The 144,179-nt window shown below is 39.9% G+C and overlaps 1 protein-coding gene across 1 annotated transcript; it reads left to right on the top strand.

The window, feature by feature from the left end:
- The first annotated feature begins 62,184 nt into the window (after positions 1 to 62,184).
- Positions 62,185 to 114,271, top strand: LOC126092766 (odorant receptor Or2-like). Its single transcript, XM_049908494.1, has 5 exons — positions 62,185 to 62,520; positions 89,100 to 89,548; positions 93,298 to 93,397; positions 108,024 to 108,185; positions 114,209 to 114,271. Exons 1-5 carry the CDS (start codon positions 62,185 to 62,187, stop codon positions 114,269 to 114,271), a joined length of 1,110 nt encoding a protein of 369 aa, XP_049764451.1.
- Positions 114,272 to 144,179: the final 29,908 nt, after the last annotated feature.

The raw sequence follows: 144,179 nt of genomic DNA, 5'->3' as shown, positions 1-144,179 counted from the left end.
GGAAAGATATTGAAATGGGACAAATAAATAATCCTACAGTATAAGATAATATGAGACATAAGAAGTACACTTCTCTAGAAATACAGTCTGTCAAAAGGGAACCAAAGTGCAAGGGTCGGTATGCAATGAAAAAAGAATGCGGACAAACAAGAAATCTAAAAGTTAAAATACCAGTGATGAAAGAGACTGTAATGCGAATGCCAGTAGAGATGGGGTTGGGAGTAGGCAAAAGGATGGTATGATGTCTAATTTTCGACTGATCGTTCAGCTTGTGGTCAGGAAACTTTTTTAAGGAGTGCAAGGTCTGTTCTTCCTCAAAATGTTATGGATATCTCCTCATATTGCCCGTTTACGTGATACTGGATTCTCTGTTTCCAACCCAACAACAACTTTAAGGGTTTCTTGCACTCCTTAAAAAAAATTCCTGACTTCACCGAAAACAGTCTACTGGAATTAGGCATTGTGTCATCTCCTCCAATTTTGATTGCCAGTGCCACCCCTCCAACCCCTACCGGTTTTCTGAACATAATATCTTTCATCACTAATGTTTTCAGCTTCTAGGTTCCTTGGTTCTATTGCTCTGTTCCCTTCCTTACTGCGTACTGGCCCTTGTAGTACAGTCCCTTTCTTCACCGTACCTTTTTATGTATTTGTATTTTTTATGCATAATTATAATTTTATAGTACTGGAGCATTTATTTGTTGCCTCTCAGTATTTTTCCCTTAAAATTCTGTTCAGCTTGTATCACACAATGTCAAGAGGGAACAACCTGCAGACTCAGTGGCCATGATCCGAAAATATCATTCATATGATGAAATCACAGATATCTTCAAATCGAAATTCCTTAATATTCTCTACATCAGTCAAAATTATTCTGTGCCATTAGTCCATCGAGTATGCACTTGAATTTGTACAGGACCTACATCTGAGTCAAAGTGGGATGGTAGAGGAGAATGTTTTTCAGAAATTTACCAAGTCCACCATAAGTTCAATCTACATATCAAGGCAATATTGTTGACACTTAGAGCCACTCCACTTTACACTGTTGGAATAGAAAGTGCTGACTCACTCCACATAAGATAAGGAACAGAAAATACAGTAATTGATTCCAAACATCCTGGTACACAGTTCACCTCAAAACGACAAAAATTAGTTAATTACCCCATTCTGAAGAAACAAATACTAGATCCCCAATCAACTGTGTCACTTAATAGGGGTAAATATAATGTTCGAAAATTCCTACGAAAACGAGCAAATGCAGGACAGAATATCACCCCATTTCACTTCAACCAGTTGTCTGACACACGTCCAGTAATCGGGACCATATAAAGAACACACTACAACGACGGAAATATACAATGGGCAGTGGGTACGTAATTACTTAACTGATAAAGCGTAATTTTGAAGTCTAGAAAAGAAGTTCCATCCATTATTGATCCATAAAATTCCTCTACTAGTGGCGAAGGACAAACATGACCATCACCTGGTAATGTAAACGTATAGCCCTTACATTGCAGAGTAATTTTTTGAGAAACGACCACAGATTTCAGCAATGATCGAGTAAGCGTGAGATGAGCACCTTCTGCTTATCAACTCTGTTTCCATCTAAAAAACTGAAAAGTACGATAATTTTATTCACTTGAAAGAAAACATACCTGGTAATACTGAAGATGATAATTTTTAATTCCAACATCGTTATTTCCAAGGGTGTTAGACGTTGACTGTATCAGATATAAGCGTATAACCATCAAGGACGTCCCATATGTAACATGACAGATGTCTTCTGTGGTGTATTTATTAATCAGAACGGATTATAAATATTCTTAAATTACAAAATTAAATCTTTTCTAAGAATAAAGTTAAGGTATCTCCTTTCGACAAAATTAACTCTGCAATTCTGTTTGTATGAAAGTGGATGTACTGCATTTTATAGGTGTCAAAAGCTTGTCCTATTGCTGTCAACAAAGATGTGCTTCTTTGCACACCACTAATTGCGACAATACTCAGTTATTGACTTTAATTAGCAACAGTAACGCTTATACTGTTTTCAGTTAACAGAGATATGTTATACAGTGAATAGAAACTTATCAACACACAGAAAAAAGACATCCCTAGCATGGAATGCTATTGAACATTGATGACGTAGTACCGGAACTGATTACTAGTTAATTCCCATTATGTCAGCGAGAAAAAGAATCTTTAGCTTCCTAATCCCAGGATAAGATTTATATAATTGTATGAATTACATATAATACACTCCTGGAAATTGAAATAAGAACACCGTGAATTCATTGTCCCAGGAAGGGGAAACTTTATTGACACATTCCTGGGGTCAGATACATCACATGATTACACTGACAGAACCACAGGCACATAGACACAGGCAACAGAGCATGCACAATGTCGGCACTAGTACAGTGTATATCCACCTTTCGCAGCAATGCAGGCTGCTATTCTCCCATGGAGACGATCGTAGAGATGCTGGATGTAGTCCTGTGGAACGGCTTGCCATGCCATTTCCACCTGGCGCCTCAGTTGGACCAGCGTTCGTGCTGGACGTGCAGACCGCGTAAGACGACGCTTCATCCAGTCCCAAACATGCTCAATGGGGGACAGATCCGGAGATCTTGCTGGCCAGGGTAGTTGACTTACACCGTCTAGAGCACGTTGGGTGGCGCGGGATACATGCGGACGTGCATTGTCCTGTTGGAACAGCAAGTTCCCTAGCCGGTCTAGGAATGGTAGAACGATGGGTTCGATGACGGTTTGGATGTACCGTGCACTATTCAGTGTCCCCTCGACGATCACCAGTGGTGTACGGCCAGTGTAGGAGATCGCTCCCCACACCATGATGCCGGGTGTTGGCCCTGTGTGCCTCGGTCGTATGCAGTCCTGATTGTGGCGCTCACCTGCACGGCGCCAAACACGCATACGACCATCATTGGCACCAAGGCAGAAGCGACTCTCATCGCTGAAGACGACACGTCTCCATTCGTCCCTCCATTCACGCCTGTCGCGACACCACTGGAGGCGGGCTGCACGATGTTGGGGCGTGAGCGGAAGACGGCCTAACGGTGTGCGGGACCGTAGCCCAGCTTCATGGTGACGGTTGCGAATGGGCCTCGCCGATACCCCAGGAGCAACAGTGTCCCTAATTTGCTGGGAAGTGGCGGTGCGGTCCTCTACGGCACTGCGTAGGATCCTACGGTCTTGGCGTGCATCCGTGCGTCGCTGCGGTCCGGTCCCAGGTCGACGGGCACGTGCACCTTCCGCCGACCACTGGCGACAACATCGATGTACTGTGGAGACCTCACGCCCCACGTGTTGAGCAATTCGGCGGTACGTCCACCCGGCCTCCCGCATGCCCACTATATGCCCTCGCTCAAAGTCCATCAACTGCACATACGGTTCACGTCCACGCTGTCGCGGCATGCTACCAGTGTTAAAGACTGCGATGGAGCTCCGTATGCCACGGCAAACTGGCTGACACTGACGGCGGCGGTGCACAAATGCTGCGCAGCTAGCGCCATTCGACGGCCAACACCGCGGTTCCTGGTGTGTCCGCTGTGCCGTGCGTGTGATCATTGCTTGTACAGCCCTCTCGCAGTGTCCGGAGCAAGTATGGTAGGTCTGACACACCGGTGTCAATGTGTTCTTTTTTCCATTTCCAGGAGTGTATGATTGTGTTAAATGTTTGGCTATAATATACGAAGTCTACATAGTCTAAAGTCTTCTAATAGCACTGCATAGTCTACGTAACCAAACGCCCTATCTGAGTCATACAAAATATCATCCACAAACGAACATATTGTCAGACGAAAATAAAAAACTACTTTCCGTAAACCAAATTCCATTCCAATTTAGTAAAGCGTAACATAATTTAATTTCCACGGTGGAGAGTCCTGAATAGCGAAATAGCGTACACATAGAGGTTATTAGCAATAATATTAGCAATCTGATCATACAGATTATAATGCGCAGTCACAGTACGATGAAATCGTCAGTGTTACGCGTTTCATCTAAAGATGTAGGATGGAGTAATAAAACCCGTCAAAGATTATCACTATCTCGTAATTCTTGGTGGTCAGTGAGTAATATTGTACTCAGATTATACTCAGGTAATTGTAATCAGATAAATTGTACTCAGATTAATTGTGCTCAGATAACAATGGTATTATTCGTTGTCTTGTCTAAAACGTTTGAAAACACTGATACTTGTGAATGCCACAATTTGGTCTTTCTTACTCTGAAGTCCCAACATCCACTTAAAAGAAAGTGATTCACAAGTAATTAAACACATTGCTGAAACAAATTGTAAGGAACTTCGGAACAATTTCCATCTTATAAGAGCTGATTTTAAACTTATGTGACTGTACGTGGCTATTGTCATATTACTTTTTACCACCTCAACTTATGCATTTCCCTCTACACTGACGTTAGAGAAACTTTGGCTTGTTCAGAAGTGTTCCAAAAGTAATTTTTCCAAGAACGGAATAGAAAAATGGCATATACTACAGGAACCAAACTGATTGTCGGCCCCACATTCTACATTATATCCGTAAATACACTTACGAAGATCACACTGAATACAGTTTGGCCCGATCTAAGAATAAACTGAAACATGAGGCCCAAAGGCCATGTGCGTCCCATTTTATTGATCACCAGCTTTATACCGGAAATAAAGCATAAATTTGCTCTGATCGACGTGCTGAGAAGATGTTCTAGGATTTCAAGTTGTGGTTCACAACTAAGATAGAATGTATCTGCGTAATTTAGAAACGGCCTGGACTTTGTAGTACTTCTGATGACCAACGAAATAAAACGAACCCTAAACCACGTCATTCTTAGCTTTCAGCGGAGACCCAGTGCAGAAACGTTCTTTTTTTTGTCAGTAATATTCGTAACAGGAAAGGTTTCACGCTGCAGGAAAATACGATTTAACGTCGGACGTCGTTATCAAATTCATCAAAGGCACGCGAAGACAACAAACGCAACAATAATTATGTTACCTACAGGAAGTTTACGATGCCAGAAGGCAGGAAAACCTGCAGAGGCTGTTGATCCCCAATGTAATTGTATGTAAAGTATCCATACATATTACAAAAATGGATGTATGTATATGTTTAAGTGTGTATTTTTCAGATCTCCTCCCTCGCCATTGGACCGATTTGAGCCAAACTAGCTACACGTACCCTTTACTGCCAGGCAACATCGCCGAGGGATAAGAAAAACCTACCTGTTATAGTTCGGAAGATATAATGTCATAAACAATGAGACGCGCGAAAAACTGCTACGTAACGCATCACGTTCAAACTTATTAGTTCTGTACTACTGACTCCATTAGCAACAAATCTGGCAGATAGTATTCACTTACCCCACTAAATAAACCTACAAAATTATATAGTGATACCACACACTGTTCAGAGGATACGACGTCATAAACACCGAGAAGCTTGGAAAACTGCTGCATTGGTCACGACATTTAAGTTTATTACTTCTTTGTGTTATCTCTATTCGCAACACATTTTACAGACAGTATCGAAAAATGCCGCTGAACTTACCTACAAAATTAAATCATTTTATGTGTCACAAATTACCACATATGGCATCACAAATACTGAGATGCGTGAAAAATTGCCACATCATGCATGACATTTCCATTTGCTTCTTCTTTGCTACTACTCTATTCGCAGCATATTTCGAAGACAGTACCGACAAGTGCCGCTGAATGTACGTACAACAACATGTCATTGTACAATACGTAATTCAAAAGATATGACGTCACAAACACCGAGATACCTGAAAAATTACCACGTTGTGCGCGAAGTTATAATACATTTACTCTTTACTACTAAGACACTCCTATTGTCTAGAATCCTATGCAAGTGGAGGGCAACCATTAATCAGAAGAATCTCTTAAAAACAATCATATGTACAACCTGATCTTCATACAACAAAGAACCTTGGATACCAGTCGGTAAAATACACCAGACTGCACATTCAGTAGGAAAGAAAAGCTAAAAGTAATTACGGAAAAATATAAAAAATTCGTTAATTACAAAAGTAGAGCTGTACACGAAACAGGCTAAAAGTTTTTCTACCGCTACAGTAAACCGTATTCAGCAAGCAGATACAACTAACATAGTTTCTGCTCTCGCCTCACGGAGGATGAACTGGATAAAGGCGATGTGTATATCGTACTGAGGGTATTAGAACATTCGAAATGTTTACTACTATTTGTTCCAGGTATGCACCGTTCCTTCTATTCTCAGAGCACATATTGACACTGACTATCCCATAATATACTGCTATGACCATATTTTTGGCTTCAGTTGTGGTAAAGGCACCAGAGAGGCAGTGCTGACATCGCCCTTGATAATGGAGGCAATATTTAAGAAAACTACATAGGGTTTATCGACGTAGAAATAGCGTTCGACTATGTAAAATGATGCGAAATTCTGCAACGAAACTTCTCTAGTACACAATGTATACATGAACCAACAGGGGAAAACAACGAATGTCAGACCAAGGACAAATTGACTGCATTAAAAAGGTCCTTTCACCCCTGTACATAGAAGAGTTAATGACGTATGTGATAGAAAGGTTCAGGAGCAGGATTCAATCTCAGCGTGAAAGGATGTGAACGACAGGATTTGTTGAGAACAATGCTATCCTAAATGAAAGTGACGAATAATTGAAAGACTTGTGGAACGGAATGAAAGGTCTAATCAGCGCAATATGTGGAATGAGGGTGAACCGAAGAGAAGAAAATGTGGGGAACAGTAACAGTAAAGAGATTATCAGTAAATTTATCAAAACTAGGGACCACGAACAGCAGATGACTTACGAAACAAGTAAGACTTAAGATGAAACACAGCTCAGGCAGCGTGGACATCAGGATTTATTCCATTTAATCCCATCTCCATTCGCAAAATTTTTGTGCTCAGGCTATATATTCAGGTCTAATATGCAGAAAAACTGGAAAACAATTACAACTAATGGGGAGTCTAGATCTCATAAATACCCTACGATATAATGAAAATTATTACTTTCATCCATAAATAGTACTTTGTAATATTTGTTGAATCATATCTGATTAACATGTATCACAGTACACACAGCAATGGAAACGAAATCAGCTGTGTAACGGTCAAAGCGACTAAAAGTAAGAGCTGGCAGAGTAGTCATGGGACGAGTGCTACTGTTGTTGTCAGACTGGATTACAATTGCCACGAAAATAATGTCGTCTCGTTTGGTGTCTCTGTAGTGTCTAAACATGTGTCTGTGACGAATCGTCCTTCAGAATATTCATGTTGTACAATATTATTTTCGTTAGGTATTATTCACTTATAAAAAGGAACAACTCTTATGTGGAATTCAGTGACCACTGAAAGAAGCAGCGTAGATATACTACTACAAACACCTGTAGAAATCCTGTTGAAAATATTTGATTTTATGAGCATAGGAACACGAACAGGAACGTTTTATCATCAATCAAAACTTGGAAATCACGTCTATGGCATGAGTGACTCTGGTTCCTTATGAGGTGATTCTGCACTCAAGGTAAAAACATCGCCTAAGTAATCTATCTTAGCAGAGGCTGCGGCAGATATATTTCAGTCGATCAAATGGTCTACAGATAACAGCAAAAGTTGCTCTCGAGGAGTCTAAACGTAATAGGCTGACTCTCCGAAAGATATCAAGTGCACTGAAAGCTTTCATTAGACTTTCCATGAATTGGAGAAGAGACATGTAGGTGTTTTACAAAGTAATTTACCGAACACATTCGAAGCTGATCGGTGAGACCCTCTTATCAACATGAACAATGCTTTTCATTCACAAAGTAGAACAAGAATTGACATATTTTCAGTTTCATCAAATATTCAATCAACATATGGCCTCTAAAAGGCAAAACTTTTACATCAAGTATTTCTTTCGAATGCTTGGAACAGAACCACGACCTTTGATGGTCTGAATGTCGACACTAGTACAAAACATACACTTGAATGATCGTGTTAGAAATGTTGACTACATTTTAAATAATGAATTTATACTGTCATTTACGTCGAATACGTTACCTTAAGGTAGTCTATATGTTCCAGTATTAATATTACAGTTATGTGCTAACATTAGGATGAAAATAATGTAAGAATTACTTTGAATATTCACGCAGGAATGCAATTCGTACCAACAACAGGTCTTAATTAAGTGCATGCATGCATACATACATTAATCCTGGTTCCATAGATCATGATTACGACATTTCATAATTACGTGGAATGTGCCACTTTAACATAAGTTCCATAGATCATGAATACAACATTTCGTAATGATGTGGAACATGTCACTTTGACAAGATAATTAATTAAGAATTTTTTCACAGTTACTACTTCATATTTAAGAACTCACCTACTGAGTAGAAGGAGCTGTCATTCTGAATTTTTTTTAATTTGATTTTAAACGGTGGTTGTCTATCTGGCAGACTTTTAATACTATTTGGCAACTGACCAAAGATTTTTGTGGCAATATAATGCAACCATTTCTGTCCAAAAATGAGATTTAATACAGAATAGTGAATATCATCCTTTCTTCTAGTGTTGTAGCTATGCAGTTCGTTGTTATTTTTGAATTGGGGTGGGTTATTAATGACAAATTTTATAAGTCCATATATGTATTGCTAAGGTACTGTAAATATCTCTAGTTCCTTAAATAAATGACTGCAAGGTGATCTGATTACATGCTTTTATGCAATGAATACTTTCTCTCTTCATGACAAAGACTGAACCCTGGGGGACACCATTCTTGATTCCTTCCCAGTTAGAGGACTCTGCTGTTTTTGCAGACTATCTCTACTGTTAATTTCAACCTTCTGCATTTTTCCACTTAAGTATGAATTAAACCATTTATGCACTGTCCCACTCATACTACAATACTTAAGCTTATCTAGAAGAATTTCTTGATTCACTCCGTCAAAAGCCTTTGAGAGATGACAAAATATCCCAATGGGTGATGTTCAGTGATTCAGTGCTGTTAATATTAGATCCGTGAAAGTATATATAGCATTTTCTGTTGAAAAACCTTTCTGAAAACCAAACTGACCTTTTGTTAACACATCATTCACAAATATGTGACGCTACTCTTGAATACACTTCTTTTTCAAGAATTTTGGATAAAGCTGTCAGAAGTTAGACTGTGCAGTAGTTGTTAGCATCAGATTTATCCCCTTTTTATGTAACAGTTACCAATAGCATATTTCAGTCTATCTGAAAAATGCCCTGTTTCATTGAGCTAGTACATATATGGCTGAGAATCGTGCTTATTTGTAGGGAACACGATTTTAGTGCTGTGTTGGAAATGCCATCAATTCCATGTGAGTTTTTACTTTTGAGTAAAATAAAGTCGTGCAAAAATTGTTAGAAAATAGTAATACACATAAGACACGTATAAGTTCTTTAAATGAAAAGAGCAGACCATAATCTAAAACACCGCAATAACATCGTCGTGATTTCACACACTAATGTGAATATCCTCAAATTGTATGAAGAAGTTACACAGTATTGTGTACCAAGGCAGATGTACACAACAAATACAACAAACAGTGGCCCGCACACAGGCATAGCCTCTGTCCTCAGCACATCCTTGAAAGAATGGAACAAGTCCGCTGTTGGTGTGGGCAGCCGCCATATGAAGCACTGCCAACCATGCCAGACATGGAAACCCTTACGCCGACAGGCACCAAAACATGATTCTCAACAGACTCTCACACATCTATAAACTCTCTATTCACTTCAGTGCCTGTAGTGAACTCAGACAATACTACCTTCCAACTTAGCAGTCGCCATTAACAGAGAAATGCGTCCATTAACAGCATATCTGCAGTATTACATGCAGCCTTAGTGGCAATATGACAGACCACCAACAGAGCAGAAAAGCGATATTTGATATCATTGTACTGTGTAGAGAGCAGGAAGACAGAAGAAGCTGTACCAAAGTTTATCAGCATTTTGTAACATACTCATAACAAATATCATTTGTTATTTCTTATTGTGTTACAACAATATCTGTTACATTAAGTCCTATGAGACACGGTTTTAATAATCATACCTTGAAATGGACACCTTCAAGAAACTACAGCAGTCAAACCCTTTCCTGCTACTGGCGTTGTTTGGGCTGATTTAATATTAGCATTCACAACACATAGAAATTTTCAAAACGAAACTAGAAAACTTAGTCAAAGTTTGTCCTTCCCATGCCTACAATGTCAGAAGTGGGTGCATGCATACTCAAATACCAGGCTTAGTTTACATAAAAATTAAACTGGAGGGAACAAATTCAAAGTAGGGCCTCCTGCGATGATTTCGCAACAGAATGTGAATATCCACAACTTTTATGAGTAATACACACGAAAACTGTTAAAACGGAAACGTAGGAAATAAATTCAAGGTATGGGCTCTGTGTGGGGGTGATTTCAGCACTGAGTTTGGACATCCTCAAGGTACATGAATAATCTACATAAAATCGGTAAAACGAAAATGTAGAAAAATGTAGAGAGTATGGCTATTCCCTGGTATAATAAGAGTTGAAACAGAACCCATTATGTACAAAAAGTCATTTTGTTGAGGAGGAGTATCCAGATACGCAATATTTATCAAATTACAGCACGTGTAGTTTCATGAAACTGGAGTTGACGTTCGTGGAGTAGTACCAGCTGCTGCTTTCCCCGCCACCATTGTGGACACTGTGGTATAAGGTCTGAAGACGATCAAAAGCTGACTGAATCTGGTAACCACTAAAATAAAGGTTTCTAGCCGTCGACACTGTTTACGCTCATTTTAAAGTACTAAATACTGCTGTCCTCGACGAGAAATGATCTAAAACTTACAGTAATCTAGAAAATTCATGAAGCAAGTAGCCAAATTACTGTGTCATTGCCACAGTAATTTGGGAAAACACCACAGAATGCCTCCTAATCTATTCTAAAAATAGAAAAGACGGTTTCAGTTGATTTGCTCGAAAGCTTAACTGTATGAATAGTTATATATGTGGTAACAGACTATTCGTAGTCAGCACGTGTGAGAAATAAACGCTTACATGAGATATTGTACAGTAATTAAGACTGAGCATAACAAAAAAAATAGCTCACTGTCTACTCAATGATGGGATATGAAATTTTCATTGTCATGTTTTCTATAACGTTTCATTATATAGAGTGCCGAGGAACGAGTTTCTGCTTACAGCACTGTTTCTGATTCCATGGATTTTTTTAGAAGCTCAGAACGAAAGACACACTAGTATCACTCAGTAAATTACGACTCATCTGTCTCTCATCAACTAAAACTACGTACAGCTTCAAAATCAACATATGTGTCTCTTCGTAGCAGCTGTCTGCCTCATATAACCAGCACCTTAATGAGTGTAAGACTGCAGTTGTGATGGTTGGCCCTCCACACGTGCGTTATTCTATGGCTCAGCTGATGGTAAGTCCTTAACGTGTAGCACTTAGTCTCTATCATTCCAGTGACCATCTTTGCCCATTACTTCTGCTGCCTCTGTAATTACCAAAATGTCTCTGCCTCCTCTAGAAGCACCATTCTCATTGCCTCTTCTTGAAGTACCGTTCTCATCGCAATCAGGCCTTTCAACCTGATATCTATCATTCCCATTCCTGTCATGTCGAGAATAAAATCATTAACAGTCATGATTTCTGTTTCGTTGTCCAGATCCAGATAAACAAACGAGTTACCACTCCTACCATGATCATTTTCATCATTTCTGTCATAGTCAAATTCTTATATATAGCAGATAGTTGTCATTTGTTACATTCCGTTGGATAGGGAAGTGAAAACTCCAAGATGACCATTGTCATCTAATAGGGTAGTTCCGCGGTGCAGTTCACAACACGTGCGGTTTGAAGTACGATATGTCATAGCATATACACATCTTCTTTCACCATTTTAGTGCCAGCTGTTATGGCTGAGCGGTTCTAGGCAATTCAGTCCGGAACCGCGCTGCTGCTACGGGCGCAGATTCGAATGCTGCCTCTGACATGGATGTGTGTGTTGCCTTTTGGTTAGTTAGGTTTAAGTAGTTCTGTCTACGGGACTGATGACCTCAGATGTTAAGTCCCATAATTCTTAGGGCCATTTGAACCATTTGGACCGTTTTAGTGTGTATGATGCTCATTTTCTCGTTCAGGACTAGCATGATTTCGGTTTAAAAATGTGATGGGGTGTCATGCCTAACAAGTACATTTTTTTCCAGGATGACGACATAACTACTAATACTGCAATTCCTGCACTCCCTTCCCTTCGGAAACTTACTGAGACAATGCATCAACAGGACATGCTGTAACGTATCCGGCAAAATAAATGAAATTTTGAATGTTAGCTGTCCAAGAGTTGGGACACACCACTTTGCTGTCAGCAGGTATGGTACAAGAACTACTCAGAGTATTAACTTTTTAGCTTAATTATTAAAATGAACTTCCTGCTACGTTGAGTACAAATGGTTAGCAGAATTCTCCTATTCTGGTGAGAGTTAGGTGCAAAAATCTTTATTAGAGAGCAGAGCAGCTTAATGATATAGAATCATGATTACATTACATTGCCATGAAGTAAGTGATTTATATGGCAAAAGCAATAATAATTCACGACAATAATAATCTGACTTCGTCAACGGAAAATTAGACTGCAGGTTCGACTTTTGAAATATGCAAATGTACATCTAACAGTGCGTTGATGTTGAGCATGTCATCAAACAATCCAATTCCAAAAGTTTGATTAGCGGAAACACTCTGATAAAATTTTCGAATATTATTAGAAGAATGCGTGAATAACTTTTCCATAAATGAAAAAATGTTGTAGTTCATCATGCTTACTATTAAGACCCGATTTCAAAAGACAAACTCATACAGCACTTTTCAGTCTGATGGCCTGGAAAAGAAACCGCCTGCAGTGTCTCAAGCTGGCAATGGTGAGAGAGGTATCTCGTTCGATCAACATTGCTGATCGAAGGAGTACATTGATGTAACACCGAACAGTGAACTCACGCCAAATGTGATTTAAAAAGGAGATTTTCAGAGAATAAATGAACAGTTCAGCTTTCGGAAAAACAACGTAACATTTTAAAGATTACCACAAAATTAAGTTTACTGGTGAGGGGTTCGTTATGGTAATATGGCTAAGGTGTCAGAGCAGTTCTGCCTTTCTGTATCGATACGTATGTTCTGGACCTCACCAAATTCTACATGTGCTGCTTTCACTATGATTTTGTGAAGCTAAATGTCGTCAACCCTATGTTTCTTTAAATACATACATATAGTTTCATCTACTAGGTGACAGGCTATGATCTGTATGAACGAATTACGTACAGTCCCAAAACATTCGACACGAGTGGATAAGCGGCCTATAATCCTTTGGAATAACACTCAAAACAAAGTTATTGGCATGATGAATGATGAGGTGAATGGGCCGCAGATTGTGGAGTTTGTCAGTATCAGATCGGAAAAGCAGAAAAAGCAGATAAACTGCATAGATAGAGGTGTCGCCCAAAGGCGTGCTAATTATGTGTATAGAGCTGTAACAAAGTCTCTCGCAATTAAAGATTACTATAGGTAGCTGCTGGAGGGTGCTGGCGATGCCCCACATATGATGCGGCATGTAATCTTTCATCAATGGGAAAAGAATTCGGACCCTACCATACAAACACTATTAATTTGAGTGACGGAGTCTGTGGCTGTATATTTATTTGGAGTAACAACAATATGAGGAATAGGACAGAATGCTACTCACCATAAATATGGTTGCAGACAAGCACAATGAAAAGACTTACACTTGCAGCTATCGGCCTTCCTCATTAAAGAAATCATACATTGAAGAGCTGTCCGTTTTCTATTTGTCAGTTTATCTTATTAAAGAAAACCTTGTAGTTTCCAATTTGTTAACGTTACTTAACTGAAGCTGTTATTACAGAAGGCTTTCCTGTGTTCTGTTTTGGTAATTTCACTTAGAAGCTGATATTAAAGGAGGCCTGTATGTTTTCTGTTTTGCTGATTTTTACTTAAGTGAAACTGTTGTTAAAGAAGACCTGGCTGTTTTCTGTTTTCGTAATTTGACTTAACTGAAGCTGTTATTATTGAAGTCCAGCCTGTTGATATCTGGTAATTTTACTTATCTGAACCTGTTATCCTTGAAGGCTTGCCTGTTATCTGTTTGGTAATATTTCTTAACTGAAGCTGTTGACATTGAAGATCTGCCTTTCTGTCTATTTGATTATTTTGTTTAACGGAAGCTGTTATTATTGAAGGCCCTACTGTTTCCTTTTAACTGAATTAAAAGTTATTTCATAATTTGGAGAAGCTGAAACTCTTATTAATTAAAGCCTACCAGTTTTTATTGCCCCAAAATTGAAATCTGAAATCTTGCTCAATCCTAAATTGTGATTTCCAGAAGCCTATCTTTTTCACAGGTTTTTATCTGAGTAAGGTAGTAACAGGAAATGACCGAGACAGTACAAGGGCCCTTACCTTTTGCCTTAAATCACTTTATCCATAACTGTAGATTTCATGTCGAATATTCCAGTATAGTACTGTTTATACAAACATAAAAAATATCGGAATACGCAAACGTAATATACATCAAGAACCTTTCAGAAATGTTAATCACTAAATGACAAATAGTTACTGATCGTCGTGTTTCAGCTGCAACTCACAGCACGCCAGCAAGCGACGATAGCCACTACGACATACTGCACCATTACTCACGGTGATATCTTCTATCAGTAACTTCTGATAGTGACCGTCTTTGGTTTTGTCGTGACGCTAGTGTCTGTGATGCGTCATACATACATACATACATTAATCCTTGCTCCATAGATTATGAATACGACATTTCGTAATGATGTGGAATATGTCACTTTAACAGAAGTTTTCTTTACAGTCACTACTTCATATCTAAGAATTCATCTATTGAGTAGAAGGACTTGTCATTCAGAAATTCTTTTAATTTGCTTTTAAATGTTGTTTGGCTATCTGTCACACTTTTGATACTATTTGGCAAATGACCAAAGATTTTTGTGCCGCAAAGATCACCCCTTTCTGTGCCAAAGTGAGTTTTAATACAGAATAGTGAATTTCATCCTTTCTTCTGGTGTTGTAGCTATGCACTTCGCTGTTATTTTTGAATGGGGATGGGTTATTAATGACAAATTTCATAAGTGAATGTATGCATTGCGAAGGTACTGTGAATATTCTGCGTTCCTTACATAAATGTCAGCAAGGTGATCTTGGGTAGGCTCCAGCTATTATTCTGATTACACCCTTTTGTGGAATGAATAATTTTTCTCTTAATGACGAATTTCCCCAAAAGATGATGTCATAGGAAAGAAATGAATGAAAATAAGCATATTACGCTAATGTACCAATATGTTTATCATCAACATTGGCAATAACTCTAATACCATAAGTAGCTGAACCTAACTGTTGCAGCAGGTCATTGATGTGTTTCTTCCAATTCAGTTTCTCATCAATACACACACCCAGAAATTTTGAGTATTCTACCTTAGCAACAGACTTCCGTTCATAGTCTACATTCATCAATGATGTTATGCCATTTACTGTAAAGAATTGTATAAACTGTGTTTTCTCACATTTTTGTGAGAGTCCATTTGCAGGAACCACTTAATTTTCTGAAAGACATTATTTGCAATTTCCTCAGCTGATTCTTAGGTTTGATTACTATACTTGAATCATCAGCAAAAAGAAATAACTTTGGACGTTCATGAATATAGAGTAGCAAGTCATTAATATATATTAACAACAATGAGGGACCAAAGACTGAACTCAGTGGGACACCATTCTTGATACCTCCTCAGTTAGATGACTCTGCTGGGTTTTGTAGATTATCTGTACCGTTAATTTCAACCTTATGCATTAAGTATGAATTAAACCATTTGTGCACTGTCCCACTCATACCACAATACTTAAGCTTATCTAGAAGAATTTCATGATTCACACAATCAAAAGCCTATGAGAGATCACAAAATGTCCCGATGGGTGCTGTTTGGTTATTCATTGCATTGAATATTTAATCAGTGAAAGCATATATAGCATTTTCTGTTAATAATCCATTCTGAAAACCAAACTGACATTTTGTTAGTAATTCATTTTTACAAATATGTGATGCTACTCTTGAATACATTACTTTTTCAAAAATTTTGGATAAAGCTACCAGAAGGGAGATTGGGCGGCAGTTGTTAGCATCAAATCTATTCCCTTTTTATGCAAGGGTTTAACAATAGTATATTTCAGTCTATCTGGAAAAATTCCCTGTTTCAGTGAGCTACTACATATGTGGCTGAGACTCTTACTTATTTGTTGGGAACAGGCTGTTGGTACTCTGTTGGATATGCCATCAATTCCATGTGAGCTTTTACTTTGGAGTGACTTTATTATTTTCCTAATTTCAGTAGGAGAGGTGGGTTGAATTTCAGTTTTATCAAATTGCTTAGATACTGCCTGTTCCATACGCTACCTTGCATTTTCTAATGAATAGCTGGACCTGAAAGGTAATCTGAAATTTCGTTCTTGTCGCTCTTGCTAAACGAAATGATCGTCCTGTCTTTCCTTGTAATCATATTTACAACCGTATCCAGTGAGCTATAGCAACCTTATGGTCACTGATTCCCCTGTCCTACGCTAACTGAGTCGAATCTGAGGTGTGACGGATGGAAAAGATCTACCATGATCAGTAAGGGTATTAGGACGCTGCTACGAAAGCACTGCGAATTTAATCGTAGCTAAAACCTCGCAGACAAACACCAAACAAACTACAAACTCAGCGTTCCGACGACTAAGGGTGAAGCGTTCAGTAAATTTGAAAGTACAATTCTATCTACCGTCTTGACAGACAAGCCTAACAAGATCTTGTTGTCGTACGTTAAATCAGTACACGTAGGGAAGTCATCTGTCCTGACATTCCCTTAACATAACGGCACTGAAACGGAGGATGACTCAGTAAAGGTATACCTTTGAGCGGTTACTCAGATAATCGATTGGTGAAGGTATTTTAGAACTGCTGGCCGCAATCGGACACGAACTTTTTGCATCACCTCGGTTCCGAGACACATTAGGCCGCTGTTTTGAGCAGATTTCGAGCTACTTCCTCCTCCATCAGAAACGAGTGGAGGAGGCTCGGACGTTATCCTTCTCTTCTCACAACTGTGAGTGCTACAATACCACATTTACTCTGAGGGAGCTAGGTCATGCACTTCATCCCGATCCTCTAGCCCAAGCTCAGATGATGTTCACATTCAGATGTCGTAGAATCTTTCTCATGTGGGCAAGCACTTTTTCCTTCGTACATACAGTCGCATCTGGGCAGAGGGCACGTTTCCCAGATGCTGGCGTTGAACTACTGCCATATCCATAGCTAAAGCCGGTAAGGACAAATCCCTTATTTGTAGTTATCGCCCATTTCTCTCAGCAACTGTGTTTGCAAGATGATGCAATGTTTGATACACGCCCAGCTGGTATGGTGGCTCGAGTCTCGCAATGTACTACCCACTGCACAGTCTGGATTTGAGCGCGCCGTTCTGCCGTTGACCATCTAGGCACCTTGTTAACAAATGTTATGAATGATTTTCTGCGGAAATACTAGACTGTGGCCGTGTTTTTCGATTTGGAGAAAGGCAAGGACAAGTGGTGAAGGACTGGTACCTTCCGTAATCTCTACACGTGGGGCTTTCGTGGAAGCATGTCCAGTTTTCTTCAGGAATTATTAAAAGATCGAATTTCCAACGTAGTCGTGGATTCAGCCTTGTCGGACACCTTTATTCACGAAAACAGTGAGCGTCGTCCGTTTTGCTATTGCCATTAACCTTATTACGACCTGTCTCCTGCTGGGCTTTCTATGAATTTCTGGCAGCGAAATTAATTTTTCCCGCCGTCTTTAGAGCTTTGACCTGTTGTTCTTCTGTTCGTTGAAACTACGAAATTCCTAGGGCTCATGTTCAATAGGATACTTTGTTGGTCCTCCCACGTGTCTTAGCTGGTTGTCTACTATACGTGGTCTCTCAATGTCCTACGTGTCCGCAGAGGTATCTCCTGGGGAGCAGATCGGACCACCATCCTCCGTTTGTACTGGTCCCTTTTCCGTTCGGAACTAGAATACGGGTATCTCGTTTATGCACCTGTATGTCCGTCCGTCTTACATAATCTCAATATAATCCACTATCGTGGCATCCGTTTGGCGCCTTTTACACTAAGCCGGCTGAGAGTCTGTAACCAGAAGCTACCGAATACCCACTGTCATACCGACGTGGTTTTCTCCTCAGCAAATACGCATACCGTTTGTATGCCATACCTGGCCAACTATCCTATGCCTCCTTCTTCGAATACTGCTTTGATCGCCAGTATACCTCTTCTCTGTTACCTCCTGGAGTTAGCTTTGCACTACTGTTCCAGCAGAATAACCTCATGCTACCTGCCACTTTCCCAGTGGGTGTTAAACCTTCACAACCTTCGCTTCGCGTGGCGGCCCGTGTTCATCTTGGCCTTCATTCGCTTCCTAAGGGCTCTACTCTAACCTCGCTCTACCGCCATAGGTTTCTCGACCTTCACACGGAACTTCGCGATAGTAGCTTTGTGTACACTGATGGCTCTCGGACAGACCGTGGTGTCGGGTGTGCCTTCGTCATTGCCACCGACGTTTTTCGGTACAGGCTTTCGGAGCGCTGCTCAGTGTTGACAGCGGAGCTCTTCGCCCTTTATCAGTGACACATGTTTTTCAATTGTGTCATCTGCTACGATTCTCTCCGTGCCCTTCAAAGCCTCTGTATGCTGTCCACTGTCCATCCCTTAGTGCAACTGGTCCAGTAAAGCTGTCACGTGCTCATTCTTGATGCAGCCACTGTGACGTTTATGTGGCTCGCTGGTGACGTCGGTCTGACGGGAAACGAGGCCACTGACGATGATGCCAAGGCTGCAGTCCTCGTGTCTCGGCCCGCTAGTTCGTCCATTCCAACCGATGATCTTCGTGTTGCCGTCTGTCAACAGGTAGTGTCACTTGGACATCACAACTGGTCCTTCTTTCTTGAGAAAAATCTCTAGGGAATAAGCCTCCCCGAGCAGCTTGGACGACCTCCTCTCGGCCCTCTCGCCGCTAAATCATTTTAGCTAGTTTGCGTATTGGGCACTGTCTTCCTAGCCATCGCGATTTGTTAAGTGGTGTTCAACCCCCGCCCACTTTGTACTCATTCTCCTCAGCATTTGACGGTTCTTACGTTCTCATTTATGTTTGTCGTCTGAGTTATCGGCCGTTTTAGCGAACGACGCGCGGGCTGTCGACCGCGGTTTGCCTTTTATCCGTCGTAACAGTATGGCGAAGGACATTTAATCTTCAGTTTTGGACCTCCGTTTCTTTATGGCGCATTTTATGGATCTTTATCCAAGTACCTGTGTTTAGCTGTCCTTCCTTCCGTCGCTTGCCTTCATGGTCTATGGTTCTGACATAGGCGATTATGACCTCATTTGATTTTGCACCCTGAAACCAAATAAGAAGGTAATAGCAAGGAAAAACAAGAAAAAAACGAGTTCTGCAATATTAATCATGTATGGTAAGAATAAAATCAGTAGGACATGCAGGAAAGGTAAATAGAAAGATAAATACGTATTGTTTCGACAACTGACGGACATAATCGCACACTGACGTACTGGTTCTTAAAACAAATACGGCACAAACATAACTTGCAAACAACTTTCGGTCAAGTTCAATCAAACATCATCAACAATACTACTGCAAGATAAATTGCACTGTTTAACAGTTAGGTGCAAAGAGTGCGCTGAGGCCCTTTAAGACAAGGAGGACTATCTGTTGACGTGACAGAAGAGAGAGTGGGTATCGATTTATAATACAAAAGGAATTCAGTTTTTGAGTATCTGTTTGACGAAGTTTAGAAAGACTCCATCAGACAAGGCGAAAGGGTACATACAAGTCCTTTTGAAAACTGATGGAGCAAATTGCAATAAAACAATGAATCGAGTTAGTGTGTAGAATTTATGTAACTGGAGACATACTGTGAAGGTTTTGGAAGAATATTAACCGAATATCCCGATGATACGAATTAATGTCAGAATGCATCCAAGTTGCTGACATGAATAATGTAGAGGTGAATGAGAAAGACAACTGAAAACCTGTTGCAAAATGATGTGTTTGCTTTTACGAAAGTAAAAAGGCATCAGAGACAGTTCTGATGCTGTACTTGATAATGGCAGCAACACTCAGAAAATTATAAAACCCTCTCACAAGATCTATAGACCTCAAATAATTGTTCGACAACGTAAAAATGTTTGAGAATGTTTGAAATTGAGCCGTGGAGCGTTCCACCTTGCTCCAGCATTGACCAGGATTCGATACCTCGCGTTAAATCGCAGCTAGGGTATTAGGGAAACTCTGGTGCGTATGTCTTAAACCGGCCCGCATGGTGACGCTAGAGAAAACACAGGTAGAGGAAGAAGACAAGGACAGACAGGCAGACACAGAGAAAGAGGGAGAGAGAGAGAGAGAGAGAGAGAGAGAGAGACCGCAGTGTGAGTACTTCCTCGCGTGGATAAGGAGTGTAGCCGCAATGTAACCAGCTGTACGCAGATTCGCTACGAGTGGACGGTCCGGTTGTATGTGCCAGTTGGATCTTGTAAAGCAGAGTGGAGTGTGTAGCGTCACTGAGTCTGCAATCAGCTTGTGCTACCTTGGATCAGTTGCACGAGTGGATCGCTCTTTTATTAAAGCAGTTGCTGTGTACTCCTCTTTGAAGCCACAGTTCCGGAGATAGCTTGTGGGACAAGCTACTGGTCCTAATGAGTGCAACGCGGTCAACTTTAAAAAAAAAAAACTTAACATCTGAGGTCATCAGTCACCTAGAACTTAGAACTAATTAAACCTAACTAACCTAAGGACATCACACACATCCATGCCCGAGGCAGGATTCGAACCTGCGATCGTAGCAGCAGCTCAGTTCCGGACTGAAGCGCCAAGAACCGCTCGGCCACACCGGCCACATCGGCCAATCGTCAGCTTTGATGAGTCTTGTGGTCTGGCTAATGAATATGGGGATGGTATTCTCGCACTAGCGCAGTGAAAGTCTTGCATATGGTAAGCACTTACCCCGCTCTATAAATTAGCATTAAGGAAAACCTGTTTGAATTCCGTCATACTTGTCACCAGACACAGATTTAATTCCAGTGTGCACAAAGTAAGACGATGGAAAGATCGCATTCAGTTTAAAGAGTGTAGTCCATCAAGCAGTTGACACCCTGCTCATTCTTATTTAAATTTGTCAGATGAGTTGCCTAGCTCCTCTTCTCCTTAAGGTTTTTTGTAATTCAAATTCTTTGCTTTAAATTGCACCAAGTAATTGAGGTGTTGTGTTTGTTTTAAATATTTAGATTTTTCGGTTGGTTTTCCCATTAACTTGTCAAGCTCCTTCGGTAATTAGTAATATTGTAGGGAAAATTAAAATCGTAATCTTTGAATCACATAAATATGCCAAGCTCTGATGTTATTAAGGACCAAGATATGTCATTCACTTTCATCCATTAACGTAAGTGCGTAACAGCTGTTGTGTTCCAGACCTATTATTAATGTGTGCGGGAATTGTGTTAATTTAAGGTCGCATGTGTGACAGGTAGTAGCCGACAGCCCAATTTTAAGTTAATCTGCCATGTAAGCGAAGGTCTTTTGCAAACAAGGAGCTTGATGTTCATTTAATATCAAAGGGATTACTTACTTTCCATTTCACTCCTTATCATTCACCTCTCAAGTGATTTACCTTGTTTGTAACTGAAAATATTGTTTCCTTAAAAGTTATTGTGAAGTTTACGTAAACAAGCTTCAGAACATTAAAAGAAGGGAAGTTTTAAAATTGATGTCTTAATCTTTTGTAAACTATTTTTTTCTTCTTTCTTCGTTTGGTTTCATTGCAAGGTCTTGCGTAAATATATGTTTAAACCGTCATGGGTCGGCCGCCGCGGTCTAGCGGTTCTAGGCGCTCAGTCCGGAACCGCGCGACTGCTACGGTCGCAGGTTCGAATCCTGCCTCGGGCATGGATGTGTGTGATGTCCTTAGGTTAGTTAGGTTTAATTAGTTCTAAGTTCTAGGGGACTGATGACCACAGATGTTAAGTCCCATAGTGCTCAGAGCCATTTGAACCATTTAAACCGTCATGGTTTGTAAAGTAAAAGGTACCTTTTGCTCGAATAAATAAATTTTGGCAACAAACAAACAACCTTCATTTAGTTGCATAGACGGTACATACCTCCACGAATATAGTGCAACTAAAGGAAAAATGGAAAACATATAAAAATGACGATAGTACCGCCATGTCTGGCGTTTCCCGTCAAGTTATACAACAGTTTCAAGAATATTCAATCAAACCTGTATAATAAATAATGTAATTCTGAGGTATATGAATGTAAACGTCAGAAACAACTCTTTGGTAGCTCAAAGAATGAAATCATTTGCAGAAAAGACTTGATTAAAAATTGAAATCAAATCGCTTTATACTAAGAAATTCATACTTAATAGAATGTTATTTAATGTACATCACGAGTTATCAACATTTATTAACAACACAACAGTGTTGATCAACATAATACAAAACAATGAACACATCACAGCTATAACACTGCAATACACACAGACCAAACACAAATGAAAAGTCAGAACTCTCACCAACAAAAATAGCCATAAAAAAGGCATGACAAAGTACAACATACCAATCACCACAAATTTCACCCAAAATTAATAAATCTCACAGATACAGTATTAACAGAGAAAGAAACATGGCTATTAGAGAAAAGGCTGAAACATAACATCAGTACAAAAATAGATAAGCACTACATAGAAAACTTGATTGTAGAAACAGAAAATGTCCTGACAGAGAAAGAGAAAAAAGAAAGTAACACTATGAATATTGGGCCAACACAAGAACTAGTGAAGAAGGAAATAAATAACATAATCCTAATATCAAATAAAGAGCAAAACAGTAAAAGTCAAACAGAAAAAAACATCACTAAGAAATTAAAAGAAAAACTACACCCTAACAACATCATAGTCACAAGAACTGATAAAGGGAACAACACAGTACTGATAAATAAAGAATAATATAGAGAAAAAACTCAAGATTTCATCTCCTCTAACAATATCACAAAACTAAAATCTGATCCAACAGCCCGTTTCCAGACATAAATAAAAAAACAACGTGAAAGACATTGGACACATATTCACAAATAAACAAAAACAACATATCACACAGAAGAAACCAAAAGCAACAACAGAAGCCAACCCAAAGTCCACAAACACCACATTCCATTGAGGCCTGCCATTAATTTCATGAACATACCATCATACCATGTGGCAAACCACATGAACAACGTCATAATGCAACATTATGAAATGAAAAACAGCAGAACAGTGAAAAACACAAATGAACTCATAACACAAATAAAAGACTTACACATCCCACAAACAGCATCGCTCTTCTCTTTTGATATAGAGAACATGCTGGCCAGACGGGGCAGAGGGTGTTGGGGGCCAGGGACTGTAGCAGTCTCCGGAACCACGAGCAGCAGCTCAGCGCAAGTCACAACTCATTGGTGGGTAGCGACCGGGGAAGCAGCGGCCAGCTTCCCTCAACGGGCGGCCTTGATGATGGCAGCAGCTGTGTCAGCATACCAGGAGCCAGCTGAGTCGGCTGGACTCGAGGGGCTGTGAGCGGACAGCATGCCTACACTGCACTTCACCCATTTAGTACTGTAAATTATCTGAATAAAAGAATGTTACTAAATACCACTGTATCACTCTGCACTGCCCCTAGGCGCTCTTGCACTTGCTCAGCCTCCTGACAAAATACAGTGCGGTGGGTCCCAGCATCAGCTCTGCCATCTGGAGGCTTGATGCCTTCCTCAGAGAGAGACTCCATTCCTTCCAAGCTAATTATGTAAGTGTACACCAGATGTGGCTCAAATTCAAATATACAGTTTCGACAGCAGTAGATATATTCATACCACATAAGCTAATAAGAGAAAGGACTGATCCACCTTGGTACACAAAACACGTCAGAACACTATTGCTGAAGCAGCGAAAAAAGCATGCCAAATTCAGTAGAACGCAAAATCCCCAAGACTGGCTAAGTTTCACGGAAGCTCGCAATTTAGTGCAGACGTCAATGCCAGATGATTTTAATAGTTTTCACAATGAAACACTGTCTCAAAATATGGTAGAAATCCCAAACAGATTCTGGTCATATGTAAAGTACACTAGTGGCAAGAAACAGTCAAAACTGTCACCACGCAATAGCAATGGAAAGTTACGGATGATGGTGCCACTTAAGTGAGAGTTACTAAATACAGTTTTCCATAATTCCTTCACGAAAGAAGATGAAGTAAATATTCCAGGATACAAAACCAGGTTTTGTGAAACAACTCAAATCACTTAAGAAAGGCAACTAATCTAGTCCAGATAGTTTACCACTCTTGCTCCTTTGAGAGTATACAGACACAGTACCGCCTTTCTTGGCAATCATATACAACTGCTCTCTTGAAAAGACTGGAAAGTAGCACAGGTCTCACCAATATTCAATAAAAGAAATAGGAGTAACCCATTGAATTGCAGACCCATATCACTGAGATCAATTTGCAGTAGGATTTTGGAGCATATACTGTACTTAAACATTATGAATAACCTTAAAAAATGAGTTATTGATACATAACCAACACGGGTTCAGAAAGTATCGTTCTTGTGCAACGCAGCTAGCTTTTTATTCACATGAAGTAATGAGTGCTGTCGACAAGGGGTATCATATTGATTCCTAGATTTCCAGAAGGCTTTTGATACCGTTCCTCAAACGCGACTATTAATCACATTGCGTGCATATTGAGTATCGTCTCAGTTGTGTGACTGGATTCATGAGTTCCTCTTACAGAGGTCACAGTTCATAGTGATAGACAGTAAATCGTCGAGTATTCCAGAAGTGATATTTGGCGTTTTGCAAGGTAGTGTCATGGGCCCTCTGCTGTTCCTGATTTACATAAATGATCTAGGTGATAATTAGAACAACCCCCTTCGATTGTTTGCAGATGACACTGTAATTTACCATCTAGTAAAATCATCAGACGATCAATTCCAAATACAAAATTATCTAGAGAGAATTTCTGTATGGTGCGGAAAGTGGCAATTGCCACTAAAAAAGAAAATATGCGAGGTCATCCACATGGGTACTAAAAGAAATCGGGTAAATTTAGTGTATACGATAAATCGCACAAATCTAAGGATTGTCAGTCCGACTGGATACCTAGGAATTAAAATTACTAGCAAATTAAATTGGAAAGACCACATATATAACATTGTGACGAAGGCGAAACAAAGACTGCACTTTGTTGGCATAACACCTAGCAGATGTGACAAAACCTCTGAAGAGACAGACTTCATAACACTTGTCCGTCCTCTTCTGGAATATTGCTGCACGGTGTGGGATCCTTACCAGGTAGGATTGACGGAGGACATCAATAAAGTGCAAAGAATGGCCGCTCGTTTCGTGTTACTGCGCAATAGGGGTGGGAATGTCACTGACATGATACACGAATTTGAATGGTAGTCACTGAAACAAAGGCGTTCTTTGCGGTGAGATCTATTTACGAAATTTCAATCACCAACTTTCTCTTCCGAATGTTGAAATATTTTGTAGACACCCACCTACGTAGGGAGAAATGATCATGATAATAAAGTGAAGAGAAATCAGAGCTCGAACGGAAAGATTTAGGTGTTTCTTTTTCCCACGCGCCATTCGAGAGTGGAATAGTAGAGAAGTAGTATAAAAATGGTCGATGAACCCTCTGCCAGGCACTTGAGTGTGAATTGGAGAGTAACCATGAAGATGTAGACGTAGACGCAAACACAATAAAACAAATTGAAGAAAACTTACTGACACACAACAAACTACCTGAAGACACTATTAATGAAACAACTAAAACCCTCAAAGCAGTCACATTCCAAAATTACTTCCAATTTGAAATGGAATTTTACTTACAAGAAGATGGGTTTCCAATTGGATCCCCAATTTGAGGAACACTGGCGAACATATTCACCAACCACATAGAAAATATAATCTATGATACAGTCATCACAAAGAAAGGATACAAAATTGTTTACAGGTACAGATATAAAGAACACACGCAAAAATATTCGATTTACCATGGAGAAAGGAATACAAAAGCAAATAGATTTCTTGGATATAACAATAACACGGACTGCGGCAAATTCTCACGGTACGTGGTTCGAGTCCTCCCTCGAGCATGGGTGTGGGAGGAGAATACAGTAGAAGAAGAATGGGTAGATTTGAGATATGAAATAGTGATGAAATAGAGGATCAAGTAGGTAAAAAAACGAGGGCTACTAGAAACCCTTGGGCAACACAATAAATATTTAATTTAGTCCATCAAAGAAAACATGAGAGTAAAAATGCAGTAAATGAAGTAGTCGAAAGGGAATACAAAAGCCAAAACATTGAGATCGACAGGAAGTGCAAAATAGCTAAGAAGGAATGGCTGGAGGACACATCTAAGGATGTAGAGTCATATATCACTAGGGGCTAGAAACATAATGCCGATAGGAAAATTAAAGTGACCTTTGGACAAAAGAGAACCACGTGTATAAATATGGGAAACTAGGGAAAGCAGGAAGGTGGAAAGAGTATGTAGAGGGTCTATACAATGGAGATGTACTTGAGGGCAATATTATGGAAAAGGATAAGGACGTAGAGGAAGATGAGAAAGGAGTTATGATGTTGCGTGAAGAATTTGACAGAGCACTGACAGATCTGGGTCGAAACAAGGCACTGGTAGTAGACAACATTCAATTAGAACTACTGACGGCCTTGGGAAAGCCAGTCCTGACAAAACTCTACCATCTGTTGAGCAAGATGTATGAGACAGGCGAAATACCCTCTGACTTCAAGAAGAATATAATAAACCCAATTCCTAAGAAAGCAGGTGCTGACATGTATGAAAATTACCGAACTGTCAGTTTAATAAATCACGGCTGCAAGATACTTACGCGAATCTTTCACAGAAGCAAGGAAAGACTGGTGGAAGCCCACCTCGGAGAAGATCGGACTGGAATCCGGAGAAATGAAAGAACACATGTAAGAATACTGACCCAATGACTTCTCACAGAATATAGGTTAAGGAAAGAGAAACCTACATTTAAATCCTTTGCAGACTTAGAGAAAGCTTTTGACATCTTCAGAAAACCAACTGTCACAGACATAATTATACATGCTCCACCCACAAAATCACATGTTACACGGACTAAATAAAATCCCACTCAGCAAAGATAACTATGTAACAGAATTACAACTCATAGCTATAAACAGTGGCTACAGCACCCACAAAGTACAAAAGCTCAATCAAAAAACTCAAACCACAACAAAAGAAAAATCAAAACAAGCAGAGAGCACAGAACCCCACAGACACTACAGCACACACTGAAACACAAAAGAATAACACTCATGACATGAATAACAGAAAAAAGTGGTAATTCTTATATACAAACTCAAAGCAACAAACAAGATACTAAATATACTAAAGAAACAGGGATTACAAATATCTTACAGAACAAGAAACACATTCAAATCACATTTACAAACAACAAACAAACCAGATAAATATCAAGGAGAATGTATATACTAGCTAGGGTGCCAAGAATGTAAATCAGTATATCTGGGGATGACAAGCAGGAACTTTAAAATTAGATATAAAGAACATGTAAGAAATTGGAAATATGAGAATAGCCATTCTACCTTCGCTGAACACCTGATAAAACATGGACATGAATAATCCAACATCGAATGTTACCTGACAGTTATCAGAGTGAACAATAACAACAAAAAGCTCCAAACATTACTCTCTGATCATGCTAGTCACTAAAACAAAAACAAACCGAAATATAACCAGAATAAATCATTAATGAACCTCCTTCCTCAATGGATAAATATCATTGGAGTAAAAAAAAAAACATTTTACTCTATCCATTTATTTACTTTCGTGCAAAGTTTGAACCGATTCTAACGTTTTTAAACAAGCAATAAGCGAAAGTCGAGCTAAGTGTACCATGTATAAATGTATAATTGATCTTGCAGTGAAATGAATGTGAAGAATGGTTTAATGTGAATGAAATTAAGAAAAATGCATTCTTACGATTAAAATGAAAACTCGCTTTCAAAAACTTAGCTTTATTTCGACTTAACGTGCAAAAACACGTTCTTTATTTTATTTTATTTTAATTTTTAATTTATATTTTTTTCCCTCGTGCGTCACTTTCATAAGTTACATGGTTCGAAAGACGATAATAAAAACGTTTGCAGGAGCAGTCGACGCCAGAGCGGTCTAATGCCAAAATTACGGCGCGCGTAAAAGTTGGGAAACAGAATGAGAAATGTTCCCATCGTAGCACAAAAAAGGCCAACATATCCTGGGCATTGCTAGGGATGTAAAAGACGGAAACTAACTTTTCGACTTATTTAGCAGCTTCAAAGAAATTTAAATCAAAATATCTTGGCACATTCGTACTTTTTCATGAGTTAACCCTACGTCCTCAGTACAGTGAGTTATTTAACACCCTTGTCCTCTTATATTTGTGGTGAGGGTTGCGAGAGCAAATTTATGTGCCTATAGAGAGTGGGACGCATTCACGATAAGAAGAATCCAAGAGTGTGGGTGCACCTACAATAGGAAACATCCCAGATTGTGAAGAAATGCATCCTGTAATTTAATGACACGTTGTGCCATACAGCACGACATGACAAATGCCAGGCTGGATAACACGAGTGTATGTGTCATATCATACGACATGATATCATGTATCATGTTAATTTGCTTACACGATGTATTATATTATATGACATGGTACTAATACTAACAAGCAAAAAAGAGTGAATATTTCAAGATGTTTCGATTTAAATGTCTTTGAAGCTGCCAGATAAGTCTAAAAGCAACTTTCTTTCTTTTACATCCCTTACTCTGCACAGGACATATTCATTTGTCTTTGTGCTACGACAGGAGGATTTTTCTTACTGGTAAACAATATGTACAAGACAAAGAAAGAAGTCATCGGATTAAAATAGTCTAAGCGACAGTGCTGTGTCTGTACCCTGCTAGTCACATCAAAGCGGCAAGAGAGTTTCAGGGGTGAGACTGAAGTGCATGATGAAAGAATATCGATGAAACGTTTCATTGATGACATTCCTATATACAATGAACGTGAGGAAGAACTAGAGGACTTATCCAACTGTATTAACAGTCTATCGAGCACAGAATGTGGATTGAAAGTACCCAAACAAAGATGGAAGTAATAAGGGAAATCAGAAATGAGATTATAGATAACCGTTATATACAAAAAGGCGAGAAGTAACAAACTAAGTGAAGGAATTTTGCTGCAGTGGAGGCAATGTAAGGCGTGACGGATTAAACAACGAGGATATAGAATGAAAACAAGCAAAGGCAAAGAGCGCGCTCTGTAAGTATCAAACAGAGGGTGTAAAATAAAAAAAGAGTCTGTAAGGTTGTACGTTTGTAGCGCATCCTCGTATGGTAGTGATTCATTGAGTATAGGAAAATCAGAATAGATAGGAATTTTAGGGTTCCAGATTTGTTGTTAAAGAAGGATGTTTAAAATAAGTGATCTGATAACACAAGAAATGATGGGTTCTATGTAGAATAGGTGAGGAAAGGGATATATCAAATAAATGCTCTAAAAGGACGCACAGGTTGCAGAAGTGTGTTAATGCATCAGAGTAGCTTTCATGAAACAAGACAGAGGGTTGAGCACGAGAAACTTTTAACTTGAGGTGACTCGCGCTTATCGTTGTCACACAATCAATAACTCCAGTGTATAGTTGAACTGAAAATATTTGAATATGCAATCGTTACAAACGGTTCCGCAATACATTCGTAACATCTCTCCTGGCGCTTCGATATAATCACAGTATATGAGCAACTAAGGTAAACTGAACTACATGCCCGTTTTACCAGACTCAGGCAGAGCCACATTTTTGTGACTTTTTCTCTTCTGTGAGTTACGTATAAAACACAAAGGAAAGCTGATAATTCTTCAGCATATTTCTGCGGGCAGTATCTAGCACTCTGTGAATAAGCTGCTAACATTCTGTCAAATAATTGTTCCTTTGAACCCAGTATAGTCAATTACATTGTCTGGAAAAAGAAGTTTCCGACAGTCCATAACTGTTCTACAATTTTTTGTTTCCCGCTTTTACACCTGGTAATTGTATAACAAGATTTTGACGAGCAGCTCTTATTGAAGGGGGTTTATTCTTCCTTAATATGTATCACGATTTTCAGAAGTTGGGACTACTATAGACGCAGTTTCAGTATCGCTATCACATTGCTCTGTTGCCGTGTCCCGATCTCTTCATGCTCAGTTTGTGTGTCGGTACACAAAGACAGGCCTCTATTTGGACATTCTCGACTAGCGGTTCCTCTGGCCAAACCAATAGTAATTCATCTGACAATGACCACTTTCAGGTAAAATTTTACATATTTTCGCATCTGACACAGCTCGTCATGTATTCGGTGTATGCAACTCCTTTATTCGGTAGGTAAAGCCGAATAACCATACTCATTCTGGTAGTAAAATGTAATACACGAACAATACGTCTACGAGGAAACATTAACCCAGTCGCGTATCACTAGAACAAAGAAGCAGACTAAGAGAGAAACAAAGCGGGGTTCCAGGAATACAGAAGACCTTGTTCGTAATAACTCGCGTATGAGGAAAAAATCTAACAATGCGCACTGCTTCAAACAAAGGTAAGCAAGCTTTAATTGTGATTTGATCTACGAAAGGCAAGTTGATTGCTAGTAGACATATGAAAGGAAGCATTACTAGACCAACGCTACAACATCTTTAAAATGTATTGAAATATTTGTCGAGAATCACTAATGTCAGACGTTTTCTTAAGCGCGAGTGATCGTGGGTTTAAAAAAAATAAAAATATAAAAAAACATGTCGAAAAAATAAAGTCTTGTAGGGTGTGTAAAATTATCTTCTCCTGCATTGTAGACGTACATTTGTAATCTGTTTCCTCTCATTATCATCGAATATTGATATTGATGTAGGTGGAAAAACATCTGAGCATTTTTTAGATCGAATCTGTGGCGTCTTATTGTCAGCCTCAGACTGCTCTCCTATGCTCATCGTTTCTGCAGAGTTTATTTGCGTTATATCATCGCAGAAGGTGAACTATAACACAACAAGACCGACTAACTGCCAATATTGCAGTCTTTAGACCAGGAGATCGCGCGCAATATCCGAAATTCCTTATAGCTTCTTATATAGGTCGAACCGCGAACGGCGGACATATCAAGTGAGTAAGTATCAGTTCAAAACAATATTTTTTAAATAACTCTCCCTACACGTTCTCCGCCGCCGCCTCACACTCCACACACACACAAACGCACACAAACACACACACACCGAGCGGTTCTAGGCGCTTCAGTCTGGAACTGCGCGACCGCTACGGTCGCAAGTTCGATTCCTGCCTCGGGCATGGATGTGTGTTATGTCCTTAGGTTAGTTAGGTTTAAGTAGTACTACGTTTTAGGGGACTGATGACCTCAGATGTTGAGTCTCATAGTGCTCAGAGCCATTTGAGCCATTTTGAAGATACACACATACCCACCCACCCACCCACACACACACACACACACACACACACACACACACACACAAATAAAACTGCTACGAAAAACAACAGAAGATTTTATCCTTCACATAAGCTGATGGTTTCTATTAGCAACTTAATGCAATGAACCTCTTCTGTTTCCAATTACGTAGAAAATGTTCTTCGATTTAAAGAGAGCTTGGTTTCAGTTTTCCCTTATAACATGATTCTGCTTACTAAAATTCTCTAAGGAATACATTATTATGTCATCTGTAATTATGTTTCGTTATTTGTGACACACGCAGGCTTCGAGAGTAACCACAGCGCTAAATAAGTTAACTTTGTATCAACCACCGGTAGCTTGCACATAAAAATGAAACCTACTTACACACAATATCTACATTATTCATTAAAAGTGATTTGGCGTAGTTTTGTTATCCGACTGACAGTAATGAGCGAAAATCATAGAATTCAGTTTTCTTGTGTGCCTGTCCATATGTTGATGCCGGATAGCGCTCGAGTATTCGATAGAATATAGAGCAACTCTAATCCCTTTTTGCTTTAGTTTTCAAGCAGTACCTGTTGTTTTCCCTAAAAGTCAGAGTTATCGCAAGCGATATATTCATATGGGTACAGATTCATCAAGCGTTTCTTCTGCGTAGTTGTGATAGTAGAGAGTTAAGAGATTACTTAATTGTCCTTTCTTATCATATCAACCACGAAATACAAAGAACTTTTACGGGCACAATAACATGTACAAATAGAAATTCTGTTTACGTAAAGATGTGTGTCTCAAAGCGTCGAATTCGTTTTTCGCTGACTCCCATCACTTTTCTGCCCTAGAAGGTGCTGGAACACTATGGGACTTAACTTATAAGGTCATCAGTCCCCTAGAACTTAGAACTACTTAAACCTAACTAACCTAAGGACAGCAGATTGCTGTAAGCTTTGGAAGAGTAAATGAAAACGTCCTTGCGTGAACCAGTAACAAAACATACACGCAAGCCACGAGCTAGCGTGAATTCAAAAGGCTTTCCCTACACTGGAATGCACACGTCACGTTGCACAGATGGGCTGTTCCAATTAGCAATCGAACGTACAGATCACGGTTAATCGTCTTTTAGCCAGAGCTGTCAAGCTTCAAACTGAAGGTAGTAATTTAGCTATGTGATACAGTAAAAATGTGACGTTACTAGCCACCGTATTGGAACTGTCAAGGTCTAAATTTCTGAATCTCGATTACGTAAGAGATTTCGGCTAGGGAATAAGTACCGGTGTAGACTTATCGTTGTCACTGAAGGCTATAAATGAAATTCTTACTGTGATTGTCTCCAATGACCATCGGACAAAAGACGGACAAAGACAATGTTAAAACTTTTATTCGGGTGTTAATTACGGAGGGGAGACTCAATAAGGATCTTTTAGTTATGCAGAGGAGCTGAGGCGTGGCTCTGGCTTTTTTTCGGAGATCGCCAGAAAGTGCATCAAGTCGTAATACGGAAATAACAGTTCTAGTTGCAGTGTTTGCTGGCAGACATGGTTAAAATATGATTAAATAACAGATGGGAAGCAAGCTTTCTCACGCACCGGAGGTCTTAAAAAGCTGTACACGAAGTACGAGGATGATGTGGCCCAGTTGCAGCTGACAAGGGTTCCTCAAAATTTTCTGTTCTCCCGAGCAAGAAACCAGGTTAGAAGGTTCCATTTTTCTGATTTATGCTATATTTACACCATATAATAAATATTGCTTTACTTCGTAAAAGAGCTTCTAATGAATAAATGAAGAGAAAACTGTATTTCTAAGCTTTGTTACCGACATCTGGAGCCCGATGAAAGAAGGTATTTCTAACAAAAAATTGTTTTGCCCTCGGTTTGAAAGGAACTCTTTACAGAGGCTACATAAACGTTGTGCAAAGAAATCTAAGGTTCAAATCGTAATCGATAACGTTCTTTGTATTACATTTTTTGTGGTCAATATTATTTCAATGCAGACGTTTCTGTGTCTAAACAAATACGCGTTTGAAATTGAGTGCATTCATTTTCATTAACAAATTTAGAATATGAAATAGATACTTTGCTGTTTATCCATTTATAGCTCTTCTTGATATTTACCACTCCTTTTTTCTTAAGTCTAAATTAATACTCCCGAAGCCACTGTACAATAATCACACGAAACGATACTGCAGGAACGTATCCTACTTTTGAACGACACCGGCACTGCAACATCGTCTTTATTCACCGACACCGGGCAAGCTTCATTCAATCAAAATGTCTCCCCATTTCAGCAGTATACGTATACAGCTGATAGTTGTTCACTGCGAATAGATTTCATGTAAAATAATCAAGTCCCTCCTTTCAATTCGATGGTGATGGGGGAGTTTAACAACATTTGCTTCCGTCTGCATAAATCGTAGTTCCTCTATAATTTCCATTGTCATAATGACATATGTACGTAGGAGTTACTGTCTAGTGTTCGATCGTGAGCTTTCTGATTTTCGAGAATGACGCTCTCAGAGAAGCAAAGTGCTTTATTCGCGAAGCATCTCTGTGTATCTTATCTCTGTCATCCGTGAACTGAAAATTGTTAAATTCGTAAATCGATAAGAATTACGTGTGTTGGATGTCGAGGTACATTACCTGAAGGTATAGTTTTTGTATAGCTTGTTTAGCGGTTTCATTAATCTTGAACTGGATGATAGTATAGTGGTTTTATTGACGGACATATAGATGTATGACGCCATTTGTTGAGAGAGAAGAGTCCAAAGCGCCTATTGTCGTTAATAAAGTCACACACACCCTGCCTGATTTCTGTATTTCTTGAGGTGATTCAGTACTAAGCCACTGAGCTCAACCGCATACAGAAATAACTGTTAAAATCACTTGTAATGTTAATAACATGTATAACTTGCTTTCTGAAACAGTAGTCAAAGTAATGATAAGGCAACGCTTGGCATAAATGAGATTCCTTTCGAATAATTCTAGACGCCGTACTAAGATTCACACTCGTTTCCTGGTATCAGATACTAACTCCTCTGCTGAATTTCATTACATCTGAAAAACTGAAATTAAAAACTCATCCCATAAAATAATCATCTTATGGGGTGGGGCAAATAAAAGTGGTCCGGACTAGTGGATACGATTTGTGTCAGCATTGACGGAGGAGGAATACACTTAAGGTTACTTCCAATAAGATGGAGCAACTACCCATGCGGCCGGCCGAACCTAGGACCACACTTACAGAAGCTTTACGTCTGATAGATTTGTTAGCAGAGGTCAGTCTGGTCGTGGCCATAGCTGGCCATCCCGATCACATAATCTGTCAGTGTAGGATTACTTTGTGTGGAGAGCACTTAAGTCTCAAGTGTATCGCAGCCGACCGTTTAGGCTTCATAAACTGCAGCGGATCATTCGGATGAGGATGCAGCAGTTACAGTAGTCCACTTTCGATCCGTCTTCAGCAACTTAATGACCAGGACCGAAAACTGCCAAAAGAGGAATGGTCTTGACATTCAACGTCTGATATAGTTTCTTCTGCTGTGTCTCTTTGTACCTCGAACCCTCTTCACCGGGCCACACCGGGTAGCCGTACGGACTGCGGCAAATTGTCACGGTCCGTGGTTCAAGTCCTCCCTCGGGCATGTGTGTGTGTATTGTCCATAGTGTCAGTTAGTTGAAGTTAGGGACCGATTACCTCAGCAGTTTGGTCCCATATGGCCGAACCACTAATTTCCAAATTTTTCTTCACCGTGTCACTTTTAATTGCCTTCACTGTGGCAATTAGATTAACGATATTTCGAAGACACAATATGTACTGTTTTGTTAAAGTGCAGCCCCCCCCCCCCCCCTTCATGAACCATGGACCTTGCCGTTTGTGTGGATGTTTGCAGTTCTCAGCGATACAGATACCCGTACCGTAGGTGCCACCAAAACGGGGGAGTATTGGTTGAGAGGGCAGACAAACCGGTGGTTCCTGAAGAGGGGCAGAAGCCCTTTCAGTAGTTCCAGAGACAACAGTCTGGATGATTGACTGATCTGGCCTTGTAACATCAACCAAAACGGCCTCTCTGTGCTGGTACTGCAAACGGCTGTAAGCAAGGGAAAACTACAGCCGTAATTTTTCCCCATGGCATGCAGCCTTACTGTGTGGTTAAATGATCATGACATCCTCTTGAGAATATATTCTGGAGGTAAAATGGTACCCCATTCGGATCTTAGGGTGGAGATTACTCAGGAGGACGTCGTTATCAGGAGAAACAAAACCGGCGTCCTACAATCGGTGCGTGGAATGTCAGGTCCCATAATCAGGAAAGTAGGTTAGGAAATTTGAAAATGGAAATGGATAGCTTAATTTAGATGTAGTGGGAATTAGTGCAGTTCGGTGGCAGGAGGAACAGGACTTCTGGTCAGGTGAACAGAGGATTCTAAATAACAAAATCAAATTAGGGTAATGAAGAAGTGGTCTACAATGAATAAGAAAATAGGAACGTGGATAAGCTAATACGAACAGCACAGTAAACGCACTGTTGCAGCCAAGATAGGCACGAAGCCCACACCCACCAAAGTAGTACAAGTTTACATGCCAGATGAGGAGGAGATTGAGGAAATGTACGATGAGATAAAAGAAATTATTCATATAGTTAATGGAACGGAAAATTTAATCATGGGTGACTGGATTTCGACAGCAGGAAAAGAAAGAGAAGGAAATGTAGTATGCGAATGTGACCTGGGGGAAGGGAATGAACGAGGAAGCCGCTTGACAGAATTTTGCACGGATCATAATTTAATCATAACTAACATTCGGTTTAAGGATCGTGAGAGAAGGTTGTTTACGAGGAAGACACCTGGAGACACCGGTTATATAAAGGTTAAGCAGGGATTTACAAAACCAGATTTTATATTGTAAAACATTTCCAGGGGCAGATGTGGACTCTGATAACAATTTACTGGTTATGAACTGCAGATTAAAACTGAAGAAACTGCAAAAAGGTAGGAATTTTGGAGATGGGACCTGGATAAATTGAGAAAACCAGAGGTTGTTGAGAGTTTCAGAGGGAGTATTAGAGAACGACTGACAAGAACAGGGAGGAGAATACAGTAGAAGAAGAATGGGTAGATTTGAGATATGAAATAGTGATGAAATAGAGGATCAAGTAGGTAAAAAAACGAGGGCTTCTAGAAACCCTTGGGCTACACAATAAATATTTAATTTAGTCCATGAAAGAAAACACAAAACTAAAAATGCAGTAAATGAAGTAGACGAAAGGGAATACAAAAGACAAAACATTGAGATCGACAGGAAGTGCAAAATAGCTAAGAAGGAATGGCTGAAGGACACATGTAAGGATGTAGAGTCATATATCACCAGGGGCAAGACACATATTGCCTATAGGAAAATTAATGTGACCTTTGGACAAAAGAGAACCACATGTATAAATATGGGAAACCAGGGAAAGCAGGAAGGTGGAAAGAGTATGTAGAGGGTCTATACAATGGAGATGTACTTGAGGGCAATATTATGGAAAAGGATGAGGACGTAGAGGAAGATGAGAAAGGAGTTACGATATTGCGTGAAGAATTTGACAGAGCACTGAAAGATCTGAGTCGAAACAAGGCCCTGGGAGTAAACAACATTCCATTAGAACTACTGACGGCCTTGGGAAATCCAGTCCTGACAAAACTCTACCATCTGTTGAGCATGATGTATGAGACAGGCGAAATACCCTCTGACTTCAAGAAGAATATAATAAACCCAATTCCTAAGAAATCAGGTGCTGACATGTATGAAAATTACCGAACTGTCAGTTTAATAAATCACGGCTGCAAAATACTAACACGAATCTTTCACAGAAGCAAGGAAAGACTGGTAGAAGCCAACCTCGGAGAAGTTCGGACTGGAATCCGGAGAAATGAAAGAACACATGTAAGAATACTGACCCAATGACTTCTCACAGAATATAGGTTAAGGAAAGAGAAATCTACGTTTAAATCCTTTGCAGACTTAGAGAAAGCTTTTGACAATGTTGACTGGAACATTCTCTTTCTAAATCTAAAGGTGGCATGGATAAAACAGAGCAGCAAAAAGCTATTTACAATTTGAACAGAAACCAGGTGGCAGTTATAAGATTCGAGGGCATGACAGGTAAGCAGTAGTTGAGAATGGAGTGAGACAAGTTGTAACTTACCCCGATGTTATTCAATCTGTATATTGAGCAAGCAGTAAAGAAGACAAAAGAAAAATTTGAAGTAGGAATTGAGGCCGACGGAGAAGAAACAAAAATTTTGAGGTTTGCCAGTGACATTCTAATTTTGTCAGAGACAGCAAAGGACCTGGAAGAGCAGCTGAACGGAATGAACAGTGTCTTGAAAGGAGGGTGTGAGATGAATATCAACAAAACCAAACGAGGATAATGGAACGTAGTCTAATTAAATCAGGTGATGCAGAGGGAATTAGATAAGAAGATGGGAAACGAAAATTAGTAAGTGAGTTTAGCTATTTGGGAATCAAAATAACTGACGATGGTCGAAATAGGCGGTATATAAAATGTAGACTGGCAATGGCAACGAAAGCGTTTCTGAAGGAGAAAAATTTCTTTAAGTTGACTATATATTAACTGTCAGGAAATTTTTTCCGAAAGTATTTGTATGGAGTGTAGCCATGTACGGAAGTGAAACATGGACCATAAACAATTTAGACAAGAAGAGAATACATGCTTTCGAAATAAATGTGGCGCTACAGAAGATGTTGGAGGCTAGATGGGTAGATTACGTAGCTAATGACGAGGTACTGAATAGAATTGGGGAGAGCAGAAATTTGCGGTAAAATCTGACTAAAAGAAGGGATCGGTTGGTAGGAGATATCTGAGGCATCAAGGGATCACCAGTTTAGTATTGGAGGGAATGGAGGGAAGCGTTGGGGTTTAAATCGTAGAGAGACCTGGAAATGAATACAATAAGCAGATTCATGCGGATGCATGCTGTAGTGATTGCTCGAATATGAAGAGGCTTGCACAGGAGAGAGTAGCATGAAGAACTGCATGAAACCAGTCTTCGGACTGAAGACCTCAACAACATCAAACAACAAGCTTTGAAAACAAAATATTTTTACATAACTTACAACGTAGGCAGAACGAGGGAAAGTTGGGAGACTACGTCATCAATTCACAAAACCAGTCTTCGTGGCCAAATTTTAATCTTCTCTTATCATGATACATTTGTCACAGTACTATTGATGTTTTGCTAATCCACATGTTCCTCAGTAGATGGTTACGAAAGTCTCGTGTTACGCAGTTTAATGGTGCGCTAATGGTGGAGTTGCTGGCAACGATTGTAAGGTACCTACAACCTACCGGTGTTCTTCACGAACCAGACTGTGTCAGGTTAGGGTAAAGTAGGTGGTAGGGAGCAGTGGAAGCATGGACCACGATGCCGCTCGGGTGACATAGTCTGGTTTTCAGACTGGTCGAAAACAGAAGAAGACGTTGGAGCTTGGATATATGTGCTGCATCCACAACTGAAAAGCGCAATCACTCTATGGATCATGGCAACAGTATCCCGGCAGAAACAAACGCTATCAGAGTATGTGTGGATGAAATCATAGAAACTACACTTATTCCCACAGCCAAACATCTAAGAAGTCTCTGCCAGCCCTTGTACCGAGTTCAAAGTTTGTTCCAAAATGCCGTGAAACCGTTGTGTGGCTGGAGGAATGCAACTGAGTAAACCTGAGGTGGGTCCCTGGTCATTCAGGACTTAATGGTACCGAGCAAGCTGTAAGGCAGCCCAGGGTGGTGGCAGTGAAATCATTTGTTGGACAGAACTTGTACAGAACTAAGGTGACGGCTGAATCTAAATTACAAATTACGTCACTGATCTAGCGAGCACATTTAAAAAATTTAACTAAACCTCAAATACAATTACATGAGAACTTCATGATGCAGAAACCATATTGTATGAGAAGTTCCGTAACCCTGAGCCGGAACTGAAGGCAGATGAAACTCATCGTCGGTCAAATGGCTGGCCGCAATGCGTATAGAAAAAGAAGTCCCTAAATGCAGACTTTGTGGTGCAGGGGATGAAACTGCACAACGTTCAGTTTTCTTATGCGAAACGCTGGATGTCAAAAGACATAAAACATATGGGTCATTAATTCCTGAAAAGTTGTAGCTACCGGAATTATATTAAAAAGTCTTCCATCACTCTTTAAGGGTATCGGTTGGCTCTTCTAAAATGAAAGAAAGACATAGCGCACAATAAAGTCTGATTTGAAGTCCGTAATACATATCTAGGAACACTGCTTTTTTGTCACTGGTTAAATGAAATCAACAAAACACAATGAAGTGCACAGACAGACTAGTTGTTCACAACATCAACATCAGTCAGTCATGCACACTCTCGTGTAACGTAGCTAGTAATAATTGGAAAAACTGCCGTTTGCTGCTTGCGAAGTGGCTAAAGGAATCAGAAGTGTACTAGGTGATAACAAATCTTCTCCGGGACCTGGGTCCATCTCTATGACGATTTTCCCTGTATCTTGTTAAATTTACATGGCATTCGCCACGATAAAAGGAAACAGATGCCACCTAATCTTATTCACGGACTGACAATGAAGAGATAAGAATAAGATTACGAATCGAAGGAACATGTAATTTATTTATGACTGCTTGATGTTAATCCTTCTCCTTTTCATCAGGTACGCGTGAGTAGGTTATCACTGCTGAATTTAGATGACGTTGATCTTGTGGTGTCAGTTATACACTTGTATATATATATATGTATATATATATATATATATATATATATATATATATATATATATATATATATAATGTGATCAAAAGTATCGGGACACCTGGCTGAAACGACTTACAAGTTCGTGGCGACATCCATCGGTAATGCTAGAATACAGTATGGTGTTAGTCCACCCTTAACCTTGATGACAGCTTCCACTCTCGCAATCACACGTTCAGTCAGGTGCTGGAATGTTTCTTGGGGAATGGCAGCCCATTCTATACGGAATGCTGCTCTGAGGAGAGGTATCGATGTCGGTCAGCGAGGCCTGGATTCAGGTCAGGATTGTGTGCAAGCCAGTCCATTACTCCGTCACAGGCCGTGCATTATGAACACGTGCTCGATCGTGTTGAAAGATGCAATCGCCAACCCCGAGTTGCACTTAAACAGTGGGAGGAAAGAAGGTGCTTCAAATATCAATGTAGGCCTATGCTGTGCTAGTTCCACGCAATACTACAAAGGGTGCAAGCCCCCTCCATAACACCACCGCCTACGAGTTTTACTGTTGGCACTACACACGCTGACAGATGATGTCCACCGGTCATTCGCCATACCCACACCCGGCCATCGGATCGCCACATAGAGTACCGTGATTCGTCACTCCACATAACGTTTTTCCACTGTTCAATCGTCCAATGTTTACGCTCCTTACATCAAGTGAGGCGTCGCTTGGCATTTACTGGCGTGATGTGTGTCGTATGAGCAGCCGCTCGAACATGACATCCCAGTTTTCTCACCTCCCGCCTAACTGTCACAGTACGAGCAGTGGATCCTGATGCGGTTTGGAATTCCCGTGTGATGGTCTGGATAGATGTCTGCCTATTACACATTACAACCCTCTTGAACTGTCGTCGGTCTCTGTCAGTTAGCAGACGAGGCCGACCCGTACGTTTATGTGCTGTACGTGTCCCTTTCTCGTTTCCTCTTCACTATCACATCGGAAACAGTGGACGTAGGCATGTTTAAGAGTGTGGAAATCTCGCGTACAGACGTATTACACCAGTGACACCCAACCACTTGTTTACATTGGAAGTCTGTGAGTTTCGAGGGGCGCCACATTCTGCTCTCTCACGATGTCTAATGACTACTGAGGTCGCTGATATTGAGTAGCCGGCAGTAGATAGCAGCACACTGCACCTAATATGAAAAACATATGTTTTTGGCGGTGTCCGGATATCTTTGATCACATAGTACATAGATATGGTCTCCTCCCACTCCCATCCCCCCCATTCCCCCCACGGAACTGATCAGAGTTACCCAATGAAATCCCTGCCGTGCCCGAGCAATTTAGCCAAGTAGGCTAGTCATATTCGAGGTCATGATGTAACTCAGTTCTGACCATGTGGTCCTAGAAACGCACTTTAGGCAAGTGGTCTAGGTTAACTCGAAACCACTCACATGTTAAAAAATTAGCGGGAAACTACTTTACCAATGAGAACACATTAAAACAAGCGGAAAGCACTCCACTCGTCCATGGTCCGATGATATTGAAGTTCCCCCTCCCGTTATCAGCATAAATAACTACGTCAGTTGCACAGGCCTCTTCATTCGACGTCTGTGGATCATGGTGAGAGGTTCAAGTTTCTTGTACACAAATTAACAATAACTGTATTGTGAATAAGATGTTAACTAAGGGATTATTGCTGACAATTTCGTTTCTGCAGTACTATTTTACAACACTTTTTGGTTTTTTATTATTTTCTTCCCTTTATTTACAAAGCTGCATGTTTGTGATGACATACAAACAGTGACCTTTTTTGCAACGCATTTTTTCCTTAATATAATAATTTGTAAAGCTAGTTTTATTATGGGTCTATATATACAACCCCCCCCCCCCATGAACCATGGACCTTGCCATTGGTGGGGAGGCTTGCGTGCCTCAGCGATACAGATAGCCGTACCGTAGGTACAACCACAACGGAGGGGTATCTGTTGAGAGGCCAGACAAACGTGTGGTTCCTGAAGAGGGGCAGCAGCCTTTTCAGTAGTTGCAAGGGCAACAGTCTGGATGATTGACTGATCTGGCCTTGTAACAATAACCAAAACGGCCTTGCTGTGCTGGTACTGCGAACGGCTGAAAGCAAGGGGAAACTACGGCCGTAATTTTTCCCGAGGGCATGCAGCTTTACTGTATGATTAAATGATGATGGCGTCCTCTTGGGTAAAATATTTCGGAGGTAAAATAGTCCCCCATTCGGATCTCCGGGCGGGGACTACTCAAGAGGATGTCGTTATCAGGAGAAAGAAAACTGGCGTTCTACGGATCGGAGCGTGGAATGTCAGATCCCATAATCGGGCAGGTAGGTTAGAAAATTTAAAAAGGGAAATGGATAGGTTAAAGTTAGATATAGTGGGAATTAGTGAAGTTCGGTGGCAGGAGGAACAAGACTTCTGGTCAGTTGACTACAGGGTTATAAACACAAAGTCAAATAGGGGTAATGCAGGAGTAGGATTAATAATGATTAGGAAAATAGGAGTGCGGGTAAGCTACTACAAACAGCATAGTGAACGCATTATTGTGGCCAAGATAGATACGAAGCCCACACCTACTACAGTAGTACAAGTTTATATGCCAACTAGCTCTGCAGATGACGAAGAAATTGAAGAAATGTATGATGAAACAAATGAAATTATTCAGATAGTGAAGGGAGACGAAAATTTAATAGTCATGGGTGACTGGAATTCGAGTATAGGAAAAGGGAGAGAAGGAAACGTAGTAGGTGAATATGTATTGGGGCTAAGAAATGAAAGAGGGAGCCGCCTGGTAGAATTTTGCACAGAGCACAACTTAATCATAGCTAACACTTGGTTTAAGAATCATGATAGAAGGTTGTATACATGGAAGAACCCTGGAGATACTAAAAGGTATCAGATAGATTATATAATGGTAAGATAGAGATTTAGGAACGAGGTTTTAAATTGTAAGACATTTCTAGGGGCAGATGTGGACTCTGACTACAATCTATTGGTTATGACCTGTAGATTAAAACTGAAGAAACTGCAAAAAGGTGGGAATTTAAGGAGATGGGACCTGGATAAACTGAAAGAACCAGAGGTTGTACAGAGTTTCAGGGAGAGCATAAGGGAACAATTGACAGGAATGGGGGAAAGAAATACAGTAGAAGAAGAATGGGTAGCTTTGAGGGATGAAGTAGTGAAGGCAGCAGAGGATCAAGTAGGTAAAAAGACGAGGGCTAGTAGAAATCCTTGGGTAACAGAAGAAACATTGAATTTAATTGATGAAAGGAGAAAATATAAAAATGCAGTAAGTGAAGCAGGCAAAAAGGAATACAAACGTCTCAAAAATGAGATTGACAGGAAATGCAAAATGGCTAAGCAGGGATGGCTAGAGGACAAATGTAAGGATGTAGAGGCTTATCTCACTAGGGGTAAGATAGATACTGCCGACAGGAAAATTAAAGAGACCTTTGGAGATAAGAGAACCACTTGTATGAACATCAATAGCTCAGATGGAAACCCAGTTCTAAGCAAAGAAGGGAAAGCAGAAAGGTGGAAGGAGTATATAGAGGGTCTATACAAGGGCGATGAACTTGAGGACAATATTATGGAAACGGAAGAGGATGTAGATGAAGATGAAATGGGAGATACGATACTGCGTGAAGAGTTTGACAGAGCACTGAAAGACCTGAGTCGAAACAAGGCCCCCGGAGTAGACAACATTGCATTGGAACTACTGACGGCCTTGGGAGAGCCAGTCCTGACAAAACTCTACCATCTGGTGAGCAAGATGTATGAAACAGGCGAAATACCCTCAGACTTCAAGAAGAATATAATAATTCCAATCCCAAAGAAAGCAGGTGTTGACAGATGTGAAAATTACCGAACAAACAGTTTAATAAGCCACAGTTGCAAAATACTAACACGAATTCTTTACAGACGAATGGAAAAACTGGTAGAAGCCGACCTCGGGGAAGATCAGTTTGGATTCCGTAGAAATGTTGGAACACGTGAGGCAATACTGACCTTACGACTTATCTTAGAAGAAAGCTTAAGGAAAAGCAAACCTACATTTCTAGCATTTGTAGACATAGAGAAAGCTTTTGACAATGTTGACTGGAATACTCTCTTTTAAATTCTAAAGGTGGCAGGGGTAAAATACAGGGAGCGAAAGGCTATTTACAATTTGTACAGAAACCAGATGGCAGTTATAAGAGTCGAGGGACATGAAAGGGAAGCAGTGGTTAAGAAGGGAGTAAGACAGGGATGTAGCCTCTCCCCGATGTTATTCAATCTGTATATTGAGCAAGCAGTAAAGGAAACAAAAGAAAAATTCGGAGTAGGTATTAAAATCCATGGAGAAGAAATTAAAACGTTGAGGTTCGACGATGACATTGTAATTCTGTCAGAGACAACAAAGGACTTGAAAGAGCAGTTGAATGGAATGGATGGTGTCTTGAAGGGAGGATATAAGATGAACATCAACAAAAGCAAAACGAGGATAATGGAATGTAGTCGAATTAAGTCGGGTGATGTTGAGGGTATTAGATTAGAAAATGAGACACTTAAAGTAGTAAAGGAGTTTTGCTATTTGGGGAGCAAAATAACTGATGATGGTCGAAGTAGAGAGGATATAAAATGTAGACTGGCAATGGCAAGGAAAGCGTTTCTGAAGAAGAGAAATTTGTTAACATCGAGTATAGATTTAAGTGTCAGGAAGTCATTTCTGAAAGTATTTGTATGGAGTGTAGCCATGTATGGAAGTGAAACATGGACGGTAAATAGTTTGGACAAGAAGAGTATAGAAGCTTTCGAAATGTGGTGCTACAGAAGAATGCTGAAGATTAGATGGGTAGATCACATAACTAATGAGGAAGTATTGAATAGGATTGGGGAGAAGAGAAGTTTGTGGCACAACTTGACCAGAAGAAGGGATCGGTTGGTAGGACATGTTCTGAGGCATCAAGGGATCACCAATTTAGTATTGGAGGGCAGCGTGGAGGGTAAAAATCGTAGGGGGAGACCAAGAGATGAATACACTAAGCAGATTCAGAAGGATGTAGGTTGCAGTAGGTACTGGGAGATGAAGAAGCTTGCACAGGATAGAGTAGCATGGAGAGCTGCATCAAACCAGTCTCAGGACTGAAGACCATAACAACAGCATATACAACCATTTTTCTTACATAAATATATTGGTTTTATTTACAAAGTATTTTTTTTTACGATTTGTGACTATCAGAGACTTTTATTTACACTGAAAATAGTGTACACAATAGGTACATGAAAACTACACTCCAGTTTCTACAAACACTTGTTACTCTTTGATACAATATTTAGATCTCCTTTCTAATCATTCTATAAAGTATTTCCGTTTGCTGTCTGATAATTCTACATATATGGTATATATACTTTAATCATTTCATTCTCATAATTTTTTCTATGCGCAATATATACAGCAAACAAGGACTAGCAGAAGCAATGATAAAAATTCACACACCCATGTTCACAACATGTATAATATTCACGTATGTGCATACATAGCACACATGCGACATACACGACATATGAACACACACACACACACACACACACACACACACACACACACACACACACACAGTGTGCAGATATGCATGCATATTCGTACACATCTATCAAAACTAGTTCATCCAACTACACTACACACAGACACATCTGCTATTTACAAATAAATAACTACAAGCCAAACACTCAGCCACTCAACGGATGGTGCCTATATGGGAGGATGCTGATCTAACCACCACAGGTGAACAAATTGTTGACATAATGTAACAGCCCTATGTTCAGCTATAGTGCAGTATGTACTTCATGACCTCGTGATTGAAACACTACCTGGTGGACCATAAGCGGAATGGCGCCAACGCCCTTGATCAAGCATCTCTTGTAATCCTCGATCGTGAAAGCCTTTGAAGCTGTACAGTGCACACCCTTAGTCAGCCTCTGGGTGGAACCTGCAGCTATGCAGTATGTGTACATTTTGGAGTAGAGGACCAAAACTCTACAATCCGTGAACCATACGCCTAGTCCTTCATCAGCTGTTTGGAGGTGTTATTCCAAATGGATTATCGGTCACAGATCCAGAAGTGTTGAACTACCTAATTGCTTCATACAGGTCACAGCCTTTCAGTCCGTATTTGAAATTGTCTTAATACATATAAAGTAAAGCAAAGTTCGGCTTTGCAAACTCATAGTGTAGTCTCTAGAGGTCCAGACGACACATACTGAAATAGAGAGGCATACGCCACACATCACGCCAGTAAATGCCAAACGACGCCTCACTTGGTGTAAGGAGCGTAAACATTGGACGACTGAACAGTGGAAAAACGTTATGTGGAGTGACGAATCATGGTACACTATGTGACGATCCGATGGCCGGGTGTGGGTATGGCGAATGACCGGTGGACATCATCTGCCAGCGTGTATAGTGCCAACAGTAAAACTCGTAGGCGGTGGTGTTATGGAGGGGGCTTGCACCCTTTCTAGTATTACGTGGAACTAGCACAGCATAGGCCTGGTAACCTGCTCCCATGGTACTGTACAATATTTTCAAATGGGAGGAAGGGAGAAAGATGCCACAAGATGTTGGTGCCAAGGGTATCCGGCTATGCTGCAACATGGAGGCAGAAAAGGTACACGAGTATAATGACCCAGTATCTGATTGCTAAAAGATACTCCAACAATCGTAAGATACAGTGAATTTTGTTAAAAAGTAATCGTAGCACGGTTTTTATGTCGAATTACAATGGCTAACTTTAATACGGACCTTATAATAGTACAGTTTTGATCTTCTCATAGTCACGTAGCTGGAACAAGAGCTGTATGGGTTTGATCTTGGTATAATCATGTTGGCAGTCTAAGAGCAGTAAGCCTTTCATTTTTCTATAGTAACGTTAGCAGACCAATATTGGGTAAGCCAATATTGAGGCTTTGCTTCAGTTTACTACCGGAGAGTCGTCAGTTGACACGGAAAAAGTTAGGTACATTGAGTTCTCTCTGGTCCCCAGAACTACCGGTATATATAGTCCATTTACTATTAGGTGATGATCGGAATCAAAACTATTGGTCATTTCAGTGGTACTCTATTAGAAGAATACTGGGGTGATAAAATATAGGATCACTGAAGCCGATCTTTTGTTGAAGACAGCTCAAATATTATTTTTTGGTGTTTAGAAATTAATATTTGAAACAGGATAAGTTCCAGTTAGTTCTGGCGAATAGTAGTGGTCCTGTTTAGAAGCATGTCGAGTGGGCATGGTTTTGTTTTCGTGGTGTATGGAATATTTGTTGAGTCGCTTTGACCACTTGTGTGACACTCGAGAGCAGTTCGTTTTTATATCAGGCACTACGTTACTGTTATTGGAACGTTCGAGTTGTTGGCACGCAATATTTACCATTAACTTAGAAACGTTATTTTATAGAATTCCACATTTCATTGTGTACTTAAGGAACCACTGAATAGGCCGTTAATCACTTTATGGGATTTGAGCTGAAAACCCAGTCACGTATGTAACAGAGACTTGGACATAGCGTTAGATAGCCGTCAATGCCGGAAGTTCATAAATTTTTTTAAGGAACAGGCGGCGGTGACATTAATCATTTTTTGTAGAAGGGGCTCAGTTAGATCTCATTATACTGGAGGCCTATTTCAGCACGTGTGTCTGACATTATTTGAAAGCAAAATTAATCATTGTCACAGTATTAAAACGAAGAATTTACGATCTTTTCAAGCAGCAGTTAAGAAAAAGATAAACTAAAAATATTATTAAAAAATTGATATATATATATATATATATATAATTAATTTTCCAAGATAAAAGCTCGAAGAAAGAGGAAAACAAATTAAGGATTGGTCGTACTACGCTATGGTAGATTCGGATCAGGAGTTTGTTCTATCGGAATAGCTCGCAGTCAGTGTCTAATTACTGTAGTCTATAAGCACAAAAAGATTCGTTCAAGGAAGAACATACAAAGATATGAAAAGTAAACAAGGAAAAGAACTGAACAATTTAATTTCACAAAAGTAAACAGGAAAAAAATTGAACAATTTAGTTTCACAATATTTCAACGATATTTGTCTGAAGTCGATCCTCCTCACGTGTACTAAATTTCTGACTCACGATTAAGTAGATTGTTGCTATATTAATTCTTCTACCTGCGGAGCTTCTTCGGCTGGCGTCGCTTCTCCACCCACAATCGATGTCTTCTACTGTCTTGGCTTTCTTTGGCGTTCACTTTGCCAGCTTCCATTGCCACCTTTATACCACTTTGCCAGTCTCGTCGTGGACGACAATTCATCTTCCGCTGGAATGGCCCATCGTAGTGCTGCATTTGGTATCTTGCCTCCATTCATCCAGTTCACATGGCCAAATCACATCAGCTGTTTTTATATACGTGCGTTGTGTGTTCTTTCAGACATATCAGAAAGACATCACCATTTTGATCCAAAAGCCAATATCAGTGAAGACACAAAGGAAATACAGACATTATCTGTGAGTGGGCATTGATTTAAATCAATCAGGAAAGTTGAAAATTTGTGCAAGACCGGGTCACGAAACCGAGTCTCTTGCTTACTAGGCTGATGCGCTGAACACTGCTGCATCCGATTACAGTGGTCATCGCCACTGCACGGGCTATAGTAGCACACCTCCCGTCACACCCCAATTCTCAAGTTACCTACTCACTTGGCTCGAACTCTTACGGGAATGCGCAAATACCGTCAGTATTGAAGATAATGGGCAAGCAGCACTACATTAGCAGAATGTGGACAAGTTGAGAATTTGGGTCTGGCGAGAGACATGCTCACATAGTCCGAGCAGTTGCGACGACAACGGTGTTCGGATGGCGCGGTGATCAGCGCGTCTGTCTAGGAAGCAGGAAACACGGCTCTGTGTCCTGGTCCGGCACACATTTTCAACTTTATCCATTGATTTAAATCAGTGCTCATACACAGCCAGTGTCTGTAATTCCTATGTGTTACCTGTTTTGGTTGGTTGCCGTCATTAGTATCCCTATCCATCTTCATCCTTTGTCGGATTACGTCATTTCTTATCCTATCCATTCTTAAGTAATCCATCTCAGTGGCAAACAGTTTATTCTCATTTCTTTTACTAACGTCCTAGGTTTCTGCTCTGTAAAAAACTACACTATGGACTATATTAATTCGTGAATGATAAAAAATGATCATATTCCAAAAACTTTGGAAATTTGAAAGAAACTTAATAATGAATTGAGATTTTCGTGTAGTATGTTATCTTGGAGAAGGGGTAAGACTATCGTTGTCTATGCTTCTGTATACAGACCAGAGCAGATATACTAGGTCATCATATTCTACTTAAATTTGACGCTCTTTGTTACACGTCTACCAGTTACGCCCATTTGCTTTATTCAAATATTGAAAGAGTCTAGTGGAGCCAAGGGTCGTATTTTAATTTCCATTCTTAATCTTGTAGACATTTTATTTTAGTAACACGACCAGTAATCGAGGACTACAATCACGGGCACCCATACGATAATCTTAGGGGAAGGTGTTGGGAAGATGCTGAGACCTGTGATATACTTTTAATACTTTGAAAGAGAAACGGCAACTTGTAAGCAGAGATAAAGAAGTCACAGTTCCGATCCTTTTAAAAACCTGCGTAACACGGATCTTTAAATAAATTTCTTGGAAGAAAGACACCTGAATACACTATATTTTTATCCCTTCTCTGAGAGATTTGAGGGTGGGAGGGCGACCCTCTCTGGACCCCTGGTATGACTGCCCTGGCCTACATTCCATTGCAGATTCTTTTGCATTGCTTATATATTAGAGGTTGATGAGCCACCAGGCAAATTTTCTCTGGTGTTTCGGCAGATGTCTGATATTTTGTTTTTGCAGCATGTAGCTAGAGTCAGCACAGTCACGTCTTCCACGTGACACCCAGCGTCCACGAAAAGCGGCGGTTTGTTTTCCGCTACAACAAAATATTTCTAAAGCGGAATTTTTCGTGCTCATTCGATTGAGTAGTACTATATTAATATATTGGGAAGTGCGTCTTTTCGATATGTGTCAACAAGGACTGTAAAACATGCAGAACAGCTCTGCTCTGTCGCTTTTGTAATACTGGTTATGCTTACTGTTCTACGCTAACTGCTAACAGACACCGATGAAACGAATATCGACTTGGAATAATTATTGATCACACTATCACATTAAAATGTGAACACAGTCCACAAGCCGTTGTGGCGGGCTATCGTCGGCTCTATCCTCTTCCTCCAATGGCGTGATTGGGTGCAGCATGAGGGGGCATGCGTCAGCACCCCATTATCCGTCACTTCGTCAATACTTGTTCAAGTATCTCCTGAACTGGCATCACACGATGACCGCACACCGTTCCAGTACTCTTAAGGAAAACTCCCTCGCAGTACTGGGAATCAAACCCAGGTGTCCTTGCATGGACACTGGGAGTCGCAGGAATGAAACGATAACCAGTATTTGTTTGGGATGACTGTAGTTACACATTGAAAAAAGGATATTGCATTTTTCTGCTTAAACACCAGGGAAAATCTGCCTGACGCCTCTTAGGAGCAACACCCGCTAAACGGCGAAAGATACTAATCTTTTGTTTCGTGGGCTATATCACCAATTTGCTCCGGTGAAAACGAACGATACAGATCATCCTGCAGTGGATGATGAATTCGTCACAAAGCACAAGGACGAAAGTAACTTCCACTTAATGTGTCACTGCCAAGATAGATTGCTCGATAAAACATGGCTACAGCATGGAACGAAAAGTAACTGGAAGAACGTGCAGTTAGACGAACAGAAAAGACACTTTTACTCAAAGATAATAATTATACTGAAGTCACAGCGATTCATGATGGACCCCTCAAAGTTTCGAACAGTGTGACAGCGTACTTAATAGTGTGTCACAGACGGAAAGTCATGCTCTGAGGCGTGCTTCCGCCCTGGCCACAAGGTTGATCAGAATTTCCTGTGGTAGGGCGCTCCGTCCTGAGTCATGACTATTAATTGCTTGATGGTCGTTGGTGCATGTGGAAGTGCTGCAGTACGTCCCTCCGATGCATTAAAGATGCTCTATGGGAGTAAGGCCGAATTACTGGCAGCCTAGGCCTTTCGCCGAATACGCTTTCGTTCCAAGAGATGTTCCATGATGTCACGCATTGTCATCCATAAAAACGTGTCAAGTCCTGAAAAGATGTGAAAGGGGGATGTGCCTCCCAGTGAAGGACCTGGGTTCCATTCTCAATGCTGCCATGAATTTTTCCTTGTTGTGAGTTAGACGGGTGCAGTCTGTCTCATAATGCCAAATGAGGGGCTTACTGAGTGACTCTAAGGTTAACAAAGCCGACAACGGCGGAGAGAGTCCGCACCGAATAGGAATAGGCCAAGAGAAGGGAATAACACTACGATTTGTCCGCTCCAGTCAGTTCATCAGGGATAGAATGCGGAACATCACTTATAAATAATAGAGTAGAGATCAAAAATGGCGTCCTTTGACTTTCGGAAGACATTCTATTGTGTTTAACACCTTCGCCTAGTAAACAAAATACAGTCAGGTGACGAATGTCATGGGATAGCTGCTAACATCGTTTCGAACCTCCTTTTGTCCGGCGTAGTACTGCAACTGGACGTGGTATCGACTGAACAGGTCGTTGGAAATTCCCAGCAGAAATACTGAGCCATAGTGCACGCATAGCACTCCATAGATGCGAAAGTGTTGCTATTACAGGATACTTTGTGCACGAACTGACCTCTCAGTTACGCACAGTAAATGTTCGACCTGGCTGGCCAGACCCTTCGCTCGAACTGCACAGAATGTTATTCAAACCAGTTGCGAATAATTGTGAGCCGGTGACAAAGGCATCGTTGTTGGGAAACATTAAGTCCATCAATGATCGAAAATGGTCTGCAAGTAGACGAACATAGCCAGTTACAGTCAAAGATGGGTTCAGTTCGATAAGGGGACCCAGTCTGTTCCATGTAAAAACAGCTCACACCATTATTGAGCCACGACCAGCTTGCACAGTGCCTTGTTGACAACTTGGGTCCATGACGTCGTGATGTCTGTGCCACTCTCTAAATCTACCGTCAGCTCTTAACAACTGAAAACTCGAATCATCTGACCAGACTTCGGTTTTCCAATCGCCTATGGGCCAACCACTATGGTCGCGAGCATAGGAGAACTGCTGCAGGTGATGTGCTCGTAGCAAAGATATTCGTAGCAAAGACACTGGCGTCGTTGGTCAGCTGCCAAAGAAAATTAATGGCAGATTTCACTGCGCTATCGTAAAGAGTACGTTCGTCGTACGTCCGACGTTGATTCCTGCGGTTATTTCATGCAGAGTTGCTTGCTGTTAGCACTGATTACTTTAGGCAAACGCTGCTGCTATCGGTCGTAATATGAAGGTCGTCAGAGACTGCTTTGTCAGTGGTAAAAGATAATACATGAAATTTTATATTCTCGGCACTTCTTGACACAGTGGACCTCGGAATATTGAATTCCCTAACAATTTCCGGAACTGAATGTGCCATGTATCTAGCTCCAACTACTACTCCACTTTCAAGGAAGCTAAGGTAAAATGACTACACGAAAGTGTGAAGAAATCTAAAAAGAAATTACTGTCGGAAGGATGGGCTCAGCATGTTGAAAAGTCGAAACAACTTTCGATGAAGATAAAAATAAGTGCGGTAACAGTAAGAGCTCAATGAGGCGAAAGCTTGTAAGTGGAAGGAGTACATAGAAGGTCTCTCGGGGGGGGGCGGAAACTTGTCTGTTGGCGTGATACAAGTAGAAACAGGGGGCAACAGGGAAGAGAGAGGGGATTCAGTATTAGAACCATAGTTTAAAAGACCTTTGGATGAGTTTCAGAAACCACTAGTACAAGTGGCAAAATAATTACTATTCACGTTTGAGCAGAATTTATGACACTGGCGAATACCATCAGACTTTAGGAGAAACAAAAGAGGTCTATGTTACTTTCCTGCTTTGCCTGATTCAATCCGATTTTCATGTACGTAATTTTAGGCGTATCTAAACTTGCTTTTCAATACTTAACAATGAGAAGTAAAAATTCTCTATACTTTAATTTGTGAGAGAGCCTGGGAGAGAGTTTAGCAGAGAACTTAATATATGGTTGGAATGGTTCCAAGAGACAAGCGATGAAGATCCTGATAGTGATATTACTAACTCAGAGAACGAGGACTGGGTAAATGAAAGTGATCATGATTCAGGAACAGAAAACGAATTGACAGAAATTGATAAATATGAATCACAGGAAGAAGTAATGTAAGACGACGTATTCTATTCAGAAAATTATGGAACAACGAAATGGAGCAAAAGTAAATATCCTATTCATGTTAGAACGAGATCTTCTGTTATTATTACCCGTTTACCGGCACCCAAAAACGAAGTTTGCGCTACAAAGACATAAATAGATTTTACGAAGTAATTTTTGGATGTAATATAACACCCAATATCAAAACATGTACTAATACTTACATCAATGAAATTCGTGGTAACTTTTCCGCTGAAACAATTTTGTATAGATCATAGCATTCATTGGTTTCAATGTTGTGGGATAAGCTTTCATTCGTTTGTAATATCTGCATGGATCTCGGAGACGTTATAGAAAGAGTTTTTCAAAGATGTGGGATAACTGAAACGGCAACGGACTTGAGTCATGTAGGAATGAAAACCGATTTAGGTTGCACGTCAGATGTCTGAGGTTTGACAGCTGTTGATAGAGGTACTTCCAGAGGGAGTGAGAAGTTGGCAGCTTCCAGAGAGGTATCTGAGATGTTTACTAACAGTTGGCAAAAAATTTTATCATCTTAGAATATTTTGTGTATTAAGTGTATTATATTTAGATTTCAGTAAAATACTCCTAAAACAATTGATACCTACCGTTTAAAGTGCTCAAATACACTGTGTATGTTGCGTATGACAAATGTCATCCACACGAGTGATCGTGGCAGAAATTATGGCGCGAGTAACGGAGGGTTACCAGTTCACGCAACGAAGATGCTGGTAAGGATAATATACAGAATAATTGAAAAGAAAATACAGGATCTGTTAGATGATGATCAGTTTGCCTTTAGCTAAGGTACAGGGAAAGACGAGTAATGTAAAGTAAGTAGAAAAACCAAGAAGGAACAATGAGGCTGGAAGAGCAAGAACGAAGTGTTTAAACTGAAAGATTGTAAGGCAGGTGTGTAATCTCCCCCCCCCCCTGTTCAATCAGTGAAGGAAATACAAGAATTTCAAGAGCGAGATTAAAATTCAGGATGAAAGGATGTCAATGGTAAGATTCGCTTATGACTTTTCTATCCTCAGTGAAAGTGAAGGAGAACGACTGAGTGTGTTGAATTGAAACAACAATGTGATGAAAACAGAATATGGATTGAGAGAAAATCGATGAAAGACGAAACTAACGAGAAGTACCAGAAATGGGGAGCAGCGAGAAACTTAACATCAAAATTAATCACGAAGCAGATTAATTGTAAGAAGCAATTTTGCTACGTACGAAACGAAAAAAAAAAAAAAAAACATGACTGACGGAGCAAAGAGGACATCAAAAGCAGACAAGCACTGACAGAAAGAGTGTTCCAGCCCAAGAGAAGTGTGTTACTATCAAACATTGGTCTTGAATCTGAGGAACATATTTCTGTGAATGTTCGTTCGGAGCACAATATCATATGGTAGTGAGACATGAAGTGAGTGAAAACCGTAACAGAATGGAATCGAAGCCTTTGAGATGTACTGCTACAGAAGAATATTGCAAATTAGGTGGACTAGTAAGGTAAGGAATGAGGTTGTTCTCCGCAGAATCGGTGAGGAAAGGAACGTATTGAGAGCATGTACAGCTGTTCTCTCCCTTGCAGTGGATACGGTCTGTCTATTATCTCAGGACCCGTTACTCTCTCTCAGTCCAGCCTTTCCTGTCATTATACGGTATTCACATGGGGTTTAGACGTCCGTTTTGGTCACAATGTTCTAGTGCACAGCATCACCAGCATTGTGAAGCCCAATGCAGGATTGGCTCAGGTGACTGTTTACATAGGTGGGTTACGTAGGGATTTCACTAAAGAGGATCAGGTAGTGATTGTGGGTGGGGCTGGTAATAGTATTGATAGGGATGGGGAGTATGACATAGATGGTGACCTGGAAAAGATATCCACTGAGACTGGCAACAAGAATGTGCATTTCATGGAACTGTTACAGCGTCACGATCAGCCTCCTCTTAATACAGTCATCAGGCGTAATAACATGAGACTTGGGAGTGCGTTGATGACGGAAGGCATGAGTCACATTTCAGTGGTGTCGGTGGAGTCTATGAGCAGGACGGGTTTCACTAGACATGGCCTGCACCTCAACAGACCTCAACAGGTATGGGAAGGGTAGGTTGGCAAAGCTTATAGGTGACAGCGTAGGTGGGGGTGGTGGGATCACTCATGGGAAAATTCCTGCAGTAGTGGGTGTTAGAGCTGTACCTTTTTTAGATTGAAGTCAGCTGATAGGTATGCCTACTTAAGGGAAGTCTCTCTAACAAAGAAACCACTTTCGACAAAGCTTAGGTATCCGATTATTGAGGGAATTAGTATATTTCATCAAAATTTACAAGATATTAGAGATAAAGTTAGTGAACTGCTTATAGATGTTGACTTTGAAATTATTGGTATATCTGAACACTTCTTAAATAAGGAGATAATTCAGAGGCTTCCTTTACCAGGATACAGGTTGGCTGGCAGCTTTTCTAGGAGCTCATTGCGGTGTGGGGAGTAGCCATGTATGTGAAAAACGGCATCCCATTTGATTCAATTAATGTTTCAAAGTACTGCACTGACAAGGTGTTTGAATGTTGTGCAGGTGTGGTCAAATTTAGTGGAGCTAAACTTCTAACTGTTGTTATTTATAGATCCCCAGACTCCGATTTCACAACATTTTTGCTAAGGCTAGAGGAGGTTCTTGGTTCACTTTATAGGAAACACAAAAAGTTAGTTATATGTGGTGACTTCAATATTAATTGTATGAGTGATTGTGCAAGGAAAAGGACGCTGGTAGACTTCCTTAATTCATATAATCTTATGCAAACCGTATTCTTTCCAACAAGAGTGTAAGGGAACAGTAGAAGAACCATAGACAACATTTTTGTTCATTCCTCATTACTAGAAGGGCATTCTGTTAGCAAAAAGGTGAATGGCCTTTCAGATCATGATGCACAAATTTTAAGTCTAAAAGATTTTTGTGCTGAAACACATGTTAAATGTAGTTATCAACTTTTTAGGGAAGGTGATGCAGTTGCTCTAGAGACCTTTGTAAATTTTATCAAGGAACAAGAGTGGCAAGATGTTTATAACGCTTTCCTCAAGACTTTTCTCGTGCTCTTTGAAAGTTGCTTTCCGTTAGAACGTTCAAAACAGGGTAGTATCACAAACAGGCAGCCTGGGTGGCTGACTAGAGGGATAATAATATCCTGTAGAACAAAGTGGCAATTATATCAGAGCGTTAGAAATAGTCAAAATCTAAATGCAGCAGCCCATTACAAACAGTATTGTAAGGTGCTTAAAAAGTTATTAGGAAGGCAAGAAGTATGTGGTATATGGATAGAATAGCAAAGTCTCAGGATAAAATTAAAACCATATGGTTAATCGTAAAGGAAGTGGCTGGTCTGCAGAGACAAATCGAGGATATAGAATCAGTGCGTAGTAGGAATGTCCGTGTTACTGATAGGTCGCATATACGTACAGTATTTAATAATCACTTTCTGAATATCGCAGAGAAATGTTCCTCGATGACACTGACAAGAGGGAGATTGAGTTAATAATTAAATCACTAAAGACCAAGAACTCTCATGGATATGACGGGGTATCTAGCAGAATACTGAAGTACTGTTCTATGTATGTTAGCCCAGTACTTAGCTATATCTGTAACTTTTCCTTTAGGACTGGTCGGTTTCCTGACAGATTAAAGTACTCGGTAATGAAGCCACTTTATAAAAAGGGAGACAAGGATAATGTTGACAACTATAGACCTATTTCTATCCCATCGGTGTTTGCTAAAGTTATCGAGAGGGTTGTATATACAAGGTTACTGGAGCATTTAAATTCACATAATTTGCTGTCAAAGGTACAGTTTGGTTTTAGAAATGCTTTAACAACTGAAAATGCTATATTCTCTTTTCTCTGTGAGGTTTTGGACGGATTAAATAAAAGGTTGCGAATGCTAGGTGTTTTCTTTGATTTAACGAAGGCTTTTGACTGTGTTGACCACAAAATATTACTGCAGAAGTAATGGGAGTAGCTTACAATTGGTTCGCCTCTTACTTTAAGAACAGAAAGCAGAAGGTAATTCTCCGCAATATTGAGAGTGATAGTGATGTTCAGTCCCAATGGGGCACTGTTAAGTGGGGCGTTCCCCAGGGTCGGTGCTGGGGCCACTGCTGTTTCTTCTTTATATAAATGATATGCCTTCTAGTATTACAACTGATTCAAAAATATTTCTGTTTGCTGATGACATCAGCTTGGTAGTGAAGGATCTTGTGTGTAATATTGAAACAGTATCAAATAATGTAGTTCATGAAATAAGTTCGTGGGTTGTGGGAAATAAGTTGATACTAAATCACAGTATGACTCAGTTTTTACTGTTTCTAACTCACAATTGAACAAGAACCGATATTTTGATCAGATAGAATGGGCATATTATAAGCGAGACGGAACAGTTCAAGTTCCTAGGCGTTCGGATAGATGGTAAGCTGTTGTGGAAAGCCCATGTTCAGGATTTTGTTCAGAAACTAATTGCTGCTTTATTTACCATTAGAACAGTATCTGAAATAAGTGACAGTTCAACACGAAAAGTAGTCTACTTCGCATATTTTCATAAGCTTATGTCATATGGTATTATTTTTTGGGGTAATTCTGATTCAAAAAGGTTGTTTTCGGCTTAAAAGCGGGCTGTTCGAGCTATTTGTGGTGTAAGTTCGAGAACCTCTTGTCGATCCCTATTCAATAGTCTGGGAATTCTGACATTGCCCTCACAGTATATATTTTCTTTAATGTCGTTTGTTGTTAGCAACATTAGGTTATTCCCTACAGTTAGCAGCATTCACTCAGTTAATACTAGGCAGAAATCAAATCTGCATGTGGAATGCACTTCCTTGACTCTTGTGCAGAAAGTAGTGCAGTATTCTGCTGCATCTATTTTCAAGAAGCTACCACAAGAACTAAAAAATCTTAGCAGTAGCCGAAACACTTTTAAGTCCAAACTGAAGAGTTTCCTCATGGCTCACTCCTTCTATTCTGTCGAGGAGCTCCTGGAAAAGCTGAAAAATTAAGCAAATTCCAGTGTTACATTGTTGATTTTCTTTATTTAAACTTACGAATTGTCGCCTGAATATGTTTCTGATATTTCATTTTATCTTTTTCTACTATTGTGTCTTGAAAGGAGTGTCTTGAAAGGGGGATATAAGATGAATATCAACAAAAGCAAAACGAGGAATGTAGTCGAGTTAACTCGGGTGATGCTGAGGGAATTGGATTAGGAAATGAGACACTTAAAGTAGTAAAGGAGTTTTTCTATTTGGGGAGCAAAATAACTGATTATGGTCGAAGTAGAGAGGATATAAAATGTAGACTGGCAATGGGAAGGAAAGCGTTTCTGAAGAAGAGAAATTTGTTAACATCGAGTATAGATTTAAGTGTCAGGAAGTCGTTTCTGAAAGTATTTGTATGGAGTGTAGCCATGTATGGAAGTTAAACATGGACGATAAATAGTTTAGACAAGAAGAGAATAGAAGCTTTCGAAATGTGGTGCTACAGAAGAATGCTGAAGGTTAGATGGGTAGATCACATAACTAATGAGGAGGTGTTGAATAGGATTGGGGAGAAGAGAAGTTTGTGGCACAACTTGACTGGAAGAAGGGACCGGTTATCACCAATTTAGCATTGGAGGGCAGCGTAGAGGGTAAAAATCGTAGAGAGAGACCAAGAGATGAATACACCAAGCAGATTCAGAAGGATGTAGGTTGCAGTAGGTACTGGGAGATGAAGAAGCTTGCACAGGATAGAGTAGCATGGAGAGCTGCATCAAACCAGTCTCAGGACTGAAGACCACCACAACAACAACGAACTATTGTGTTATAATTTCATGTATTGACTCGTTCCATGACCAAGGAGACTTCACCTTAATTTGGTGCCACGGAACAATAAATAAATAAAAGTGTCTGTGTATGTCTATAACTGAGATTGCCCATGATGACACAGTTGTGAATAAGATAAAAAAATAAAGGCAGGAAAATAGATATCTCGTCTTTTTGGAAAACACAATCTGGAATTCTGATCATGAATGGCAGCATAACAGGTCGAATCATCATATTGACGTACAAGTTCTCCTTCATGGTTAGTGGGATAACAAAGAGGATGCTTTTGCTCCCATACGAAATCGCATCCCAGACCATAATTTCAGGTGTAGGTCCAATGTGTCTAGCAGACAAGCTGACTGCCGGCTCTCAATTGGACTCCTTCTAACCAAGACACAGCCATCACTGGTACCGAACAGATCTCCAAACTTCCCTCCGATGATCTGCCCCTTGGCACCATTGAAGTTGCAAATTGGCGTCTGGCTCGGAATTATTACAGTAACAATAAATATTCGTTCTGTCACTGTGGTGCCAACCAACTGTTTGCAAAACCTCTGCTGCAGATGCAGTACGATGCACCAGAGCCACACGCCGAACACGATGATCTCACTCGGTAGTGCCACGTGACCATCCGTAACTCGGTCGTCTTGCGACCGTACATTCACGTACAGTGGCTACATTCCTGTCAAGTCTTTCTGCAATATCGCAGAAGGAACGTTACACGATCCCATTCAAATTCAGTGAGGTGTTCATAATGGCGTCTTTCTTGCCTTCAACTCTCCATGTCCAATCTCAGAGGCAACTAATGCTCACTACCATTACAGCGTGTATTTAAAGCAAGAATGATTGGTAACCCCATACAGGTGCTAGTAGCGCAACTCCCTTGCGAATGGATCGAATGGATCTGAATACATCTCAACTGTCGTGTGTAGAAACACGCCTGCCGACTTTCTCGCACAACTGCTTCTTCGCTTTTTACATCACTTTACATTGAACTTCTATTGCAGGGATGACTAGAGGAGAAAATGTGAAATGTGATCCACTCCCTCTCCACGATACAGTGTTTGCCTCCCTCTCCCCCTCTCTTGCCACTTTCGATAAAACTTTATGGCACGGCATATGATCAAAGCTGTGTGATTACGAAGAACGTTCCCTGGCCATACAGTGCGTGCAGACTGCGATGCCATGTTGCGCAGATCGGCAGGAGACACTAAGGTAGCTACTCTTTCGGAACAGAGGGACGGAAACGCTCAGTGCTCAGGACGGAAATGTGTTAAGTCGTCGGCACATGGGACGAATTAGCTAACGTTGACGTGCCACTCTGCGACATTTTGCTGTCACTCTCTTTTAGTTCTCGTTCAGGAGCCATTTCGTCATATGATTCACAAAATAAGCTCTGCAATATTTCCACAATGTGCCAAGTAAAGTAGAACCAATGGGAAGCGAGAGCGCCCCCTATATTACAATCAGAAATTAAGACGCTGTACCGTATATGTCGTGTTCAGCAGAAATCCACATTCGGTGGGTTTTATATTATGCTCTACATCCTATAAATAGATGTTGTTTCTAAGCACCAGCACGTTGCATGACTCAAGAATGAATCATTATTGTTACGATTTGTTGTAATAAAATTTCGGGATACATCGTACTGATGATTTACAAATTTTCATATTTTTTGCCGTATGTAGTTATTAGTGTAAGCTATTTAGAGGAAACTACTATCTGAAGTTTCATGAAAAAGCTTCTTCTCGTTACAATTTGCTATAATTAAATGTCATTAACATTTCGACAGTTAAAGCCTTTAAACAATATAATGGAAAATATTCTGCTAATAAAAGCTGAGTTGCGGTATTGTGTAGTTGGTTGAGGGACCACCATCTGGTACAGAGGATGTGAGTGGAAATTTTTTTTTCCATTTTCGCATTTTCTAAAATGTTGTGGAGATTTCCTACGAAATTAAGAGAAATAATTTCTGTAACATTTGATGTTGTCTAAATGTAAGTGCACTCTATGACAAGAGTGAATATGTTCCAAGAAGCTTACGTCCTTCCTCAGTGAAGACATAGCTTTCACTTTCGCCTTATTACACATTTACGGATACTGAAGTTTGTATTTAAATATACCACAGACAGAACAACATGACTTGCATACCGTCAGCAGGGAAACGTTCGCTTGAATAGGGCTAATATGCGACTGGTTTGAGAGACAAATAAAGCCTACAACTTCGGCCGGATAGCGCTGACAGAGCAAAATCACGTTAACCAGCTGGTGGCCTGTGCCGACGACACTGTGTCTCTTGGCGTGGGACACATTGTCTAAGCGTGCACGTCCACATCCACGTTAGCTGCCTCGTCCCATGTGCTGAAGGTTTTGCTGTGTAGAGGTAACAACATCTGCACTAGCTGTACTGGTTGCTTGATGCACAAAGCACCTTAATTTATTTTAATGCACTTACCAAGACAATTGCTTGTAAGCGTCTCAGATCAGCGTAACCGTGTGCCCACAACCTCGTTTCTCTATGTAGGGAGTACCGCAGTATGTCCAGCGCGGAATCCTCTCCTTCAGCGGCAGCGGCAGCAGAGGCTGCCAGCGACCTCAACTACCTGCTACAGCCTCTGCACTGGACGGCCGTCATGCGACACCCAAGTGGCGCCGCCTGCTCACCTTTCTGGTTCCGACTGTACACCCTCGCTATGTTATCGTTAGACCTGTCGTTCGTCTGCTCCACGCTCATCGTGTTGTTCCGGGAGGGCACAGCGGATATGGACGTCTTCACACTGACCCTCAGTGTTGCAGACACAAACGGCACCTGGCTCTTCCGCTTGGCACACACCGTTATGTGCGAGCGTGCCTTCCATCAGCTCGCTGATCAGGTAAGTGGCATTTCTGCAACTCATGACGTGCTGTATAGTTACGATTCCTTGTTCGTGAATTTCTGGTTGCAGCTCAGGGTAGAGTGCTTCTCGCAAGGATGTTAACACATCCTTCTCCTTCCGAATACGTAGACCACACATAGAGGGTGTCACAGAAAATTGATTTGTACTATGTATCACTAGAATTCTGAGGACCTATCGGTTGCTAAGAACAGAAGCATTGTGATACAAACAGAACTGCGATTTTTCGTTGACACATTTTTGTCACGGAGTTCCGTATCATGCGCCACTAAAAAAAAACTGTTTATGAGCAAAGTCAGTCTGCCACAACTGTTTATCAGAATTCACTGTAGAGAGAAATGAGAATATTGAACGGAGACTGTGTCATGCCAAGTCAACAGTCGGCAAAAAACCTTGAATACAATGTGCGCCCTGCACTTAGCTGCAATGTTAACACAGGAAGTCACTTCCTGCAGTGTTGGTACAAATGAATGTGCTCTTCTGTGCCATGTTAAGGTGAAGATTACGTTACCTATCTTATAGGTGGGGCACTTTTATAAATATTATACAAATATACTGAAAAACAGAAAATCAAAAGAAGTTCCTCTGAAATTGTAGATCATCAAAACACATTATTTCTTCCAGAATGAGATTTTAACTCTGCAGCGGATTGTGCGCTGATATGAAACTTCCTGGCAGATTAAAACTGTGTGCCAGACCGAGACTCGAGAGCTTCTGTAAAGTTTGGAAGGTAGGAGACGAGGTACTGGCAGAAGTAAAGCTGTGAGGACGGGTTGAGAGTCATGCTTGGGTAGCTCAGTTGGAGAGCACTTGCCCGCGAAAGGCAAAGGTCCCGAGTTCGAGTCTCGGCCCGGCACACAGTTTTAATCTGCCAGGGAGTTTCAGTGTATTAAGTTCCCTACCTATGGTATATTCATTGGGATTATCACGCATATAAAAAAAAGTTCTGCTCCACCCCTGTTCCCAGAACCCCTGAAGAAAGACATTGACTGTAGATATTGTATCACAGACACAGTCCCTTTGACCAGAGATCTCACTAAACCTTCCCAAATATGTAAACAACCAGGCATGAGCAGCGCCTATTAGACGGAGGGGGTCCGGCAGCCGCTCAGTTCCAGTCATTCCACCAGGAAGAAGGTACACAGCTCGTGTTGTCTTTGCAACCACGACACCATGCATCGAGGTACAAATGGGCCCAGCAACATGCCGAATCGACCGCTAAGGATGGGCATCACGTTCTCTTCACCGATGAGTGTCGCATATGCCTTCAACCAGACAGTCGTTGGAGACGTGTCTGGAGGCAACCCGGTCAGGCTGAACGCCTTAGACACACAGTCGAGCGAGTGCAGTAAGGTGGAGGTTCCCTGCTGTTTCGGGGTGCCATTATGTGGGGACGACGCCATTGGTGGTCATGGAAGACGCCGTAACAGCTCTACGATACGTGAATGCCATCCTCCGACCGATAGTGCAACCATATCGGCAGGATATTGGTGAGGCATTCATGGACGACAATTCGCGCCCCCCAATTCCTTCAGGATAACGATAATGCTCGACTAGAGTGGTCAGTATGTTCTCCAGATATGAACCCTATCGAAAGTGCGTGGGATGAAATGAAAATGGCTGTTTATGGACGACGTGACAAAGCAACCACTCTGAGGGATGTACGCCGAATCACCGTCGGGGAGTTGGTCAGTCTGGACCAACAGTGGCTTGATGAACTTGTGGCTAGTATGCCACGATGAATACAGGCATGCATCATCTCAAGAGGATGTGTGCAAGAGGACGTGCTACTAGGTATTATAGGTACCGGTGTGTACAGTAATCTCGACCACCACCACTGAAGGTCTCGCTGTACGGTGGAAGAACATGCAATCTGTGGTTTTTACGAGCAATAAAAAAGGCGGAAATGGTGTTTATTTCTCTATTTCAATTTTCTGTACAGGTTCTGGAACCCTCGGAACCAAGGTGATGGAAAACTTTTTTTTATGTGTGTCTGTTGACTTCAACTCTGTATTGGCACAAATTCCTTCATATTTATTCTACAAAACGCGAAACGTTAACTCCATTCTTCTCCACCATCATTCACAAACATCTTCCCCTTAGTAAAATCCAGCATGTAATAGTTCTCCGTAACAAAGTGCAAGAGCACAAAACTGGTGCATAACCCTTAGACAGTTATCAAGTTCGCCTCAAGTACCTCTTTCTGGTGTGCTATATTATTAAAAATTCATCCATTCCTGTTTTACTCTTGTTCCCTACGGCATTGACAAACTGGATTCCGTTAACTGGTAAGGCTGAAGGTCGGAATTTTTGGAATTTATTTAGCCGTTCATATAATATGGCTGATACCGCACTGACCTTGCTACCTGACTCTGCTAACGTATCTTTGTTCCAAATATATCAGTCTCAAAAATAGTCGTTAATTCTTCAGTAAGTTTTTCTTTGCTCTCGTGTAGTAGATTTTGCCCTATTATTTCAACTTTTGTGTCTATAATCGGGACTGAACCATTCCCGGAGTTCGTTCCGAATCACAGCCTGTTAGAAACCTCTTTCAGTTTTCTTCATGTGCTGATGAGTATTCTCCACGGTTATCTATTTATAGTGATCAGTTCGGTTTCCTCCTACTGTCCATAAATTTGTGATCATTATTTTGCCAGTGATACCCTGTGTGATATCGCTGTGTTAACTATCTTCTTAACACCTTGCTTTGTCATTATTTCTGTCACTACCGTAAACGCTATATTTCGTGTCGTCATCAAAATTACTCTCTCCGCGATAATCGTTGATCCTGTGCTGTTCGGGGTAACGTAAATTGCAACAACCGCTATTTCACTATTCAAGGATAGACACAGCCTCCTTTGTTCTTCCTTGTAATTTTCTATCGATTATATCTTATCCAGGATTAAATAAAATACATCCAAATCATGGTTAGGCAAAAGCGAAACTTTTCCGAGTAACCAATTGTAACATTTGAATCAAAATCTGTGTTAGTTCTTGTTCACACACCAGATCTTAAACTTATAGTTTGGATAAACTCTTTCATCGTTCGATCTCGAAGTGAGTAACTAGAGTGGCTAGAGTGACTGATACTCGTGCACACTTAAAAAATATTCACTTGCCGTAGTGGTGGTGGTAACACCACTGCTTCAAATATCGTAGCTATGTTTTCAAAAATCGGCAGGTAGCGTGGGTTTTAGAAGTATTTCGCTGCAACTCACTATAACGAATTTGCACTCCGTCGGTCATTTAATTAAGAGTTCTTTGTTTTCCTTGTACACATTTGCTTTTTTCGTGATATTGCTGTCTTGTCTGTTATTCTGGATGGACAAGTTTGTCGTTATTTCCCCGCACCAGACTTTGTGATTAACGTAGTCTGCTTTTATCTCTTGACCTCCGTAATATATTTCTTTGTGTTCTCCGATAAATTGCTGAAGCAGTTCATTGTTGTTATTGTAAAGAAAGTCTATGAGTGACACCCTGACATTTTTCTCACTTGTCGCAATTAAATCTCTTAATTTCTCTATGACTTGGGTCCAATTCGTGACGACAGTTTTCAGTCTCCTGGTCTTACAACAGCCGACTGCACACTAGTTACCTGAGTCACTTTCCTGTGCAGAAAATTAACAATTTACTGAAATGTTTACCGCTAGTTGTACATCCTGGTTGTTTTCTGTCATTTTAAACATTCTATCGTCGCTGACTGTTGACACGTCACGACAGTACACTGGCTACAGTGTTATCCACTGACATACTTACTGTTGGTTTGTAACCTCCCAACAGAAAAGTTCCGAAACCACCCAATAGTAAAAATATGATTATTTATAATTCACATTCAGCGTAACCTCCCAATAAATGAATGAATTCCGTAACCTACCAATAAAATTGTGGCTCATATATAACCTTTCAATAATTGACTGTGAATTTCAACTGGTAAATTTTGGACGTCAGCAGCGCTGCGTCATGGCCCTGAAAGATCATTCTGAATAAAAAAATGAAAATTCTTACCTCAATAAGGTCGCCGGATAACGTGTATATATCTGTTCCTATAAGAAATTTTTCTGGCACAGCCCAGTGCAATGCTGGCCGATGGATTTATCATGTATAAAAAGAAACAACTGATGTTTCTTTACAATAATCGAGATGACCATGGATTGGAGAAATTAGTAAATTCTTTAAACTGAGGTCAATGATTGTCAAAAGTTACATTTTATGAGAAAGATTATTAGTAAGATATTTTTAAACATTTACATGGGACTTGATATAATAATAATACATATGCGCGAGGCTGTTTTTACCTTATACTACAATGCTCAGGCTCCGCCATCGCTCCACACGACCGGCCCAGCCAACTCCATACACCAGACTGCTAGCAACTACTTACTTCTACCGCTACGCAGTTCCTACTGCAGTCAACACTGCTCTCTGGTCTGAGATTCTCTTATAGCTTACATATCGCAGGCAGCGCGTGAGCAATCCGTCGAAATTACATCTGCTCGAGTGCGCTAGCAACAAATTCCTTAATTATGGACCTCTTACAGGTTGAAAGATTGACTGTCCTAATCAGTTTCCCTGGTTCAATTCCTGACTTGCTGAAAGGCACATGTGGATTGTGACAGTCTTTCTGTGAACATTCTGTACAGCGTGCATTGCCTTTTTGATGTTTAATATTAAGATCAGGCACTTTCAGTGCACCTTTAGTAGGCCAGTCTTGACATTGAACCAGTTCGTTCAAAACTAGTCGCCAAAGATGTGTACTGCAACTGTTGAAAGACTCGTTAATAAACCCTTCATGAACTGTTTACCTATGTTTCTTTTGGAACAGTAATGAGGTAGGAAGCGTGATAAAATATTTCCATCGACAGATGTGTGTCAAAGGATCTCTCGATGATGAAATTGAATAAGTTAAAATTACGTGGCAATTTGAGTGCAAAAAAGTGTGAAATTATTTGCATCTGTCCGTATACCGACAGTTTGTACCGCATAAATACTATATCACGTCTTCAACCTGACAAAAATAATTAAATAATACTGAAATTTTGTTTTTTGTGATCTACATTGTTAATAAATTTGGAACGTAAGACTATGCAGTACGGCGGAAGATTTCCGCCCCGTCTGCATCCCCACGCTCAGGCATTGTGGCGCGGTGGAGGTGGAGGGAGCGTTGACGGGGAGGCAGCAGAGGTGGCGAGGTGAATGGCGAGGTGAATGAGCTGTGATATTCGTGCCAGAGAATAGCTCGCGTGCCGAATAATTGGCCGTCTCTATCCAATATTTTGTAATATAATTAGGGCAGAGTGAAAATCTCGCAGGTTACTCCATTGACGTCAGAATCATGATTACAAAATGGGCTTGCATTAAGTTCTATGTGAGCCTTTTATCTTATTTCATTCGAAAGCTATTCATGACAATTTATATGTGGAGTCAGATTTTCGTTCTAAGCACTCAGTGATGTGGTCTGGTGTGTTCGGATAGAAAACAAGCAACACTGCGTGAAATAAGCACAGGCATGAACGTGGGACATACGACGAACGTATCCGTTAGACAGTGCAGAGAAATTTGGCGTTGATGACCAACCCAAGTGAGTGCTTTTACGAGGGCAGTTCAATAAGTAATGCAACACATTTTTTTTCTGAAACAGGGGTTGTTTTGTTCAGCATTTAAATACACCAGGTTATTCCTCAATCTTTTCGCTACACAACACTATTTTTCAACGTAATCTCCATTCAATGCTACGGCCTTACGCCACCTTGAAATGAGGGCCTGTATGACTGCACGGTACCATTCCACTGGTCGATGTCGGAGCCAACGTCGTACTGCATCAATAACTTCTTCATCATCCGCGTAGTGCCTCCCACGGATTGCGTCATTCATTGGGCCAAACATATGGAAATCTGACGGTGCGAGATCGGGGCTGTAGGGTGCATGAGGAAGAACAGTCCACTGAAGTTCTGTGAGTTCCTCTCGGGTGCGAAGACTTGTGTGAGGTCTTGCGTTGTCATGAAGAAGGAGAAGTTCGTTCAGATTTTTGTGCCTACGAACACGCTGAAGTCGTTTCTTCAATTTCTGAAGAGTAGCACAATACACTTCAGAGTTGATCGTTTGACCATGGGGAAGGACATCGAACAGAATAACACCTTCAACGTCCCAGAAGACTGTAACCATGACTTTAGCGGCTGCGGGGATGGCTTTAAACTTTTTCTTGGTAGGGGAGTGGGTGTGGCGCCACTCCATTGATTGCCGTTTTGTTTCAGGTTCGAAGTGATGAACCCATGTTTCATCGCCTGTAACAATCTTTGACAAGAAATTGTCACCCTCAGCCACATGACGAGCAAGCAATTCCGCACAGATGGTTCTCCTTTGCTCTTTATGGTGTTCGGTTAGACAACGAGGGACCCAGCGGGAACAAACCTTTTAATATCCCAACTAGTGAACAATTGTGACAGCACTACCAACAGAGATGTCAAGTTGAGCACTGAGTTGTTTGATGGTGATCCGTCGATCATCTCGAACGAGTGTGTTCGCACGCTCCAGACAGTCTTGCTTGACCTTGCGGCGATGATGACACACGCTTTGCCCAACGACTCACCGTGCTTTTGTCCACTGCCAGATCACCGTAGACATTCTGCAAGCGCCTATGAATATCTGAGATGCCCTGGTTTTCCGCCAAAAGAAACTCGATCACTGCCCGTTGTTTGCAACGCACATCCGTTACAGACGCCATTTTAACAGCTCCGTACAGCGCTGCCACCTGTCGGAAGTCAATGAAACTATACGAGACGAAGCGAGAATGTTTGAAAATATTCCACAAGAAATTTCCGGTTTTTTCAACCAAAATTGGCCGAGAAAAAAAATGTGTTGCATTACTTATTGAACTGCCCTCGTAGTAATAGCACGATATCGCCTGCAGCGCCACTCCTGGGCTCGTGACTCTAACGGTTGAATCCTAGATGACTCCATAATGGTGAAGGCTATGTTCATATGGAATAGACTGGATCCTCTGGTCCAGTTGAACCGGTCGTTGATTGGGGCTGATTATGTTCGGCCACTCGGAGACCATTTTCAGACGTTCATGAACTTCATGTTCCCAAACAACGGTGCAATTTTTATGGAATACAATGCACCATGTTACTGGGTCCCAATTGTTTGCTACTGTTTTGAAGAAGACTCTCGACATTTAAAGTGAATGATTCGGCCTCCCAGATCACCCGACTTCAGCCCCGTCGAACATTTAAGGGACGTGATACAGAGAGATGAGTTCGAGCATAAAATCCTGCACCAGCAACACTTTCACAATAACTGACGGCTGTAGAGACAGCATGGCTCACACTTTTTGCAGGGGCTTTCATCGACTTGTTGAGTCCATGCCAAGTGGAGTCACTGCGCTACTCTAGGGAAATGTTCGACACGATATTACGCTGTATCCCATGACTTTTGTCACCTAAGTGTAAATAAAAATGTTGCTGGTGTTATCTCGTCACACATGTGTTCACGAAGTTGTGGTCTTGTCCCCCTTCTTCTGATAATGTAAACATACTTCGTATACAAACACTTCTAAGAATGTGTCTGTGTTTCTGTATTACCATGCTTGACTCGGCGTGGTCGTAATTGACACCCTTGCATATAGACAGATGCACCTGGAACATATAATGTAAACTGAGCTCATCAACCATTTATTTGTTCTTCTACTTCAAATACTGGACGCACAGGGAGGTAAAATTCTAATTCACAGCACTGTACGTCTCCACACCTCCCGTTTACTTTTTCAAAACCTTCTCGTACACATAAGCGCAGTCGAGTTGATCAGTAGCGTGGTTCATTTCAGGTGCAGATGCAGATACAAACGATTAAATTTTATTTCCTTTAATTTACATACGGAGTAAACTTCAATTACTGCAGAATAACAGCCCGCATCTCGTGGTCGTGCGGTAGCGTTCTCGCTTCCCACGCCCGGGTTCCCAGGTTCGATTCCCGGCGGGGTCAGGGACTTTCTCTGCCTCGTGATGGCTGGGTGTTGTGTGCTGTCCTTGGGTCAGTTAGGTTTAAGTAGTTCTAAGTTCTAGCGGACTGATGACTATAGCTGTTAAGTCCCATAGTGCTCAGAGCCATTTCTTGCAGAATAACATAGCAGATCTTCCGTCGTTCGGGCAATATTGTGGCAAAAGAAGCTGAGTAGCACCGTGGTGTATTGGTTATGATAATAAACTGTTGCATGGAGGGTCGTGAGTTCAAATCTCACCTGCACTGTACAACTTTAATTTCTATATTCGGTTCGAGTACATTCTATAAGTATCCACAAATGTCAGGAATCATTGTACTGGAATGTTCTGTAGCTGTATATATACTGTATGTGTTCTCGCAGGAGGCAGTTCGCTCCGCGCTCTTGTATTTGCAAGTGCTGAATAAACCTTCGGTAAGTGAAGTTAGTGTTCGCCATTCATGTTATTACACCTTCTTCTACGTGACAACATTTTTAATGTCAGCATCACGATTAGCTCTTCATTTTGTATGCGTTAGGGGACAGAGCATGTACTCATTTCTCTCCATGTTGCAAGTACAGTCGATTAGCTTAATCTACTGACTTTTCATATCTTCAGGGCATCACACGCTGGATTCCAGAACTTCGAGAATGGTTTCACAGCCGAAATTTCAGTATACAAACACGTTGCATTGTAAGTTAATGATCAGAAACTATGACTAATAATTCTGGTTTAAAGTTCGCATCACTGTTGTTTGAAATACTAAGGTTTTGCAAAATAAAATTTACAGTAATGTAATAAACAATGGAGAGTAGCAAAGTTTCAAAGTAAATGCATTTTGAAAGAAGTAATTGGTGAAGATCGCATTGCTGGAAGACTAACCTAATTTCTTAATTTCCTTTTTCGGATTTGGCGACTGAGTGCTAACATTTTTCCAATAAGCTGTGGAATGAAAAGATGATTATGATATTTCTACAGTTTTGGACTATAAATCTTAGTTAACCCAACGCAAAACTCAAAATTTCTGAGTAATATGTCTCCTGGGTGAGCTCCCTGTCGCAGTTTAGCACTGAATTTCAAACACCAAGAAAGTGTGTCTCTGCAGAGAAAAGCTGCCAAACACAGCGTTGCTGCCTGCTCCTGCCATAACGGGGCTGCTGACTTGGATCGAAACTGTCGGTTTTTATGTTTTTAAACGGTGTCTTCTGTGAGTGATTCACCTCCGAGAGAATCTTCAGTTTTAGTTTAAGAGTTAAAAATTCCTGTCACTGATCTCCAAATCGAAAATGCTCTGGTGGACGTTCTTGACAACTTCAGTTTGCTAGTCAGTAATATCAAATAATTTTTCCAATAAGTTGTGGATATGAAAATATGATTACGATTGTGCTACATTTTTGGACTATAAATGTTAATGTACATAACGCAAAACTCAAAATTTCTTAGTAATATGTCAGATTGTGTCGTTAAAAGTGTTTAAGAGTGTCATACGAAAACTGACTGATATTAGCGGAAATATATTCAAAATGGCTCTGAGCACTATGGGACTTAACTTCTGAGGTCATCAGTCCCCTAGAACTTAGAACTACTTAACCTAACTAACCTAAGAACATCACACACCTCCATGCCCGAGGCAGGATTCGAGCCTGCGACCGTGGCGGTCACGCGGTTTCAGACTGTAGCTCCTAGAACCGCTCGGCCACGGAAATATTTTACGTAAGATGAAGACGCTCCAGCGGATATCTCTACAAAAATATTTCATGATCTAAAATTTGTGCCGTCAGCGTCCTATGTTGTGAGTAGATGACATTCTACCTACAACAACGTTATTTCTGATCGGTGATGTTCTACGACCGCAAGACTATAGGGTAATAGCTGTTTGTTCACTGCGATTCATATTAAATATATGACAAGTTAATTAGTAATTTCAGGGACGCACGTTATAGTAAGCAGATGCGACAATAAAGAAATATACCTTCTATTACCGATGTGTAGACTTCCGAAACGAGAAAGTATTAATGTAAAGTAAACCAATTACATGCGCTTTTTGTGTTTCTGGAAAGTTTGCGTGCATCTTAAGATGACATAGTAGGCTATCCTGTAATACAGAAATTAATATCCGTCCATATTATTGTAACATACTTTATTAAATATTTTCGTACCATAACATATTAACCCTTTGCATTACACAAGTATATAGTTTTTTGGCGTACTGATATTACTTAAAAACTGGGGCACTAGCAATAGTATATATGTTTTCAAGTGTCGGCCTATGTGGCCGTGAGGTTCTAGGCGCTTCAGTCTGGAACCGCATCACCGCTACGTTTGCAGTTTCGAATCCTGCCTCGGGCATGGATGTGTGTGATGTCCTTAGGTTAGTTAGGTTTAAGTAGTTCTAAGTTCTAGGGGACTGAAGACCACAGATGTTAAGTCCCATAGTGCTCAGAGCCATTTGAAGCATTCCTTTTTTTTTTTTTTCAAGTGGAACCTGACTTTTCATTAAAACTCTACTCAGTGTGTGACGTCATACGTGATAAAATCACAGTCGTCTCTGCTGCTACTGCGGGCAACCTGCATCAAGAAGACAGAAGGCTTTTCACTCCACAGTGGTAAAATAAATACATTTTTCGAACAGAACACTATGGTTCGTTTCCTAATCCACTTACCCTGTATTTTCTATGACGTTTCCAGTACATTTCAGACTGGTGCCAGAAAGGTTGCTAACGACTGGAGTTGACGATGAACAGCGATCGTGTGTTTTTTTAATTTTACTTTTGATTTTATATCTACTGTTTGTTTTTGAGAGGCAGAATTGGCTGGAACAACAACAGTTAACTGTAAAATGAAATGATGCTTGTCAGCGAGGTGACGTATCATTGTTGGTAAGCCACAGGTTGGCCTACAGGGGATTATGTACGTCGTGAGTGAGAAGCAGTTAGACGGGAGTCAGTATTTCACGTCATCGTCAAAGCGTTGTCTGACATATTTTGAATATTGTTGCAGAACACATAGTGTTTTTAAGCGTTACAGAGTATATATAGACATACGCAACGGAAGGTGGTCGTGATGTTCCTCCTTCCAAAAAACACACTAAGAAGAAATAAATCAATATTATCGTGTAATACAAAGTGTTCCGAAATCGTCAAAAATAAGAAATGTAAATGTAACGTAATCAGATGATTATATGTAGGTTTTTGGAAACAATTTTCTCCCCTTCTACTACCAGTTCGTTATTGTTGAGACAGCAGCGAAACACACTGATCAGGAAAATATGCAGTTGATATTTGATAAACTTCAGCAATGCCACCCAGTGAACAAAATATGACCCTGCATAATATACACCCGCACTGGGATAGCTTTTTGGACTTTCTATCAGAATAAAATCTCGATCTTAGCGGAGCGAAATCCTTAGAAATAAATGTAACATTAGGAAAAACTGAAGAGAGTGTTGAAAGGCCTTTGCCGCCCATGATCTGGTGGAGAACGTTGGAAGCCAGAATTGGTGTTCGCGGATGATCATGCTGTTTGTAGTACGTTACCAAAATACTAACCAAATGTAGCGAAACGGAGGAACATAGCCTTAGAGTAGAGAATCTCAGCTGACCTTCAACATGAACAGATATTATGCATTTTTTTTTTTGAAATTTTCGGTAAGATTATGTGGTACCAAACTGCTGAGGCCATCGGTTCTGATACCTCTGACAGTTGAATACAGCTATGACCATTCTTTGATCTTCGCTAATGTGAAACACATCTCCTCTACTGAGCAAGTGTTCATAGCTGTTAAGGTACGCACTTTAGAGCCCACGTTTTTTGGACATTTTCCTCGTTTTTGTCCACACTACCACCACTGAAAGTTACCTGCCATACACTCTTCGCAACACAAGAACCGGTACATGTATTCAAGTGTCAGAGGTATCAGAATGGTTTTCGTTTATAACTGTCGAATCGTTCGTTTAGGGTACAGGGAACCTTACTTCAAATTAATACATTTGTCGTGTTCCATCATCCTAGAAAGTCAGTAACATCATCACGGAATCACCCCGTGTGTAGGTACATTTACAGGAACCCGCGCCTATAACTCTGACGCTCTGTAGTCTCGTTGGATGACGTTTCCGGGCATGGGTTCCTATTCGAAATACGATGTACTCACTCCCCTCTACAAGTCCTAGAAGTCTGTAACGGGAATTTCCGACCACCCTGTATATCAAGGCCGTAAATTGAACTAAATACCTAGGAATTAAAAAAATGGTTCAAATGGCTCTGAGCACTATGGAACTTAACATCTATGGTCATCAGTCCTCTAGAACTTAGAACTACTGAAACCTAACTAACCTAAGGACATCACACCAAGGAATTACAATTATGAACAACTTTAATTATAAAGAAAACATAGAAAGTGTTAGAGAGAATGTGAACCAAATACTGCAAAGAGTTATTGGCATAACTCATAGAAAATGCAACAGATCTACTAAAGATACTGCCTGCACTACGCTTGTCGGTCCTCTTTTCGAACACTGCTGCGCGACGTGGAATCCTTAGCATATAGGGCTAACGGAGTATATCGAGAAATTTCAAAGAAGGGCAGGAAATTCTCCATTATCGAGAAATATGGGAAAGGATGTCACGGACATGATATTGGATGTGGGTAGGACACCATTAAAACAAAGGCGTTTCTGGTTGCGGAGGGATTTTCTCACTATATTTCAGTCCCAACTATCTCCTTCGAATGTGAAAATATTGTGTTGATGCCGACCCACATAAGGACAAACGGTCATCATAATGAAATATGGGATATCAGAGCTCGCACGGAGAGATATAAGTATTCGTTTTTAACGCGTTTCGTTCGAGAGTCAAATGATAGAGAATTATTGTGAAGGTGTTTCAATGAACCCATTGCCAAACACTTAAGACCGATTTGCAGAGTCCCGTTATAATGTAGATGTAGATGAATAAATTTTCGGAAAAATTCGCCATTCCGACGAAACTAGCCGTTCCTTTAATAGCCTCGGGAGGAAGATAGTCTAGGGTAGTTCTTATTTTTTCCGAGTCTATAGTTGTACTCTATAGGGAACTACATGACTCAGAAATGTCATGGTAAATCACGCAATTTGTCAGGATTTACGGTGAGCCCCATTTTTCGTAAACCGAAAGATACTGCATTCAAATGTAACATATGTACCTGAAAATCAGTACTGTGAATAATCAAATCATCCAAGTAATTATACACCTTCCTTAATTTAATGCCAGATCATGAAATATGAAGTCCATCAACTGCGAAAGCGCTGTAACCCCTGTAGATAAACCAAATGGTACTCTCTTGAATTTGTTTGGATTCCAATCAGTAGGAAATGCCGTAAGGGATTTGTTTTTCTCTTTTCATAGAATTTGACTGTAAGCCTGATTAAAATCCAGCGTAGTGAATATTGTAGTGTAGTGTTGGAACGTAAATCCGGTAGAGAAACTGAGTGAACATTATTTATTTTTTATTTAACTCTCTATAATGCACCATGGCAGATGGCAGTTATAAGAGTCAAGGGAATGAAAGGGAAGCAGTGGTTGGGAAGGGAGTGACACAGGGTTGTAGCCTATCCCCGCTGTCATTCAACTGTATATTGAGCAAGCAGTAAACGAAACAAAAGAAAAATTCGGAGTAGGAATTGAAATCCATGAAGGAGAAATAAAAACTGCGAGGTCTGCCGATGACATTGTGATTCTATCAGAGACAGAAGAGGACCTGGAAGAGCAGCTGAACGGAATGGTCAATGTCTTGAAAGGAGGATATAAGATGAACATCAACAGAATCAGAACGAGGATAATGGAATGTAGTCGAATTAAGTCGGGTGATGCTGAGGGAATTACATTAGGAAATGAGACACTTAAAGTAGTAAATGAGTTTTGGTATTTGGGGAGCAAAATAACTGACGACGGTCGAAATAGAGAGGACATAAAATTTAGACTGGCAATGGCAAGGAAAGCGTTTGTGAAGAAGAGAAATTTGTTAACATCGAGTATAGATTTAAATGCCAGGAAGTCGTTTCTGAAAGTATTTGCATGGAGTGTAGCCATGTATGGAAGTGAAACATGGACGATAAATAGTTTAGACACGTAGAGAATAGAAGCTTTCGAAATGTGGTGCTACAGAAGAATGCTGAAGATTAGATGGGTAAACCACATAAATAATGGAGGTATTGAATAGGATTGGGGAGAAGAGACGTTTGTGGCACAAATTGACTAGAAGAAGGGATCGGTTGGTCGGACATGTTCTGAGGCATTAAGGGATCACCAATTTAGTATTGGAGCGAAGCGTGGAGGGTAAAAATCGTAGAGGGAGACCAAGAGGTGAAGACACTAATTAGATTCAGAAGGATGTACGTTGCAGTAGGTACTGGGAGATGAAGAAGCTGGCACAGGATAGAGTAGCAATAAGAGTCTCTCGACTGAAGACCACAACGACAACAACAACAATGTTCCACTGGTCTACTTTCACCGTTAGGCTTTGGTACTATGGATATAGGCGGTGCCGAAGGTGATTTAGACGGTCTAATTACTGTCTCCAACTGTTCCTGAATTAGTTGTTCTAGTATTTTCATGCGGGGCGGCGTCAATCTATAAGATGTTTTTCCATATTGGGGTATTGTCTGTGGGCTCAATGATTTTGAATCAATGTTTTCGCACCCAATTTAGTTGTGAGTATATCCTGAAACTGATCATAACTTTACGTTTAACGTCTCCTTGTAAATGTCACAACGGATCTTGTTGCTGATATTCCATACTACCTGCCTATTTGTACCGTTTCTCCATTTTACTAAAAACCTCGAGTCCGTTTTCCCTGTTATGTTGACAGAAGGTGATTTTATAGTCTTAAACCTGAACCAAAATCTTTTGGTCGCCCAATATGAAATAAACACGACCTTACTAATAACGTGAGATCCTAAGGTGCACCAAATTGCGAGACCCTTAATGTTTGTCACTTTTCTATGTGTATGGTCCGATCTAATTTTTGCCATTATACATCCCATTACACCGGTCCAGATTCATTGATTACCATTTACTCACAGTAGGCCACTTAGATTGTGTACTATGTGTCATAAACCATTCTTTGTCCACAGCTGTTATCGCACTTCCTGCAACAAATAAAGCACAAACAGGCTCCTTATTAATAGCACAACATACAAAACGTACATTCCTTTGTTCTCTGTTGGCAGTTCCCTGTATGAACTTGATTTTAGGGACACGTTGCATAATACTGATAGTAACCCTCTTTTCCACCGCCAATCCGTACTGTCCCTCCTTTTATTACGTCCACGGTTACGTGGTTCATGTTCCGTTTCACCACAACCCCAACATTTCATATTCTGCCTGAGTTTGTCGTATAACTGTGTAATTTCTGTTCCGCTACTCTTTAATAATTTAATCTGATCTGGTAAAATCATGTACCGCAGTACTAGTAGTAGCTTATCCATATTCCTTTGTCTCATTTCATCTAGATATGATATAGCTTGTGTTTGGCGAACTGTGTTGCTAAGTAGCTGAAATGTGTGATGTGTTGCACAGAGAACCACTCTACATCTTGTGGTTTAATATCACCAAAAACCTGCATTTTTATTTCTGTTACGGTGTACTGGAAGCATTTTTTACTGTTTTGTGAATTCTAGTTACGTTTGCGTCAATGGATTATCATTCTATTCCTGTTTCTTTCCAGATCGTGCATATATGAACTCTTCAAAGGCCTGTGAGGGTTTCACGCTATTAGAAATGTTCTTTTGCCCCCTCATCAATTCCATGATAAATATTGTATTCTAATACTTCTAATATCCACACTCTCAAGGTACTTTCCAAATTGATAGATAATATTCGTAAGAATTCTGTTTTCGACAAGGTCATTCCATGTTCCTGTTCTTGGACATCCACTAATAATTCTCCAAATTCTACTATTCCTATAACAAAGTTGCCCAGAGAAATTTTTACACCTCAGAATTAACTCCAGCAACGGATTAGGCAACTCAATAAAATTATTCATCACCTCGCTCTAATTTTTCAACATGTTTTCTATTTCAGTTTTTGATACTGAGTAACTGTCAAACACACCTACCACTGCTAACCACTGCCAATCTGTCTTTCGTAGTTGCAATGTAGAAATGTCATTGTCCGGCGCACTCGCCAAATCCGCTAAGCTGTCTTTACAATGTTTAAAACATGTTTGTAACCGCCTAAATTGGCCAATAGTAGGTCTCGTTTCGTGAAAAAACTCATTATGCACTTCAAATTCCTGAAACTCAGCGCACAGTGGTTCGAAGGCCTGGCCTAACTCGTCTTGGCGAAACTTGATAGCAATAGCTTTCCTAGTACTTTGTCGTAACTCCTGCACTAATTCATCCATCGTTTCTTGTGGATCCATATCTCTATTTCCAATTTCATGCAATAGCTCATCTCTCCACAAGCGTGAAGGTTCTCTCACCGTCGCCTTAGTCCAAGTGAAACAAAACACAAGGAACAGTAATATTAATAACAACGTGCGAGTCCTACTACTCCACAAAATCATTTTGCTATGCTACCATCTCTGCATCAAAAAGCGATATGGAGTGAGGACTGGGTATTAGAAAGGCTGACAGACACTTTAAAATTTTTATTCAATCTAAACATTCACCAGTGATTGTAGATTGTTAAATCATTGACCGCAAAGTTTATTTCCACCATCTGTGGCTTATATGTCCAAATGGATATTTAGAAAATAAATTTCAGTCACATAACTCACGGTAACTCGCAGAACTACTTCCTATTGAAATTTTAATTTACTTGAAATTACTTAACGAAAGGCCTGTAAAAGCATGATGACGGTTTACACAGTTCAAATTGACATTAAACTGCTTGACCAGAAAAAACCATAAAACCATAATAATTATTTACACAAATCAGTATAACAGGCACAATTTTCTACTAAGAATGAAGTATTAATCAAAGTATTTTTTTACAATTTGTGACCTTGCTTGCCACACCATGCAATGAAAGCACCTCACAAATTGTCACGATGAGGTACCGTTAACAACCCTTAAGGTTACGTTAAATTATTAACACTTGACAAGGTTTAGTAAATTTTTTTCACACCAGCTTGGTTGACAATCCAGGCAGCACAGTACCTTCAGACGCGCTACGTAGGCAACTGCGATGCAGCACACAGCAGCAAACGGTGCCGGAATAGTATTACTGACAATATTCACTGCTAATCCCTGAGCGTTTCGTAATATCAGACATTTCATCTGAAAACTACCGTCATCAGATCCTGGAAAGCAATATCACTAAGGACAGGATTGTACAGTGACAGCACTGAGAGACTAGTCTCCTTGAGATAACATTTTTAAACAATGACACAGCGGTCGCACCACTTAATTTAGTGAATCACATAGCAGTAGAACCTTACACAAAACACAGATACCCCTTGGCACCAACTTAGCTCAAAAATCATATGATAACAACCAGAGCAAAACAACCAACACTTTTCTTTTTTCTTAAATACAAGGCTATCCCTCCAGCATACTTATATACCACCTTCTTCATACATCTATATTTGAATTTTTATCACTGTAATGCAAACCATTAAAATCACTCTGCATAAAGCACACAGAAGTAGCTCACTCCACAACCCTCTCCTCTGGCGTCACATGTGACATTCATGTAATCAGAAAAGTTACGGCGAATTGTGAAAGAGTTCGATCCAACACACGACTTACAACTGCTCCTAAGAGATTCTTTAAGTCTTAATATTTTCCCTCTATGGAAAATTAAATTTGGTTGCCAGTAGCATGCATTTAAAAATGTTTTTAATCTGAAGCTCGTTTTTGACAAAACTTCTTCTCAGTTTGATGTCACTTACTGATTGTTGGTGTGTGGTTGAGTAAACATGTAACACACAGACTATTAAATATTGTATCGGAAAGATTTTATCGATTGCGACGCTTTTAAAATTGAATAAAACATTTCTTTCTTGGTATATGGACATGTTGTAAGTTGGAACTTGTTTTCGCATTTGGGAAAACCTTATTTTGCCCAAGGAATTTGTGTAATTTCAGAAAAAGACTGCTTCACACATAAAGTGAACGATATCTTTTCAAAATATAGTGAGAAACTGAATCAAACTTCCATTGCAGGGCTGACTAGAGGAGAAGTCAGAAATGTGTTCAAAGGCACAACTTTCTCTCCAGCTGTCATTAGTCGATATAAATGTGGCAGTGGTATGCAACTACGGTATACGTACTCCCAGAGGGTGGCCATGCTCCAGGGTATATGTAAGAGATTTTAGGGAGTGCGCCAACACTGAAATAAATATTCTACATATTCATTTAATTATGCGTCGAATAGCCTAATTTTTCCTGTCGTAGTTGAAAATCGATTGATATGTTACTGTGGGCAAAGTGATTCTAGATACAAATGAAATGTAACTTATTAAGCTGATGTATCGTTGGGGACAGAAAAAGTTGAGCATCAAGGTTCCCTTAAGGATATCTGAATAACAAAGCGACATTGCCAAATTTTAGTGATTTTTGTGCATCTCGCTATAGTGAAAAGATGTATGAAGCCCTTCAAATAAAAAAATAACTGCAGCTGTGTCAGAAAATGCGTGCGTCAGGTGCTCGCCACGTCAACCTCCTGCTGTCGCCAGGACTGCAGAAGCCGTGAGCAGGTGGCCCAGACATCGGCAGCCTCCTCGTTCTACAGGTCCGTTGCACGGGCTGCCGGGCGACCTCCCCGCACCTGTGCATTGTGGATCTGCAGTACCAGGACGCTGCCGACATTTAAGCCACCTCCTCACGGCGGCAGCAGTCGTGGTGGCAGCTGGGTGAAGTCACTCAACGCCAGAGAATGACGAGGGAATGGGTCAATCCCATATGTCGAAGACCGCACTGAAATTCTTTATGTAGGAAGAATACAACGAAGGGAATCCACTGCGAAAACTGTAGCTGCTAAGACACGCTGAAGGTATTTTTTTAAATTTATTAAAGTAACTCGGTTTTTTTTTTAATTTTATTTATTTATTTATTTATTTATTTATTTTTTGACACGAAGGGCCGTTTATGACAGCAGTTTTTACATAAAACTCTTCTTGCCTAGCACGCGGTGGGACGCGACGGAAGCATATAGCGCCGCATTGTGCTAATATGCGAAGCGACAGGGGGCAATTTGGAGAACCTAAATCATAAACAAAATACCACGTATCATTATTGCTTTGAATAAGAGGTAGTTCATACCAACAGATGAAATATTGCATTTGCAGTCCTTACAAATGTAGCTATCGAAAGACAACAAATCAGAGTTTGATGGTACATTACAGACGACTTCCATCAATCATGACTTTAATCTATTGAAATGAAATATTTCTTTCACTAAGATCATTTTATAATAATTCTTGTAGCGCAGTTCTTGTGATAATTTTTTAATATTGTATATTTTACAAACAATGAATCAATTCCTTGTTTATACCGCATAACCGTCACAATAAAGCGAAGTGTCATCTGAATGACGAAAAGAAAAGCGTTTTCCTTACACCAGTAACACCTGATTAAAGAAAAATTAATACTTTCAGGCACCTCACAGTAATTACTTCTTTTATTTACACGGAATTTCGGTCCAGTAAAAAATTTCCCTCGCCATTGCTCGCCTTATTCTTCTACATACCCATCATATTTAACACAATTTGATGATGCAAACTGATAATGCATAAATGACAAAAAATTAAGAATATTGTTCTCGTGATAAAGTGCAAATTGTACGCAGCTGTGAGAAATTATTTTTCCTTCGAAATAATTTCCACAGCCAAAAAATTCACTATCGAGAGTCACACTGGTTGTTCCAGGTGGAATCTTTATTACGTCAACAGTCTTTCCGTCGACCTCCTGGAAAGCAGAGGTATTATGTCAAGGCCAATAGGCCAATAAAGGCAATGAATGAAAGTCTGCAACTGGTTAGAAATCGTTTCTAATGAAATGTTAAGACGTCTTAGTTCCTATTTTTCCAGATTTTCATAGGAAGATTATAAGACTTTTTCCACTGAAATGAAATGTGCGAAAAATCTCTGACTTGGCCGGGGATCAAGCCAAGGTCCCTCGCATGACATTCTCGGTGGTGACCATTGAGCTATGGAGGTTTCTATTTTTGCCACTAAACAGTAGTTTTTTTTTCAAATTTTGGTCCTAATATGCCTTCAGGTCCCTGAAGAGAGCTATAAATCTACGGAAACAGTAATTCACTCATCCACCACTGGCAAAATTGTGATCGAATATGTCACTGCATTAATCGATCGCACAACAGACTCCGTTTCTTTTCACCTCAAAATGATAAAATGTGATTTGATCGCAGTTCTTTCATAAAACCAGAATGATCCGCATTAGACACAGAAGATGTGGGGCTAACATAAAGCTTCGTCTACAATTGAGCTACGAATTAATGGTATCTCCTCCACATTTTTATCAAAATAAATACTTTGAACTACAACTTCGTGTATAGCATAATTCTTGAATCTCCTTAACGAGGTCGAAGTCTTCAGATCTACATTGTTCATGTTAGTTGGGATTTACTGGGCCAAGTCTCGTAGATCTCCATCAGTAATTTTTACAGCACCTCTCACGAACAGCTCTACATGATCTATATCTCCAAGAAAGCTGTAGTTCATGTTCGTTATCTATGTTGGTTATTGATATCGTATAGTGAACAGAGCAGTAATGATTGAACAGTGCAGTAATGGTGCACTGATCGGTTACCCTCTCACTGAGCAAGATAACACAGTGGATAGCACATTGAACTCGCATTCAAAAGACAATTGCTCAAATCCTGCTTAAGGTTTTTCCTAAGTCACTTAAGACAAATGCTAGAATGGTTCCTTTGAAAGAACATGGACGATTTCCTCCTCAACATTTCCTTATTCTGAGCTCCCGCTCCATCATTAATGACATTATTCTCGAAGGGATACTAATCACTAGTCTTCCTTCATTTTTTAGTTCTCTTTGTGGAGCTGAAAACCATTCAACATCCACTATAACGTATTTTCTTCCTGAGGCTTGGCAATTTTGCTGAAGCTACTTAAGAAGTGCCAGTAGGATATGATAAGACCTATATAGGCATGCACTTGCTTTGTGGATTTTCGCCATTGATGAGCTTCTATCACACCGACCTTTTGTGGACTGATCTCTTACCCAGCGCCGGCTGAATACGACGAAAGTAGCACACTTCTTTTCTCAAAAATTCATATCTATAAATCTTTAGTTTTAGATTGTGGAATCTAATCCTTTCAAAAACATCCGTTAGACACACAGTACCTTCCTCTAAGTAGGTGCCGAATACCAATACGTCATCGAAATACATAACAGTTTGTCACCTTGTAGCCAAGTCAAAACCATGAGTTATCATTTTCTCAAACGTACTTGGCGCTGTTTTGGAGCACATAGGTACCCGTTGGCATTAGTAACACCCATAAGGTGTACTGAAAGTTGTCTTTTCTCGATTCCCTTCTCCTCATAAAATCTAACATTGATTGTTTGCTAAATCGAGGGTCAAGAAGTGTTTTGTGTTTCCTAGATCATTAAGTACTTTGTACATGGATGATGATGATGATGATTCGTGTTTTAGGGGGCACAACAACGAGGTTATCAACGCCCGTTCCCAAAATAAATGTTGACGAGTGCAGCCAAGATCTTTTAAACAAGGATCAATTCAGAGTCTATCTGTGTGAGAATTGTAAATGCTCGAATTTCGAGATTGGACACAGCACATCAAAACAGGTAGTTGTGCATGGAGAAACTGAATGTAGGCAGATTTAATTCCTTCAGCAACAGTCAGCGACTGCATACCATTGTCGCTTTTGACTGGCATCATTGATATCAGTGGAAAGTTACATCCACTTTCACTTGATACTATGAAATCACCCTAAAATATTTTTTGTATATGTTGCTGCAGCACATCTTTTTGTGTTTGAGGTATTCAGTAGTGCTCAGAAGCAAATCCAGACCTGCCTCATCTCGTAGCTAATGATGTCTGTGAAAGATATATTTACTCCCAGAAACAGAAAAACTGCGCTATATATGGTGCATAGTTCACTAAATACTGCTCCTTCTTCAGCATATAAGTAACTAACATTGATATTCTCTTTCAGCCTAACTATTCATGCTGCCTACTGTGGCTTGTTTCTACTGACATGGCACACCCTGAACGATTGCTAAGTCCATGCAACTTCTGCTATCAGCAGTGAAAATTCTACCGAGATGCTGTAATTTATAGTGCTCAATGCACTTGTTACACTCCCCCCCATCCCGGAATTATACCTTTATGGGAAGGTAACTGAATTATGCTGAATTTAATAGAGCACGTAATATGTTTTAGTTTTCATGTGATTTGCCTGTGCAATGCGTCTTTGTTATTATAAACTGTAGTAAATTAATATATTTTCCTTCCGTAGTCATTCTGATTTAGCTACTCGCCAGGTTAACTGTTAACTGCAAATAAAAATAACAACAATGCTCAAAAATTGTAAAATATTATTGACAAGTAGTACCAATAAATACTTAAACCGAATATTTTATTAATACTTTATTCTGGCGTGAACTAAATCAATTTCTTATCTAGTTTGTTACCCACTACATAATTTGATTCAGACAGAATATAGGGCCCATCAAAAAAATCGAAGACTTCTTTGAATAAAAATATTGATGTGCGCTTCATCAGAGAGGAATGAAGATGCTTTTCAAAATAATGGAAAAGTCTGAAGAAATATCATTTTAAACACGTACTTTGTACCACTTTCAGTCACACTCCATCAGTAAATGCATGAGTGTAGCTTGTGGATTTCCTCGGAGAGAATTGGACACTTAATTTCCAGAGGGAGGATTAATATACCTCCGAAATAGAGAAATATGGAAACTGTATAGAATTTCCTGATTTTTACACTACTGATACGACCTGCATTTCTTGTTAGGTAACTGGGAGCGATTAACGGATAATTGAAATCATCCTATTATTCTTAAAACACTATACAGCAGTTAACAAAAAAACTGGCATTGAGATCTAAGAACAACATTTGTGTCATAGCATGCTTTTTCGTCCATGCTATATTTAAAATTTGTTCAAAATTATTCGTGGTTAGTGAATAATGTTATCACCAGTAGACTATCAGTAAACTATGGCTATTGTCTGTGTATCACACCAGAGATAATAACAGATGGTCTGAAGAAATATTATTTTAGGCCCGCATTTTGTACAACTTTGTAGATCTTTTCTGAAGGAAGGGACTTGTAATTTCCGGAGGGGTGCTTAATTTTCTCTGATATAGACTAATATGAAATGAATTATCAGCCCTACATACCAGCACAATTCTAGCGCCAGGCGGACAGACTGTTTTGTGTCTCATCCTGTGAGTAGTAGGTATCGATGGGTAATGTTCGTCAGATGTCTTTCGTACAAAATGCTGTCATTTGTTTTAAAATGATAAAGGATGACTACATATCGTATCAATATTTTCTGTCATTATTAGTTCATGTTTCTAAACTAGCAAGGTAATGCAGTTCTCAAGGAACTTGAATATAGGAACACGGCAGTGTGAGTTCGTTTTTCGTGAATTTGATTTAGTGATTCTCACTTCTGAAACAGGGTTACAGCAGATTCTCCAGAACCACCTATTTATTCTAGAAAACGTATAGATATTGTTGTCAAACTGATCCATTGTCCACCCTCTAACCACTTTGATATCGATTTCTGCGAAAAGCTGCCTAAATCACTTAATACATTTATTTATTTATAAGGTCGTTTCAACTACTACTTTATCAGACTAAAAGTTACAAATTTTGAAACAAAATTCGGCGTCAGACGAAATAAAACCTGTACACCGTTGTGTTACGAGTTCTAAGATTTGATCTAATGAGGGAAATAAAGAAATACAGCGTAACAATTACTGGACTGTATGAAATAAAATCGTTATAACTTCTGAATGGTTTGCTTTAGGACTTTCTAACTTCACGGTTGCCCGCGGGGCGTGACAGTAATTAGCATGCGCAAATATTGTTTGGCTTAGTAATGAAGCCCACTTTCATTTTCATGGGTTCGTCAATAATCATAATTGGCACATTTGAGGGACTGAAAATCCGCATTTCGTGATCGAGAGTTCTCTTCACCCTCAACGGGTGACTGCAAGATGTGCAGTGTCCAGTCACTGGATAATCGGTGCGATATTCTTTGACAGCACGGTGACTGCCGAACGGCACGTGAAGGTTTGGAAACATGATTTCACTGCTATTATCCAACGTGACCCCGATATCAACAAGATGTAGTTCGTGAAAGACGGAGCTCGACTCCATCGAAACAGGAGAGTGATGTCTTGGAGAAGCACTTCCGGAATCACATTCTGTCACCGGGGTACACAGAGGCCCCTAGTACGGGGCTTGATTGGCTGCAATATTCTCCGGATTTGAAGAAATGCGACTCCTTTTTGTGGGGCAATATTAAAGACAAGATGCTCAGTAATAATCCCAAAACCAAAGCTTGGTTAAAACTATTTATTTAGCTTGCGCTTGTTGATGGACACACTTAACATTTGTAATGACATCTCTCTTGGACGCCTATGTGCTACTTATGACAATTTTGTAAGGCCTGCGTGTTATAGGCAACTATTAATATCACCATTGCTTGCCTTGATGTTGTAACCTGTATGTGTCCTAAGATCCGATGATGGCCGCTTTAGTTACGGCGAAACCGGTAATCATGGAATAAAAAGAATTCGTTCGACCTTGGCTATCAGTTTATTGTTTTACAACCATCTAGTTCGCCCCAACATGAGCACAATGTGCTACCTACAAAATACATTTATTTAGGAGGTTATCTAAAGCGTCGATGTTCCGACACTTCAGCGGGTCACGCAGAATTTCGCTGTTCATCTGCACCACTTCACTGTCAATGATGGTATGCATATCGAACACGTCATACCCTACATCCAAATATCTTTAGTGACGTTTACATGTTGAATAAAGCTTGTGCCGTCCATCGTTGTAGCTAATTACACTACTGGCCATTAAAATTGCTACACCAAGAAGAAATTCAGATGATAAACGGGTATTCATTGGACAAATATATTATACTAGAACTGACATTACATTTTCACGCAATTTGGGTGCATAGATCCTGAGAAATCAGTACCCAGAACAACCACCTCTGGCCGTAATTACGGCCTTGATACGCCTGGGCATTGAGTGAAACAGAGCTTGGATAGCGTGTACAGGTACAGCTGCCCATGCAGCTTCAACACGATACCACAGTTCATCGAGAGTAGTGACTGGCGTATTGTGACGAGCCTGTTGCTCGGCCACCATTGACCAGACGTTTTCAATTGGTGAGAGTTCAGGAGAATGTGCTGTCCAGGGCAGCAGTCGAACATTTTGTATATCCAGAAAGACACGCACAGGACCTGCAACATGCGGTCGTGCATTATCCTGCTGAAATGTAGGGTTTCGCAGGGCTCGAATGAAGGGTAGAGCCACGGGTCGTAACACATCTCAAATGTAACGTCCACTGTTCAAAGTGCCGTAAATGCGATCAAGAGGTGACCGAGACGTGTAACCAATGGCACCCCATACCATCACGCTGGGTGATAAGCCAGTATGGCGATGAGGAATACACACTTCCAATGTGCGTTCACCGAGATGTCCCCAAACACGGATGCGACCATCATGATGCTATAAACAGAACCTGGACTCATCCGAAAAAGTGACGTTTTGCCATTCGTGCACCCATGTTCGTCGTTGAGTACACCATCGCAGGCGCTCCTGTCTGTGATGCAGCGTCAAGGGTAACAGCAGCCATGGTCTCCGAGCTGATAGTCCATTTTGCTGTAAACGTCGTCTAACTGTTCGTGCAGATGGTTGTTGTCTTGCAAATGTCCCCATCTGTTGACTGAGGGAACGAGACGTGGCTGCACGATCCGTTACAGTCATGCGGATAATATGCCTATTATCTCGACTGCTAACAGTCATTGGCTCTCGACCAACGCGAGCAGCAATGTCGCGATACGATAAACCGCAATTGAGATAGGCTACAATCCGACCTTTATCAAAGTCGGAAACGTGATGGTACGTATTTCACCTCCTTACACGAGGGATCACAACAACGTTTCACCAGGCAACGCCGGTCAACTGCTGTTTGTGTATGAGAAATCGGTTGGAAACTGTCCTCATGTCAGTACGTTGTAGGTGTCGCCACCGGCACCAACCTTGTGTGAATGCTCTGAAAAGCTAATCATTTCGATATCACAGCATCTTCTTCCTGTCGGTTAAATTTCGCGACCGAAGCACGTCATCTTCGTGGTATAGCAATTTTACTGACCAGTAGTGTACGTTCTTTTTTTCCAATAGTTCAATAATTGTCACCCTGTACATTAAGCTATGTACGTGGCTTTATTCGCAAAAACGTATACTGATCAGAGACTCAGTTAGGTAATTTAGTTTCGTTATTAAGTGTCTGTATTTGCTTCTGAGAAGTCTCATTATTCCACATAGCTGCATGTATGATCAAATTCTGTAGAGGGTTCTCAGGGACTCGTTTCTCTGCCTGCAGGTGGGTCACGACTTCGCCGAGTTCTTGACTTGGGACGACATCCCTCTGCTACGAGCGCAGTGCCGCGTAGTGCGCCGCTTCACGCTGACCTACATCTGGTTTGGCGTGGGCGCCTGCGCATACTTCCTGGTCTCTCCCGTGTGTGCTGAGGGTCTGCCCTACGTGCTGGCTCTGCCCTTTGACGCGATGGAGCCGTTGGGCTTTGCCGCCGCGTGGGTCTTCTGCATGGTAACGTGCCTGCACACCGTGGTGATGACCATGGTGCTCGACTCGTTGAACGTCAGCCTCATTGCGCAGCTACGTATGCAGCTCACACTGCTCAGCAGCAAAATTGTAAATCTCGCCAAAGTGCTGTCAGAGCGACCTGAGCACTCTTCTGAAACGACTGCCTGTCGTGAAGTTCGTAACCGACTGGAGAAGTGTGTCCGTCACCACCAAGCAATTATAAAGTAAGACTATTACTAACTAATCTGGTTGGTACTATTTCGCGCTTGCTAAAAACGTTTGCATGCATTCTTGTGTTTGTATATGAACTGGATAATTGTGTCTATTTGTCAACTAACAGTCTGCTTCTGATTATGTTATCGTTTTCACATTTTTCCACTGATCCACTCTGCAGCATGTACTAGTTAAAGTGAAATAATTTAATTATGAAAAATGTTAAAATGTTATTTGTGTTCTCCTGACGCAAAATGCACTGAATATCATAGAAATTGAAAAGATACTTAAGGAACAAACATAACGGTATTTTTCCTAACTGGAGAAGGGACAGCCTGTTTCATAATGACTCACGTCAGAAGTAAACAGTCCATCTAAAGTTCGGCAGTAGCTATATTACTAGTTACTACCGTAAATATTACAAGAGCTCTTCGAAGTGGTTTTAATATGAGGTGGAGTGAGTGTCAATGGCTCAACACTTTATATACCTCTCGCCTGCAGATATTAGGCCGTTCCAAAATGGAGTCACACATTGCTCCCACATCTACACATGCCCTAACGTACGCAAGACTTTTATGGAGACCTTCCTAACAACAATCGAAGGAATCGCGCTAGCAATGCAAAACGTCCTACATGCCGTACAGTCATCTGCGCGTACATCGCATCCCCTTCACATCAGATGTTCAAAGTGGCCTCCTTGGGATGCAATGTCGTGCTTACACCATGTTGGGGGGTCACTTGTCTGGAGTCTGTACAGGGCTTCGTCTCAATATCCAGTAGAACCCGGTCCTCCAGATCTGGTATAGCACAGTCCGCCGCCTGCCTGCACGTTCGTCTCTCTGAAAAGACCCATGATCACACAAACGCCCAAAATATGTTCTGTGATGTTGGCATCTGTGAGGGTACTTGCTTTGGTATATCCGTGGTTCCTCTCGACCGTTTTCTGTCTGTTTGGCGGCACACAAACACCATCTCTGCTTGTTCCCGAAATGATTACCAAACCATTCTGCGACGCCAACCAAACATCCTACAACACACAAGGAACACGTGGTCAGATGAATTGTCATTCATCAGCGCCATAGACCGTGGCAATGATGCATTTCCGAACACATGTTCATAAGACATTTTTGGTTCCATTTCCAATCACGAATCCGCCCCTGCCGTTTCTCGTCTTTATTAATGTTCACCCAGTATAGCTCAAACAAACATTTATTCCTCTGAAGATGCTTCATAAATAAATAGAAGTAAAACACGTACAGCAAAAAGCATAATGACTTTCATTTACTTGCGTAGATGGACCACATCTCCAGGAATATAGGAGCAACTAAGAATCGACGGAGAACATAAAAAAAATTGAAAATAAGAATGACGCTCACATAAGGCAGCTTCTGGTTGACAGGACGTGATGAACGTGTATTTTGCGCGGGTAACGACGAATATGGGAGTATCACCATCCTTAACCTTTGCAGATGTGAATAACGCATCAGTATCTCCAACATATCTGACAGTTGGCAACAGACAAAAGTAATGAGATGAAACAGAAATGAAAGCACCGAGAAGACTGACAACAAAACTGGTGATTACGAAGTAGAAGAAGTTAAGGAATTCTGCTACCTTGCAAGCAAAGTAACACCTCACAGAGAGAAGAAGGACATAAAAGGCAGAGAGGGTATTCCTGTCCAGGTAAGTCTACTGGTATCAAACATGGGCCTTAATTTGAGGACGAAATTGAATGTTCGTTTGGAGCTCAGCATGGTAGTGAATCATGGACAGTGGGGAAACAGGAACTGAGGAGAATCGAAGCGCTTAAGGTATGGTACTACAGAAGACTATTGAAAAGTAGATGGACTGATGAGATAAGGAGTGAGGAGAATCTTCGCAGAATCGGCGAAGAGAGGAACATATATAAATCTCTGATAAGGAGGACGAACAAGACGGTAGGACTTACGACATCAGTGAACTACTTCCATGATACCAGATGGAGACGTAGAGGGGAATGACTAAAGAGAAAGGCAGAGGTTGGAATACATCCAGTTAATAATTGAGACCTAGGGTGCCAATCTGAGAAGAAGATATTGGCGGAAAAGAAAAATTTGTGGCTTGCCCCATCAAAGCAGCGAGATGACGGTCTCAAAAAGTGTGTCAAACATAAGTCTTAATTTTAAGGAAGAAAATGCACAGAATTGTATGCTGGTGAAACATGTACTGTAGGAAATCCGGAATAGAACAGAATGGAAGCAACGGAGATGTGGTGCTACAAGTTAATATTGAAAACTAGGCGGGTGGATAAGAAAAGGAATGAGCATGTTTTCCGCAGAGTCGATGAGGGAAAAAATATATGGAAAACACAGACTAGAAAAAGACGATGGGACTCCTTTTGAAACATCACGGAGCTATAGACCGTTGAAACTGAAGTAGACGACAACAATAATATTAATTGGGACATCAGGAGTCAGTGCTGCTCTGAGATGAAGAAGTTGACACAGTAGAGAAAGTCTTGAGTGGCCGTGTTAGACCTGTCATGCGACTGAAGACCAGAAAATGGTTACAATGTTCCAGGTTCATCTAGATAATGTGTTCCAGAACGTAGTACTCATGTTATGGGTTACCGTAAGTGGTGAAGCACTTTGGAACCTGCGATGCACCAATCAGGAGCTCGAGAAATTTTTAAATGCTGAACGAGAACTTGTAACAGCTGAAAGCGTCTGCTTCAGCACAGATACATGGAAGTTTAGAAATAATAAAAGTTGTATAGCTGTCACAACATATTACATAACGTGTTTCGCTCAGTCGTTTAGAAGCGTAACGTTTCACCACAAATATTAAACTGTGCCGTTTTGTTACTTTCCTTTCGTTCATTGCTGACAACACCTTGCAACTAGACACAAATCTTAATGTATCCTTTTATACGTCAGTTAACAATAGTGCATCCCATTTGCACAAAACGAGAGCACACACAACTTACTTCGAGCAGTGGCAGGACGCCATGTGAAGTGTGGAAAGGCTGTACACTCGTAAGTCCACATCTGTAAACTGTTCGCAAGAGAATTAATACACCGTGCGGCAAATAAGTGGCCCGGAAAACTGAGTTGCAGGGTATATAGAAACACAGCAGAGGGAAGGAAATGTACTAACCTGACTATATCATATGTTGAAAGTGACCACCATTCGTCTCTTGGCACTTATAGGCCTGGTCAACAAGGTGCTGGAAGTGGATCGAAGCTGCAGTGCCGGAACTGCTCTAGCTTCATCCAAAATTTTCTGCTGGAGTTCCTGAAGTCTATGTGGGTGGTTGCGATGCACCTTAGACTTGAGAGCACCAAACACAAAGTAACCGCACACTGACAGATCAACTGACATCTGCTAATAACTTTAAGGAGTGAAGAGTGTAGATTTGATCTAAGGAACCGGAGTGCACAATGTGGCGATCGTACACGTGGTGTGCGCGTCGCAGGATGTTGTTGTATGCATACATTCACATCCAATCCTATCCACTCGTCCGGGTCATTGTTATTTGCCCTACCCTGTACTTTCCAGCCACTAGTTCCATTGTGCCGGGGCAGCGTAGCAATGAGTCACAGCTGCTGCACAAAGCGGCTACGATGTTGCAAGTGAACGTTTGCAAGATATTATATCGATTGAGTTGAGACAGGCAGATATCAGATTTTCCTATAGTGGATGTTGTTTACTACTCAGGAATTATATTATACTCTTCGACTGACTTCTAACAACAAGTGTGCCCTGCCATGTGTTTTAACAGGAATGCAGATTTGTTGGAGAAGACCCTGGGTGCGATGCTGCTGGGGCAGAGCGTATCCATCGGCGCCTCTACTTGCTTCCAAATGTTCCAACTTGCCACGGTACGTGTACACACCCAATAACTGTACAAACTGGAATCAACTGGTACGTATTGTCTGCTCAATATTGTCATTTCGAAATCGATAATGTGTTACTCCACGTTCTACATTATTTACTTATTTAACTGTATTCTCCATTGGTCATCTAACAGATTTGTTTCCAGTCTTGTCGAAACAGTCAGTTCTCAGACCAGTTCTACTCATTAGAGCAAATAACTGTATGCTTATCATTTACAGATTGCATAAAGCAGACAGATTAGATTAGATTAGACAGGATTAGTACTTGTTCCATAGATCATGAATACGTCAATTCGTAATGATGTGGAACGTGTCACTTTAATAAAAGGTGTCTATAGAAGATATTATATTACACAGAATATTACATGACACTTAATCCTTTTGGGGGGGGGGGGGAAGTTATCCACTTACTATATCCAAAAATTCATCTAATGAGTATAAGGAGTTGCCATTCAGAAATTCTTTTAATTTCCTTTTAAGTGGTATATGGCTATCTGTCAGACTTTTGATGGTATTAGGTAAGTGACCAAAGACTTTAGTGGCGTCGTAATTTACCCCCTTCTGAGCCAAAGTTAGATTTAACCTTGGGTAGTGAAGGTCATCCTTTCTCCTAGTGTTGTAGCCATGAACACTACTATTTCTTTCGAATTCGTTTGGACTGTTAATAACAATTTTTGTAAGTGACTATATATATAATCAAGTTTACAGCACGAAGAAGTCATCAGAAGAAAACAGAAACACAGAAATATGACACCAAGAAGATTAAAGAATCTAAAGTAAAAGAAGAATGGGAAAAGGAAAAGGCAAACACATGGGAAGAATTTCATTCTAAAATCACGCGAATAGCTAAGGAAACTATTCCCTTGAAAAAGATATTCAAACACCCTTGGTGGGATTCAGACTGTGAAAATGCATTGTAAAGGAGAAAAAAGGCATTTCAAGAATATAACAGTAAAAAATCACAAGAAAGTCTACATTTATTTAACGAGGTTAGAAAACAGGTTTCAAAATCTATTAGGCAAGCAAAAAGGAAGTACACAAAGGCACAACTGGATGCCATAGAAGAAAATTTCCAAAACTATAATACAAGAGACTTCTACAGAACTTTCGCAGATAAAATACGAGGATATATCCCTCAAAATTTATGTTTCAGAAAACCAGATGGTAAATTAGCCCTAACAAACCAGGAAAACTGTCAAGTATTGGCTCGATATTTTTCTAACCTACTAAATTGCCCAGAACCTAGTTTAAGGTTTCCCAAAGAAATCAGTGCCAACGCTCAACCGGATTCATTACCACCAACACAGGAAGAAATCAAATGTCACATTAAAAACTTGAAAAATAATAGAACATCTGGCGAAGATGGCATTGTTGCAGAGCTATTAAAAAACCTAGGACCAAAGACGTTGCAAGAGCTCACAAAAATAATAACAAAAATATGGGAAACAGAAAAATTACCAGAGGATTGGAAATGTGCCCTTATTCACCCGTTACATAAAAAAGGAGACAGAACAAATGTCAATAACTACAGGGGAATCTCACTTTTACAAGTCACCTACAAAATTCTCTCAACATGCCTGCTGAAAAGAACACAAGAGCAGCTGGAACGCCAAATTGGTGATTATCAAGCAGGCTTCCGCCCCGGTCGCTCATGCATAGAACAAATATTTAATTTAAAGACAATATTAAAACACAAAGCAATTAGAAATGCCCCCATAATTTGTACATTTGTAGATTTTAAGAAAGCCTATGACTCAATTGACCGGCAATCTTTGTTTAACATTTTAGAGGAACTTGGACTTGACTCCAAAACACTAAGGCTTATCAAAGAATCACTGACAGACACTGTATCTAAAGTTAAATTCAGGGGAGAAATCTCTTAACCTTTTCTCATAAAAACTGGAGTACGTCAAGGTGACGGGCTATCTCCACTTCTGTTTAATATAGTCCTGGATAAAGTCATTAAGGAATGGGAAAAAGAATTAAAAAATCAATCCTACTGGAAACCAATCCATCTTGGTAGAACCAAAGACAACGTGGAGGTATCTAGTTTAGCATTCGCGGACGACTTGGCCATACTTGCAGATGATGAAGAAATCGCCACCAAACAAATAGAGATCCTTAAGGAATGCGCGGATAAAGTAGGTTTACAAATTTCGTTTCAAAAGACAGAATTTTTCTGTACGAAATTCCATATACACAGTTTGAACACAAAATATGGAAAAATAAATAGAGTAAAACATTTTAAATACCTAGGTGAAATTTTGGAGCCAACCGGAGGAGAGAAAGTTGCACAGAAGATCAGACAACAGAAAATGAAGAGAGCATATGGTATGACACATGAAATATACAATAAAAAATGCATCTCCTCGAACACAAAAAACAGACACTACTGCGCAGTAATTAAGCCAGCAGTACTATATGCTAGTGAAACGCTCACACTCCACACAAAATGTGACTTAGAAAAAATACTAAAAGAAGAACGCAAAATTATGAGAAAGATTTTAGGTCCAAAATTAACAGAAGAAGGATACCGGATACAATCAAGAAGAACCACAGAAACTATATCAAACCTGGCAGCAGACATAAGAAGGCGAAGATTAAAATTTTATGGACATGTCACTAGACTTCCCCCCAGACGACTCACCAACAGAATTCTCACTTACATAGAAAAAGTCAAATCAACAACACCATGGATTAGCCAAGTAAAATTAGATTTACAAAAAGCAAATATTGAACTTAAAGATGTCAAAGATAGAAAAACTTTTAGAAATAAGGTGGAAAAGTGGTTTGTATTGTCGGAGAAGGAAGCACTAAAGAGACCAGGAACAAAATGGACAGAAGAAAGAAAAAGAAAACATGGAGAACGAATGAAAGAAGTATGGAAGAAACGACGTCAGAAAGCTTTGCGTGATCCTTCTGGGTCCATTCGCGATAAGTAAGTAAGTATATATATATATATATATATATATACACTCCTGGAAATGGAAAAAAGAACACATTGACACCGGTGTGTCAGACCCACCATACTTGCTCCGGACACTGCGAGAGGGCTGTACAAGCAATGATCACACGCACGGCACAGCGGACACACCAGGAACCGCGGTGTTGGCCGTCGAATGGCGCTAGCTGCGCAGCATTTGTGCACCGCCGCCGTCAGTGTCAGCCAGTTTTCCGTGGCATACGGAGCTCCATCGCAGTCTTTAACACTGGTAGCATGCCGCGACAGCGTGGACGTGAACCGTATGTGCAGTTGACAGACTTTGAGCGAGGGCGTATAGTGGGCATGCGGGAGGCCGGATGGACGTACCGCCGAATTGCTCAACACGTGGGGCGTGAGGTCTCCACAGTACATCGATGTTGTCGCCAGTGGTCGGCGGAAGGTGCACGTGCCCGTCGACCTGGGACCGGACCGCAGCGACGCACGGATGCACGCCAAGACCGTAGGATCCTACGCAGTGCCGTAGGGGACCGCACCGTCACTTCCCAGCAAATTAGGGACACTGTTGCTCCTGGGGTATCGGCGAGGACCATTCGCAACCGTCTCCATGAAGCTCGGCTACGGTCCCGCACACCGTTAGGCCGTCTTCCGCTCACGCCCCAACATCGTGCAGCCCGCCTCCAGTGGTGTCGCGACAGGCGTGAATGGAGGGACGAATGGAGACGTGTCGTCTTCAGCGATGAGAGTCGCTTCTGCCTTGGTGCCAATGATGGTCGTATGCGTGTTTGGCGCCGTGCAGGTGAGCGCCACAATCAGGACTGCATACGACCGAGGCACACAGGGCCAACACCCGGCATCATGGTGTGGGGAGCGATCTCCTACACTGGCCGTACACCACTGGTGATCGTCGAGGGGACACTGAATAGTGCACGGTACATCCAAACCGTCATCGAACCCATCGTTCTACCATTCCTAGACCGGCAAGGGAACTTGCTGTTCCAACAGGGCAACGCACGTCCGCTTGTATCCCGTGCCACCCAACGTGCTCTAGAAGGTGTAAGTCAACTACCCTGGCCAGCAAGATCTCCGGATCTGTCCCCCATTGAGCATGTTTGGGACTGGATGAAGCGTCGTCTCACGCGGTCTGCACGTCCAGCACAAACGCTGGTCCAACTGAGGCGCCAGGTGGAAATGGCATGGCAAGCCGTTCCACAGGACTACATCCAGCATCTCTACGATCGTCTCCATGGGAGAATAGCAGCCTGCATTGCTGCGAAAGGTGGATATACACTGTACTAGTGCCGACATTGTGCATGCTCTGTTGCCTGTGTCTATGTGCCTGTGGTTCTGTCAGTGTGATCATGTGATGTATCTGACCCCAGGAATGTGTCAATAAAGTTTCCCCTTCCTGGGACAATGAATTCACGGTGTTCTTATTTCAATTTCCAGGAGTGTATTAAGAACAGCAGAGGATCCAAGACCGAACCTTGCGGCACCCTATTCTTGATTGTTCCCCAGTTTGAGAAATCACCAGTTTTTTGCGTATTATGTGAACTGCTTATTTCAACTTTCTGCACTTTTCCAGTTAGGTATGATTTAAACCATATGAGCGCGGCCTCATTCATACCATAGTACTTGAGCTTATCTAGATGTATTCCATGATTTACACAATCAAAAGCCTTTGAGGGATCACAAAAAATCCCAACGAGTGACTTCCAGTTACTCAGAGCATTTAATATTTCATTAGTAAAAGTATATATAACATTTTCCGTTGAAAAACATTTCTAGAAACCAAACTGACATTTTGTTAAAACTTTATTTTTACAAAGGTGTGAAGCTACTGTACAATACATTACTTGTTCAAGAATGCTGGATAAGGCAGTCAGAAGAGAGATTGGGCGGTAGTTGTTGATATCAGACCTGGTTTAACAATGGCTTACTTCAGTCTATCTGGAAAAACAACCTGCTTCAGAGAGCTATTACATATGTGGCTAAGAATCCCACTTATCTCTCGGGAACATGCTCATATTATTCTGCTGGAAATGCCATCAATTCCATGTGAGCTTTTATTCTTGAGAGAGTGTTTCTTCCTAATTTCAGAAGGAGAGGTGGGTGGAAATTCAATTGTATCAAATTGTGTGGGTAAGGCATCTTCCATTAACTGCTTTGCTTCTTATAATGAACATTTAGATCCTATTTTCTCTAAAACATTTTAAAAAATGATTATTCAAAATGCTTTCGACTTCCGGCTTGTTGTTTGTCAAGTTTCCATTCTCTTTGTTGGTAATGCCGTCATCGTGTACTCATGGTTGTCCTGTCTACCTTATAATAATATTCCAAATTGTTTTGATTTTGTTATCAGACATAAATTTTGTACCTAAAGTGAGCTTGTCGGTCTCCTAACTTGCGAATAAAAATTAGAAAATTGGAACATCAACGATAAACGCAAGTATGTTAGACTCCTACGAGTACACTACACATGTTACTAGCTGTTAAACTAAGATGCAAATATAATGGAAAGAACTGAAACTGACATCGGTGCCATGTTACTAAATGACTGAATCAAAACCTATAAAAGGAGAATGGCAGAAGAAATGGTAAAGAATGAAGTCTATGGAAAGATATTGCTAGAAGGCGGAAGTGGTCGGGAAAAAATGTCTTTATGCAGCCTGTCAATAAAAGAAGTGTTGGAACTGCAATGCCAGAAAGAGTCAAATACACATCATACGTGACATACAGCAAATGGCTTACATATGAAGTTAAAGATATTGCCAAGGAATAGAAACAAAAATGAAAGTCAGACGATTCAGAAAAAAGGTAAAAAACGCTTATTCTTTTTCTTCTTCCTCATCTTCTTCTGCTGTCGTAGGTGCATTCCATGCATTTAAAATACGCATCCTGCTACTTGTGAAATCTTTAATACTTCACAAATGTATTTCTCCATTCTTCTCTAAGGAAAAATTTATATTTCTTTTTTTCTTGCAAATCAAATGCTAATACTACTTTCACAGCAGTATTACTATAATGTAATCCAAAAATCTTTCCTTTTCAGCTATATCAGACCACAATGAAAACCTGGCAGGGAATGACTGTGTCCGTTATGCTAAAAACTTATGTTATTTTCTTCTGTAATCTCCTTTTAGGCCAAGCATTATGTTGTTTCAAAGAGGTTCCATCCCTTAAGTACTGTTGTGGAAAATGGAAAAAATATCCGGCATAGGCTGCCGTTACTTCTTATTTACAACTGAAACGTTTTCAAGTGTCGAATGTTATTAGATCTGTTAATATATGGGAATCAGTGGTTTCTTTATCTGGTTAATAATGGGTGTAAGAATAATTCGTATTAGAAATCACTCAGGTTTCGCTTTGTAAAAGATACTTCCTGAGCAGTTCGATTGATCAGTGAAATAACAGATATATTTTTAATCTCGTGCGATATGGAGCCTTTTCCGCCGGTTTTCCAGCTAGTTGGCCCACAAGACTGTAACAGCTCTCTTTACAAGATAAACAATATGAAGAATCCTTTTAGATTCCAGAAAAGGCCCCTTATAATATTGCTTACTAAAGAAGCCAGCTTCATTAACAAAAACATTTTTTTTCATCTGTGCTTACAGTTTGAAATATTCGCTACGGAGATGATCTTCAAGAGACAAAAAGCCATTTTCAATCCATCAATCCATTTCTATGGTTTGGAAACAAAGGAACAGCCACCTCGTAAGCCTTTGGTAATTCCAGATTTCAGGTGTCAATAGCTAACTCGAAATTAGGAATTTACGTCCTACATGGCATTCCATGTTATCAGCCTGAACGGAATATGAGTAAGACGAATGCGCTGAAAAGTTACGTAAACAGTAGTATGTGAACCCTTCACATATGTTATTTGGCAACATAAAATAATCTAAACAATAACTGTTGTTGTCCTTAGTGAGAAAATCTTTATTGATTCATGTAAATAATTTACTCTATAATCTTAATATGTTACAATATCAGTCTGATTTTCCAAGAAGGATAAATCCCATATGGTTATTATTTGCTTCCCTCTAGATGTATCGTATCTCTGTTAGGCTTTTATAAGTAGTAACATGTCTCTCTCACCATCGAAGTTTCTTTACGTACGTCTCTTTCTCTTCGTAATGCCTCTTCTGATTAGTGTGGGCCAGAATAGAGGTACGCTTTACGTTGCTTCGAAGTTTGCGCCGCCATGTAAGACGCACCAAACTTCAGCAGACGACTGTTCGAGATTGCTTCTTGCTCTTAAATTTTGTCGTGTATAAGCCATAGTTATATTGAATACTAAATGTTACAGTGCTTTCACGGGTAAAACAGTACCAGTAAAGCATTTTCAGATTTATTCTGGCTTTGCGTGCATATTTGATCCAGCAATGCGACACATTTGGCCTCGTTATCGTATCTTCGTTTCCGTTGTACGTTTAGATTAACCAAGGAGAGAAGCATGTGATGTGAAAAGCCCGCTTTTGCGTAATCCGGTACCTCATTTTCCTTAATACCGACTGACGAAGCTGCTGTTTGGTCTATGCCACTTATTGAATATGCTGACAACATATTTTTCTATGTGTGTGGCGTTTTCAATTCTTCCTTCTCAAAGTGTTCATCCTGAGAGCTTTTCGAGTTGGATTGACCGAAAATCTTGGTAGACAAAAATACTTTCACCAGAAGTTAGTATCTGGGGCAACCGACATGATGAACGTCGGCTTCGTCTTGTGACGTCATGACAACCCCAATTTCTTACTTAACATACGCTTTCCGCTTATTGTCATCTGTGGCGCTGCTCCACCCAAATGCACCACGATGTGTGAGGAAAAATGAGATTTCACTCTATTGAGGGGGCGCCCCGTCTTGTTGAAAAATGAAGTTGTCCTCGTGCAGCCTCGGAAACAACTATTTTTGTAACATAGCGAGATACTGAACGTTAACCGTGTTTCCATGAAAGAAGAATGGGCCGTAAACAGATGATCGGGATAACGAACAAAGCATATTGACTTTGGGCGAATCTCGTATATGTTCAATGGCTGCATGTGGGTTCAGTAGGCCAAAATTCGAACATTGTGTTTGTTGGCCTGACCACTAACATGAAAAGTTGCTTCATCACTGAACACGATGCGTTATGCGAAAGTGTTATCATTGTCAATAGCATCAATAATCTTGTTACAAAGTGCCACACATTTGCGTTTTTCATCAGGACACAGATCTTGTAACAGCTGTAACTTGTATGACTTCATAACCCACCGACGTCTCAAAACATGCTAAATTGTTGTTGTAGGTAGTTGTAACTCCCGACTGGCACGAAGAGTTGGTTTTTAAAGGACTACGGTGAAAAACAGTTTGAATTAGTGCAACAAAAAATGATTCAAATGGCTCTGAGCACTATGGGACTCAACTGCTGTGGTCATAAGTCCCCTAGAACTTAGAACTACTTAAACCTAACTAACCTAAGGACATCACACACATCCATGCCCGAGGCAGGATTCGAACCTGCGACCGTAGCGGTCGGGCGGTTCCAGACTGTAGCGCCTTTAACCACTCGGCCACTCCGGCCGGCAATTAGTGCAACATTTTCTTCAGGAACACGAGGGGGGCCAGGACTCTTTCCTTTACATACACATCCTGTATCGAGAAACTGTCAATACCACCTGCGAATGTTCTCCCCTTTCGGAAGATTAATTTGGTATCTCAACCTGAAACGTCGTTGCACTGTAATCACGGAATTGCCCTTCGCAAACTTGGGAACACAAAATGATTTCTGCTGCGGAGTAGTTATTTTATATATATGACGGTTACCAAGCAAAACAGAAGGCAACTGACATCTAGCGGCTATTAATATAAACTAGACTATGTTTTCGTTTCTCCAAAGACGAGCCTAGGTGCAGGGATCGATAGTTTGGACAAGATAAAACTTTTTAATATATATATTATTTTTTCACGTTGTCGTTATTATAACTCTAATAATTTCCCTTTTACTTTGCTAGCGCAGTATTTAAAACTTGAATTTCACTTGCTAAGGATTTGTTCAAGATGGAGACATACTCAGATAAAATAAAAGGCCAGGTAGGAAACTGCCATCAATAAACATAAATTTAACTCTGTAATTCGATGGCGACTCAAAATGCCGAGTTTGTTCTTGCGTACAGAAACTGTACCCTGCTAACCCTGCTAACTGGACTCTTAAGGCCGAAGCAACTTTTATAGTAGTGATAAGATGTCACTGCTAGTCTTTGTTTATATTTCTTATGTTTAACACCAGCTATTTTACAGACTGCAAACGGTCTACGGCAGGTTGGGAAGTCTGGCTGCTACTTGTACGCGATGCTTACGGAGCTCTTTGTTTACTGCTGGTTTGGAGATGACCTCATTACAGAAGTGAGTCTTTTATTGAGGAACATTTGACTTGCAATAACACTCAGTTTTTACTTCAAAACCAATACCTGTTTCAGTATATATTTCATTTCTCTGTGATAGGTAATCCTGGAATGCATGAAAATGCACACCTCTTAGTTTTAGCCATCGAGTTTCGTGTGTAACATGTGAATGCACTTGAGTTTTAAAAACATAAAATCACCATTGATTATGCATGTTTAGAAAAACTAAACTACAAAGATTTTGCCCTAATCGATAGGACAAACCTAGTCCTAGTTGTCATAAACTTGAATCATTTTGCTGAAAAACTGGAGAAAGGAGAATTTTTTATATACGTTCAACAGACTATAGTTTACTACCGCACAGACGTGCTGATGCCAGACCGGAGACTATGGGTCACTGGATTATGCAACAATGTTCAGAGAAAAATGCCGCAATCTTTTTAGCATGTTGTAGGGATTAAAGAGAATATAAAGAACCGATGAAGACGGACCACGGACAAAATGGTTCAAATGGCTCTGAGTAATATGGGACATAACATCTGAGGTCATCAGTCCCCTAGAGGTTAGAAGTACTTAAACCTAGCTAACCTAAGGACATCACCCACATCCATGCCCGAGGCAGGATTCGAACCTGCGACCGTAGCGGTCGCGCCGTTCCAGACTGAAGTGCCTAGAACCGCTCGGCCACGACGGCCGGCTGGACCACGGACACTGACGGAATAATTAATCTCATCATAGCTGAGCAGTAATATCTTTTATTTATTTTTACTTTTGAAGTATTCAATTTCAGTACCCTTGTGACGAGTGGTAGGGACCACTGGAATTACGTTAATGTTTTCCACTTAATGTTACTTACGACAAACAGTTTGAGGTTGCATGTTTTTTTTTCTACAACTGTTCACGTAACAAATTTAATTTTTAATTACCTAATATAGATATTAAACTATATGCATATGTTTATGGAAGGGCTCATCCACTGCATAAAAGAAGTTTTCCGAATAAATGATAAGTTTTTTGTTTAGTCATCAGTCTCCATATTGATATGATGATGCCCTCCTCGAATTCATCTTCTGTGCTAGTATCTTTATCTCAGAATAGTTCTTCCAACAAACGTACCAACGTCTTCAAGTATTTCGTGGATTTATTCCAATCTCTGTCTTCCTTTACAGCTTTTACTCTCTACAAGTACCTCTAGTATCACGGAAGTTATTCCCTGATGTCTTAAGATCTATGTCGTCACCCTCTCCCTTCTTCTTGTCTTCCTTTATTCGCCGATTCTGCGGAGAACGTCCTTTACTTTTAACCTCATCACATCATCTAATTTTCAACATTCTTCTTCAGGTGCTTCGATTCTCTTCTCTTCTATCTTCTGTCTGATTCCCTACCGTATAACGCTGTGCGCCAAACGACGTTCTCTGCAATTTCATCCTCAAATAAAGGCTTGTGTATGATACCGGTAGATTTCTTTTAGCCAAGAATCCTCTCTTGACATGGGATAGTCCGCTTTTTATGATCTTTCATTCGTCCGTCGTAGGTTATTTTACTTCCAACGTAACAGAATTGCTTAACTTTGTCTACATCGTGATCGCCAATTTTGATATTAAGCTCTCGTTATTCCCATTTCTACTACTTCTCATTAGCTACGTCTTTCTTCGGTTTCCTCTCAGTCCCTATTCCGCAATAAGTCGACTGTTCGTTCCATTCATCAAATCCAGTAATTCTTCTTCACTTTCACTGAGAACAGCAACGTGATCAGTGACTCTTATCGTTGATATCCTTTCTCTCAGGATTTTAATCGCACTCTAGAATCATTCTTTTATTTCTGACATTTCTTTTTCTTCGTATAGATTGAACAGTAGAGGCGACCGACTGCAGCCGGGTCTTACATTATTTTTAAACCGGGCACTTCGTTCTTGGTCTAACAATCTTACCGTCCCATGCGGGTATTTTACATAATGTGTACTAGCCGTTGTTCGCTATAACTTATTCCGTTTTTTCTGAGAAGTACGATCATCGTGCAAAGTTTCCAGTTGTGGAACTCTTTTCTCAGGTCAACAGATCCTGTCGACACATGTTTATTACTCTTCGGTCTTGCTTCCATTGTCACTGTCCCCCATGAGAAAATAGCATTATCAACTCCCTCAATATACAGAATTAAAAACTCAGTATCATGATACAGATATGGGAGGCCATCACAATGATTCTGTTTGAGGGCGTTGATGCAGCGTATATGCAAAGTACTGCGAGTTCTATGCAGGTATATAATCACCAACATGTAGACAAGGATTATTGTAACATTCGTGTCTCTCCGACGTGAGTGTGGTAAATGCGGTAACATTAACTGTTCAAAATGGTTCAAATGGCTCTGAGCACTATGGGACTTAACTTCTGAGGTCATCAGTCTCCTAGAACTTAGAACTACTTAAACTTAACTAACCTAAGGACGCCACACACATCCATGCCCGAGGCAGGATTCGAACCTGCGACCGTAGCGGTCGCGCAGTTCCAGACTGTAGCGCCTAGAACCGCTCGGCCACTCCGGCCGGCAACATTAACTGTGGCGGGGTTATTGCCAAATGTGTGCTGCAACTCTTTCCTTGGCCGTCGAAGGAGAAACACGGGCAGACATCCATCGGAGAAGAAAGAATGTGTATCGGGAAGCATATCTGTCGAAAACGTACGTTACAGAATGGTGCACCAAGTTCGGTGCTGATCACGATTCGATAGAAGCTGCTGGTCGACTGGGAGGCTAACCTCATCCATTACAGACAACAACAAGCGGTAGGTGGACCGGCACATAACAATTCCTGTGCTAAGAAAAGGATTTCGACTTCAGTTTCAGTAGCGTGTAACACATTATACGGCTACTGTAAGATCTGCAGCCACTGGACACCCCGGCCTCTGAATGCCGAGCAAAAAGCAAACCCGGTGATTGTTCGCATGCAGCACCTGATGCATTTCAATTTTCAAGGTAACAGGTTAGTAGAGCGCGTTTTTGTAGGCGATTTAAGCTGGTGCCATCACTGTGAAGTGTAGTGCTAATCGTCGACGATTCAGTGGTGTCGAAGTTCAAGAGACAGCCACTTCCTGGAAAAGTGATGTTCACCCGTTCTTTATTTGTCGCTGACGGTTACGTGTTGATATCAAGGCAGTTGGTGCCTCCATCACTGGGGACTGGCATCGTACGACGTTGGAGAAATTACGGCTTGCAGTTAAGGCGAAAGTTTCATGGAAACAGCGGCGATGTGTGCTGCTACTTCATGAGAACTCACGTTCTCATCTTGCAACTGTCGAAACGCAGAAGTTACCCTAAGTCAAGTGCGAGACACTCAAAGATCTATGCCATAGTCGTGATCCCTCCTCATACGATTATTGTGCCTTCAGTCCCTTAAAAATGGCCTAGATGTGTGAACGGCTCTTTTCGGACGGGGATGTGCAACGGTAGTAACGTACTTCTCCACACAAAGAGACACGATATTTTACGGAACGGTTATCTTCAACCTGGTTCGTCATTGCGATGAGTGTTTCAGTGCGGTTTTACCTTATTAACATACCGAATGTGCACTGTACGCCCTCCGAATGGAAACTTTTTGATTGCCCCTCATAATTTCCCACTCTTAATTTTGTGCCTGCGATGTCAGCATATATAGCTGAACTGTTGTCGTCTCGTTTGGTTTGCTGCCGAATCTGATAAGAGAAATCCTATCACTGAACTGTTCACAGGTACTCATTTTCTATTTATAATGAACCCTACAAAAGTTATACCATTTTCTGTTGCTGTTGATATTATTCGACATTCGTCTGAGCATAAACACTTATCTTATTTCCATTTCATTTTACAGACCCCAACTAAGCTTCTGCATTTACTTTTCACAATATTCTATGTTCGCCACCACATTCAAACTTCTGACATTTCACGCTCCGACTCGGAGCCTGTTACAATTTGGTTAGTAGTTTCATCGAATTTTATGCTTACCTACTCCTTAGCAGTCCCTCTTGGAGATCCGAATGGGGACCTAATCCCTCTTTTACAAATAGAGGTATCATCATGAAACTGTTTCAGTTACAGGTGGCATGATCTGTATATACACATTGCTTGTCGTCAATTGCTTGTCGTCCATTGCCGTCAGTATCCTTCATGCCGTCGACCACTGCTGTTTATTTGGTCTTCTGCGGTAGTTTCCAACCTCAAGGGGGAGAGAGTGCCGTTAAGGTCTCCCTCTTACTCCCTCCTCTCTGACAAGTCCATTGGCCGAGCGAGGGGGACTGCTAACGCAAGAAGTCTTTAGCTGCCATTGATTACTTCGTTTTTTTAAAAAAAATTCAAACATTGCTTCTTCTGTCCGTTGACATAGAACGTTTCGATTACTACTCAAAGACGCTGCCTCTCAACCGCGGGTCTTAGAAATTTTCTAGGAAATTAAACTGGCGCATCCAGGAAATTTATGTATATAGACAAATTTGTTGCCTTGCTGTTTAATCCTTAGCGACTATATATTAGATCAGTACTGATTCCAGAAAATGATGTTTGCGTTGTGAAATTCTGTTTACAAATTTTTCTGTTTGCCTCACACTAGAACGTACTAATCACTATCATATTATTTAGAGAGAAATGTATTCTAAAACTTTCGTTAATTACCAAAGAAATTATTCACTTGATTACAAAGTTTAATATCATGTACGATATTAATTACATAGTTTCATTCAGTGATTAACTCTTTCTTAAAGGAATAATTCAATAGTTTTTCTTAAAGGAGTAGTTATCACAAAATTTTATCTCAAACATGGTAATTATTTCAACTCTCTAGAGCATTCTCTTTAAACAGATGATGCTACAGATTCAGTCTTCGGTTCTAGAATAAATTTCATTCTAAAAATAATGTATCTTTAACCGTTATAGAATAAATGTTTTAATGAAACTCAATACATCATCGGAATAAACAGACCACAGAGGACAGATAACTGAAACCGGCAGTCCTTCATTTGTCCATGAGATGTAATCCACTCCCTGTTACATGTTGTATCACGAACTCTGTTGCCTGAGTGTTAGTGGTAATCATATATTAATGAGAATGCTGATTTCCAAAGTGTTATATTTACACCGCGATTATGACAATGTTAAGTACACGATACGATAGCTTATGAAACTTTTGTCGGTAATTTGGTTCACTTAACTGACATTTATCAGTAAGATAAAGTAATGTATGATATTCTAGAGTTGAATCTATTTATCAATATGAAGATCGAAGTAAGTCATAATGGGTTGCATTCTGAAGCTTTTGGTCCGTTGCAGAGCGAGAACGTGGCCCTGGCAGCCTACGATGCGGCGACCTTACTGCAGGAATGTCCTCTGTCCATCAAACGGTCGCTGCTGCTCCTGATGCACCGCGCGCAACGACCTCTGTGCATCACGGCTAGTGGATTCTTCCCCCTCTCCAGGGAGTCCTTTGTCGCGGTGAGAAACCATTATGTAATTCATGTTCCACTTTAAGTACAAAACATTTCACAGACGCTTCTTACCTTTATCGGCGTCACTGCTATGCATCGTCCACTGTACATATTTTCACATAGTTTCCATAGTTTTGATGGTACTTAGCTGGCGTTAAACTGAAATTTTTCTTTCCCCGTTCACGAACAGAAAAAGATTAACATTGATAAAACTGTTGAGCATGACTTGATTATCCAGAAAGTATTGCGAAAGAAGGTTACAAAATTACACTGCTCTTACCTTTCTAGTCAGGTCAAGCTTTCACAGTCCACGGGGCTGTAGAAACGTTGTACGTACATTCTACACTACTGCCCATTAAAATTGCTACACCAAGAAGAAATGCAGATGATAAACGGGTATTCATTGGACAAATATATTATACTAGAACTGACATCTGATTACATTTCCACGCAATTTGGGTGCATAGATCCCGAAAGTCCAGTACCCACAACAACCACCTCTGGCCGTATAACGACCTTGATACGCATGGGTATTGAGTGAAACAGAGCTTGGATGGCGTGTACAGGTACAGCTGCCCATGCAGCTTCAACACGATACCACAGTTCATCAAGAGTAGTGACTGGCGTATTGTGACGAGCCAGTTGCTGGGCCACCACTGACCAGACGTTTTCAGTTGGTGAGAGATCTGGAGAATGTGCTGGCCAGGGCAGCAGTCGAAAACTTACTGCATTCAGAAAGGCCCGTACAGGACATGCAACATGCTGTCGTGCATTGTCCTGCTGCAATGTAGGGTTTCGCAGGGATCGAATGAAGGGTAGAGCCACGGGTCGTAACACATCTGAAATGTAACGTCCACTGTTCAAAGTGCCGTGAATGCGAACAAGAGGTGCCCGAGAGGTGTAACCAATGGCACACGATACCATCACGCCGGGTGATACGCCAGTATGGAGAAGACGAATATACGCATCCAATGTGCGTTCACTGCGATGTCGCCAAACAAGGTCGCATCCATCATTATGCTGTAAACAGGGTAACCGCAGCCACGGTCTCCGAGCTGATAGTTCCTGCTGCTGCAAACGTCGTCGAACTGTTCGTGCAGACGGTTGTTGTCTTGCAAACGTCCCCATCTGTTGACTCAGGCATCGAGACATGGCTGAACAATCCGTTACAGCCATGCGGATGAGATGCCTGTCATGTCGACTACTAGTGATACGAGGCTGTTGGGATCCAGCACGGCGCTCCGTATTACCAAAAATTGGTTCAAATGGCTCTGAGCACTAAGGGACTCAACATCTTAGGTCATAAGTCCCCTAGAACTTTGAACTACTTAAACCTAACTAACCTAAGGACATCACACACACCCATGCCCGAGGCAGGATTCGAACCTGCGACCGTAGCAGTCCCGCGGGCTCCGTATTACCCTCCTGAACCCACCGATCCCATATTCTGCTAACCCTCATTGGATCTCGACCAACGCGAGCAGTAATGTCGTGATACGATAAACCGCTGTCGCTATACGCTACAATCCGACCTTTATCAAAGTCGGAAACGTGATGGTACGCATTTCTCATCCTTACACGAGGCAACTCAACAACGTTTCACTAGCAATTTTAATGGCCAGTAGTGTACTTATCACAAGAATCGTGTAGTAATAGTTACACCAAATGTCGAAAAAAGACAAAAATCTACAATTCGCAAGTATTACATACTAATTCTATTGCAAAAGCATCTGTTTCGATCGAGCAGTTCATGTACCTATACATTATCTGAACAAAAGTGTCATTACAGTGGGGTATGGCAAACCTTCACCTTTTTGATGGGGTTGAACTCTGCAGGAGGCACTTTGCTTGATGTGTCTCAATGCGTGTGAAGGAACAACATCCCAATATTCCTGAAAAGCCGAAAACAGACAATGTAGTAATGTCGGACGCCGAGATATCAAGTGAAGTTGACGTTGTAACCCATCCCTAAGATGCTCCATTGGCTTCAGGTCGAGACTATCAGCTTGCCATTCGCTTTCAGAAACGTCACTATTAACAACTGTCTTTTATGGCAGGGTACACTGTCATGCTTGTACAAACGCTCAGAGTCTCCGAACAGTTGATGTACTGAATGCGGTAGATAATTCTGTAAAATCTGTTGATAATCTAACAAATTTAGCGTTTTCTGAAGCGTAACAAGGGCAGCAGCACTGGACCATTGCTGGACACAAGGGAGACCCCCATACGTAACACCACCTACCTCGTCGCTTCAATCTTGGCACTACACAGGACGACCGAAAAAGTTCTCCAGGCATTCGTCTGACTCAAACACTTCTATTGGATAGCCACAGGGTATAGCGTGATTTATTACTCTCGTTTTTGGACATTCTCTGTCCCGTAGCGTCAGACACAATCCTCAATGCTCGACGGTCCCAGTCCGTCAGTGCACAAGATCTGCCTGGCCTAGGCTTGACGGTGGTTGTTCTTCTGCGTTTCCATTTCACAAGCACATCATCAGCAGTCGACTTGTGCAGCTTCAGAAGGCTTGAAATGTCACTGACTTATTTGTTGCTCTGGTGACGTGCAATCACTGGTCCTCATTTGAAGCTACTGTGGGCTCCTAACAAACCAGTCCTGTTGTTACTGCTTTTCTTCTGGCAACTCAACGCTCTCCGCCCCCTTTTGTACCAGCAGGTCCACCTCTCGTGATTTCTAGGGGTCTGTTACATTAGGGCGTACAGATACTTTTGATCAGACTGTATAAGCCCTTTGATTAAAGGATTTATTAGAAATTTAAATACTACCGCATCTAACAACTAATGTTTCTCGAGGCAAACAACTGTTCTTTGGGCCAAACTGCAATTACCAAGATATACCAAAGTGTCACCTATCCTAGGAAGCTCCTGGCAACGCAGCCTCCATCATTTTGCCACAACTCATAACGAAGTTGGCCCTCCTTCCTCTAAATTCTCAAAGCATTTTTGTCTTGATATTATTGGTTTCGTATTCAATAAGAGCCAGGCTCGAACACACTTCTTATAGTACTATTTTGGTTCTTCCTTTGTATTCATGAAAATCGCGATGATTGCTTAGAACACTAAAGACTTCCACAACCCCTCATTCTCAGGCTGTCGCTTAATCTTATATGACGTCAGTGTCGACAAGACATAAGACATTTACTCTTCTTCCAAAGCATTTCGACATCCACTTGAATTAAATTTAGGATTGCAAAATTTCTTGGATAAAAATAATTACCGTTCGTTTCTTTGATATCTGTCAAGTAAGCAACACATTTTAATTTTTCAACAGCAAAATTACATATTTCTATATTTACTTTATTTGACTTACTGCAACCGGGACGTAAGTCTGAGAAACGTGAAATAATAAGGAGAGCATTGTAAAGTAACAATCCTAAATTTATGCAATACTAAGTTAAAAAGGTGGAAAACCGATAGATTTATGTACGTTTCAGATTAATGAATATTACGAATATCAGCCAGCTACACTGCCCTTTAAATGGTTTTCATTTTATATTTTATTCACGATGAGCCACTTCGGCACATTACCATCATAAGGTGGTCTGTAAATACAAAAGTAAGCATTGGTCTTAATAGAATGGTCTGTAACTATGATCATAAAAATTATGAAACATCGCTAGGAATTTGTACCTTACATCTAGTATCCTTGCTGCTATGCCCTGTCTTTTTTAGAAGATGTACACTGGACATGCGTATCTGCTTTTAGTTGGTTTTTATGTAGGCTACTTCTGTTGACTGCTTGGATGACACTGGATCAGGGATCTTACTTGTTTACATAGTTACCATTATTTATAAGTCAAGGATAAAAATCCGGTTGTTTTTCATTATGTTATTATGCAAGGTAAATACACCTAACGAAGTATTATGATTTTTACAGTCATAGTTACAGACCACTGAATTATGACTTTCGTTAACTTATGTATTTATAGAGCACCTGATGATTTCAATATTCCGAAATGGGCTCATCGTGAATAATTTATAACATAAAAACCATTTAAAGAGCATTATAGCTGGCTGATACTCGTAATAATCATGTCATTAAAAGACATAGTTTACACTGCGGGGGACCAAAGAACATAAGTTATGTCACATTAAATAATGAACTGATTCATGTCTTAAATCATTATAAAGAAACTATCTTAGGTTTGCTTTAAAATTTTAATCTGAATTTTAACTAAGATATTATTTGTGTTCTGAAATAATTCAAGAATAAATTGAAATAGATAAAAGATTTTATCATCGTAATATGTATGGTAGCATCACTAATATGATTAGTGATTTCATCATGCTGGCGACGTCGCGTGATTTACGTGAACACGTTAGTAGCTCATGTTTCAACTAAATACTCACATCCTGAGATTTAGTACATTTACATTAATCCTCTTCTAAGAAGCAGAAAGTAGTACTTTTTCTTGTAATGAATCGCCAGTAAAATTTTTGTGTTTCTTCCTTTCATGCACTAAGCCAGGGAAAGAAGCGACGCGGCGTGTTATTGTGTCATCCGTCCGTTATTGTTTTCCATCTATCGGCAAATTCATCACTGTCCTTGAACTTTCTACAGGTCTTCATTCGCCAAAACTGAGAAATTGAAGGAAAACTGACACACGTCTAATGTTTGTGGATCAGTGAACTCAAATATCATTGTCCCTGTGCTAACACTGTTGACTTCAACTATTGAACACTCAGTTTCGATCTAGATATTATCTTCTGCCCCATCTGAAATAGCCTTGTCTCAGAGTAAACTCCCGAAAATAACGACAAGTTATGATCAGTGTGGAGCTTGCACACTAAGCTCTGCGAAACAAAACCTGATGTATAATTGACATTAAATTAATATTTGGTTTCGTTTCTTCATCTTTTACGTTGAAGAATCTTCATAGTATTGCTTAGCTCATTTGCTGTTTTTTGTTGTTGTTTTGTTAATCAACTGCAGTATTAATACAATCAGACAAAAATATTATTAGACATAAGTGACTCTGTTGTACCTCTAGCCATTTGAAATCTTCCTACACTTACTAAGTAAGCGAATTACCAAATAGTTACGCACTGAAACCAAAAACTTTGACTAAATTCATTTCTAAAACCGAAGTTTCAAATTTATATCTTGGTATAATTTTGGTTTAGTGACAGAATATGTAGAATGTTTCAATCCTTTTTGTAATAATCAATGTTGAAAACCCTCTTACTGCTTATTTATTAAATAGTACTCAAGTTTAATGGAATTCATATCATGCCAGGTAAAACGAAATTTATATGTATACTGGAGAGGACAGCTGTTAAAAGAACGGTCTGATCAGCATAAATCTTGCCATTGCGTTAAGATGTTGAATGATTGAGACATAGTTGTTAAACTGCAGGAAGCCGTTCATTGTGACGTCTGCATGATGACGATAAATGTTCATTATAGTGACAACATAAACAAAGTGACCCAAAACTGTGCAGTTATTAGCAAAACAAAATAAACTAAAAAGCATCCTGCATTTTATTTCACAGAAACACGCGGTTTACTCGTAACTATAGCACTTAAAAACTCCAATTCTTAGATGACTGTAAATTTAAAAGTCACCGTGAAGTTATAAAAAAAAATGGTTCAAATGGCTCTGAGCACTATGGGACTCAACATCTTAGGTCATATGTCCCCTAGAACTTAGAACTACTTAAACCTAACTAATCTAAGGACATCACACACACCCATGCCCGAGGCAGGATTCGATCCTGCGACCGTAGCAGTCCCGCGGTTCCGGACTGCAGCGCCAGAACCGCTAGACCACCGCGGCCGGCGTGAAGTTATCGATATTGCTAGGATCTGCTATGCTTCTTGAAAAGTTAGTATTAGCAGCAGTTTGGAAATGATACATTACCTTGGCCCTTTCGTTACATCTTTAAATTGGCAATCCGATACGAACAGCTACAGGCATGCGATGCGTAAGAATAAATTCTATAGCGTTTTTGGACAAGAAGCTGAATAAATGTAGAATCTGCCACTCATGATTTTTTTTTTCTTTTACAGGTCGTCAATGTGTCTTACTCATTCTTCGCCATTTTGCGAAATTTCAAGAAGGAAGAGGAGTAACGCGCTTCTTTTTGTAACTCTGCTCTCACGCCTTGTTCTGCTTCTGAGCAAGATGACACAAGGAACCTGCAACAGTACATTATTTTTCATTGTGAAGAAGACAAAATTTCTTTCTAAAGGCCTCAGTTACCTTATGGAGTACTACAAATTTATATAATGGTAAAAGAATAATTTATGAAACAGACGTGAAAACAGTTATCCTCGAACGAAAAGTAGTCTGGAAGAGATACAGCTATAAAGACGTTTCCACAGTTCATAAAACATGCTTTAGTCTGATCATGATTTTCATTACTTAGTCTTTTTCGAAATGTATTTCTTCATTAAACAACGTAGGATTTAGCACGCTGATCTCTGACGTATTTTAGGTATCATTATTATCAACCCAAACTTCAACACAAGTAGTAAGGATCTCTAACGTTATATGACGTGAGCCCAAATTGAACGTAACACCAATGATAGTCCATTAGCGGTTAGAACTACAGAAATTCACATGAGCTCTTACGATTCTAATTCATCACATGCTGAAATCAAGGCATGTGTGCGTCGTAGTATGGAATCAAATAGTGCATTGTTGTGTACAGTTCACACAATCGACTTCCGGCTGTGAGAAATATGGCTTCGAAGGTTGCTGAATGTAACCTATGTCTACATTTATACTCTGCAACTCAGTGTCAGTTGGATGGCAGAGGCTGAATCCAGTAGTGTTGCAAACCGTCTGACTACTGCAGACAGCCTTGTAGGTGGGGCAACCACAGCTACGAGTATTCATCTTGGGTATTAATAACCGCTTCAGCTGTATTTGGTCCTTTTATTACTGTATCACTACCGGTCTTGTGACCATAAAAGCCTCATCTTCAGGTGAAGATACGACTGAAGCGTTAGAGCAGAGAACCTCGGAATCCTTTTTTCTCAACATTCGTTGTCCGTCAAAACAACATTCCGATGAAAGACGGTATGATAACACTAATAAAGGACCATATACATCTGACTACACTGTTGATGTACGTTGCAGTGTACCTCATGCAATAACCATAATAACGTCTAACAAGTCTGTGTCATACAACATAAAGTAACACTCGTCAAAATAAACTCCTCGTCATCATGCAGATGATGGAATTTTCTAGTCAACTGTTATTTCCATATCTACATCTATATTTTTGTACATACTCCGAAAGCCACAACGCTATGCATGGCGGAAGGTAGTTGAAATAACTTTGCTTCATTCCCATTTCTGTTTCACTCGCAAGTGACGAGAACGAAAAAACAACTGTTATATGTTTTCCTATGAGCCTTGATCTCCCTATCTTAAGTGAGGTGTTCGTTGGTGAGAATAGTATCGTTCTGTACTCTGACGCAAACGCACTTTTTCCATATTTGCTCAATACAGTTTTGCGAAAAGAAAGTCTGTCTCGCTCCAGAGATTGCCATTAGAATTCACGTAGCATCTCCGTAATGCGTGTTAATCTGACCTACCGATGACACATCTAGCACTACGTATCCGACGTGCTGTTTCTTTTATAGAGGATTTCCATTTCTATCAAATTCTCCCGAAATGAAACGAGGGCAATCATTCGGCTTTCCTACAACGGACCTTATCTGCTCATTTTACGTCACTTTGGAACATTTCGCTACATATGTAATCAAAAGCAGCACACGATTAATTTTGTATTTGATGATTACATGACTCTTTTTCCTACTCACCTTCATTAACTTACTTTTTCTCGCACTTAAAGCAACATGACAGTCATCATCCCAAATAGAACTTCTGTCCTAGTCATCCTGTATCCTCCTATAGACAAACAAACGCGACAATTTCCCGTACACTACAGCGTCCTTAGCTAACAGTACCAGATTGCAGGTTTCGAGGTGTTTATGGAGAATGGAATTAGAGGCAGGAACAAGCCTACGATTTCAGACCGCAGCAGACCGTATCGAACCGTCGATGAATGTAAAAACCCTTTTCCCAGTTATCGGTCTTCGTCCCTGTCGTCTCATGCTATCATCTTCGTCGTTGACAAACCAAACTGACATTGTTTTGACTTTGGCTAAACCTCTGACATTTTCACTCGCAAATAAAAACTCTCTGTAGGGCCAACGTGAACGCTATCTTCGGAGTCGTAGTTACTTATTGTAGAAAAACAGTTCTACATATTTCTCCAGATTTATTAGAGCACTCTAAGTTACATACCTTTGACAAATGTCCATTTTAATTGATCGATTCTGATTACATTATTTTCATCGTCTTCAGCTTATTAAAGTTTAAGAGTCTTTCATTAGACGCTTTTCGCTGTTATGTGTAAAGCATCTGCAGTGGTCATTCTGGAAATCTGGTATGCATAACATGTTACTACATTTTAATATTTACAGATGAAAACATTTTATATATATATGTTTGATGTATAATTTGCGACTGTTTTTATTCCTCTTTGTTACACTTTCCAAATTATACTCTTCTTCTTTCTTTCTTACCAGAGCAGTGGAATAAGAAACGATTAAATGTAAGAAAAAGCTTCCTAAGTAGAAGTTTGATTGTCCAGACCGCTGGTAACTATTTTCAGCAGTGTTATATTACCATATTCAGATCCTCTGTTACGTGGACTGTAAAGTCATTACGAGTCACACATTGTCCTCTGGCCGCTGAAAACATGGAAGTAAACTGACAGAAAAGTCGCTCCTATGCAATATTAAGTACACTAAAATAAAAGCCAAGACTATATCAGCAAAACACACACGGCTCAGATACTTCAGCTAGAGAACATACAGTGCTATCAGGTGTGTGCATTTGTGCAGTGTTGCATGGGAGTGTTTTCAATGGTCAGGGTGCAATGTGTCACAAGTAGTTGCTCTGCTGTTCACGTACCATCTGACCTCAAGATGGCAACACAACGTTGCTAGAATTGGTAACCAGGACATGTATCAACCGTGATCTTGGCCATAAAGTTTATATTTCGGTAGCTTTTTTACAATTTTACAAGGATCGCTCTCCTTCTGACGGTGTCAGGTAGTTACATTAAAGACTGTTAGTTACTATTTCACCTCTCCCGACTTTTTGTTTTCATGAGTCCGCTATTTTTTTTCTGCATTTAAAGCTTTTGTTTCAGTTCACTTCAAGTTTGCAATACTTCATAAAATTGCCATCGTAAAAATAATGCTCGAGTTTCACCTGTTTTCACTCCCCTAACAGTGAGGGCAAAGGCAAATAGCGGAATAAACACCGTACGTAAATTGTGTGCCAAATACTTGAACAAAACTTGATTTTCATTAATAGCGAAATGTAGAAACGTATTATGGAAATTACATTTCCAGAATGACCACTCAAGATAGTTTGTAAACAAAAGCGAAACGCATCTGGTGACAAACACTCTCAAAATGCAGTAAGCTTAAGACGAAAAACAACTAATAGTAACTAACATATAACAGCTACTGTAGAATATGGACATTTAAACAAACCTGTGATGGAAATCTGTTGCAATTAAATATGAATGTATTTATTCGCAAATTTACTGCCTTTCTCTTCTGTGTATGACAGCTTCCATGCACTCCTCCACTTTATCATATAGTATTTATTTACGGCATGGAACCTCCGAAAATATTTGCTGGATTTACACAGGATTTTAGGGGTGCAAGTGCAGATATTGCAGTCACTGGTAGCGTAATATGTAACTACTTCGCTGTGTTGGCTATTTTTCTCTACGCCTAACAGTCTTCCTGCAAAAGCGTCACATAATCTACTACCTGATGTTTTCCGCACGGTCGCAACTGCACCACTAAGTGGACTGCGCCTGTCGCCATGGAAAAAGCTTTTTGCGTCCACGCAATATTCGCAGTTGTACTTCGTTGTTTCCCATGTTTATTTCTTACTGTAGAATCCACAGCCCCTAATCATCGCTGAACATAATTAGACAGCTACGCATGGACGACCTAATATATGCATAATTCCGTTCATTAATTTAATATTTCAAATTCTATAGAAAGGCATGTACGGAACAACCCAGGCACAATACTTCTTCTTATCTATTTAGCTTACCCATACAGCTGTGTTCTTGGATAATATCACAATGTAAGAAATAATGCAACTTTTTGAAATGATTTTATTGTACCATTACCAGTTCTAGGGCCCGAGCCAATCGTCACATCGTAGCACTGTCTGCTTTGCAAGTTTTAAGTTTGTGACCTAAAACATAACAAAGGTTTTGTGATTGCATAGTTTACAAGAGGTTTTACATTTGTGTCCTAAAATATAAACATTTTCTGTGATTAGATAGTTTAATACTTAGGTGTGATATACACATTGCACTTACTTCGTGAAAAGCTTTCCTTTACATGTTAACAGACAGGGGTTTGATTTTCTTTCACAATACATACTGATCAATGAACTAAACTTAATACAAGATTGCGGATTGGTGACCCAAGAATGTCAGATGTGTACAGATATGGCACACTTATGAGATTACTGCAAAGATACCTCTGCATAATGCAAATAATTATGCAGTTAGATATTTAATTATTTAGGATTGAAAGATGCTGGTGAGGCTAATGAAATATTTTCTGTCAATTAATTATTAGCTATATTGTTTCACATTACAGTAGATGTAAAAAATTTTGGAGGTACATTTGGTTTCTTAATTCAAGATGATAATTTAGTATGTCTGGTACCGCGCGCCGCGGAATTTGAATCCCCGCCAGACGTCATGGACGTCGAAGACCCCTAGAGGTCTCTACACCACCGCGCCATAAGCTGTGGCGGCGCACAGTGGAACACGTGGTTCCGGCAGCCAATAGCGGCGCCCCCGATAGGGTATTTAAGAGCCGGCCTCTCGCTCTGCCAGATTCCATCAACTCCCCCTCCCAGATGATGCCCTCTCTCCCTCCATTTATCCCTCCCATCAACTCTGATCCTCACTCCCTCTCCTTTCCTCTGTCCTTTTCCCGGGCTCCCTCTCCCCCCCCTTCCCACCTCTTTTTGCCCCACCTCCCCTCTCTTTGCCCCCTTCTCTCCCCCGAGTCCTTTTACATTTCCCTCCTCTGCCTCCTCTCATTCCCTCTTGCGTCTGCCCTTCTCCCCCTTTATTAGTCCTCTTCCTCCTTGGTTCCCCCCCCTTTTTAGTTTTTTTCCTTCCTCCTTCCTTGTTCTTCCCCCTCCTCCAGGTCCCCCCCCCCCATCTGCCTTTGGCTCGGAAGTGTCATCTTTGTGCCGCCACTTTCGTGCATTGTTCTACATTGAGTGTTCTACAGTAAGTGTTTTACAGTGGGTGTTCCGTGTTGTGTTTTTTGTGAAGTGTTACGAACGGCCATCATACTGTCACTGAGTGTGCCTTGTATCTCTTGCGAACAGAAACCAGACTGTCGCTGTGTTTTTTTAATTGTGTGTGTGCTATGTTACTTGTCTGATTCCTGTGTCTTTTAATAACATTGCCAACCGCTTTTGCTTTCTGTTTTAATTTTCCGCATTTTTCCGTCATTTTACACTTGACGACACCGTTTTATCGCCTGTTTTTCTTGTTTCTTTTCTTCTTCCGTTTTTTAAAATAAAAGTCTGTAGGCTGTACAGCAGTGTACTAAGCTGCTGCCAGCCCACCCCCTTCGGGGGAAATTGAAAATCAATAAAGGAAAAAAAAGCTCTGCCAGAGAGTTTAATCGTTGCGTGAGTCTCGGCACATCGCCTCGACAAGACAGCATGTTTATCGTACTTTGATCTCCTTAATCGTGGACGTCTTTGATTTGTTTGGTTGCCTCTGTTACTCCGTTGTGTCTTGCGTGTTGTCGTCGTAAGGTCTTTCTCCATCATCCGTCGTTGTTTAGTGTCCGTTCTTTCTGTTCGTTTGTTTGTTCGCGGAACGCTCTCTGTTTGGTCGCACCGCGTTTTCTCGACCACCCCGCGACCGTTCCGGGCGCGGTCACCACAGGTTACAACAGTATGCAGTTAGGTTTATTGTGAATGTCGCTGTATATTTCTAAATCCTTTGACAAATGCATCTATTTTCCTTTTTCATGAAAGTATAATATCTCTAAGCCTTCTTCGAAGCTTATTTCTGCGTTTCTGTAATGGGCCAATCGAATAGCGAAAATGATTAATTTTGCTGGTTGAACCAAATGCCTTTATGTGTTCACAATTTTGTACATTGAGAGTCCTACCAGCTTGGTCAACGTAAAATTTATTGCAGACAGAAAAATATAGTTTATAAATGCCAGACTAGTGCTGTACTTCAGTTTTTAAATTCAAGTTGTCAACTATTTTGTCTTTCATTTTATTGTTTGTGGAAAACCTAATTTTTATGAATTTGGCTCAGAATAAATTTGCAATCTGATGCAACATTTTACCAACGAATGTTAAGCAGACTCATTTCACAGAGTTCTGAGGAGGTATTTGTGATAAAGTGTCGTTCAATTTGGTCTTACAACTATCTTTGTTACGCTTTACCAACTCCATCAAAACCAAACATTTACTTGCTCAAACAGTCAACGGGTGTACTGACGGCCTATAGTGTCCAACGACCACAATACTTCGGTCATCAGACATGTTGCCATCGTCAGGTGCGCTGTCGAACGGAGCTCCTGAACATTGGCGGCCGACTTAAATCCCCTCCCCCTGAAGGCGTTCTCTCTGCGATCCGCGCCCGGGGTCACCTGTCCGCGGTCACTGAGACGCTGGTGTCGGCACCTGTGGTAGCGTCTTTGTAATTGCCTCGTCTGCCCTGGTCACCAGTTCGCTTTCTTTGCTAACGTCTTTTTAATTAGACTCAATGGTCATTCGTCAGTACACCTGACAATGGCGACATGTCTGATCGCCGAAATATTGTGGTCGTTGGCATTACACCTGTGGACTGTTTGAGCAAGAAATACGCCGGGAGAAACTGAAGAATCACATCAAAAATTTACTGTTGATCAAGCCACTGATAATGACATAAATTTGTTGGGTCCTAAAATTAGTAAATTCATTGTTAAATAAAATTTTATGTGAAACCTATTACAATGGATATAGCAATCAACAGCTCATCATGTTACCCTGAGCACCACAACAAAGGATATTATCAAGTAATTAACAACAGATATATTAACAAAAATTGCATTGTGTCCCAATTGAACAGCGATTTAGCAGAAATAGCTCCTCAAGAGTCTGTGAAATATGTCTGTTTACCATTCATTGTTAAAGTGTTATGTAAGACAGCAAACTTATTCCATGCTAAAATTAACAAAATAATTGTTCCACAAAAAACAAATTTTAAGAAAAAATTGTTTGCAACTTAAATTTAAAAATTGCGATATAACACAGGTCTAAGTCAACTTTTGCTACTCACTTGGCCCAACACAGACACACAGAGATAAGCATCGAAGGAAACTTAGAGATATTAAATTTTGCCGAAAAAAGAGAAAAGATGAATTTGTTAGAGGAATTAAAAATATAAAATCACATTCACAATGAACATAATTGTGTAGTGAATTACGAACTTGAATTAAAAAACCGAAGTGTCTCTCCAAAAGTTCCTACAACTCCTCTAATGTGAAATGATAGAACAAAAAATTAATTGACAGAGAGATAATCCTTCATTGACCATTTCTAGTATCTTTGAACCCCAAATAATTAAATATATAACTGTATAATTATCTGTACAATGCAGAAGTATCATTGCAGTAACTCCATAAGTGTGCCGTATATGTACACAAATCACATTCTTTGGCACATCAAATTAGCTACCGATGTAAACAAATGTATCCGCCGTGTTGTCTTTAGTTCAGTTCATTGATCAGTATGTACTCTACATGAGAATCAAACCTTCGTCCTATAATATGTAAAAGAGGGCTTTTTATGGAGTAAGTGCAATGTATAGAGCAACAGTATGTAATGTGTTGTGTAAAGATATTATTGACAGAACAGTAAGAAGATCAGCTTTTACTAGTTTGACGCTACGCCTAACGACTGATTGTAAGTCTTGGAACATAAAAACCCACGTATCAATATCTCACATGACCTGCATGTCACAGTTTTGTATTGTTTATGACTTAACATAATATAATGGGAACACTTAATAAACATTGTCTAGTTAACCACCACTACCTGTTTCATGCGTGAGTTCTCGGCTAAGTGAAGGCTTTCTTCCACATTAAGTAATGTATGTCCACCTGGGGATACATGAGTTACTCGGAAGTACCTTACATAAACAGATAATTTCAGTCGTAACTTCAAGGCTGATACGTAATATCTACAGGCGATAGTAACACTGCAAAACGTTTAAACCTACACAAAGTTCTCGAAATAATATCGCTTTTACTAGCTCTCCACCACTTACCAAAATAACGTACGGAATGTGGAGGGTATCCGCAGAATCGGTGATGGTACGACTTTATTGAAAACACTAACAAGAAGAAGCGACACGATCATAGTACACGTTTCACGATATCAGGGAATAACTTACATGGTAGTATAGGTGCTGTAGAGGGCAAAACTGTAAAGGAAGGTACAAATCAGAATACACCCAAAAAATAACTGAGAACGTAGCCTGCAAGTGTTACTTTAGATGAAGAAGTACGCACAGGAGAGGAATTCGTGGTGAGCTACATCACAAACCAACCAGAAGACTGATAGGTCAAAAAAAAATGAAAAAGATAACTTTTTTATTCAGTGGGCACTATTGACAGTGCTGCTGTTTGGACAATAAGGTTTCTGTATTTGTTGCACCTTTACGCCATATATATCGTATCACGTCTACTGTATATTATGATGCTCGTTTTAGTAGCTGATCATGCGATGTTCACCATTTAACCATTTTAAAAATTATTTGGGTTCTTTTTCGGGTGTGTGTATTACCTCTAGCATTACTCTTAGATAACTCATACCTATGGTTTCTCTGTTGAATCCGTTAGTCTATGGTAGTTGTTATTTGATTATAAAATTGGATAACAGTCATTTTTGGACCTACTTTCCTTAGTCGGTTTTACTGCTAGTCATTATGTATTGTTTACATTCTTGTAATATTTTCCATCTGTACCCTCCTTTTGGGCTCCTTCATCCTCATGCTTCCCGAACCCCTTTCTCCATCCTCCCCTCCCTAACCTCTCTTTCCCTACCTCTTCCAACCCCACATTCAACCTCGTATCAGTGTGGTTATGCAGTGTCCTCCCCAGGATGGTCGGTAGTATTTGGCTATAACATCCATATACACTGCATATCTGGTATCTATTACTCGTTGTTTAATTAAACGGATCGTGTGATTTCAGTGCCGTTAGCAGCCCTAATTTTTGGTACTTCGTTAAAGACAACTTCGCGGTTTAGTGCCTGCTTTTACCTGGGACCTGGCAACAAACTTTTTTTTCTTCACATAATTTTGTATTATTTTTTATGCTAAGGATTTTACACTTGTAAAGGGCTGGAAGTGATGACGATTTTTCAGTGCCCTATTGTTTATTTTCTTTTAATACTACTCTTATGATTCAGATTTCATGCTTTATACATACCTTCATGTCATGTAGCTTTGGCATACGAGCAGTATGGGACACGCTGTGGTTTATTGTTCATTGGTCATAAGTATTCTACCGTTTTTGATAAAAAATTTATTGTTGGCCTGTATTGTATTTTCGCTGATCGGAGATCTTTGTAACAAATAAAAAGGATATTTCCTACATTTTGATAGATGCCCACTTCCTGAGGTTTGCTTACAGCAGTCCGACGAGTAGACTACCAGTTATCTGTGTCTCAGTAACTGCTCATTTGCTCTTTCTTATACGTGTATATTTGTTACTTATCCATGGCTCATATATTATTTTCATTATCTGATACGTTCTGTATTTTTGACATGCGCCTAGTAATTTCTCAACAGCTGTATTGTACTTGATTGTAGTTTTGGTTATCTATCTTCTAGAAAGATTCTATAATGGACCATGACCCGAAATTAGTCATCAGGTAAATAAAAGGGAAGTTTGCTACTTTAAGGGTTTTTCTGGTGTTTTGGTTAACGCATGTAGCTTCCTTGCAATGAGCCAGCTTGCTGGAAGTTCGTGAATTATAGTGTTTATTCAGTCATAAAGATCAGGATGCCATGATTTTCAAGCCATCCGACAAACTACAATACATATGCTAGATGTCATATGAGCGATATTTGGGCTCCCAGATCATGGTGACTGGCTGCAATGGATTACTGCAGTATTTCTTAACGTTTTAGCCGATACCTAACGCATTAGTCGAAATAACATTTCGACAATCTCAGTCACTACTGTTCAAGTAATTCCTACCAGTCCGATGCCGAGGTGTCGCATAGATCTCTTTATTGCTCTCTGATAATAGATTTGTTACTTTGTATATGGCTGCTAATAGTGATGATGATAGGAGTCATAGAATGCCAGATACCAATGGCTTTATCGTCCACTTCACACAAGTGTTGTAACAAGATAGAATTTTAGAAGCTTGATGAGACACCAGCATCTTATTTTCCTAAAATGTTGAGCAGTACTTGGCCATTATGAGCTAGAAGGAGAAGGTGTGAATGCATTATGAGATCTGAAACCTAATTATGATTTTCGTGGGTGTATAGAGAAACACATACAAAGCGAATCTTATCATTGGGGGTTTCGAAATCACTGGATAAATTAGAAGGAATAAGTAATACATTACTGAACTGCGTCGTGCAAATAAATACCAGACCTGTAATTCAGCAGATTTGTGGTCGTAACCAGACATTTAGTGTGAAGAAGAACTACAGACATCAGAGTTACGGTGACAAGGCTCTAGAATTAGCCGAAAGTCACCCAGGTGAGCTGGATGAAAGTGCTGCTTGCTGCTGTTAACTATATCGTTTCGCTGGATTCACTATTGAAGCAGGTATCTGGTTCTTCAATGAAACTATATGAACATAGCGTCATCTATCCCCTTAGATTTTTCAGCTGCAGCCCTTCTGCTTCTCCTGAGAAGTGTTAAGTGCATGGAAAAATATTTCAAGAATCTTGTAAAATGTTTAATTTGGTTGATTTTTATATCTTCAGTTTCTAATAATATTTCGTAAGTGATTTTAAGTGATTCGCATTTCCTGCTGCATAAATGCTGTTTACGAAAATGGTTTGATGAGTCTGGTAAAAAGCAAGGAAAAATGTTTGTTTCGTAAGGAACTATTCTTACTTCTCGACACATTCTACTTTGAGAGATATAAACTTGGTGTAGCGATCCTCCTGCTTTCTCATACCATCGGAAAAATAGGTTCTGATAAATTCTGCAAAATAATCGTTGATTGCAACGATCACTTCTCCATTTGATGACAATTTCCTCGCAGCAAGCCAAAGTTTCAGATTAGGGAACAAAAGTTGTCACTTGAGACTATGTCTGGTAAGTAGGTTGCACGAGGAACTAATTCAAAGCGCAACTGATGTAATGTCGCCATTGTTGCCGCTCATGTGTGTATTAGTCCATTATCCTTGTGAAACAGAACTTTATTTGCGTGCGAACCTTGGTCTATTTTCAGCCAACGTAAGCATCAAACGATTCAGCAATGAATCATTATAGGACACAGTTGTGGTTCTCCCTTTATCCAAGTTATCTACGAATATTATTCCTTGGGAATCCCAAAAAGCAGTGGCCATCACCTTACCAGACGACGAAATGGTCTTTACCTTCTTTGGTGCATTTTTACCAGAGCTTTCCCATTGTTTTGACAGCGGTTCTGACTGGTGTGTGATTGTGGGTCCAGGTTTCATAGCCGGCCGGGGTGGCCGAGCGGTTCTAGGCGCTGCAATCTGGAGCCGCGTGACTGCTATTGTCGCAGGTTCGAATCCTGCCTCGGGCATGGATGTGTGTGATGTCCTTAGGTTAGTTACGTTTAAGTAGTTCTAAGTTCTAGGGGACTGATGACTTCAGAAGTTTAGTCCCATAGTGCTCAGAGCCATTTGAACCAGGTTTCATCAACAGTCACAAAGCAGCGCGGATCAAACATCAACAGACATTGTGTTGAAATGTTGTGCCTGATGCGTTTTTCGACAACTATGAGCAATTGCGGCACCCACCTTGCACAAAGTTTTGTCATACACAGTTCTCTGTACAGGGTATTGTGCATTTGCTAAGTTGACATGCCTACAGTCTCAGCAATGTCTCGACTTTTTATTCGGCGTCTTGTTTTACCGTAGAATGGATTTTGTCTATAGTTTCCTTTGTGGTTTCCTCAATTGGACGGCCAGAGCGCGCTTCGTCTTCGGTGTTTGTCCGACTATGTTTAATATCATTGATCAAAACGTAAATGGTCTTCAGTGATGGTGCACAGTCCGCATTAACTTCATTCAGTTGTGTTTTGATTTGTGCGGCAGCCCAATCCTTCAAGTGAAACTGTTTAATAACAGCACAAAATTCGATTTTTTCTATTGGTAATCGTAGTCGACAGACTGACCAATCCAGACGACTGCCAACAATAAACAGTACACTGTACATGTTCGAAATTCTTCACACTATCCTTGGAACAAGCAAGATTACCTGCCATGAAGGTGCAACAAAAATATTCCCTTTTTAATGGCTTCATACAAACACTGGTTCGCCCGAATTTAGTCAAGCACCTGCAGTGGCCTCACACACACGCATTTTCACTTAAATGCATAACTTTCCACTCTCATATTGCACCACTAAGCTTACGAGGTACTTTCAACTCTGACTAGGCGCTTCTTCTTATTTACATTGTGTGTTGGTGTAATTATACAACTGTCCCAGTGGTAGCTTGAATTATACCATGCCTCTGTGTGGCGTTGTGCTATTTCCATGGTCCATAAAATAAAGGATGATGGCCCATAACAAGTGGCTTGGGTGGTCACATGTGCCATATACTCTGGCGGTGCAGTATCTGTCATTGTCACCAGCAACACTGACAAGTACTCCACCCCAGTCGTTGACCTGATTTGGCTAATTTGTCATTAAGTATACCTGCTGGAGGACTACTAGCCCTGCCTTGTACTAAGGCTGACAGAAGATGAAATGTTGCCTTCCAGCTGATAACCTACTGCTAGCTGACTTAAGCGGACTTTAGTGAGCCTACTTTGGGGTCCTTGCTTTGCTGTATGCACCCAGGTGCACATTGCACAATGCCCAACCCAGACTATTGGCAGGTTACGCGTGTATGCTTAATGGCTTAACAAACTCACATTGAAGTTTGTTGCTTTAGCATGTCTATCATATATAATGGCCTGACGCAGCTATCTGTGCATGTCGATAGACTTTGCTCCTTCACTGCTGCCACCTATCCAGTCTGGAGATTGTGCCATGACCAGTTTGTGAGATGACCAACTTCTGCTGTCATGTGTCCAACAAAGCAACCACTGCTGCCGAGGACCAGAGTGTCTACTGGGGCACTAAATACAGTGAGACGATATGTTCAACTACTGTATGAACCCATATAATTTCTTTCACTGCGCCATAAAGTCCATTTCTATTTGTTTTGTGCAGGTTCAGCAAATGAGTAGTGAGCAATGTGGATTGCATTCAGTGTACAAAGACATCTCAATTCCTTATTATTTGTGTCAGTTATCTACAGAGATACAATAGGTACTCTGCAACAATTACCAACAACCATAGTTAGCGATTATCATAATATCAGTAATGTGATGATCAGCATCATCACTGCTCTTCGTAAAAGAGATTCTTATGAGATCCAAAGACATATACCATCACTTATGTTGAAATATTAATACCAGTAATAGATTGCTCTAGTACCAGGGACAGAGGCAGGAGACTGGATAATGGAAGGCATGAAAATGTAGCAAAGGTAATGTAGTGGAACGTGACATTTCTACCTATGTCAACATCGAGTAATCTATCTGATCAGAAAAAGTTCAGTATCCTAAGGAAGTTAGAGACTGGATGATGCAACAATGTGTTCTGGTGCAACGACAAGCGCCGACATGAAGATAGAGAACATAATCGTAGAGACTGACTAGGACTGCACCACGACAGGAGCGGCCCCTATCCGAAGAGAATATAAGTGCCGCTCCTGTCAGCCTTGGGCGGATGGTAGAAGACAACTGTAACTTGTGATCCATTTGAACTTGTGTGAATTCCTTGCATCGACATTGTATACAGCGAAGACATTGATTATCTGCGTGTCGCCAATTCCTTTGGCCCAAAAGTTAAGTTTGTCAATCTACTTTATTGTAATAAAAACCATTAATGTGATTTGCTTGAATAGTTGTATAGCTGTCCATGAAAGCAGCATCTTTTAGGCACCCTAAAAGAGATGAATGTGCAGGCCACCAAACAGTGCTCTATATCAGTCAATTGGCAAAATTGAAAGTAAACTGTGATAAGATTAAACCAATAAGTGTGACATCAAGCTGCCAATGAGAAATAGATTGACCTAACGTGACAGACATCATCACTGGTTCATAATATCATACTGTAGCTCTCAGTGGTCTTGTGTATGCCATATTGCGACCTAATTACTTAAGGAAACCGAACAGTAAAATCAAGAATTGAATGGCTCCAGGTCGCCTTGGAATGTATACACATCTTCATATTCAAAACAATTACATAGAAAATATCAATCAGAGGCTCCAAGTGGCCTAGTTTTACATGAGGTAAATGCTAACCTCAATAGCTAAAAATGCGAAAGAAATCATCTTTGTGCCTCAAAGTGGCCTCGTTTAACATCAAATAAAAGAGGACCTTGGTAGCTAAGTATGTGACAGAAATCTTCTCTGGGGCACTCAGTGGCCTGGTTTTACATGAAATAAATGCTGACCTTAGTAGCTAAAATCTGACCCAAATCATCTTTGTGGCTTGAAGTGGCCTAGTTTTACATGAAATAAATGCTGACCTTCATGGCTAAAAGTGTGACAGAAGTAATTTTTTGGCTCAAAGAGGCCCAGTTTTATATAGCATAAACACCAAACCTTAGAAAGCATCATAATATATCATTTACCAATAACTTCATATGGCACTCAGAGGCCTATGCTAAATTCATAACTAGAATATGTGACTCGATATGGCTTTTACAAGAACAAAGTGCATGAAAAGCAGTATTTTATAAAAGTGTGGCTATGTATCACCTCTATGAGTACATATTAGACACATAGCATCATGATATCGAAGTATGGCATTGTACGAGTAAAGACACAATATTTATAGTTTGTATAGCACCATTGGGGCTTAATAAATTTCAATCTATTTAATAATCTACAGGGAAGCATATGGGAGTGAATGATAAGGGTAGCACACTTTATCTGTAAAGAAAATGATTAACAGTCACTTGTCATTCACCTTGAGTCAAAAGCTGCTATGGCCAAAGCAAAGAACAAATGTGATTATACTATATACAAGTGTAAAGGCTGGAGTACTAAGTGCAATATAGCTTACTGAATAGGTAAATGTGACATATCACAGAAAACCATGAGATAAATATGCAAAGATGAGGGTGAATTGAAGAAATATTGGAAACTGTAAATATTATCAATCTGAAAAAGGAAACAGTCATGTATGCTAACACAAGAGGGCATTATCATATGCAATCTCATAAGGAAAGGTGAAAAATGTTTTTAGGAGCAAAGCTTCTATGACAGTCTTCCACAGATACCTTCAGTCCTGTGTCACAAGGTAATTAGATTTTCCTAGAAAGGACACAACATGGCCAAAATACATGTTAATATCATACAGTATCATTATAGAAGAATCATAATATATCTATATACTCCTCATTATTGGAGTGCAACTCAGAGCATGAACACTCATTAAATATCTACAATCCATCATTGTTCCAAAAAAATGGTGCAGGTCATGGCATGAACACTCATTAAATAATCTAACAGTACTCTTATACCTAACACAAATCCAGAAAAACTATACTTAATCCTAATATTTATGGACAATTTGCCTAATGTACCTAATACACTAATAGCAAAATGGTTATAAAAGACTGCCAGGTAACAGACTGAGCAGTGTCAATGATGTTTAGTATTCATATAAGTTGTTTATGTCATGCTTTCTATGTAATACATTTTCTGCACACCTTTACAGGTGACAAATTTCTCACTGTCATGTGCTTGTATTTATGAGCATAATTTCTTGTTTACATACAAAGAGACCTCAGTACATGATTCTGCAAAATATACAGAATGGATGAGTATATTCAATGGACATGGGTACATTGATTTCTTAAATCTACATAGGTGAAAGCAAGAAATCTAGTGACATCATCAAGTACAGGAGATATATAGTAAAATAGAGCACAAAGGAGGGCATAAATGAAACATGGCAACATTATAAAATACAAAGAATGACTAATCTAACAAAAAATGTAAGAATAATACAAAAGGAATATCACAATTTCAGTAGAAATATATCTTTATAGAGTGTGCAATAATGACAAAGTGGAGTAGCATAGCATCATAAAAAATAGTACATTACATGATATCAGTAAAGACCAAATAGCATAAGAAATAAATGATTATAAGAGATATAGAAGCAAGATACAAGAGAGATCGAAGTGTGGTTATGAAAAAATTATTTGAGCTACAGTTTGCAGCAGTCAGACCCCCCAAGGGATGTAATACGCTGGAGACATCACAAAATAAATGGTTTCTCTTTCAGTTGTTGTTTTTATGCACACACGTATGAAAACAGAAAAATCTGCAAGGTGTAAACTTACGGTAAGAAAACCGACATGCAAGATTCTCCCTATCGCGCCTGTGACCACCTAATGAAATGCTGAGTAATCAAGGAAACTTGAAAACAAGGTACCAATATAATTTCTATAAGCATGGGAAATGTGCCAAGTAAGTCTCGTGTGTTTTATAGGTATGTGGGCTCGCATGTACAACCGAAAAAAGTATAGTTTGAGATTTACTGGTAATGAAAGAAACATACTTTAGTAAGACAAATATCGTATCAGATTTCCGGAAAAGTACCAAGAAAAAATTATACAAAGCTGGAAAGTGTTTATATAGACGGCAGAATGTGCTATGTGATATTTACATAGCGCAATATAACTTATCCACCTCTGTGTTAGGCTTGGCATAATATTTTTGAAATCAATGTAGATATGATTAGTTTTGGAAATCGACGTTTTCAGATAAACATGCTTGACAGTTTGGTGCTGGTGATATTGAACCCTGGTTATTTTATCGTGGACTGATTTGCTGCTGATAATTTGACGATTAATTTCATAGGATCTATGCATTGCTGTTACCTCACATCGACATCGTGGGTCAAAGGAAGTAACTTTGACGTCAGTGGGCTCTATTTATGTGGAGCAGAGTTTTGTTTTCTTCGGCGTGTTGCTACGTTGGTTTGATGTAAACTGTGGCGTGCCGTTATGCGGCCCGGACGGCATTGTTGTAGCGATACTGCTGGCTTCAAGGACGGCATGGCATTCACCTGTTGCACATATCGCAGTTTGTCTGTACGTGGCCTATGACGTGGGAAACGTAGCTTTGTTATGAGATTTGCTAAGATTTGCTAGGCACAATTGGTTCAACAATGTTTTCAAACTGCTGTTGCTAACAGTAGCGTCGGAGGAAAAACTGACAATTTCGTGCTGCTTAATAGAGGTCAGTGTTCATTCCTCAGCAAAATTTGGCTCTGTATTGTCGATGGTTTCTTTTCTTTCTTTTTTTAAAAACACAATGATACGAGGTTTGCCAAGTGGCAACGTCTGTAACGGTCTCTACGGAATTATTTTCAGAGGCCTTAAATTAATATCTGTACCTACCTATTTGATACTTTTAGCAGTCGTTTCTGTGCGCGATTTAGGCTCGCCACGTACGCTGGAAAATTGTTCATTGAACTGAATAGTCTGTTCATTTATCGACGTCATCTTCTTTCTTTATTATGCTGGCGAATAATTCGTCAGTTATATTAAATCATTCGTTTAACTCAGTCATCTGTTCAACCTTCATTTACATGATAGTTTGAAGCATCGCTTCTAATTTTTTTGAAATGATGCATCAAATCTGTGTTGGTGCTTTGTGCTGTGGAGACATTACTTATAACCAAGGACATATCGTTTGCTGTATTATCTGCATAATTACTGTTAATTGAATGTAACAGGTTTCGAAAAACAGATTGAGTACTCTGCAATACTGTGTCCTCTGTCAAGCTATTAGCATTCGGATTGACTGTGTGAAAAGTAGGTAAATTACTGACATCATTGGGCAAACAATCAACCTTTGAATTGTGCACGTCAGCCATCTGCAGGTCAGCAGCGTCCGCAATACCAGAATCTATCGACTGATTACTCAAATTAGTGGGTGAAATTATAGTGTCGAGAATTTGTTCATTATTACGAGAATCGGTATGAAGATTGTCAGTGTTGCACTGCAAATTAGGCATCACAGAATTCGGACTAATTATGTCACTGTTACTTTCAATATTGCTATCGTTAACCGGTAAATTATTCTTGGCAGTATTGTTAAGAGTCAAACCGCGCGCCTGATTCGTAATAGTACTGCGGGGCATCATAAATCAAATACAGAGGACAAAGCCTGTGACAAAAAAAAAAATTTCACAAACAAATCAATGAAAACAAGGAGGAGTTTAAGAATGCCGACGAACTGTGAAAAAATTTTATACAAGTAAGTAAATCGATTTGCGCCAATATATAACTACTATTATCGCTACAGAGTGGATGAGAGAACAGGATATATATGTATGTATACCTGACTATTTCAATACCAAAGATTTCATGAATCGAACGACTGACACAGCTGTCGCCAAGTGTAACGTTCTTTAAAAAGTTTGCTTGTAATACCTGAAGGAATGCTTCAACTCGGAATTAATAAGAAACTCGAATTATCGTGTATCGTGTTGTAACTGCAAGTGGTGTGCTTACTCTGTGTTATTGTTAGCAAAACTTTACACGAATTGATGGGGCAATGCAACTCCCAGTACCAATAAAGTAATATAGTCACTGCAAAATACATTCAGCCCCTTAGGCACTGAATCATCTGATCCTGTTCAAAACTGATAACTTTGGTACCTGCTCACCTAGCTAATAAATTAAGTTGTCTTATCTCTAAAGCCGCAACGGTGGAAAGCAATATATTCTGGTGCACCTATAGGCTCAGCGGTGTGCAATGCTGACCGTAATATTTTGGAATGTACATGAAATTCTTTTGGCTAAGAAAAATCCAACGTATTAGAAAAACATAAGACTGTATTGGGAGGTGGTACTGATTGTGCTGAATTACTAACATAGTTTCCTTTTTTTTAAAAGCAAATTATACTTCAAGTTAAGTTTGGCCTGACAAGACATCTGACCATTGAAATTTCATTGCTCAGAAAATTACGTCTTATTTATCAGTTGATCAACAAACAATGAAATTTTCACATTAAGTATTATCTAACCTCACTCAATAAGCATAAATGCAAATCGTCAAATCACATAGACCTGTGTTAACAAATCTTAGAAACATTAGAAAAGAGAAATATGTAGGTAGCCTTTTCATCAAATGGGTATACCTACATTCTGGGGTTACTCAACAATTACAACTTATCAGCCAACTCATCTATACTAACGCACTTGCAGTACAAGAGTTAAAATTATTTAACGTCCGTACCTCGCTTGCATGAGGACTTCTGTCTCCATGTAATTCCTACATTGAAACAGTTAATGCAGAACAGGGAATCAGTGATCATAAAGCGGTTTAAGCAGCGGTGCCTCCAGCCATAAATAGAATTATTAAAAAAGGTAGGGAAATTTTTCTGTGTACCAAAAGTGACAAAAAGCAGATTTCTGAGTACTTAACACAAAAGTTTTATCTCAAGTACAGACAGTGTTGAGGGTCAGTGGGCAAATTTAAAAACCATTGTACAATATGCATTAGATGAGTACTTGCCAAGCAAGATCGTAATAGATGGAAAAGAGCCATCGTGGTACAACAACCGAGCTAGAAAACTGCTACAGAAGCAGGGGGAACTTCACAGCAAACATAAACATAGCCAAAGCCTTGCAGACAATAAAATTACACGAAGCGAAATGTTATGCGAGAGGCGTTCAACGAATTCGAAAGTAAAGTTCTATGTACTGAGTTGGCCGAAAAACGTAAGACATTTTGGTCTTGTGTCAAAGCGGTAGGTGGATCATAAAAAAATGTCTAGGCACTTTGTGACCAAAATGGTACGGAAACAGAGGATGACAGACTAAAGGCCGAAATACTAAATGTGTTTTTCCAAAGCTGTTTCACAAAGCTGTAGTTCCTTCTCTAGATTGTCGCACACATGACAAAATGGTAGATATCGAAATAGACAACAGAGGGATAGGAAAACACTTGAAATCGCTCAAAAGAGGAAAGGCCATTGAACCTGATGGGATACCAGTTCGATTTTACACAGAGTTCCTGAAGGAAGTTGCCCCCCTTCTTGCAGCGGTGTACTGTAGGTCTCTAGAAGAGCATAGCGTTCCGAAAGATTCGAAAAGGGAAATGGTCATCCCCGTTTCCTAGAAGGGACGTCGAACAGATGTGCAGAACTATAGACCTATATCTCTATGTCGATCACTTTTTCTATTCTGCTCTACATTACTCTTGTCAGCAACTTTGGTGCATGAGCCGTTAAGCAGAGTGTGTGATCATTCTCACACTTTTCAACTCTTGCAGTCTTGGATATTGTGTTAGTGATGTTTCTCTGAACGTCAATTGGTATATTGCCAGACTCATATATTCTCCACACCAAAGTGAATAGTCGTTTCCTTGCCATATCTCCCAAAGACTTCAGAAATTCTGATGAAATTTTATCTGTCCCATCAGTCTTAGGTGAACTTAATGCAGGTAAATATAATAGAATTTCAGGCATACAAAAACATAAAATGAAAATACTGAAAACTAAACGAGCATAAAGTTTAACAAAATCTGTTTGAGCATGGATTTGACCCCCAAATATTCAAAACTAAAGGCAAACAACAGATCTTTCTCTGCCAAATGGGCACAAAAGAAAGGTGAAAAAATCTGGTTGAAAACTGAGGTGAAACTACAGTACAAAAAGAAAAATCACTTAAATATGTTAGCATATAAATTGCACCTAGAATTACTACTACTCACCCATCCGTGTCAATGACCTTTCTTCCAAGCTGTCATAAATGAAGCTCTAAAAGAAAATTACAACAAAATTAAAACAACACGTATGAAGAAACTAGGTCAACTGAGGCAGCCAAAAACTTATGTTACTTACTGCACAAAAAGTCAGACTTCTCACAAATGCTTTCTAGAGTAGTCAATTTCATGAACATTCATTTTAACAACAACGAACTTTCTCAAATAAAGAAAGACCTTAAACATAACCTAAAACCATAACTCAATCTGTAGAATATTGAAGACATTGTCAAAGTAGCAGCAGATTTAGCCAAACTACAGAAAAATGAACAAACAGTAACAAGACATGAAACTAACAAATTAATAGAGAATCACCTTAACAATAAACCAATAAAGGAAGCTAAAGAAGAGAAGCAGTTACCCAAAAACTTCCACAAGAATATCATTGCAGACAATGCTACAGCAGTAAAATCCGACAAAGGCAATGCAGTAGTTATCATGGACAAACATGAGTATGTAAATAACATTTGAGTTGTTTCAGAATAATCGTATACAAGAAATCTCTCATGACCCCACCTAGAAATTCAACAATAAACTAAAGAAACAGTTGAATAAAACATGCTTCTTATTAACAAGGCAAGAAACACAGAGATTACCAATTATGAAGCCAACAGCCCCAAAGTTAAGAGCAAAGCCAAAGATCTATAAACATAATTGCCCATCAGACCAATTGTCAATGCTGTAAATTATCCAGGTTACAAAATTGTCCATAAGCTGCATTCAATTTTAGAAAAACAATACAAATTTAAAACCTCTTTTTCAGTGAAAAATAGCTGCCAAGCAATTCAAAGTATTAAAGATCTTCATATACCATTCAATGCAAAACTCATCTCCCTTGACATAGTAAACTTATATATATATATATATATATATATATATATATATATATATATATATATATATATATTCCCATCAAATAGTCCATAATTATAATGAAATATAATTTATTAAAATGTCAGACTATGTCCATAGCTGAAGTAGTAGAATCAATAGAATTGCTACAGATTGTCCTATCGTTCACTTATTTCACATTTAATGGTAAAATGTAAAAACAAGATGCAGTCCTAGCAATGGGAAGTCCTCTAAGTGTAATCTTTGCACAAATTTTTATTAACCACCATGAAAATAAACTTCTCAACATCAAGGACATAATAACCCAGAACATTGTACTACAGATATGTTGCTGACACATTCATTGTATACAATGGAACTGATGAAGAAATAGAAACTCTATTAAACAGGTTCGATAATTTACACAATAATATCCAATTGACCAAAGAACTTGAGAAACATAACAAAATTAATTTTCTAGACATGACAATAAGTAACACAGACCAAACCCTAAATATCAATATATACAGAAAACAAACAGACAGAGCCACAGTCTTCCACACATCGCAACTCTCATAAACGAGCTGCATTAAGACCATTCTTAAGAACAGCACAGAAATTCCCAGATAATGCTACTGACTATGAGACAGAAATGAACATTATCAAATACTTTGCACATAATAATGGCTATCACGAGCAAGAAATAGACTCACTTTCAAAATGCACAACTAAAAATGAAACAAACAATGTGACACAGCTTCCTAACACAATATCCAAAAACACAAGTATATAACATTACCTTATTTAGGTGTCATATCAGACAAAATACTCAAGCTGTTTTAAAGAGACTTCAGGATCACCTTTGGACCAAGAACAACTTAAAAAAGAAACTGATAGATGACGTCTGACATCCTACAGAGAAACCAAAGAAATCAGTAATTTATAAAATTACATGCAGTCATTGCAACAAATATTAAATTGGCCAAACTGGAAATAATTTTAATACCCACTTTAAAGAACACATACACTGTTTCAGACTTGGCAAACCGAGTAAATAAGCTATACCGAAACATATAAATGAAACAGGACACAGACTTACAATAGACAACTATCTCGAAGTACTACATAATTTAGAAAAGAGCTGGAAAACGGACATCTTGGAGGAAATGGAAATATTCATCCATGGCCAAATGGGGAATAGTGAGATGGTGAATGAAATTACATACTTCAAAAATTCACATTTCTCTTCCAACTACCCTACTGTACTCTTAGAATAAAAGATACATAACTTCACAGTCTTTTGAGTCTAGCCCAACCAATATATTAGAACTGCGTAAAATAAATAGTTTTTATATCATAAGTTGCACAATAACATTCTAACAGGTGCTTAATTTATAATGTATTTCGTCGACCCACATCTGTAATACGATAACAAGACATGGAGAAGACATTGTAAACATCTGACATCACACAGATCGACAGATCGGTAGTCAAATCTAAACCAACTGTATTTCCACCGCCATCTTGTCTACAGCACTACAGATTTGTTTTTGTGATCGTGTTTCCAAGTTACTGGTACGTTTGTCAACAATGGTCAAGAAAACCAAGAGAGCCACAGAAATGAAAGCGCCTCAGCTCATCATAACGAGGCTGCCACGCCATAAGATAAAAGATAACCACAATGTTTATGAAAAGACTGTTTAACATCTGTATGTTCCTATTGTGAAATTATTTTTGTAATACTATATAGCCTGATGATGAGGTATACCCTCGTAACATGTCGCACAATAAATAAATAGTACATTAGTTAACTAATTTTGTGACTGGTAGCAGGTAGTTAAAAATCTTTACATATAATATAATAGCCATTGTTATAAATAAAAACCACGAAGAAGCGTTGTCAGTTAGCGGGTTACAAGTGAGCGAAAATGCAATGCTGTATGTAAATACCCTAAATGGATAAACTCTGAGGCTCATGTAAGTATGGCAATGTTATATATTGGTACTACCAACGTGATTTTAGTTATTCATGATTGTTGTTGTTTCATATGATATCTGTTAGCATTCATTGACATTGACATTGAAAACTGAAGCGATCAGTGCCATGAAAGATCCTGTATGTACTATAGATCTATATATGCATACCAATAACTTTTGATTATTGTTATTGTTTCAAATGATATCTGTGAGTACCCAGTGATGGAGCAAACATCACCTCAATAGAAACTAACAGTGACCATTTTAACTGCCTAAAAGCAAGCAATTGGGAAAGAATTATATTTAGTATGTCTCTGGATTTTAAAGTTTCCTGTGTTGTGATGACTGGATATCATTACATTTGCTTCAGTAAAATTATGTTATCAGTTGATGAGTGGGTACAGCTTTGTGAGAGTCAAAATACTGAAGCTTCATTAGTGTAGTTGAAACATCATGCTGCTTGCAATGGACACTATCTGCAATCATTGAACATTTTTGACAAGAAAGAGTATATACACCTTCAAGAAAAATATTTATGAAAAACTATTGTGAAACAAGTCCAACTGAAGGAAGTGTATACAGAAGGTTTCATTTCTGTTCTGCCTCAGAATGTGGTAATGTATATGAAACGAGCATAGTAAGCACATCTACAGAACAGAGATCCTATTTAGGTTTACTTGGTTATCCAAGAATTCATAAAAGCTTATATATAATAAAGGAAATATGAGTTACATTTTGTTTTTATTCCAGTGAAAACATCTCCATATTCATATATTCACATCTCCAAGGAGATCAAATGGATACATGAAGCAATATTAGAGAAAAAGTAAGACTAGATAGAAATGACTCATTCCATCCTGCCGATATATTTGCAATTCAGTCTTCAGACTGTGGTAAAACAAATATAATAATGAGAAGTCCAGGTCATCAGAACAAAGGCCACTTTGAAAACACAGACGCATTTTCCAAAACGCTATTACAGCCCAATTAGTGATTATTACAGAATATACCAGCTAGGACTTATGCAGTTACATAAGCAAACACTGACGCCTCACTACAGAAAAATCAAAAACTAATTCATTGATTAGCAAAGTAACAATAGAAAAGATTTTATTATTGCTTTGGATGACATAAAACAGTGACATTTTCTACATTTCTCAAAGACATTCCAGAAACCTGGAACAGTTGGTGCAGGATAATGCAAACATTCTTATATCTTCTAAACAGGACATCTTGGACATGAAACGAATATATGAAGGTTACGTTAGTGGCATTTTAAATGACGTTAAGAATATTTGTAAAATATGTTGGAGACATAGTAGTATGAGTTCATAGTAGTTCTATGCTCACTGGGTAACGGTTTCTAACGCATAAGTTGAAGGGTTTGTTGTAGTGTATGGACTAAATTGATATAGTTTGTATTGGTTTATTTAATATCCATTTGTTAAATATTCTATACCTTGTAAGAAGATGTTGAAAAATGACAGCTGATTAAATTAGGTTTGTGCAAGGCATCAATGAAAGATGATTAGAAACGATGTAAAATTATCCTATTAAGATATCCACCTGCTCCAGTTCTTTACAGCAGACAGACATAATTCGTCACATGAAACACAGTTAACAAGAATAATGACACAATCCTAACATTTTGTCACCTAAAACAGTCAATAAAACATTATCATGAACATGGTGAAGAGCTACAGATATAATTTGCTTTATGCATGCTGTGAACATAGAGGGTAGTATGGGACCAAACCATTGGAAACAATCCATTCAGTCTCCCATATGTCAGCATGGTAGTGTTCAGAAATAGGTAAATAGGTAAACTAGAAATTTACAGGTGCTAAACTACTATAATCAAATTCAATTAACTAAAATCAGGAGCAGCACAGGCATCTTTACGATCAGATATTGTAATGGTGAAAAACACATTAAATACTATAAATGCAAGATGAGAAGATACCATTTACACTTATTGGTACTCTTTCTGCCCATAGTTTCATTTATGACAAAACAGAATACAGAATCGGTCATTAGATGGAAGATAAGAGACAAATGGCAGGTCGTATCCATTTTTATGAGATATATATCGTTATTTATAGTATTCTTTTATTTGTTTTTGTATTTTATATGTTTTAGGATTTCTTATGAAGAACATGAACGTCGGCCACAAGATCTACTGGAAGAACTTTTAGAAAACTGTTCAAATGTAGTTCCTGTGACCCCTAGAGTGAAGAAAAGATTGACAATGTTTCTCAAGGAAGTGAACAAAGTGATTCGGAGCAAGAGGGTAGTTTGCATCATTCGGAAGAGCCAAAATGTACCTTAGGTGCGTGGGATTTTTTATACGTCCAAAGATGCTACAAAATGGATGAAGGATTGTCCTAGGCAAAGTGTTCACATTCGTTCAGAGAATATTATGACCAAAAGATGCTGCAAAACATGCCAAAACAGAGACTGAATGTTGGAGTCCTTTTATGACAAACAGTATGTTGAACACTATACTTACACATATAAATAATCAAATAAGGAATATCAGGGGAAAATATCCAGAAAATAAAGAGCAGTACCAGATGAACGATGCAGCTTTGGAGGATTTGAAGGCATTTGTGGGACTTTTGTATATATCGGCCCTAAACCGCTGAAATAGGCAAAACTTGAACGTTTTGTGGCGTACAGATGATACCTGACTTGCAGTCTTTCGGACTACAGTGTCACAGCAGAAGGTTTTCTTTCTCCAAAATTGTTTGAGATTCGATGATAAGAACACACTCGGGACGAAAGGAAAACGAATAACAATCTGCTTGCCGTAAGAAACATTTTTGATAACTTTGTTGAAAGTATTAAACAACACTACTGATGAGATACGATTATCTTTCCGAGGAAAATGTCCTTTCCGTACATAGATACCAAAGAAACAAGCGAAATGCGATAAAAAATATATGCTCTTGTAGATGCGAAGAAAAACCAACCACCAGGACCTTTCCATCTTAGTCATAAAACATATCACATTGTAAAACGTTTAGTGGAGCCAATAACGAAAACAAATAGATATTTGACGTTCGATAGTTGGTTTACTAGTTACCCCCTCATGATCCATCTCTTGGAAGAATATTCGTTGACTTCTGTCGGTACAGCCCGTAAAAACCAGACAAGTGTACTTGAGGTTTTCAAAAAAGGAACAGAAATATATAGTTCTCGATTTGCGTTCGAGAATGACGTTGCATTGGTATTCTATGTACCTAAAAATAAATAAAGTTGTGCTTGTTATGTCAACTTCACACCATGATAAAAAGTAGACCAATCGACAGGTGATAAAAGAAAACCGGAAATGATTACTTATTACAATGCAACTAAAGCCGGTGACGATGTCGCAGATGAACTGAGTTCCACTTGTGATGTTGCTCGCAACAGCAAACGTTGGCCTATGACAATTTTTTATGGTATACTCAACATGGCTGCCATAAATGCCGTCACAGTCTACAGAGAAAATAACAAAGTTGACAAAACATGCATGAAGCGCCGAAATTGTACATTAATTTAGGCCTGAATCTGATAAATGACAGTCTTTGCATTAGAGAAGAAAACGTACGTCCTCGAAGGGAAATTCCAAAGAGGACTGCGACTTCATCGCAAGTTAAAAAAAAAAAAAAAAAAAAAAACCTCATAGATATGTCACGTGTGGTGACAGTAATGGAAAAAAAAGACAGGAAAACAAAACATTGTTGTTCGAAGTGTGAGAAGTCAATATCTATGGAGCAGGCGATTTGTATATGCAGAGACTCTGCTGATTTGTAGGTGTAATCTTGATGCTAAGCTAACTGATGTCGTAAGGAAATTTTTTATTTTTACGTTTGTAATTATAAGATCATGTCATGTTAATTAATCAAGGAAACTGCAATTTTGTTCGGATTTTACATAAAAATGTTAAATTTCTGAAACTTGTACTTTCTCTGAGAAAATATACACAATTATTTCACCCAAAAAAGGTTTTATATCTTAAACAAAGTGTTTTATTTACTCACCTTATTTAGTAGACACCATTATTAACATACCAAATAACAAAATTCTTACTACACGATTATAGTATCAAAAATTCGTCACCAGAGTTTCGGGTATCTCATACTCACCTCATAGCTGGTGTAATAATTTCTCACCTCATTCACGCCGGGTTAAGTGGCTATGGGACTTGGTTACTGAGAAAGAACCATGACCAAAGTACTGTTTAACATATTGAAATCACACGATCACTAAAAGAAAAGATCCGTCAAAGTTTCATGAAGAAACATGTATTTAATTGAGGAATGAACCAATGCACGAATTGCACAGTTTATTAACCGACAGTTACGTTTAAGTATGTCCTCTCATGGACAAAGGCTATCTCAAAAAATTGTTCTTTTGCACGTAAAATCCAATATACACGAGAAAAAATATGATCGCGAATGAATTACTGTATTGCGACCCTGACTGAAACCATTACTCACCAAAAACGGCCGGTCAGTGAGTCTGAAAGGCATTGTTACATCTTCCACTCACCCTACATTAACCACTAATGTTCAACTTTCAGACTACTACAAGACTGTTATAATTACCCGAACAGGAGTTACTTCTCTGGTTTCTGATGGAACTTCCGAAAAACACTGATTCATTCATCTGATCATCCAGACAGGGTAACAGAAGAAAAATGAATCAGAAAGGCAACATCGCATAATAGCTAAACACATTTACCAACTCGCCCTTCCTCCAGAGGTTCTTTATAACAGTAAAAGAGCAAGACAAAATGCGAATCACGTATTAGTGACATGCTTGGAAGTATCAAGCGACATACGTTTTGGAACGGAACTGACAGTATCCATTAAAATTTTCTCATGCTTTCTCATAGGATGACGACAGACGCAGGCAAGTAGTGTTCTACTACTCAGTCATGATGGGGAAGGGGTGGTGATAGGAAGAGCATTCGGTCACACTCTACCACTAACAGCGCCAAATTCGAAATAACACGCCAAGCCCGTGAAGACACGTGTTAGGGCCAGGATAAAGAAACGTGCACATAGAAACATCTTTACATATGGCGCCAGATGCTTCTGACCAACCCGTATAAAAAAGAAGACGACGGAGGGATAGCAATACCGCTAAGTGGATCATGCACCAGATAAGTCGATGTAACAGCTGCAGTTAACACTGGCGGATCTACTATGATTTCGCTCTCTCTGCTCTTAATTTGTTAGAACTTTTATAAGATACCTATTTTCTTTGAACAAATACAGCTGTCATTACAAAAAACGCTGTTCGACGAACATCCGCAGCTGAGCATTATACTAGAGGTTGAAAATATCACTTCAGTTGTAAATTTGTTTTATTATCACGAACAGTTAGCCCGAAACCGCTCGTGATAATAAAACAAATTTACAACTGAAGCGGTATTTCAATCTCTAGTACAACTTTCATTGTTTATTACTTCTCTACCTGCAGTGTGAGCTAACTCCGCTTCCGTTTCCTTTTTTTTCTAATTTTGGTAGCTGTCGTATGTATGTTTACTTGTTTGACAGTGGGTTAACCGGGGGGGGGGGGGGTGGTACTGGGGAACGGATATGCTCCAGTATATATGTGCACAATGCTTTGGTAAGTAACTTTACGTCTTTAGATGCTGTATTAGGTAAAAAGCGTGCTCCTTTGCACCCGCCATTAGCTTTCGTGTTACGAAGCGTCAGAATGAAGCATATAATTTCTCATATTTGGAAAGCGTAACCACTGTGGAAACTCTGAATTTCATAGTTACCCGATATCAGGAGCTTATGTGTAAGTTCTGAAACTATTTAATGTTTTTAAAATCTGTAATACCCACTTATTTTTTGCAATTGACATTCATCTCCGTTTTACTCTCTCATTTTACCGTGTTCTTTGCAATAATTTTGGTAGTAAAGCGAGTTCTTCTGCGTCTAAAATCACAAAACGTTACCCCATTACGATTCCAGGCTAATTACTCACACACATTCACAGTCCAAAGTGGATACTGAAACCTCTCCAGAATCAATTAGAAACGTTGTCCATTGCATAATATGCT

Source organism: Schistocerca cancellata, chromosome 7 (genome assembly GCF_023864275.1).
Source record: "Schistocerca cancellata isolate TAMUIC-IGC-003103 chromosome 7, iqSchCanc2.1, whole genome shotgun sequence".
In the NCBI taxonomy this organism is placed as follows: Eukaryota; Metazoa; Arthropoda; class Insecta; order Orthoptera; family Acrididae; genus Schistocerca; species Schistocerca cancellata.
The sequence above is the reverse complement of the archived record's forward strand: the minus strand, read 5'-3'. Positions and strand labels throughout refer to the sequence as shown.

Excerpts from the sequence above, each read along its gene's own strand:
- LOC126092766 (XM_049908494.1), top strand. The coding sequence starts at position 62,185 with ATGTCCAGCGCGGAATCCTCTCCTTCAGCGGCAGCGGCAGCAGAGGCT. Across the intron at positions 89,549-93,297 it reads CACCACCAAGCAATTATAAA|GAATGCAGATTTGTTGGAGA; the intron begins GTAAGACTATTA and ends GTGTTTTAACAG. Across the intron at positions 108,186-114,208 it reads CCAGGGAGTCCTTTGTCGCG|GTCGTCAATGTGTCTTACTC; the intron begins GTGAGAAACCAT and ends TTTCTTTTACAG.